The following is a 144,179-nucleotide window of genomic DNA, read 5'->3' as shown; positions in this document are numbered from 1 at the left end:
TAAAGATGCAGTTTTCATTTTTTATGCCCTCAAAAGACGTTTCAGGCTAAGAGAAGGCCAAAAGTGGATTTTGTGAAAGTATACATAGTTTCAAAGATTTTCTTCAAAAAAGTGCCTCAGGGCTGTGTATTTCAGTTTCATGACATTTTCATCAATATCTGCTGTTTTCAGCACCTTACTGCCTAAAGATGCAGTTTTCATTTTGTATGCCCTCAAAAGACGTTTCAGGCTAAGAGAAGGCCAAAAGTGGATTTTGTGAAAGTATACATAGTTTCAAAGATTTTCTTCAAAAAAGTGCCTCAGGACTGTGTATTTCAGTTTCATGACATTTTCATCAATATCTGCTGTTTTCAGCACCTTACTGCCTAAAGATGCAGTTTTCATTTTGTATGCCCTCAAAAGACGTTTCAGGCTAAGAGAAGGCCAAAAGTGGATTTTGTGAAAGTATACATAGTTTCAAAGATTTTCTTCAAAAAAGTGCCTCAGGACTGTGTATTCACAGTTTCATGACATTTTCATCAATATCTGCTGTTTTCAGCACCTTACTGCCTAAAGATGCAGTTTTCATTTTGTATGCCCTCAAAAGACGTTTCAGGCTAAGAGAAGGCCAAAAGTGGATTTTGTGAAAGTATACATAGTTTCAAAGATTTTCTTCAAAAAAGTGCCTCAGGACTGTGTATTTCACAGTTTCATGACATTTTCATCAATATCTGCTGTTTTCAGCACCTTACTGCCTAAAGATGCAGTTTTCATTTTGTATGCCTCAAAAGACGTTTCAGGCTAAGAGAAGGCCAAAAGTGGATTTGTGAAAGTATACATAGTTTCAAAGATTTTCTTCAAAAAAGTGCCTCAGGACTGTGTATTTCACAGTTTCATGACATTTTCATCAATATCTGCTGTTTTCAGCACCTTACTGCCTAAAGATGCAGTTTTCATTTTTTATGCCCTCAAAAGACGTTTCAGGCCAAGAGAAGGCCAAAAGTGGATTTTGTGAAAGTATACATAGTTTCAAAGATTATCTTCAAAAAAGTGCCTCAGGACTGTGTATTTCACAGTTTCATGACATTTTCATCAATATCTGCTGTTTTCAGCACCTTACTGCCTAAAGATGCAGTTTTCATTTTTTATGCCCTCAAAAGACGTTTCAGGCTAAGAGAAGGCCAAAAGTGGATTTTGTGAAAGTATACATAGTTTCAAAGATTTTCTTCAAAAAAGTGCCTCAGGACTGTGTATTTCACAGTTTCATGACATTTTCATCAATATCTGCTGTTTTCAGCACCTTACTGCCTAAAGATGCAGTTTTCATTTTTTATGCCCTCAAAAGACGTTTCAGGCTAAGAGCAGGCCAAAAGTGGATTTTGTGAAAGTATACATAGTTTCAAAGATTTTCTTCAAAAAAGTGCCTCAGGACTGTGTATTTCACAGTTTCATGACATTTTCATCAATATCTGCTGTTTTCAGCACCTTACTGCCTAAAGATGCAGTTTTCATTTTTTATGCCCTCAAAAGACGTTTCAGGCTAAGAGAAGGCCAAAAGTGGATTTTGTGAAAGTATACATAGTTTCAAAGATTTTCTTCAAAAAAGTGCCTCAGGACTGTGTATTTCACAGTTTCATGACATTTTCATCAATATCTGCTGTTTTCAGCACCTTACTGCCTAAAGATGCAGTTTTCATTTTTTATGCCCTCAAAAGACGTTTCAGGCCAAGAGAAGGCCAAAAGTGGATTTTGTGAAAGTATACATAGTTTCAAAGATTTTCTTCAAAAAAGTGCCTCAGGACTGTGTATTTCACAGTTTCATGACATTTTCATCAATATCTGCTGTTTTCAGCACCTTACTGCCTAAAGATGCAGTTTTCATTTTGTATGCCCTCAAAAGACGATTCAGGCTAAGAGAAGGCCAAAAGTGGATTTTGTGAAAGTATACATAGTTTCAAAGATTTTCTTCAAAAAAGTGCCTCAGGACTGTGTATTTCACAGTTTCATGACATTTTCATCAATATCTGCTGTTTTCAGCACCTTACTGCCTAAAGATGCAGTTTTCATTTTTTATGCCCTCAAAAGACGTTTCAGGCTAAGAGAAGGCCAAAAGTGGATTTTGTGAAAGTATACATAGTTTCAAAGATTTTCTTCAAAAAAGTGCCTCAGGACTGTGTATTTCACAGTTTCATGACATTTTCATCAATATCTGCTGTTTTCAGCACCTTACTGCCTAAAGATGCAGTTTTCATTTTTTATGCCCTCAAAAGACGTTTCAGGCTAAGAGAAGGCCAAAAGTGGATTTTGTGAAAGTATACATAGTTTCAAAGATTTTCTTCAAAAAAGTGCCTCAGGACTGTGTATTTCACAGTTTCATGACATTTTCATCAATATCTGCTGTTTTCAGCACCTTACTGCCTAAAGATGCAGTTTTCATTTTTTATGCCCTCAAAAGACGTTTCAGGCTAAGAGAAGGCCAAAAGTGGATTTTGTGAAAGTATACATAGTTTCAAAGATTTTCTTCAAAAAAGTGCCTCAGGACTGTGTATTTCACGTATTCCTCAGGTAGTATTGTTCCCTCTGATATGAATAATATTTGAATGGCCTGTACTCTTGAGTGTGTGGCGGAATGCGTGTTTTAGCTGAATTGATTTTGACTTTCTGCATTGTTCGTTAATGCCGCCGCATCCCGTCATGCGGGTATTCATGTATCTGCACTCAGTGTATTTGTAGGTGTTGTGAAGAATTACAGTATTAAGAAGTATTAGTAGTAGAATTTATAGCACCCTTAGTGGTGAATAGAAGTGTCACAATAATAAAATGTAAAATATGTTAAGGAGTAACAATATATTTACTAAAGAATGAATTATATGTTTGTAATATGTTTACATGAAGGATATTATATGTTACAGTATATTGACACATTGAATGTATTGAAATCATGAAAGTATAATCACTGGAGGATTTAAACACTGTGAAGAATAGCCTTCAGGGAAAGTTAGGGATTATTCAAGGCGAGGCTTTTCAGAGACAGGGGAGGAGAAGCTGAGACAACTGATGAGAAGCAGAGACTGCCATCAGACAACAGGAGAGGACTCCTGGGTAAGACCATGCGGCCGCAGGTCAGAGGTGACGTCAGAGGGAGCCTGGCCACAGAGATGACCAGCGGATCGATGAAGGAGGGGTCAGATCAATCGGAAACCAATCACTGACCCCGGATGACGGCCTTTGTGTTTTGCGACAGGTTTCGGACGCTTTCCGACCATCAAAGAACATAAAAAGAATGTTTGAGAGAGCATGCTTGAGTTCACGGCAGATCTGTTTTTCAGAACCCGGCCAGATCGGACCTGTGAGTGGAGTTGCACGTGGACTCATTTCTCGAGAATATTACCATGCATGGTGTATTTCAGATTGCATTTGTAAAACATTAGGTTGCATTTGTTAGCATCAGTTTGCATTGTTACCTTTGTGGTTGCAGTTGTATCTGCTATCTTTTTTATTAAATTACTATTTTTGACTTTAAATTGGATCCAGTTCGTTCTTGATTAGACTCCGTTGCTGAAAGTTAGCAGCGGCGAAAGTTTTGCAGCCTTCTCCCTCTCGTGAAGTTTCTGAAACTGAAATTAGCATCATTAAATTGACCCCTGCTAGTTTTTCGCAAACAACGGAAGCCCCAGAGCAATGAGCGGGAAAGAAGCTCACATCAATTAACATAGAGGCCGGCATGTAGAATGAACTGAGGGAGAGAACTGTGTTACTCACATATAAAGTACATAGGGCAGAAGATTCATGACCTGTAACGTGTGCGTAATTCAAAGCAGTGTGGATAGTACATGAGAGCAGAATCTAATGATGGTTGCTTAGCATGGTTTTAATTGGGCTTTTTATCACTGCTTGTTTATGAGTCAACATATCAAACGTAGACAATGATTGAACTGCTTTACACTGAAAGGTGCTGCATTTGTTAAATAAGAGAGTCATCTTATAACTTGAAGATTTATAGTGTTTTCACCCTATGATGGTGAAATTTTAGAATTGCCTTATTCAGCATTCAGTTGTACTTCGCTCCACCCTCTTGTGTCACTTCCGGTTGCAAAAAGACAAGATGGCGACGACCATTAACCAAGATGGTGGCAGCCGCAATGACAAACTTAAAACTTAAAAACGACAGTACACAAACCAATGGGCGACGTCATTTTTAGTACAGTACATCCGTTTTGTATATACAATCCATGGACGTATCGGTGTACAACCATTTAGGATTGTCAATCAAATGTTTTACCATGTTTCTTTCAAATGTCAACTTTCATCTCAGACTGTGAAAAGGAGCTTTTAGTCTGACATGGTGTTCATGTTATCCGTTTTCAGTTTGGAAGGGTTTGTTATTTAGCCCTAACCCAGGGGTCGGCAAACTTTACTAGCCAAAGAGCCATTTTGCCCTATTTTTTTGCTATTTTATCTGTAATAACAATATCAAAACTCTTATGAAGAGGAGAAAAAAACTTGCTCAGTTTGCTGCAGCAGTTGAGAAATCGCTCTTTTTTGCTCATCTCCAGCTTGATACTTTTCAGCAAATGCTGTGTGCTTGTTCTGGAAGTGACTTTCAACATTACATTTTTTATTGTTTGCCAATTTCTCGCCATATTTCAAGCATACAGGTAAACCAGCATTGTGACTTTTCTTTTTTTGGATGTATCCATTGATACTGTAACCGAGGGTTAATGTTTCACCTATACTTTAAAATAATAAAATAATAAACATGGGGCTCCGTAATCGGCGCCAAGATGGCAGCAACTTTATTCAATTCTCCCACACTTCACCAGAACCTCTTATTCTTCTTCCGTCTCACCCTCCACAATAAAAGCACCAAACACATACACAGGACCACTGCTTCCTAGAGAGCTCTTAATGTGCTCACCATAATAGCTTACAATAGTTTACCGAGGGCGGGGGTCTGCAAATCCTAATTAGCCATCAGCAGGGAAAAGCGCTTGACAGCGACGTAATAGGATGTGACGCACACTTTAGTTGACAAACTATTAAAATGTTTTTATTTTGGCGGCGTTACCAGACCTACTGAGCGGACGCCTGAAGTCAGTTAGCGGCTTTGAGGAGGGCGGACACAAAACGGAGGACTTTTCTTATTATTGTTTCTTAAATATTGTGAAGTCCACACACAAACTATAAAGGAACTAAACATTGATTGCTCTCCAGAACGACAGAGACTCCAGTCATCAGCAGAGCTAGAGTGAGAGATGTGTGTTGACCTCATTTTTTGATCCATAATCTAGTAAACTTTTATGTGTAAGTGTTCATTTTAAAGTAAATGTGAGAGAACTGCGGTCAAGTCAGCAGACACTCAGATCTCCGTGGTCAACTCAGCAGACACTTACATTTTAGTGCGCCTATACGCTAAAACCTACGGTAAACGCGTTCAAACGGCACAGATCGGGAGCGAACGAAGGACTTTGCAAAGTTAGCGGAAAGATTAATGAGAGACATCTTTCGGTTTTCTACAGACGAACATCTGGTTTTCAAAATAAGATTCCAACAAAGTATACATATTGCATAATGGAAATAAGATTAAATGAATTATATTCACATTAAGTATAAAAAATGTTACCTGAGTTAAAGAGAAAATATGTGTGTGTGAAGTGTCTGATTTGAGGGTTGCTGGAAATTAATAATACCTGACTGACAGTTAATTAACATATTTTACTAAGCAAAAACTGAACTGAATTTGTATCTTCAAATGGCAGAATTCTGAAATTTTTTATGCGCTATAAAAATGTTTTTCTCAGTAATTCCAGACAATGACTGATGTATATGTAATCAAGGCATCGTTGACTCCACCCATACAGAAAATCAGACATTTTTACTGTACGAATTAAGAGATATTGCAAAGCAAATGTCATACATTTGTACAGAGGAAATATCTAATAACTAAATCTATGAAGTTTTATAAAAAGTATTTTATCAATAATTCCAAAAAATGACTGATAAATATGTGTTCATGACATCTCTAACTATACTTATACTGAGAAGAACATCTGACTCCACCCATGTAGAAAATACATTTTTTTTACTGTACCAATTAAGAGATATTTCAAAGTAAATGTCATACATTTGTACCAAGAAAATATCTAATAACCAAATATTTGAAGTGTTATAAAAAGTATTTTCTTAATAATTTCAGACAATGACTAGTGCATATGTGTTCATGACATCTCTAACTATACTTATACTGAGAATAAAATATTTTTACTTTCCCAATTAAGAGATTTTCCAAAATAAAAGTTCTTCTTTTGAACGTTCAAAAAAAAGCTAATTTCTTAATATTTACGGTGCTATAAAAAGAGTTTTTTAATAATTCCAGATAATAACATGCATATATGTTCAGGACATTGTTGACTCCACCCATACTGAAAATGAGACATTTTTACTGTACCAATTAAGAGATTTTTCAAAGTCAAGTCCTAAATAAGTACAGTCAAAAAAGCTAATATGTCAATATTTGATGTACTCTAAGAATATATTTCTTAATAATTCAAGACAATGGCTGATGCATATATGTTCAGGACATCTGTCCATAATGTAATAATCAGCACAATGTAAGAAAACCATGATCACATAACATAACTGTTTTGAGAATAATCATTTATTACTTTATGAGAAAATTGATACATTATAAATTAAGTCAAAAAGTTTTAGTTAGAGTTGCTACAAGATGAAAACAGCAATGAAACATTTGGTGAAAGCATATTAAAGATCGGAAACATGGATAAAGCCTGCATTTCTGGAGAAACATCTAAAATGACTAAACAGCATGTAACCTCGGTCATTATCAAGAATATGCGGTTCATTTTCCCTTTTTTTAGATTCAGTGTGACAGCTGTTCCCCACAGGTTCTTTACCTATTTTATGTACAAATATTAGACGGAGTTATATAGCTATTAATTGTTACAGTAAAAATTATTGTTTTTTGTAGGGTTGTAGTCAAACTTGTCATGAACACATGCACTAGTCATTGTCTGGAATTATTAAGAAAACTCTTTTTATATACCTCAAATATTCAGTTAATGGATATTTCTTGGAACAAATGTTGGACATTTACTTTAGAAAATCTCTTAATTACTACAGTAAAAATGTTTCATTTTCTGCATGGGTGGAGTCAGAGATGTCCTCAACACATATACATCAGTCATTGTCTAGACTTATTGAGAAACATATTTTTTTATATTTAATATTACATTTTAAAACACTTCAACTATTCAGTTATTAGATATTTTGTCGGTAGAAATGTATGACTTTTACTTTGAAATATTTCCTAATTGGTACAGTAAAATGGTCTGATTTGCAGTATGGGTGAAGTCAACCATGCCTTGATTACACATACATCAGTCATTGTATGGAATTATTGATATCTCAAATTTGTGATATTAGCCTTTTTTGTCCTGAACATATATGCATTAGTCATTGTGGGGAATTATTGAGAAAAACAATTTTATAGCACCAGAAAAATTTCAGAAATTTGCCATTTGAAGATACAAATTCAGTTCAGAGTTTTTGCTTAGTAAAATATCTTAATTGACGGTCAGTCAGGTATTATCAATTTGAATATCTTTCCAGCAACCCGCAAATCAAAGAATAAAGACACTTTACGCACAATTTAGGTGTATTTTCCCTTTAACTCACGAGATGCAGGTAACATGTTTTATACTTAATGTGAATATAATTCATTTAATCTTATTTCCATTATGCAATATGTATACTTTGTTGGAATCTTATTTTGAATGTTCGTCTGTAGAAAACCGGAAGTTATGTACAATTGTAGTTTAAAAAAAAAACTTTTTACTCCCTGATTTGAATATCTGCTAGGCTCTTGTCCTATAAGGAGAGGTAAAATAATCTATTTACTCAGTTTTTGTTTCAAAACAGCGTCAATGACTAAATGAAACATGTCAAATCTGTGTAAGATCATCTCTGCTTTCATGTGTTTTTATGTTCCATCTTGAATCCTTAATGTTTCAGTGTAAATTGAATATGCCAGACCGGACACCCATGTGCCGTCCTCTTTGTTTACCTTTTTTACATCTCCTGCTTCCATGCTTCCACTAGTAACCGTGTTTCATGATAAATGTTCTGAATTGAGTGTAACTCCCTTGGGCAAAGTTAGCAGAAATGCAGACTTACGGAAAGTGTTCATAAAGGGCTCAAAATGTCTGAGAGTCCTCAAAACACTCGATGATCTGACAGTGGGACAGAACTAAACCCTCACAGACTTTGCGGGATTGTACCTCAATGTCTGTAAAGCCTTGAGTGTGGAGATTCGGATTGGACCTAATGCTGCCGTGTCTGCTGGATTTGTAACTAAACTAATACTTTATAAGGTTAATATGTCAGATGTTGTTTACAGCTTGTTCTGCTGGCCCCAAAATCAATGAATGCAGATGTAATTTGTTTAACTTTTGTTGAAATACGTATACTAGAAGAAAATAGGCAAAGGGTTAATATTTAGAGAGGAAATGAGTTGTGTTATTTTTGTAAAATGTAAAAAGGCTGCTTTATACAGAAAATAAATACCAACTTTGGGTGTGTATACATTTCAATGAAAGAAAACAAAGATAAATTATCCTTTTATGTTACTTTTTAATCTACGACACTTGCTAACACTGTTAAGAATAGTATTCAAGTTTATATAAAATAACTCGCTTGTGATTGCACAGCTGACGAGAGACTGCATGAATGCTGAGTTCACTTAGACAGAGCAGCGAGCTTCTTTGCTCTGCGAGCTGCTCCAGACTTCCTCTTAGCTTTAGGCTTCAACAGGGGACGATGGGATACATGTTTGCCTCCAGTCTTGGCATTGGACCGATGGCTGGAGGGGCGAAACACAGACAGACACACCGACGTAGAAGAACAAGTTAAGACGAGTAAATATTGAATGTTATTGGCACATTGACGGAGTCCAAAGAGTGAGCCCAAACACTCACCTGATCCTGTGTGTGTCTTTGAGAGGACACGCTTTGCGTTTGTGCTCCAGGCTGCCACAGTTGAAGCAGCCCTCCTGTCCTTCACCGTGTCCACATGGGTGGTCTGGAAGGGCACAGCGGCCACAGCACTGGCAGTGTCTCCAGGCTTAGAGGGAGGACAAAGAAACACGCACATTAATCGGAGACAACAGATAAAGTGGTGTGACGACTTTTGCTAGTCTTGACAAGTAGTGTCCAATGTGTAGACATTTACGTACATGGTTTCACACATTTCTCACATATAGAGCAGTGCTTCCATTCTCGGCCATCCTGGAGACACAGAGGGAAGCACAAGTTGTAACTTATGTCTTCATTAGAGACAGCAGAATGTATGCAGTTGTGGTTTTATACCTTGGATGGACAGACGTTGCATTTAGCACAGTGCTTGTTGAGGGACAACACAAATCTCTGACACACGGAGCAAAATCTAAAAGGAGGAAGAGAAGAGAACAAACATGGTTCTTACAGCGAGTTACATCTGAAATGTGCCCCTGATGGAGGATTGACATTTGGCATCGAAAGCTTCGTCAGATTGTTCATTTTATCTTTGATAGTAAGTCATAACTTACTTTAAAGTTGTTGTATTTTGCTTGTGTTATAACAATCTTAAACAGCTGTTGGGCTGGTTTAGTTTAATAAACAAAAGAGTGTGCACTGTCTCTACCAAATTTCACATTTCTAAAAGTATGGAAACGGTATCATTACCATCAGTGCCAGCATGTGGCTGGTGATGATACCTTTTAATATTGTGTAATAGCTGTGCAGAACAAAATAAGCATTAATAAGGACAGGGAAGTCCTCCGTTTTGTGTCCATCACCCTCCCTAAAGCTGCTAACAGTGACTTCAGACGTCCGCTCCGTAAGTCTGATAACGCCGCGGGACACGCCGCTCACTAATCGCTGCTTCCTCCGTAATAATGCAGACTTTAACTGAACAACAGCTGCTAGTAAAGACAACATGGTCAGTAACACCTGTAATCAGTTGTCCATGTTGAATTAACCTGGTAGTCGATCGGTAATCAAGGCTGTTGTTGTTTGTGAGCTTCCGGGTATGGGTCACGTGATAGGGGTGTGAAGAACCAGGGAAGTACAGTCGTGACTGCTAAGAACCAATCAAGTAGTGAATGCGGGTGTGGGAGAGAATAGACCAGACCCCAGCAAAGGTCAATTATGTCTGGAGTGTGCCATCTAGTGGGATCAACTGAAACGCCGGGTATTGCAGGAAAAAAGCAAAATTAATTCGGTCTTTACTATAATTTGGACAATTTTGTACCAATATTTGACGGGCCGGGTTAAAAAGCCCAACGGGCCGTAGTTTGCCCATGCCTGTTCTAGACAGTGCTCTCTGGTGACACTGTTTCTATGTTACCTCAAACATACCTTTACCTTCTGTACTGAAATGTGCCGTCATTAATCGTCCGACATGTTCATCTATACTGAATTATGGGAGATTATCAGTGTGTTGATACCTGTAGCCCTCATCTTTGGGCAGGACAACGTCTCTGGGTGAAATGTTAGTGAAGAGTCTGACAGGAGACTGCTTCCTGCCCGTCTTCCCATGTTTGTACAGAGGATGGTTGTCATAGTCCACCTGGAAACAAACCAAATACTGGCTAATCGTTTATAGTCCACAAGGAAGAATTGTGTCCCGTAAAAAGAAGCATAGTTACTTTACAGTCTAATAACATTTACACATATCAATTAAAAAGGAGATCGGAGGATAGTTAAATAGTCTTCGAGGATTACTGAGACAATCCACTACACTATTCCATTTCATAATCGCCCAAAATCTCACTGCATTATACAAAAGGTAGCCAAGTCAATATGAATGTATCAAGAAAGTAAATTGCATGTTTTTCCGCAGACGTTTCTCATTATGTTCATCACTGCCACGGTGTCGACACAGTGAAACGCAAGGCTCTCCTGGTGTATGAACAGTGAACCTGATAGCATGACGGGCTTCTTCTTGGGTTTGACTGATGAATGATAATCACCAGTTGTTCCCTGGAAGAAGTCTAGCCATCTTGAACTTGACAGTAGGGATGGCATAATGCCAGAAATGTCGTAGTCGATACCAATTCCAGGGAAATACTCGGGTTTTATACCCAAATAGTTACCAGGGTAAAAAACTAAATATACGCTTCAAGCTAGTTTTAGGAAGTTAAACAAGTCATAAGTCCCTCTCTAATATCTACTTCATGTGGCTGTGAAAACATCTGGAATATTCAAGTTCATATTGATGACATTTGAACACATCATGATCATTTTATAATTTACCTTCATCTAATACTCTTTTATCTAAACAGAACTTGACCTTATAATGTAACTCAATACAACATCTGTTAACGTTAACTGTTAGCTCCTGAAGACTGGCTGCTAACAGCTAACGTCATTAGCATTCCTCATGATTTCAACACAGATTTGGTAGTTCAGTTATCAGGGAAAAGATAGTGAGTTTACAGCGTCCCTTCAGATTTATTCTTGAATGAAAAAGGGTCCCTCCTATTGTAGTGCATATTTCCTGACAGTAAAGCTCCAAAGCTAAGTATGTCTGTATCAATCAATCAATCAATCAATCAATCAATCAATCAATCAATCAATCAATCAATCAATCAATCAATCAATCAATCAATCGGTACAAGTGATGCATTGGCACTTTACCTGGTAGTCCAACATGGTGCATGAGGGGAGACACTCCAGGATGCGAGGCTCAAAGAAATACGGGAAAATCCACATCATGGGAATGTCAGTGTTACTGCAGTCTGCACACAACACCTGGAAGTTAGCTTCAAACACTGCATGCTAGCATTCATTTAAAACAGACAATAATTAGCAGAATCATTCAAATATTTGAATGTTATTAGTTGTTATAAGAGGTCAAAGCAGCATAAATCTAAATTGTTATAGACAGTGGATTCAATAACTATGTGTAACGTGACGAACCCAGAGGATTATCAACCGACTCTGCAGTTTTCCTCATCTCTACAGAGCTTTTTAGCCTCTTCCAGCTCATTGTTTTGGTTTACTGTTGGTTCAGTGATAAACACACTGTCCTCTACCTGCTCAGCCTGAAACGGCACACACAGAGTTAGAGACTAGCTGGTGAACATTGTGGAGCTTTTAGTAGCTAAAGAGACAGATAACTGTCTCAGGAGTTGGTGGAGACCAAACCAGAGCTAAAAGGAGGGTGAATTTTGGCGCGACTTCAAACGAATGCTAAGGTTTGTTCCCTTCTGCTAGAATGTATAGATAACCAACTGTTTGCAAACTAATTATTGCAATATCATCTTTATACAATGACGTGTCAATTCTGGGTTTACAGCATGTTCTACTGCCATCTGCTGGCCAGAAAGAAATGGACTCTGCTTTAAATACAAGTGACCCAAAAAAGTGTTTCCATGTTTTTTAGCTGTTGTATTTGGTATATAGTATTCACACTTCAATGTCCTCCATGTTTTACTGTTTTAAGCTGCCTTACTGCAAAAAGAATGTCCTCTCGTGGAGCCACAAAGATCAGTGCTAAATATACCATGGAGCTGAACGGTCATTCAGAAATATATGGAGAAAAAAAGACACTCCACCGTGACACTCACCAGAACTCCGCAGCTTGCTCCATGTGTGTGAGATCAGAGAGAAGCTGCTGGCCAGAGGCTTCACCAGGCCACCGAACGGAGGGTCGGCCACCATCACCACCTTCTGGCTGTCACACTCAGTGAGGAAAGCCTGCAGCACTGCACCGGAGGCCTGGCAAGACAAGAGGCTGTATCACACTGAACTGGAAGGCAAACATATGAAACACAGGAGTTTAACTCTTACCTCTCCATCAAATAAGTGATGGTTGAACATGTTGTAGTGACAGAATTCATCCTGGCTGTAGAACTGAGTGTATCTGAAACATTATGAAAAAAAACATATGTTGTGTTATTCAGCATTGAACTTTCAACATTCAGACAACTTTCACATGAGTTCTGTTTCCTTTGTAACAGGAGGCTGAAAAAAAACAGAGCATGTTTGAACTTATCTGCTGTACGTGCACACAAAGTTGGCAAACACAGTGGATCCTGAAGTGTGTATCCAGGTAACAGAGAGGTGACTGCAGGCTGAAGCTTGTAACACAGAACACACCCTCTGTACTTCTACACTGCACATTCTTCACAGAAACACACAGCGGAGACGCAGCGCAAAGACACCGCAGGTAAGAAACGCTAACACATTTAGTCATGCTAAAAGAATACAATGGGACCATTTGTGAATACGCATCATGAATATATTGCTGTTACAGCATGCAGAGGTCTAAAAGTTCCCAGTAACCAGAGAACTGTCGACTGTAACAAACATGGTATTTTGCAACTGTATATGCATAATATGACAAAATTGAATGCTCAACATACAGGAAGCTGTGAGATTGACTTTGTGTTTCAGTGGTTTTGTTTTGGTTAATCTGCAGAGAAAAATAGATCATGTCCTAAACAAGGCTATGGAAGAAAGCTTGGCATGGACTCAAAACCCTGAAGAACTGGTTTACTCTGAAAACACAGCTAAAGCACATAAACAGGAAATGCTTTGGAGAGTGCAAACGGTGAAAATCTGCTGGTAGAGGTTCAATATGCGTTTGTTCAGTACACAGAAATGGCAGAACAAGAGGCTTCATCTGTTGGTAATGGTCAGTCAGCACACAGTGGTCTCGCTGCACCCTCTGCAGGCAGCAACAGTGTACTGCAGGACAGACTGAGCTTCACCCTACTGGACTCCAACAGCGACAGTGTTCAGCCTTTCCCCCGTTCTCCAAAACTACAGAGGAAGATAGCCAGTGCTGGACAGCCCTCTCGGGTACCTACCACACCCACACACACCCACACCCACACCCACACCCACACACACACACAGAAGGTGTAGATGGCCCCTCCCGCCCCCCTTGAAGGTCAAGTTAATTTTGTTTAATTTTATTTATGTTATTTACACAACGGAATGTCATTGCTGTCTCTACATGGTCGCACGTTAACAATTCTCCTCTGCTCTCTGTATCGCGCAGGGCGGAGTTCCGCCCCGATCCGCGCGCACCTATGTGTGCGCGCAGTCGCTCTCCTGCGAGTAGCACACCCCCCCAAAGCTGTAAACCTAGGGGAAACACTGCTCAGTGATGTAGCCAAATATAACATTCTGACTGCAGGATGCAGAATATATTGAAGACATTAGCTACAAACCTAACTACAGCTGAAACCAAGAGTTGATTCATTAATAAGTCAATCAACAGAATAGTATTAGTCAGTAATGATTTTAGTAATCGATTCATTGTTGAGGTAAACATTCACTGGGCTTTCTTTGACATCTTTTACAGTAAACTGAATATATGTATTGACTGTTTTCTTTAGTTGCCAAAAGAAACTATTAGACGATTAGTCAATCAACAAAGTATTAATCAGCAACTATTTCAAATAAACGTTTAAGGCATAATTTAGGGGCAGAAATATAGCTGGTTCCAGCTTCTGAAATGTGAAAATGCTTTTCTTTGTCTTATATGATAGTAAACTGCTTGTTTACTATCATACTGCTCATGCTTGAAGTAGCATCATTCATATGAAATTTTTTGCAGATTGAATAATGTACCTTCGAGTTATAACAACTTTATTGTTCATGCCGAATGAGGCAAAATGGCCGCCACGCCACGTCAAGGTTCTTCAATGAAAACTCACGAATTTGATACCTTTTCATCAAAAAGGTCTGAAGAGTAAATTTGAGGTTGATCCCATTAATTCTGTAGGAGTTTGTTAAAGTACAAAGGCTGAAAACTGCGAAAAGTGACAAAAAAGCTCAACATGGCAGGTTTACTGTAGCGCCCCCTAGTAGTTTAATGAAATGAAATTGTCAGGGTATGTTACAGGTTGCGATGTGCACATATGCTGCAAATTTGGTGATTTTAGGACAAATGGCTGAGAAGTTACAACTGATTACAGGCGATGCTGACCTTGTTGTCTTTACTAGCAGCTATTGTGCTGTTAAAGTCTGCATTATTACGGAGGAAGCAGCTGCTATTTGAGCGATCAGCGAGCGGAGTGTCCATCGGCATTATCAGACCTATGGAGCGGCCGTCTGTAGTCACGGTTCGCAGTAAATGCTATTCAGTAGGACAGATAGTTAAGCCACCAGCAGAGCTACGAGTGAGAACAGACACCACCGAGGAAACGAGTTGACCACATTTATGGACTCATAATCTAGCAAACTGTTACGTGTAAGTGTTGATTTTAAAGTAAATTTGATATTTGATATGTGAGAGAGAGAGAGAGAGATAGAACAAGACCTGCAGCGTTGTAACTAAGTCTGAAAAATAAAACTTCTAAAACTTTCCACGAACTGTGTCTGTTTGAGTTCATAGAGGAAGATTTTAGAGAAGATCTTAAGTATCAAACACAACCTTTAATTATTAAAGACTACTTTATTTCTCTGTCGTATTTTTTTTAAACTAAGCAACCAATCTACTTCCTGTTTACATCGACACCCACGCGCATGCCCAGTGTACGTGAAGAGTCATGTGATATTCGTTTTCAGGCATGTTAGTATGGATGGAGAAAACGGTGCTGAAACGCTGTGTGGACGGAGATCGTTTTTGTTTGAAAATGGAGTAGTATGGATGTAGCCTGAATATCTTTGGGTTTCCAACAACAAGACATTTGAACGGGAGCTTGAGGGAATTTTATGACATTTATGTTTTCAGAACTAATTCATTTCATCAAGAGACAGTGTAGTTTCTAGTCCACATTGTTCATGAGGTTAAAGCTGAAAATAATGTACACTCATGCCAGCAAGCACTGATGTAATTCTGCAGGAGCAGCTGTCCAGACAGATGGAGGAGCTGCAGGCAGAGCAGTCCAGGACTGAGGCTCACATCCAGTCTCTGAAGAAACGCAAGGCTGATCTCTCTGTAAGTATGGACCAGAGGCTCTCAATACTTAAAGTGGACACCATACACAGTTATCAGACCACCAACAAGGAGGAGTGTAAATAAATAGATGACGTGTATTGATCTGGATGTGTGTTCAACATGTGGCCCTCATGCTCCTCCCTGAAGACGAGCACAGAGGTGATGAAGCAGCAGGTTCGAGAGGACTTCGAGAACATGCGGCGTGTCCTGAAGCAGGACGAGCAGGCCGTCCAGGACTATCTGGAGCTGGACTTGAGGCAGACCAGGACCAGACTGGACCAGGTTCTGAAGAACTGGAAACACCACCAGGACCAGGTCGCCAAGAGCATCGGCAGCATCCAGAGAGCACTGAGCACCGGCCCGGCGGCAGAGGAAAAAAGGAAGGTCCGCGGGCCGACACTGTTTAAAAACACAGTCACTCAAGTATTTTCCTGCTGTTTTAATCTGTATTTTGTTTTTGTCTCATCTCAAGGGTCAGTCTGACAATCTGAGGTAAAACACTGCACCATTAGACAAAGTGCTGTACAGCTCTGCTGCAGACCTCTCTGTCCCATTATAATCGCTGTGATCTCGCTCCCAGTCCTAAGAAGCCAGATGCCTCTGAGAAGGAAATCCGACTGAATGAAGAGAGATTTGAAAGGCTCCTAAAAACATTATCCTCCATCTCCAAACAGCTGAAAGCTCAGCTGCAGAGGAAGGCTCTCCTGTTAGGTATTGAGGCCATCAACTCTCCACGAGCTAACTCATTCATGGCAGCAGGCTGTTATAGTGAGTGTGGTTCATTAGAGTCATAAGTTACAAAAATGCCATCTCAGCTAGTAAATCTTGTAAATCCAATACTGCTAGGAAACATTGGCTGCAGGAACAGGTCAACAGTCACACTGATGCATGGCCAAAGGTCAAATGTCATCAACATACCTAAGGATTCTCTGTATATTTTCAGATTCATCCCCCATGGTGATTGACAGGCAGACTTGCCATAGCCAGATCACGGTGACCTCAGAGGGGCGGGGCATGTCCTTCTCCGGCTCTGCCCGCTCAGCGCCGGAGCATCCACTCCAGTTTGACAAGGTGTGCTGCGCTCTGGGCTCATCTCCCGTCACAGCCGGCCAGCGTTACTGGGAGGTGGATGTCCACTGCTGCTCCGCCTGGGCCGTGGGCGCCGCCTACGGCCGCCTGGAGAGGAAGGGCCGGGACAAGGACACCAAGCTGGGCCGTAACAGGAACTCCTGGTGCGTGGAGCTTCGCAACGGCCATTTGACTGCTTGGCACAATGACCGGCACGTAGCGTGCCAGGGCGTCGGGCAGACGCCGCTGGGAAAGGTGGGAGTGTGGGTTAGTTACGATAAGGGCCAGCTGGTGTTCTATGACGCAGACACCATGGCTGTCCTGCAGAGGTTCTCGGCGGCTGTGACGCCGGTGTTCGACCGGGCTCATCACCAGTTCACTGAGCCTCTGTACCCTGCCATGCGCTTCCTGAGACCACCGGAGAACCAGATGTGGCCCAATCACCTGGAGCTCAGTCACATCAGCACTCCATGATACTGCGGTCAAACTCCACATACAGTGATGGGGATTCTATCCCTCCATATAAATATAGCGTCACATCAGAGCAGCATTACAGTAGAAAATAATATGATTACAAATGAGACAAACCAACCTGAAGTCAATGTCCAGTAGCAGACTCTTCATTGGCTCATGTTTCTGCTCCAGGTTTCTCAACTTGATCAGCTCCTGAAGTCTGGCCCGAACAACAACAATCATTATGGAGTAAAACTTAGATAAAACACTGATTTCTATCTGTGTTTTAAATCTTAGTCATTTCACGATTTTGTTTCTTATGGCAGTCACTTAAACTTCTGTTTATTTTCTCTAAAATGGCATTGCTGCTCAGGCTGCACCGAACAGGCTGAAGCCTCAATGCTTCATTCATAATGTCGACGATAATATTCTAAAGCAACATTTGAGGGCTGCACTGTCTATTCATTCTGTTTACACCCGGTATTTCTGCACAGTTGCAGATAAACATCAGGCTACACTAATATTATTAGTATTATACTATATAGGGCTGCAACAACGAATCGATAAAATCGATAAAAATCGATTATCAAAAGAGTTGGCAATGAATTTCATTATCGATTCGTTGTGTCGCGCGATTATTACGCCACTCAATAAGTCGGAGATGTTTGAGTGTTCAAAGCAGGCCCGGTCGCCTGAATACCGCAGCTAGGAATAATGGAATAGGACTCTGGTTCTGTAGCTGACGCTGACCGGCGTATAAACGTTGCCATGACAACACCGGAAGTTGATTTACGCGATTTGTATTATTTTTAGTTTATTTCTGCAATTATAATACATTACATTTACTGCCATTTTGGGTACCTTGAGTTAAACTCGTAACCGTTTTGCCGTTGTTTTACTTATGATAGACGAGCTTTTGTTTTTGTAACATGACCATTAAACCGGAAGTTAAGCGGAGCCCAGAAAGATGAGAAATGGCGGGTGAAAACAGCAAACTTTTTCTTCCCCGTCTGTTATTCTACTGCTGGTCTACCAGGCGAACACAGTAAAGTTTATTCAGTTAACTCATTAAAGTACTGTTATACTTGTAGGTGATGAGAGACAAGAGTATTTGTTTCTTTGTTGTTTGTACATGAAGCTGTTTTGTGTCTTCTAGTTTTCCTGGTGTTCCATGAGAGGACAATAATAAACGTGAACATCAGTAAGAAGCGTGGACTCTTTTATGACCAGTGTGGCTACAGGTTCTATTTTGTGGGTTTTTCTCTGAACTGGGTCCATGATTAAGAGGGACGGCCGGGGGAACCTCACCCGGCCCGGACACGGCAAGGATTGACAGATTGATAGCTCTTTCTCCATTCTGTGGGTGGTGGTGCATGGCCGTTCTTAGTTGGTGGAGCGATTTGTCTGGTTAATTCCGATAACGAACGAGACTCCGGCATGCTAACTAGTTACGCGGACCCGTGCGGTCGGCGTCCAGCTTCTTAGAGGGACAAGTGGCGTTCAGCCGCACGAGATTGAGCAATAACAGGTCTGTGATGCCCTTAGATGTCCGGGGCTGCACGCGCGCCACACTGAGTGGATCAGCGTGTGTCTACCCTTCGCCGAGAGGCGTGGGTAACCCGCTGAACCCCACTCGTGATATTAGTCCATTTATTTTTTTTAATTATTACTTTAACAGCTCAGGGATGTTCGAGCAACCTGTTTGTGCACTTTCTGAAGATCTTTTGCACTGTGAATTTGCAGTGAGTTCTGTTTTTGAAAAAAGGGTTGGAAATTAATGCTTTTTTGTTTTTTTTATCCGATTCATCGATTAATCGAACAAATAATCGACAGATTAATCGATTATTAAAACATGGTTTCATCTCTCAGCCCCTTGTCTACTTTTTCAAAATGATGCAGTGGGTGGATTTAGGCTCCGCTTTAAATAAAGTGGTGGTATCTGCAAACGTAAAGCTCAATGTCTCCCTCACCTGGGTGTGCCCACACACAGCACCTTCCTGTATCCCAGACCAGCCAGGGTGTCCAGCAGAAAGTGGGAGCTGCGGTCGGTGAACAGGTACTGGGCGTTGCTCTTCTTGTTGTCCAGAGGACGCAGCAGCACACTGGGCCTCCTCAGCTGATCCGTGGAGACGGCCGTGGTTCTGTGAGAGGAGTGGGCCTCGTGCTCTCCTGGCAGGAGCAACATCTGGCAATCCTGACAGAACTTCTTCTCATCCAGTGGGAGGGAGGAAAACTTTCTAAACCTGAGGGACAAATTACAGACCTTTGAGAAAATAAGCTCACTTTATGTTTGGGGGTTCAATTTGACATTACAACCATTTGAATCCTGTTAAAAGTCAGCCTACAGTGAATTCAATCGTATAATGTTATAAACAGAGACAATAATACAAACGCAAGTAAATCTGTGGACCGAGCAGTTAAAGATACATGGTCCACATTGTCAGTTGGCTTCTTACCTGCTACAGTTCTCCTGCTGGGTGAACACAGGTCTCTTTGACTGGTTCTCTGCTTCTCTGGCCAAAAGCCTGGCCTCCGACACCTTCAGAGCAAATGAAACCATTGGATCGCTCAGGTATCTTGTGTTAGAAGTTGTTAGAAGTGACAGAATTCCAGTGAGCCTACCTTTTCTTCCTCCCACTGGAAGAAGTTGCAGTCTTTTCTGTCTCGACAGGCGGAGCAGGCATAAAACCTCCTGCCTTTCTCCCCTCCTTTGCCAACTTTCTCAAAAAGCAAAGTTGGACCTGGCAAAACACACCTGACAACATGACTGTTACTGTGTTAAAAGTGAAGCTCGGTGCTTCTTCAAAATTGAGCCACACTCTGTGGGTGGCTGATTTAAGCTGGTACCCTGAAGTTTACACAAACATTCGTAACAGATGGGGCATGATTAGCTCCAACACGGCTGAATATTAGGTCTGTCACACTACACCCTGGCTTGGAATATAAAGTGACATTGTACTGCAATGGGAGCTGTTTTGTGTGCGACACAATTTAAAAAGACACATACATATAATGTCCTTGTATTCAAAATGTGCACATATAAAACAAACATGGAGGATATACTAAAGCTAAGTACTGCTCGTATTAACACCATGAGTGAGACTTACCGTGCGGACAACATGGCGCTGGTTTACCGTCTGCTGAGGGAATCACTTCTATTCCAAAACTCTCGTCGTTAGCTTCGCTAACCTCCATGTCGCTAGAAGGTTAATGTTACTAGTTTACACTTTACTTTTTAACACACGAGCTCAGCCTGACATGTGGAAGCCATGCCGTTTGTAGAAGTCGCATAGATTTGACGTCATGAACACGTTGTCGCAGTAAAAATCACAAATAAATAAACGAAAACAAAACATCACCTTCTTTTTTTGTAAGTAAAGTATAACTACATTGTAATGTAGATTTGTTTTTCATTGCAGATTTCAACAGGAAATATATATATTTCTGTTGATAGAAGTATGTGAAGTTTATCCATTAAAAATAGAGAAATTGAGAAACATTGAGACATCTGCAATGAAAGACAAAGAAAATGATACATGATTCATTAATTTCTTCGCGATAGAAATAGAGAGAGAGCACGTTGTTTGGCAAGTCCCCGGATCACATCATCATAATAGAAATCAATAGATAAAATCAAAAAAATGATACATAGCAAACTCCATCCCCATATGAAAAGGGTAGGCTCAGTTAATGAAGACGTTTTTTCTTCGAAATATGGTTTATTTATTTATTTACTTACTTATTTTAAACGTGTCCTTTATTCTGTAAATATGTTTCACAACTATAGTTAAATTCTAGTTAATGTTGTAATACTTATATATTGTAGATAATTCAATTTAAAATGACATTTGTGTGCTGAATTGTGTCTTTATTTTTGTTGATAAATTCCAATAAAAAATGAAAACACAAACTTGGCTGGAATGCCATCTTTTTCCTGACTTATGTCAACTCTCAAAATAAATATCACTATATTAAAAGAAAATTATCCAATTGATAAACAGCTTCAAGCTAAAGGAAATAATGGTGTAGTTCTGTTCTTTTCTGTTCCTTTATTTCATTTAAGATCCGCGGATCTGTCATCTTCCTCCAGTTCCTCCTGCTCATTTGTTCCCAACCCCTTGTAAAAACAACTGACCCACTTAATTATGTTTCAACACACAAAGAGGACACAGAAACAAAATGAGCAATCTGATGTTCAACATCTTCTGTGCTTTGAGATTAAAATAATTTAAACAGACGAACGCACTGACTAGATCTAGCCATTGCATCCTAACAGATTTTCTAACGTATTTTAAAGATTAAAATGTCGTTCTGTCACTGCCAGTCCCTTTCACATTGCAGTTTGTTTACATGGAACAGACTTGTAGTCCAAAACCAGCTGCGCGCTGCTCCTAGAATGGACGTTTTCTTTCCTAAATACTACAATTCCCGTGTTGGCCGCGGCACCAGCGCAGTGGCGCTGTCAGCCCGGGGATGCTCTGTGGAGCAGCCTGCTGGATGCTGAAGCAAAGCAGAGACAAGATGCCCGTAGTTACCAACATACGACCGAAAGTGTTGCATTAATTCTTTCAATTTAAAAGCATCAAAATTGCAATCACATAGGGGAATGGAACAATTGACATGTTAGGTGTAACCTACTGAACAAAAGTACAACGAAGGACAGGTCTACTTGCCTTATTGAAGGTTTCTCAATCATTTCAAATTTCTTGATGATTTAGGCTGGATTACCAACAAGTTACCAAAAAGAGGCAACTGACCCAAAATCTTTCACTGCATGTCATTTAGTTTTGGTAACTTGATTACATGCTCATTTGTTTCACTATTTAGAGTTTAAGTACAGTGTAAACAAAGTCAGGTTTTGCCTTATTACTTATACGGACCAATACAGTTGGCCTTACTCAATATCTGTTCTGGAGCTTGAGATCGAAGGCTTATCACAAGCTCTTCTTCAGCAGATGGAGCGGCTCAGTTGTCTTAAAAATGTAGATCAAATATACATTCTCTCGTAAAGCTTAATGTAACGTGATCATCTATCAGTAAATAATGGAATATTGAATTTTAACCATTCGTCCCTTTATTACTTTAGTTATTGTTGTGCTTGCATATGTCTTAAATATAACAGTTTAGTCAAATTAGCACCAATGATTGAAATAGGAGTACTATGGTTTAGATGTTTTAAGCCTGTATAAAAAGGTGTAATTTATTATTATTTAATTTGGTTTAAATTTAATTTCATATTCTATTTGCACATTCTTTATTTTTAGGCCTACTTTACTTACCACAGTCCTAACTAGCGTACATTTAAGTATAATTGACTTGTTGTTATATATCATAAATATCCAGAACAGTGTCATACTGAACTTTGGTTTGACCAGAAAGTGAAACTAGTGAAATTCTTGATTTGATTACTCAAACAAAAGATACATTGAAGTGCTCCAGGGCACACAGTGTCCTGCAAGAACCCAGGACTTCTCTAATCCTGAATGTAGACCTCACTTTGAGGAAGACTTTTATTTTGATATACTACAGCGGAAACGTTATTCACTCTTCTATGCTGCTTGACTCTAGCCGTGTTTCTCCGCCGTGCGCCCACACCCAACCTGCGCTGTCTGCTGTAGAGTGAGGCAGCGCAGCCTTGCAGTGTATGCGGGACATTGTCTTCTTAGTGCGGCTGTTTCGGGACATCTCTGCGGTATCATCAGCCAGGGACCACCGGGCTCTCTGCAACACTCCCGTGGAAACATTTCCCTCCATTAATTCTGCTGGCTGACTCTGAGGCTCGCGCTCTGCGGTGGCTGGCATCATCCATGTAGGCTACTGTCAGTGTGGATAGTGGCTTATTTACTGTGCATCGTCTGACTGGCACCATGAGTAGCACTGGTAAGACCATTTTTACTGTAGATTGCACTGGCTTTCCTCGTGCACACTGGGTGTTAATGGCCCAAGAAACTCCCAATAACCACAACTTTTAATATTCCTGACGTAGCTGGGTTGAATATCCTACTGAGTCTGTGTTGCGCTCTCCTAATTTACATTATTTGTCCCCTGCTTTGGCAGCTCAATAGTATTCTTCTGTGTATATGATGCATTTGGAATGTGTTACAATTGATACGCAGCCTGCTATAGGCCTCTATCTTGAAGTCAGCAGCATCAGGGTGCACCCTGGGATGCTACATTGAACATTGAGGTTGTCTGATTTTAAGACAGTTTTAAATTCGTCCCAGTGAAAATGAATGTCATATAGGCTAATGAGAAAGGGTGTAGGGATGCCCACAGTGGGGTTGGGGGCTCTTGACTCCTGTTGGGCTGCTGCTGTCACACCTGGCTTGTCCCTGAGGAGGATTCGACAAATGTGACACAAGGCTGCCGTCTATGAAGGCAAATCACTGTCAAAATCCGAGAGCGCAAATGAGATCCATGCGCGCGCGAAAATCAAACAGCCGTGCACGTATTTTACTTTGACGAGCACTTTTACATCACTCCGCAAGCAAAATTCACTCTCGCGCGAGCAAAATTCACTCGCGAAGCTTAAGTAGTTTTTCTTTTTGACAGTAAGTGGGTGGACCCAGTCTCGATTGTATCTCTACATCTAATTGGTTACAATCCTCGTCTTTGGATAAACCGGATATCACTCTGACGCAGACGCTAGGTCTTAGAGGTGGTTTTCAATCCGCCACTAAACACTACTCCACTACATCTCAGGATGTTTTACATTTGTCTGACAGGTTTTGTAAACTTTTCAGACTGTAGAGGCTGATGAAATACAAATTATGTTAATAGCGTTCAGTGTTTCCCCTAGGTTTACAGCTGCCGCCAGATTGCTCACCAGGACAAATCCACGGTCTCACATCACCCCCGTACTCCGATCTCTCCACTGGCTCCCTGTAGCTTTCAGGATACACTTCAAAATTCTCACTATCACTTACAGAGCACTACACGGTCAAGCTCCGACATACGTAGCTGATCTTCTTCATCCCTATTCACCCGCCCGCACTCTCAGGTCAAACGCCTCAGGTCTTCTGTCAGTTCCACGTACACACTTTAAAACCCGTGGTGACCGAGCTTTTGTATCAGTAGCACCGAGGCTGTGAAATGCTCTGCCGGCAACTCTACGCCTTGCAGATTCTGAAAACATTTTTAAAAACCTGCTCAAAACGCACCTTTTTAGACTGGCGTTTGGGTAGCCCTGCTTTTAAAAAATGTTTTATTTTGTTTTGTTTTTATGTGTATATGTAAGTTATTGTGTTTTTTATGCTTTTAAATTTCTGCTCTGTTAAGAACTTTGTGACTGTTTAGTCTGTGAAAGGCTCTGTATAAATACATTTCATTTATTCATTCATTTCATTTGCTGAAAAGTATCAAGCTGGAGATGAGCGATAAAGAGCGATTTCTTAACTGCTGCAGCAAACTGAGCAGGTTTCTTTCTACTCTTCATAAGAGTTTGATATTGTTATAACGGGTTAAAATTGCAATATGACATCAATAATTGTCTTTATTCTTGTTTTATATTTTCATAAATACAACAAACTATAGTTTTTGTATAATATAACTATATATAAAACTTTATAAGCTGTGATATCAAATAGCTTTTGCGGCCCCAGATGAATTTTATTTGGTGGAAAATAGGGTAAAGTGGCTCTTTGGTTGTCGTTGTAAAGGTTGCCAACCCTGAGTTAGTGGATGAAAAAGTATTCAGATCCTCACTGCAGTAAACCATACTGATGAAACAATAATCCACTACGAGTAAAATACCTGCATTCAAAACCTGAGTCAAGTATGTTATTATCAGCAAAATGTACTTTAATTGCAGAAAGTAAAAGTACCCGTGCAGTAAAATGTACATTATTTGCCTCTGACCTGTAGTGCAATCTGAAAATCTCCCCCTGGCGTCTGTGTCAGAGTGATATCCGGTTTATCCAAAGACGAGGATTGTAACCAATTAGATGTAGAGATACAATGGAGACTGGGTCTGCCCACTTACTGTCAAAAAGAAAAACTACTTAAGCTTCGCGAGCGAATTTTGCTCGAGCGAGAGTGAATTTTGCTCGTGGAGTGAGCGAGCAGGTAAAAGACTCGTGAGCGAGCAGGTTAAAGCTTCGCGAGCGACTTTCGCTCGCGCGAGCAAAATTCACTCTCGCGCGAGACAGACTTTGGCTTGCGGAGTGATGTAAAAGCGCTTGTCAAAGTAAAATACGCACGCGGCTGTTTGATTTCTGCACGCGCATGGATCTCATTTGCGCTCTCGGATTTTGACAGTGATTTGCCTTCATACTGGTCCTCATTTGAAACCTGTGAACTGTCAAGTCCTGCAGCAAACAGCACTGCACTCACTGTTTCTTGTACATGCAAATGACATGTAGTTAAAGGTAGGGTTGATATGTTTTATATTTTTGTTGAAATTGTCATTACATCCTGACAGCAATCACTGAATCAAATGCTCTGACAAAAGAAAAGGTAAAAATGTGTGTATCTGTGGTCGTTGGAATAATGTATTTGTTCAATCATATTTAGCCTGCTAGATATCTGGAATTCATCTGCGATGTGTCTTTGAACAGTTCACACATAGTGCTCGAGCGCCGATGTGTGACGGGCGAGCCGACACCTGTTTCCCTTCGATTTGGGGTTTCTGTCGATGAGAGGAAAACCAGGGCTAACGTCATGTTGTGTGAAGTAGGCATAATGGATCCACCTATGCTGGAAGTTTATTTTGAAAAGAGAATGTATGCATGTAACGAGCAGAAACGTGACACACTATCCCAGAGTCCAAAACCGTCTCCAGAGGGTCACCTGGAGCGGCTGTATTTGAGAGCTGGGAGTGAGAATGTGTTGCTGAAGTAGGAAACCCAGATTTTTCAACCTGGGAACTCTCAACAAAATATAGGAGCTAAACCACAATATGCATCATGCTTATAATCCTTAAAATCACCTACAATTGTCATTCTCTACTGCTTAACCTTATATTCATAAGAACATCCATGTGGCTTTTAAGTCTGAGTTAGTAATTAACAGTTACTTAGGTTGTATGCTAACTAGAAAGCTAACACTCCTTTTTGACTTAATGCGTTATTTCATAGCGTTTTAGGACATAATTAAGCTGAGAAAACACATCAGCCTAGTTGTAATTCTCAGAGATAGATCAGTCAGAGATATCAGGAATGCCTGACCGCTACGATGTATCTCCCACCTGTTGAAAGAAACAATAGGAATGTCAAAATGGCTACCTACTGTAGGCACCATTACTCACAGTTACATTAAATTAAAATGAATGGAGTATGAACTGTAATTCATACTATTCAGCTAATTAAAAATGAGCTTTACGTGTTTGTTTGTGTCTGGTTTCACTTGTTCACTAGCCGCTACAAATATGTAAAAATATAATTTTTTTTAAATTGCTGTAGTTGGTTAAGCATGACTGAAAAACAAGCAATCGGGATAACCATCTTGGATTCCTTTTCTGTTACACTGTGTGAATTTAGCATTCCATTGACTACAGAGCACACAGTTTAGGGCAAAGGGAAATCTCCCATCTGATCAACAAACCTAACATGTACCTTATCGACAAATTCCAGTACTCGACTTTGCATTAAATCTAGTCAAAACCAAAAATAAGATATCAGTGGGGACAGAGACTGGAGACACTGAATAAATCTCGTCCATCAGCACAGAAAGCATGGATGGCCCCTGGTTTTAATGGGCAGACCCATCGATGCTGTGCAGCACTGCTGGAGCTGCTAATGACAGTACTGCAGTTTGTCTGAAAGTCAGAGACAGGAGAAATTCATTAGCACACTGCTGTAAACTGAAAGTGAGAGAGACAAACAAGGGACATGGTTTGTCTGGAACATTGTGTTGTCTTTTTCATGATGCCTTTTAGAAGTTTGACCTTTGGACTTTTGAAGAATGTCGCCTGGATGTGTGAGTGGACATATTCTCTACTTGTGTATGATGACGGCTGGTCTCCACAAGTAGGGACAAGTTGCTACTGATCAGTGTCAGGTGTGTGTGAGTATACAAAAAAAATTATGTCTCGCTATAATTTAGTTTTGAAGACATGTGGGCATTAGCCTGTAGTGTATAGTAACTTAAAGAGTGGTGGTTCACATTTTCTTTTCAAAGCACAGTAGAAACAGTCTACTGTGCTTTTCTTTTCAAAGCACAGTAGAAAAACTCTTCTTGCTGCAATTGAGTGACAAATGATCCAGGTTAGCAAACAAAATTGACATGGACTTTTAAGTAACTTTTGCGAACTGCTTTGATAACTGATCAACTTGTTGAGTTGAGGAATTTGTGTTTTGGGATTCTGTCCTTAATTGTGGTAGGGTTAGAGTGGGACACGGGAATGAACTCCCCAACCCTTCCAGTCCTGACCATAGCTTTTCTGTGCCCACCTGGTCCTGTGACCCATCCTGTCCCAATCTTGTCACTTATACTCCACATATCTGTTTCTGTCCAGAGTAAATATTGATAATATAGCTATGTCTTAATAAGGTGGATATGTCAGAGTGTATGTAGTAACACAAGCCCTCTGACCAAGGAAATTGGTTAGCCCCGAAAAGGATGTAATTTGTCTTTGAACACAGTTAGATTAGAAAGCTTTATTAATCCCCGGTGGGGAAACAAGTGTCACTGTTTCTATTAGCAGGTTTGAGTTGAACAAGGTTCACGCTAATATCACGCCCTCGCTTGGAGATTGCAATGAAGCAGGAAACACATTCTTGACTGTGCTGGCTGTATAGGCTTGTGTACAGGCAGTGAATATTTGCATGGAGTGGTGGTAGTGTGACCACATTTAAGTCTGATTGGCCAAATTTACAAACATTAATGCCATTAATGGTGAGTTTTCTTAATTGCATCTCAGCTGGAAGCTACTAAACTGGCGTCAGTGTGTGAACAAAAGTGTTCATCAGATTTTCTTAATTCTTATTGATCAAATAGTCACATCCCTCATGGTGAAATTGTTTTGCATATAGAAAAGATAACAGATAGAAATTGTATCCGTTTCTGGTATACTTCTGGAGCTGACTCTTCTCAATCCTGACAATGAAATGAAATTGTCCTGCTAACCAGAATACCAATGTGAGGATTCTAGTTTAGATTATGTCCTCAAAACAAAATATATATCCCTGCATCCTACCAAAGTTGTGTGGGACCCCATGAGGTTTTTGCCGCCTCTCAGTTCAGATGATGTTCTCCCAAAAAGAATAAGAAGTAAGAAGACGCTTCTCTGTTTGAGAAAAAAAATATGATTTGTATTTACTGACGTCTCAGTGTATACTGTTCAGTGCAACCTTTGTTTGACATTGTTTACCTCATCAAACCACAGGAGTGGTGCACTCCAGTTTAAATACAGCTCTCACAACAGGCTTGGACTGAACACACCCTGAGAGAAATCAAACTGCAGGCCAGTCTGCATTCTTTCAATTCCAGAAAAACGTTATTTCACCTTTGTTTATCCCTAACTGGGTTTGTGTTTCGTTCCCAGGTAGCTCCTCAGCTGAGACACATTGAGCCCCTCCACCACCTAATCATTAACAGTGACTAATAGGGATGGATGATCATAGAATAGCCTGTTAATTCCAGCTCAGATTACTGCTACGAGTCACGTGAGGAGAAGTCTCATCATTACTGTTCCTCGAGCTGTTCTCTGCCAGTTTGTGTACAGTTGAACTTAACCTGCCAAACTCAAGTTAACTAAGACCTAAAACTAGTCTGTATACCACAACTTTAATGTATAGCAAAATTATATAATGTATATATATGTCATTTTGTTTTCTATTTCTTATAGACTTTATTTTAAGATAACAGAACCCAAACCTGGGCTAAACACGTGGAAAGATATGTCTGCTTTGAAAACAGTCTTAATGCTAAGCTAGGCTAACCACGTCCTGACTCCAACTCTGTACTGAACTCCAAGACTCAAGATTCATGTCCATGTTATTCAAAAGAATACACATACTTATACATATGTGTACTTCCAAAAATTTGGTGTACTCATTTTTTTACTGTCAACAAATTCCATGAAAAGACCAAAACCCACAATGCACTATTGCTGCTAACCAGGGGGCAACCTCTGGTTCTGAAGAGTGAAGCCAGTGTGTCTCAAGTGTCTTAAACTTGCATTCTCTCTACTGACCAGCAGGGGGCGACTCCTCTGGTTGTATAGAAGTCTATGAGAAAATGACTCTACTTCTTTCTTGATTTATTACCTCAGTAAACATTGTAAACATGAGTTTATGGTCTCAATCTCTAGTTTCAAGTCTTCTTCAATACAGCATGATGTTCATTTAGTGAATTACTGTCCATTTAGAGTCAAACAGACCATAAAGCAGGGTATGATTTTGGGGGGGGCTACGTTGTGATTTACAGGTACGGCCTCTCTACATCACTTATCCACATACCAAATATGGTAACTTTCATTCATTGGTTGCAAAAAAGCAAAAATGGCAACGGCCGTAATCCAAGATACCAACGGCCAAAATGCCAAACTCGCGGCTTCAAAACAGCAGTCCACAAACCAATAGGTGACATCAGGATGACGACGTCCACTTCTTACAGTCTATGCTGCTAAGATTTGGCTTAATAAGTCACTGCAGAACGTTTCAAACACCCTTGATCATGAGATATGCTAACAGTAGGACAAGCTTTGACCAATGGATTTCTAGTTAAATACTAGCGAGTGAGCAAAGACACCCACCGACAAACACATGCATGTATGGTTATCTTTTGGCAGTAGTTTCACAGTTGCAGTAAGGCTGGCTCTGTCTGGGTACAGTAAATTATGTGTGTCACTAGTCATTTGTAGCAGCAGTGTGCAGGAGTTTAGCACTGAAAATCAATTGCCTCCAGGGTGTTGGTGCTTGTGTATGCTTCGCTGTGTGTTCTCTGTCAGGAATGATGATGTGTGTATTTAGACACGTGCAGTTTGTGCTTGATGTTTGTAGAGTGCATCTGTCTAAAAAGGCCTCGGAGTTTCTTTTTTGGAAACCATTACTGGCCTCTTGAACCCTAAGCCTATTTTTAGGCCTCTGCTCGAAAATTGCTTACTCATTCTCAAGAGTGTAAATCTCTAACTACAAGGTCTATTTGAATAATTTCTTTTTTTTTTGATAACAGAAACACTTGTGAGATCTGTTCAGATAGGTAAATATTGTGTATATGTCACTGGTTAATAGTAAATGAAGATGGCACACAGCTCAAATTGAAAATTGTCAAATTCGCCTGAAAAAAAAGCAATTTTATTGTTAATATTTTTTCTTATGAGGCCCTGTCTAGCCTAAAAACTCTCCCAAATCATAGCAAAACAGGTCAGGAGTCTCTAAATAAAATATGGCTTTGATAGAGTAAAGAATAAATATATTTAGAGAGTATTCAGTACAGAGAATTTAGGCGAGCTCATCATTTTGGAACCAGGTGTTCCAGCTGTTCCATTGTACTTTTATTACTATATAACTATTTATTTCACTTGTTTTATCAATAATATTGTTCAAACATCCAAATCCAGCAGTTTGGCATCATTTTGAGAGCCAGAATCCTCTCTAAGGCTGTAACCATGGATGATTCTCATCTGAGCTCCAGTCTTCATGTGTGTATTGGGAGCTCAGACTGCCTATGATTGGTCTATTTTCAAGATTGAGACCATTTTGGACACGCCAGGGGTCAAATCCCAATGTCCCTCCTAAACCCTCAAACCCTGAACCCTCAAGGACTTACTGATGTCACCTGGTGAGTGGTTGAGTGTGAGAGACTGTGAGGGCTTGAGATGGTGTAAATAGGAATGGGACAGCACTTTGCTGCAACATATCACGTTACCATGAAAACGACAACAAATATGATGTATAATTGTGTGTATTTATTTTATACGTTGTACTCCCTGATTTGAACGTCTTCCAGGATCTTTACTCACAGGATGAGAAGTAATTTCATATAATCTATTTACTCGTTTTTGTCAAAACAGCTTCAATGACAAAATCTAATATTTGATGAATAAATAAATAAATATTCTCTGATTTCATGTTTATTGTTTGTTCCATCTTTAACCCTTAATGTTTCTATGTAAATGTAATACTCCAGGCTGAACACACGTGAGCCGTCCTCTTTGTCTACCTTTTTTTTTTACGTCTCCATGCGTCCACTGGTTACCCCGTGTTTAACGTCACATTACAATGATTTGTGGGTAATTCCCTTAGGCTAAGTCAGCATACCATGCTGACTTGCGGAAAGAGTTCATTAAGGGCTCAAAATGTCTGTGAGAGAGCCCTCAAACACTTGATGATTTGACAACGGGACAGCCCTAAAACCTCACGGACTTCGCAGGAGCGCGCCTCAAAGTCCGTGAGTCCGTAAGGGGGGATTGGGATTTGGCCAGAGTCTCAGCAGTGCGGGGATAGAAGCTTGGTTTTGATTGACAGAGTCTTTAGCCCCTAAAAATCGAAGAAACGCCTTCCAAGCCCGTGTGTAAAATCCCATTCGCCCAAAGTTCGCACTCCTTCCCCCGGGTCCTACACGTTAGTCTGACCTCCCTTTCTCTAGTCAACACATCAGAGGGTCAGAGGACAAGCATAGCAACATAGCAAGTTAGCTTTGAACGGATTACCGGAACGTTTTCTTCATGATTCGTCTCAAAGTAAGGCACTTTCACGGTTGTTCTGCTGCTGAGTGGCTTGGTGTTGTGGTGCTTGTTGGCTTGTATCTCTGGAATGCTTTCACGGAGAGACATTCTGAAGATATCTCTAGATTCCTGATAGAATCCTCTTGCAGTTAAACGTATTGGTCGTTAGCGCCATGTTTGTAGCCTTCTCCGAAGTGCGAAGCTCCCTGACTCGTGGCCAGAAATACGTGATATTGTGTACAATCTTCTTAGTTAGTTAGTGTAATAGTTTATAATGATGTTTGCAGTGTGTAAAATGGTTTAGATGATTAAGTTAAGGAGACTTTTTTCGATAAAAAAAAAAAAAAATTTATTTCTTTTTTAAATTTCTTTATGAACTTTCTACGATGCTCTCTTCGATAAAATATCTCGCTCTGAACCCCAAATGGGGCTCGCTCGGGTCCAAGAGGTATATATAAAAGTCCAATAAAACCTAGAAAAATATATTTTAAAAGACTAAACAATTAAGATGATTAAAAAACATCAAAGCGGTAAAAAATTATTGAAAGATATAACCTCAAGATTAAGGTTGAGGTTAAGGTTAGGTTTAGATTAAGGTTAAGGTTTAGGCAAAGGCAGTGGTGGGCCGTCAGGGCCTTCAAGGCCTTCTCTGCTGGCCTAAACAGAATCACAAAGTTATAGCTATTTTATAATGTAATCATTTTTCACAAATACACTACATGTATTATCATTTTTTTCCCCCCATTAGCTTATTTTCTCATTGCACAGCTCCTGTCTTCCTCTGTTGCTCTGCTTCCAGCCTGCAGCGCTTCTTCCAGCACAGCTTATTTTAAGGAGAGCTTTTATCCAATCAGATTCAGCCTCTATTTCTCTGTGTAAGGAGAGAGACTCGATGCCCGCTAGAGAGCCTTTGCAGTTTAAGTGAATGGGGACGATATTGTTGATTGTCACAGTCTTCAACCAATCAGATCTTTAGTTTGACATGTTGGGCGTATTCTTTGACATGCCAGTGGTATCGAGGTAGCCTCCTAAGTACATCTGCATTTACGTGCGCCGTGATTGGTTAGTGGGCCAGCGTGACTTTTGTCAAACAGAAAGCTAGCAAGCAGATCTTAGTGTTTAGTAAGAGTTCAGGTTAAAACATATGTAAGAGAAATGACATGTTTTGCTTGGTGGAGATTCTTTTCTTTTTTTTACCTAGCTTTGTTTTTTTAACACTCAATGGCTGAAGGAGGAGGAGAAATGGATTTGAGAGTTACTGACTTTGTTAACAAAGAAAGGAGGATGGACTTTGTCTTTAAGTGAAGGCAGCTGTGGTAAGTGAACTGCTTTTGTTTTTTTACATCTGCAGTAGCGTTACTACTGTGTTCATTTGTCTATTGTGTCGTTTTTATGAATTATATGAATGGCTTGTGCTCTAGCGCTGCAGTGTTGCTGGGTTGACTTGTCATGCTTGACATTTTATGTTGTCATATAAATATATGTGACTGGTTCTTGTGAGTTTGTTCTTCTCATTGTGTTAATTACATTGATTCTGACTTGTCCGTTAATGACAAAGCATCCCGTCATCGCGGGGTTAGGTACGGACATTTGATTCTCTGTTTGAATCTGTAGGGAACAGCTAACTGCTGTTGTTTACAAGCTAAACTAGTTTAGCTTAGCCTCCCTGAAGCAACGTGCAGACCTCAGCTGTTTTTTGTTATTGTTCCGGGTTCAAAAGGTCATACAGCCCGTTGTCTCCTACGTGAGTGGAGTCCACCGAAATCATCATATTTCCCACAATTTAACCTTCTGGATTTTCCAAATGCACTAGTATTATTCAAACGTATTGTTCGGTTCGTAAGCCTCGTACTGAACGGTTTAATACGAATACGTGTATTGCAGTGGCGGGCCGTCAGGGCCTGCAAAAGCCTACTCTGCTGGCCTAAACAGAATCACAAAGTTATAGCTATTTTATAATTTAATATTTTTTCTTAAATACATTTAATTTTTTCTTATATGTATTATAATTTATAAAAATATTTTTCCCATTATCTTATTTTCTCATTGCACAACTACTGTGCTCCTCAGTTGCTCTGCTTCCAGTGCAGCTTATTTTAAGTAGAGCTTTTATCCAATCAGATTTCACCTCTGTGTCTCTAGTAAGAAAAGGCCCCAGCCTGCAGACTCACCCAGTGCTGCCATGTGCAGTTTAAGTTCAATGGGGACGATATTGTTGATTCAACCAATCAGACCTTTAGTTTGAGATTCATGGCCGCACCAGAGCGGTTTGCAGGCCTAGTTACGTCAGCATTACTGCAACTTGATGCCTCTCTCCCGCAAGGTGCAGAGTGTGCTGTGATTGGTCAGTGGGCGGGCACGTGACTATGTGCCCGCGAAACATGTTTGCTAGCAGCAGATCTTTGGTTGTAGCAGACAGAGTTGAAGTGGAAATATTTGAAAGACATTTTACCTAGCTTTGTTTTTTTTAATATGAAATGGCGGAAGGAGGAGAAACGGATTTAGTGGCGGAGTTACTGGGAACGCTTTTCTCAAGAAGGACATTTCTGAACAAACTGGACAGTAAGAAATGACCCCACAGCTAGCAGCCCTGACCCAGCCAGGAAAAGGATTTGTATGCAGCGTCGGAGAAGCGTTGCACATGTTATGGCTGTGAATGTGTTTCATTTTAACTGAACGTCGGTACTTTTGGAGAGACTCGAGTGGATCTACAACTCAACGACCACGTTCGCAGGGAAACAGCTCCACAACCGCGGCCCGCCCTTCACCGGTCCACGGCCAAAGACGACGACCGAACGGCGGCGGAAGACCGACGACGACCGGCGAAATACAACTGTGGAGGCTCGACTGGCTCGACTGATGAATCGAGAAGGACTTCTTACTGGAACTGATGTACTGGGATTAAACTCTTTGTCAACAAAGAAAGGAGGATAGACAGCATTTGGTAAGTGAAGTTCGTTTGTTTACCTCTACAGTTACTTCTGTTCATTTGTCTATCGTGGCGTTTTTATGAATAATATTTGAATGGCTCGTGCTCTTGGTGATGGAATGCGTGGATCCGCTGCAGGTCTGCTGGATTGATTTGTTGCTTTGTTGTCATACGAATATATGCGACTGCTCTTGTGAGTTTGTCATTGTGTTACATTGATTTGGACTATATTGTCCGTTAATGACGCAGCGTCCCGTCATGCTCGTATTCATGTATCTGCACTCTGCATTTCGTGTTTTGTATGCTAGGTGTTCAGCTTTATGTAACATTTTATTTCATTTGTCAAATGTTGCAGTGTTATGTGAATATGTGGTTTTTACACGAAACAAATAATAACCCGTAGCTGTGACGTCATAATGAGGTTATTAGAAGTGTAGAACAGCACTGAAGGGCCAGGTATAAAATCCACGGCCCGCCACTGGTGTATTGTTACACCCCTATAAACAAATAACCGTAGCTGTGGTGTCATAATGATGCCACAGTAGGACAGCACAGTAGGACAGCAGAAGGCCCAGGTACAAAATGCTCGGCCCGCCACTGGTGTATCCATTTCCTCTCCGCTGCTCGCCGTTGCGCCGTGCTCCAATGTCTGTTGATCTCCAGGCCCACACTTTGGAAATTGTGTGAGCTGTGGACTTTAAAATGTGTGTAGAGGTCGCTCGTACCATTACCACTATTGATCATGTAAATATGTTGTTTGATTCTCAGGTTTAATTCGTTACCTGTCTCCCCCACATACAGTTTGTGGCAGGCCCCGCACCGTAGGCTGCAGGGCCTGCCCCAGATTAAAACCAATCCTCACATTAGGGTTAAATATGTGGGGGAGACGAATCAAACCGATCTCCGAACCTCGAAGCGCCTCCTTCCTGGTCCTCTCTTTGTTCAGATTTGTATGGACCAGGATATGCTTCAGGTTCTTGTTTCTGCGATAGGCGGAGATCATCCGGCACCCCCCCCAGGGCGGCACAGTCCTCCCTCGTCCCCTGAAAGTTGTTTTTTATTTTCTTTAAAAAGTTGTTAGTACAGTCTGAGAATGTTATAGTCAAGGGGACTATAGCAGTTCAAACGTCGGGAGCCAGTTCCGGTTCTCGGTTACATGAATGTGTGTGTGTGTGATTCAAGTTCAGGCTGTTAATAGCCAATCATTGTGCTCCATATGGTATATATGTAAATGGTTACCACACTGGTTGTCAATGTTCTCCATAGGAATCTAGAATTATCATTAATAGATTATTTTCTACCTATATATTTTATTTATAGTTAAGATAATTTTGCTAAAAATACACTATAATTGATTAGAATCAAGCTTTATGTTGTAAAAGTGGAGACACAACACAACATTATCTATCTTGAATTATCAAAAGTAGTTATTTCTTAGTTACTAGTTACTCTGAATATACCTTCATGATGTTGGTAGAAAAAAATGGAATGATCAGTTTGTATGTTTGTGTTGGTCACCTACAACTTTGCTTTGCTGTTATATTCATTCTGTACACATGACATCTATCACACTTCTGTCCATCCTGATAGAGGATCCTCCTCTGTTGCTCGCTGAGGTCTCTTCCTCTTTTCTCCCCGTTAAGGGTTTTGGGGAGTTTTTCCTATTCCGATGTGAGGGTCCTGGGACAGAGGATGTCACATGTGTACAGATTGTAAAGCCCTCTGAGGAGAATTTGTGATTTGTGATTTTGGGCTATACAAAAATAAATTGAATTGAATTTGCTCAATGGGAATTCATCCTGCATTTATTTGATTACTGACAACTGTGCTTTTTCTACTGTGACATGTCGAGATGACTATAGTTCGGACTGGGTTATTTTATTTTCTAAACGTTGTGTTTCATAGTTTCTCTTTGCCATTAAAGTGGTGGTTCACACTGCAGAGTGAAATAACAGTTGGCAGATCCAGACTGCAGTCAGGCTGACACTACAGCTCTTCTTACTGGCATAATTACTGGCTGACCTCAATGGTGCTAAGCGCCTGCACTGGGGCCACACACACACACACACACACACACACACACACACACACACACACACACACACTAGTAATTAAGCCTGCAATGTGGTGTGGGCTTGTGACATTTTACTGCAGGCTGCTATTTTAAATGCTGGTCCTTTGATGAAGGCAGGAATGGCTTTTTATTCTGTGTGACTCATGTCACAGTTTTCAATGAACACAACTGATATTTTTAGAGCTGATCCAATACTGTAGTCATTTAGTACAATATTTATTATATCTGTGTGCCTATATGTGGAAATCAATAGGAACCAATCAAAGTAAGGAGGATTATCTTGAGTAAGCCGGTCATGATTTCTGGAAGGAAACATTGCTGGTGAGTTTTTCAAACTTTTTCTTTTTTTTGGTGACTTGAGCACCACAAGCAGAGTGCCATCATATTTAAGAGAAGGCAGAAATCTATATGGCTCAGATCTGCAAAACTAGGCAACTCACACCAAAACATCTAGATTGATAAATAATACAACAGAAAATTGGGGTAAACTGTCCCTTTAAAACTGGAAGCAGGGGGGAAAGCTAGCCTGGCTCAAGCAATAAAGTACCCTTGGTATTTTTATTACAAGTGAATTACAAGATGAACATGAAACAGAAATTAAAAATATTTCATCCCTGTAATAGATTACTTTTCTCCAAAGATCTGTCGCATCCATTGAGTCATACTTAATTTATTGCATCCTCACAGCCCAGTATGCAGTATTAATTGAGTCTTCTGTGTTGAACATGCTGGAGTGTGTGACATTTAGGTGTGATGGCAGCCATCAATGTCAGCCGTGCATTTTAACGGGGAGCTCTGTACACAGTTATGTTCCAGGCTGTGTTCAAGCAGCCGTAGCATGTTCATTAAATAACTGCAGCAGTGTGTTAAATGAGCTGACATTATAAGGGAACTGTCTTTATAGGATGAAATGTTGGGAGTGTAAGTGAGCTATGCACCAACAGAAAGCGTTAGTTATTCTATTGTCATTAAGTTATTTATCCTTCATATGTGTGTCATCTCTCTTAGTGTAGTTTTGATGTCTAGATCAGTGCTGTGTCAAACTTTTTTTCAGCTTTTCATTAAATCTAAATGACTATTTTTTGTTTTTAATTGGTTGCTTGATGAAATTGTCTACTGCCTAATTGGAAATATGTTATGTGTCATATTATATTGAACCAAATTGTCCCTTACATGTTGTGAAGTTCACCTATGTTGGGCTAACAGCAGCTAGCATAACATTTGGAGCAAATATAAACGAGCAGTAGGTCTCTGTTGGCTGGTCTAGCCACAGCAAGATGCTGGAGGATCTGCAATACTACAGCGATGAAGGTTTATCTGCCCACTAGGGCTGCAACTAACGATTATTTTAATAATCGATTAATCTGTCGATTATTTGTTCGATGAATCGGATAAAAAAACAACCCTTTATTCAAAAACAGAACTGACAGTGCAAATTCACAGTGCAAAAGATCTTCAGAAAGTGCACAAACAGGTTGCTCAAACATCCCTGAGCTGTTAAAGTAATAATTTAAAAAAATAAATGGACTAATATCAGGAGTGGGGTTCAGCGGGTTACCCACGCCTCTCGGTGAAGGGTAGACACACGCTGATCCACTCAGTGTGGCGCTCGTGCAGCCCCGGACATCTAAGGGCATCACAGACCTGTTATTGCTCAATCTCGTGCGGCTGAACGCCACTTGTCCCTCTGAGAAGCTGGACGCCGACCGCACGGGTCCGCGTAACTAGTTAGCATGCCGGAGTCTCGTTCGTTATCGGAATTAACCAGACAAATCGCTCCACCAACTAAGAACGGCCATGCACCACCACCCACAGAATGGAGAAAGAGCTATCAATCTGTCAATCCTTGCCGTGTCCGGGCCGGGTGAGGTTTCCCCCGGCCGTCCCTCTTAATCATGGCCCCAGTTCAGAGAAAAACCCACAAAGTAGAACCTGTAGCCACACTGTTCATAAAAGAGTCCACGCTTCTTACTGATTCTCTCTCATGGAATACCGGGAAAACTAGAAGACACAAAACAGCTTCATGTACAAACATTAAAGAAACAAATACTCTGTCTCTCATCACCTACAAGTATAACAGTACTTTAATGAGTTAACTGAATAAACTTTACTGTGTTCGCCTGGTAGACCAGCAGTAGAATAACAGACGGGGAAGAAAAAGTTTGCTGTTTTCACCCGCCATTTCTCATCTTTCTGAGCTCCGCTTAACTTCCGGTTTAATGGTCATGTTACAAAAACAAAAGCTTGTCTATCATAAGTAAAACAACGGCAAAACGGTTATGAGTTTAACTCAAGGTACCCAAAATGGCAGTAAATGTAATGTATTATAATTGCAGAAATAAACTAAAAATAATACAAATCGCGTAAATCAACTTCCGGTGTTGTCATGGCAACGTTTATACGCCGGTCAGCGTCAGCTACAGAACCGGAGTCCTATTCCATTATTCCTAGCTGCGGTATTCAGGCGACCGGGCCTGCTTTGAACACTCAAACATCTCCGACTTATTGAGTGGCGTAATAATCGCTTGACACAACGAATCGATAATGAAATTCGTTGCCAACTCTTTTGATTATCGATTTTTATCGATTTTATCGATTCGTTGTTGCAGCCCTACTGCCCACTTTACTGTTTTCTTCTGCCTCTTTACACAAGTTTTGGGGAAAGTGTGTTAATAGTGTTGCAACCCCATCACCATAATGTAGATGCTGTATTAGATAACTCTCTAAAACGACAGATTTAATTTAATTTAAATTGTATTAAACTTTCAACGCCCAATGTTAACATTCTTTGAAGAGAAATAAAGCATGGGTAAGGTAGGGTTAAGGTTACACTTGTTAAGGTCAGGGAAAGATTTAAAGAAGTCTAAGAGCACATCCATGCAGCTACAACATGCTCAATGACAAAGCTAACAGGTACAATTTAACCATGTTCTTAGACTTAAGCAAGTACCATGAGCAGCTTCAGTGCTCCTTGGCATACATTCACCAAGTCTCTCGAACTCTATCGAAACATTCTTCCTAAAGATATTCCCTCATTTGGTGTTTTGTTAATGGTGTTTGCCTAACAAGCTGCTCCAAAATCTCCTAGGTGTTCAGTTGAGATCTGGTGACTGTGAAGGTCCTAAAATTTTATTATTTTCAACTGATCAAATCTGTTGGGCTCTGTATGGAAACACCTGCATTAGTTATGATTCTTCATTCATTTATGCATGTGTTAAATGTGTCACCTGCCTGTTGCTTTCAGCAAAAGAGATGTAGTGTTTGATGATATGTCTAAATGTTGTTTCACTGGAGTGAATTTGACTTTTGTAATTTTCTTGAGAAATTACCTAGAAATCTTACAAATCTTCGTACAGAATTCATGATGCAGAGCAGAGGGTTATATACACTCATGTATGCACAGACAGCTCTGAATTAGACACCATTATAACGATGTTTCCTTCACCAATAGATCAAATGAAATCTATGCTCACCCCCACGCAGGGCAAAGTGACAAAAAATCGGAGGACTCAAAGTTAGTGTTTGATCTAAGGCGGGGGTTCCCAAACTTTTTAGACCATGCACCCCCTTATACATCAGGACCGGGTTCACGCACCCCCAATCCCCCACACCTTAAAAAAAAAAAGCAACAGAGCCTATTTATAGCCGCATAAAAATCGGACCAATGAGAGAACTTGCGAGTGGCGTTTGTTTACAAAATTTTGTCCGCTGTTAAATGTTGCAGTGTGAACACAAACCGAACAAAGGGGCAACTGCAATATTGTATCATATTAATCCCTGAATCGGAACAAAGCAAACGGACCACAGGTGTGAAAATGCCCTGAAACACTGCAACAAAGTTTCAATACATTTCAGCTACACAAGGCGTCACTTTTAAAGAGCAATAAGGATGGCGAGGACACACGCACAGGCTCAGAGGCAGATTGCATCACATTTCATTTACAATGAACCAAACATAGCGGCTACATTGGCAGCTGGCAAGCACACGCCTTCGGCGATTGTGTGAGGTAGCCCCTTTCTTCTATTCTGTAACCGACCAGATATGAAGCCCGTAGTGCGTTCTTTGTAGACCCAACACATGAATGAGACTGCAGTTGTTTTTGGCTGTTTTGTAACTCCTCCAATTTCGATATAACACATGTAAGGGGCTTTTGACTGGCACTGGCATGCTTGGTGTTCAGGTGGCGACGTAAATAAGAGGGCTTCAGACTGCTGTTAGCCAGAACCTCACTGCACACCACGCACTGTGGCTTTGGGCAATCATTGCCAATCCAAGTGAAGCCCAGACCAGATCATCTTCATCATATTTCCTCTTTTTTTTCCCAGTCTGATGCTCACTCTCGTTTCCTCTTTTTTTCACCTTGACTCCGCGATGGGCCGATGTGCTCCCGATTTGTCTGTGCTATCCCTTCCTCCTCTTCGGTCTCCTCCGTCTCTCCCCAACGCACCTCTCCATTTCTCTCGCCTCCGATTCCTCACTCTCTCTCTGTCCCTCTCCTCTTTTATGACCAGTGGCGGCTGGTGGAACATTTTCTAGGTAGGGCCATCCAATCAATTTCAGCAAACATCCCAGTATGATTTAATGCAAAAAAATTAAGGTATCAAACACTACTTTGCAGTTAAATATTTAACATTTATTCCAACATGAGAAAAAGCAGTAAATAACATCTTATTTTTGTCACCCTCACAGGCAATTCAGTATAATATATATATATATATATATATATATATATATATATATATATATATATATATATATATATATAAGCTATGATGAGTTTTCACTGTTAATTTACCATCTCAATTAAATGTTGATGCCTCCATGACCAAGTTAAGAAGAAAAGATGTTCACTTTGTCTAATATGTAGCTTGACAGAGTTCTCATGTGTGCCCTGGTGTTCTCATGTTTCCTTACCTCCTCCTCCCTGACTCCCGTAACTGTCTGCGCTGGATCTGTCCCCATTGTTTTAAAAAGCTAAATACGTTATTAGCATGACTAGATCCAGCTAGCCAAACCTGTCTGGTGTACAGCTAATAGAGAAGCTTCGCTTGTACTGCTTCCCTTTCCCGCTAGTCTGCTGTCTGATTGTGAGGTCAGGCTGATCTGGGATCAGCTCTTTCACTGTAGTTTCTCTTCAAACTTCTCCTCTCATACGGGTCTTGGTGGAGTAGTGCTCGCGCTGGCGCTCGTGCTCGCCTGTAGACACTTCTCCTGACGAGAACGTGCAGCTTCTCAGCAACATTCATGCAAATATGAATTTATTCTGAATCTATTTGAGGACGCTGATTGGCTAAATTGTATGTCACTCATTTCTATCTTTAATCAGCAATTGGCTAAACTGCTTCATAGACCCGCCTCGGTGGGGCCGAATGCGTTTGGTCCCACTAGCTGCGCGTTCTGAGACGTGCACACAAGCAGAGATGAAGAGCAGACAGGCTGCATACAAAATCTCCTTCAAAATAAGAGCACAGGATTTGGTTTTCTTCTTTTTCTTTTTTTTTTTGGGGGGGGGGCTCAAGGTGGGGCCAGGCCCCATGGCCCTCTATTGCCCAGCCGCCACTGTTTATGACTGATAGCTTCAGATGTCCCACCTGACAGTTTCCTTGATTTCAGCCAGTTTAGCATATTTGCATGAATGTTGCTGAATGAATGAAGTTAGCTGTTAGCTGACGTTAGCTGCACAAGCTAGGCTAGCTAGTGTGTACGGAAAAGACAGCGGCAGGAGCTGAAGTGCATTTAGTTATTAAATTGTAAGTTTTTAATTAAATTAAATCTAAATCTTACAAAGGGAATTTTTATAATTCATGTTTTTATTTTGTGAAAAATCCCACTTACATTTTTTTAAATTATATTTAATATTAATTATTACACAATTAGACCACCATTACATTTTTCCTCTCGCGCACCCCCCTAGAGGAAGCTCGCGCACCACACTTTGGGAATCCCTGATCTAAGGGATACTACAGCTCTTCACAATCTGTCACTGTATATCTGGAAGTCTGTATTGTAGACTGCATTATGACAAACAATGTAAATGATTTCTGCCAGTCCCAGAAAGATACCTCTAATACATACAACATACCATCCACCTGTCCACCGACCCACCTAAGCTGCTTATCTGGGAAAAGGACATAGGGATGAGTATCATTAGGATTTTATCAATACTACTACTCTTGTTGAAACTCCTTATAGTTTTGGTTCTTTAGTCTTACTGAATAATTGCTTTTTTATAATGAAGCTAGCGTAAATTCATGCAGGACACGGAAGTTATACGCCCCAGCTGTAACCAGCTGACAGCCAGCCGATTGAATCATAGCTTCCGATCGGCCACGCACCAATCACAGCCCACTCTCACTTCACTGAGGTTTATTTAAATATGGCTTCCTTCTCACTGATTCATTCTACATCTACGCTGCTACAGACCACACTGCTGGCGAAGCTTCGCCTCCTCCACCCCAGCCTCCACCTCTTTATTAGTTCATCTTCTGGCAAATGTTTGAAATGTATTTAAAAAATGTACCTCTGTCCTGTAAACCCAGGGGGGTTATTGCTCGTGATCCCGGTCTTAGCTCAGTAGCTGCTGGCTAATCCGGGGAGCATTCAAAGAGTGGAGCCATTATCGCCAAGTCTAACTGTATTCCATTTGTTGCAATAAATGGTTAAAATCTATAACGAGAGTGTTCCTGACTGAATGTTACTGTTTTTAGAAAGCAGCGGTGGATGAAAGACTGCAGACAGAGCAGAGAAATATTGCTTTTCTACATGTTTATGCTTTTGAACAGGTGTACTGGCACTTTACTCGCAAAGGTTTTATTGCACTTATAGTCACGAGCCATGAGTCACAGACTTTGCTGTGTGTGTTTGTGTGTGTAGTTGGAGGAGCTCAGCCCCAACACAGAGAGCAGAGAAGATGCATGCTGCAGGATGATAATAAATGACAACATTAAAAACGTTAAAAAGTACAGTTAAAAGGAGCTTATCAATACTCCGGTCTTCAAAAGTTTTGCACTGGTGCCAGTTTAATACAAGGTTTCGGTACCAATCCCTTGGTCACAGAATAAACATGGTACAGATGTCCTTATCTCCACTCCTGCAATCCTCATGGGATCCTTGGGAAATCAGTCTCCTGTAACATTGGATATGTAATCCATCCAGTGTGTTCTGGGTCTTCTTTCTGTTAGACATGCTCAGAATACCTCCACAGGGAGCCGCCCAGGGATGAGGGGATCAAATGCTGCTGCTAAGGATTAAATGAGCAGATGTTAACTTTAAACTTTTATTACAATTGTCACATACAGTACGTGAAAATGTATATCTGCATTTAACCCATCCTAAGCATTTTAGGAGTAGTGGAAAAGGGCCCAGGGAGAAAGTTGGGGTTCATTGTCTTGCTAAATGACATTTCAACATGCGAACCAAGGGGAGCCGGATCAAACTGCCAACCGGGTAACCCGCTCTACCCACGGATTTCCAGATAGAAACTCATTTATGGTTGCAGGTGGTGGAGCAGCGGGTCAATCAAGAACTTTGCATTCATATGCAGCTCCCCTCTTCATCACAAGTAGTCCTGTGTAATGACGGTCACACAAACGCCACACCAATCCACAATGTGGATCTCACACTTCACAGTATCATTACTTGTGACCATGAGTTACTGAATTACTTCTTGTTTTACTCCTTCAACCACTTCCAGTTGAAAACATCGGGGCTCATCTAGAAATGCCAAAATTGGGATGGATTGGGCAAGATATTTTTTTAAATGAATGGTTTTTAATGTAGATTCTAGACAATCTTTAACAAATTTCCCCCTGGGGATGAATAAAGTATCTATCTATCATTGCACTAGATACAGTACAGTACACTATTCAAATTGAGTCAAAAATCTGTTTTTGTTCAAGGTTTAACAACTTTGGTAGGAAAAGCTTGAAAAGATTGGTGGTTTCTAGAAGGTGACTTTAACTAGATCCTCACCGACATTGATGCAAATCAACGCTAATCATTTGCGCAAATTAAACTATTGTAGAATTTTTAAATTTGTGCCAATTGCAAACTTTGAGGATCCAACGAGCTGTAGAGCCCTAAGCGAAGAAAGCTGTACTAACTGTGTTGCAACCGCCACACTATTAAAATCCTGCCCTCGTGGAGTTATGAACTGCTCCACTAAAGAGGCGTTGTTTATGAGTTATGAGACAAGAATAAATGGTGTGACCAATTAGCAACCAAACTTGACTGACTAGCACGAGCATGTTACAGGCGGGCTAGTGTGTTAGCAGTTAGATCACCAGCTAGCTGTGCAGAGAGTCAGTACGTCACGAAGCTTTCTGTGAAGAGAAAAAGAGAACAGAGAGGAAAACATACTAAATGCTTAGTCAGTAATCAACATATTGTTTGTAGTGATTTTTGAAGGCAAACATAGTTATATTGATTAGAAATATAGTTTCCCATCAGCTCTGTCTCTATATTGGCCACATACTGTATTGTGATCTTACAGTTCATGATGTAATGTGTCCCTATGATGACAATGCAACACTTTGAATGCGATGTACATATGTCTACTGGAGCTTTTTGTAGGCAAGTTAAAAGGAAACAAGACATGTTGTCCGTTGTGTTTTTCAAATGCATCATGGGAGTGTGTGCAGCTACCTTGAGCGCTAACCCTGCAATAACACCTGGATCAGATTACTGCTATGTGGGGAGAAGGAGAGAGACACAAAGATCAATGCGCTTCAGTGAATTATTCATCAATTCACTTTCTTCTGAGTGTGTGTGTGTGTGTGTGTGTGTGTGTGTGTGTGTGTGTGTGTGTGTGTGTGTCCTCTTGTGATTGCTGGTACCTTGAGGCTGGATTGTTTGTGGCTGTACAATGTCCCACACGCTGCTCTGTGCAGAGACACGTTATAACATCTCTGTGTCTACTTATGCTAGTTGAAGAAAAGCTCTAAACACCATTTTTCCTCTGACCCCACTTCTCCTTTTGTTTAACTTCTTCCCCTCCTCTCTTCTTATTTAAACTCTGTCCTTCTACTCTTTTCCATCCTCTTCCTGGCTGATATCCAACGGTCTCTTTTCTTTCAATCTTTCTCCTATTTTTCTTTCCTTTTCTCTTTGTGTATTTCCTCTTCTTTTCTCCTTTCATTGTAATTTCCTTATCTCTCCTCTCCTTCTTTGTCTCCTCTTCTCTCATTATATCTTTTATTTAATTGCCGCACCTTTCCTTTCCTTTTCCCCTCATCTCCTTCAACCTTTATCACTATTCTCTCCTCTCCACCTATCATTTCCCTCCTCTCCTCCTTTCTCCTCTTGTCTCCTCCTTGTTTTTCCTATCTCCTATTTCCTTTCCTCCTTTAAATAGATTAAGATTTAAATAATATCTCATTACAATGAAATATATTTATATTTGAATTAGTGAGAAGGAGAGAAGAAAGATAAAGAAGGTTAATACAATTAGGATAAGAATGCTGTAACAAGCTTACTTCATTCTGGAGACTTCCTCTTTTCTGGCACTCATATCCATCCCTCCTTCCCTGGTTGCCGTTGGTTACAGCCTCCTCTTTCCAATGAGAAGCTGGAGCTGACAGTATGTGTATAAGTGTGTGTGTGTGTGGGATCTGTCTGCTGTCATGGTAGATATATAATCTGGAGGGTGTTCCCTCATGTTTACATGGATAGAAACACACATTCTGACACCACAAAACACAGCTTTCTACCACTGCAGAGTTTGATTTGTGGTATTTACTGCATTGTATGTTCAGGGAGTGGTGCATTTCCAAGAGCAGAACTAAACAACATATACAGTTACGCACATTTGGCCTCATACACAAATCCATCCACATATAGTGAACCAATAGTGAATCTTGGAAATGGAGATATGATGGAGAAATGTCCTGAGCTCATTTTCGTGACTTCCACTTTGTATATATCCCTCTCTTTATCCACTCAGTTAACAGATCTACAGCACCATTTAGACAAAGAAATTCACTTGGTTGTGTTGTTTACTTTTCAGGGAAGCTTAATACTGATTTTTCTGGATTGTATATTTTGAGCCCATATTCAAAACCTCCTTAACCTGAAACTTCTGAAACAGCCAAACAGCATATTAGGACACTGAAACGCTCCACTGGAACCCTTAAAGGGCAACTCTAAACCAGACTGACAAGCAGTGCTCTCTGTATAAGAAGTATGTTGACAACAATGATGTCACGGTATACTGACACCACCTGGAATACACTTCTCCATCACTGCAACAAGGTGAGAAGTTAAACCACTGGAGGTCAGCAAAAACAAGATTTTCAGCTGTTGCTAAAGGGGAACTCCACCTTTAACAGAACTGGTCACAGCGTTGAGGCGGCGCCCGGATCATTCCTATAAAATGTTCTCAGTGGCGCATGAAGCAAAAAAGTTAAACTTCTGAGTAAAGAATTCAGATTTAGAAAGCGTGCTAGTGTTTCCCTTTAACCCCGCCTCCCAGTCCCCAATCCAGCCTCGTTCTCAGGCTCATTTACAGGAATGGAGGAAGATCAATAACTTTGGATTCAGCTATTAGTGCATTTGACATCTTTTAAACCTAATGATTAAAAGGGGGCTATTCAAGTGTTTGTATGGGGAAGTTGTTTTACCTCAAAAAATTATCTAATGAGTTACACATGTATCTTTTCCTAAGTCTATGGAAAATGTTTTTGTGGGCCCCATAGCTTCACGTGATGGACCCGGAAATTGTACTTCCATCATTTGGCCACGATGTCAAATTTGCTTTATAGTCCCGCGCTCTTCCTGGGGGCTTGGCTCATCTAGAGGCTCCCGGCTACATTAGCTGCTACTAACATAACACACCCCGATCTCCAACCAAACTGTTAGCAGTCTAGTTTTATTGTAGGTAATGGAGGCACCAGGTTTTTTTCAAAGAAGTACGTGGAATAAAAAATAAAAATTAGCTTTTACTGAGATCCATTCCAATCCTTTTTCTGGACTGAGTCCAACAAAGTTAAAGGAGCACAATGCTAAATTAATGCTCTACTGTGAAGTTGTGTTGCTCCTTTCCATACCCATACTTAAAGGGGCTTATCGCTCTAACTACAAGGTCTATTTGAATAATTTCAATGGAATAATAACACTAACACTTGTGAGATTTGTTCATATCAGTGTATATGTTACTGGTAAATGCTGAATGAATATAACACACAGCTCAAATTGAAAATGTTCAGGTTCGCCTGAAAAAAAAAAAGCACTTTTATTGATGCTATTGATTTGAAATGATGCAGACGAAGGCCTAAACTCTCCCAAATCATAGCACAACATGTCAGCAGTCCTTTTAAAAAAATGTTGGCTTTGATAATGTGAAGCAGGCCAGAGATATCGATGTTTTTGTACAGGTCAGCCGACGTCAATTCTGATTATGGAAGCAGCACTTTCAGCCGTTTTATTGTAATTTGATATACTATATAACAATATATTTCACTTCTTTTATCACTAATAGTGTTCAAATCTATCTAATACAGCAGTTTGGCATCATTTTGAGAGCCTGAGCTCTATATAAACCTGTAAAACATGGCTCATTTTCGTCTGAATTTCATTTTTACAGAATGCAATTGAACCTTACCAAAGCCTGTGATTGGCCGATTTGCGCATACGACACAGATTTGAATCCGGAAGGGTCTAAGACATGTAATAGTATGTACTTTGAGTTGATTGACAGAATCTTAAGCCTATAAAAATACAAAACTATGAGGCTCGCCCCCAAGGGTCAAACCCATTGGCCAAAACTGAAAAGATTACCCCTTCTTCATAGAAGCTCGTAGAGACTCCGTTTTTTCACAGAACGGAGGAGAGAGACCGGGAGCAGATGGCTGCAGCATTTCAATTATTTTGCTGTTTGGCTGAGTGTTTATCTGTGGCAGATGAATTGTAACTTTTTAATGTTTTGAAGGAGAAGAATTTGGAAGATATTGTTGGATTCAGTCCTCGTGCTCTTTGATATGCGGTTTGTCTGTGAAAGTGCCGTAGGTCGTGGCTGGTATCGGTAACGAAGAACATAGCTCGCCATCTCCTGACGAAAAATAGGTGAAATTGTGGTAGTACCTGTAGTACTTTGTGTATATATATGTTTTTGAGTGATTAAAATACGTTACATGGTCCATTTTATCAGAATTCCTTCGTTACGTGGGTATATGATATGTAAAAAACACTTTTATGCGTTCTCAGAAGTACTTTGTACTACATGTGTACACTCTGTCGCCCCCCCTTTGGGACCAAATTGGGTCCCGTTCGTTACTAGAGGGTTGGTGGTCCAGCAATTTTACAGATAAAGGTCAGTCATTTTGTCATGGGATGTACTATTAAACAGTGGTATGATCTGTGGCTCATGAGGAGCTCTCCCATATGTCTTGGGTTTGGAGGCTAAGAAACAGAAACCTGTGTTACAAACTGGAGATGTGGTGTTTGGAGGTTTTGAGTTATTTTTACTAATAGTAACAGTGCTATGATTAAATTAACCGAGACAGAAGAGTGTATTGACTCTTTTTAAAACATTACTAGAATCAGTTGTAAGAAGATTGTAGAAAAGTATGAAAAGCATAAAAGTACAACTATTACAACATATATTATAATATATTATAATTATAATATTTGATTTCATGATCGAAGTGATTTAACTTATAACGTGTTTTATTTCATTATAGAAGTGAAACTGCATAGACACCTTATATAAAATAGTCCCTCAAGCCTTGTATGGACCTACATCCTGTTTTTGACCTACTAAACAGGAGGACTCATGTGTGAGTGACGCATGAACCTAAGGGAGGTACAAGCCTCAGACCAGCATAAAAAGCAGCTGCAAAACTGAGAGAACAGAGTCTTCACCCTGAGAGGTGACTGGAAGACCCTTTTGCTATCAGAAGAAGAGCCGGTTCCAGCATAGAGGTCAGGGGTCAGAATGTGTCTTACGTAATGGGTTGCCAGTTTGAGCGAAGTCCATCGAAAACATTATATTTCCCACAATTTAAGCTTCTACATTTTCCAAATGCACTAGTATTATTCAAACGTATTGTTCGGTTTGTAAGTCTCGTACCGAACGGTTTAATATGAATATGTGTATTGTTACACCCCTAGAAACAAATACTAACCGTAGCTGTGGTGTCATAATGAGGTTATTAGGAGGTGGTTCAACTTTACTAGGACTGTACTGAAGGCCTAGGTATAAAATGCACAGCCCGCCACTGGCGTTGCCATACAAGACTCTCAGAAAGACAATAATTCTGAAATCCTAACGATTCAGGTACGGGGTGAGGTAAAAGGCTGAAGGTATTTTTCTGACACCTCTGTGGGTCACGAAAAGCCACTAAGGTTGGTTGAATTACTGACGGAATTACCACCATCTTAGGTGCGAGCCTGCCCCACTTTCCCCGGGGCAGGATCCGCTCACACTACACAGTTCAGGATTGTATTTTTCCCCGAGGCAACAATACTGAACTCAACTAAATATCAAACTGCATCATATCTATCCTTTCAAAGGTGGATAGCAATGACTGGGCCAGAGATGAGGCCAGAGTAATACTAAGTGGTATCTGGATAAACTGTTGGCTTCTTCACAACCTGCTTCTTGTCGTGTCGGATGTCTTTATAGGGACTGAAAGTAATGTTGTCAGCTCAACTGGGGGGAAAAATTTCACTTCTCAAAGCTTATTGATAAAGCCTGACAGCTTCAGAGAAAATCATGAATTGATAACTCTGTTTCAGATACAGTACTGTAGGTGTCTGCTGAGCTATGAACCAAGTTGTGTATTGAACTGATTGTAATAGTTTGAAACAGAAACAGAATGAAATACCGACTCAGCTGAGGACCATCAGAATCACAGCAGTATGAATGGTCATGGTATTTCCTATAGCTTTGAAGAAATGAACCAACTATGAACTGAACTGAACAAAACAATTCAAATCAAGTAACTCATTTATTCCGGTAACTTTACTCCGGTCCAGAGGGTGATGGCAATGCACCCGGAGATTTTGGGATGTACAAAAAAAATTCACAATTTAGAAAAGTGAGAATTTCTGAGTCTGAGTTTCAAGAAAAACGTGGGCTTTTGTGAACATCATAACCTACTGCTATTCAGAACAGTCGTCTGATTGACTTTCATTTTCAGAGATACTCTGCAGGATTTAAGCACCCTGTTATCAGCTTTCAAATGAGCACAGCTCAGGAAGTACAAAATTAACGATGAAGCTCTGAGGTAAAGTTTGATGAACTTCTTTACAGATTTTGATCAGTATGCTCAAATTAGGAAACCACCTTCTCTCTCTCTCTCTCTCTCACCACTCTTTTTTTTGCATTGTTACCGTATTTGTTCTCTAGCAGATGCAGTTGCTTTTTTAACATTCATGTCAGTGCCATGCAAGACTTGCTCCTCTGTATAACATTTCACAAAGTTGCTGCCAGATTTTTGCAACTCAACCATTGTCATTAATCACAGTCAGGGAAATAGCTGAGTCATTGTTTTTCAGGACGAATGGTATTTATTAAAAATGCACCAAATGTCTGCATAGATTCCTATGACAAAAGCCGAAAGTGGCATTTTTATTATCATATTTGGCATTTTGATCCTCATAAATGTCATCATGCAGCTGTAAATCGTGTTGAGGCTTCATTGTTTTGGCTTGGCTTAAAGCGGCAGTGCTCTTTTTTGGTCCCACTTTTGGATTTGTTGTAGATGCCACTTGGCAGCTCTGGTGCCGGATGATTTGCAATGCAGATCCTGTGTCTTTTTCTTTCCCACTCGCCCTCCCACACAAACACACTGTTGTGTGTTTGTGCTCTCCCTGATTACCCTCAGTGTCCTCTCGGGTGCCGCCCTGTTCCTGGCTGACAGGTGATTGAACGCGGCTGCGTTCGAGCCTAACTAGGCCGGGCTTAAAAGGCGAGGAGCGCCACCCGGACGTGGGTTGGAGCACAGCCTAGGCGTGAAGCTGGGGAGCACCTTTGGAGCTCTCAACCTGTCTATGAATAAATATCGCGTTAAACCATCCTCAGTTGCCCTTGACTCTCTTTCCCCGGGAAACAAACGCCGTTACTCCCCGCATACCCTAGATGCCAAACGGGGAACGTAACACACACACAAACAAACACACACGAGCGGTGCCTGCTGCTGAGTCACATGGCAAAGTCCACTATGCACGCTCTTCCCCTGAAGCTTCTTATCGTTTACTGAGCACTTCCTTTGTCAACAATTACAACATTGTGGAAGTGGCCATTGTTTTCCTGGGGCCCAGAAGATGGAGAAGGTCCAACATCATTCCCATTACCAATGGTGATCCCACAGCAGCAGAATGAAGAATGACCTCATTGTTTTCTCTACAGTGTTCAGTCACAACACAAAACCATTTGCTTTAAGCTTTGGCCTTAGAAATTGTTTGAATATTGAATTTCTCATGAAACACTCCCAACTGTTGATCAGTAAGTTGAGTCATGCTACATTATGTATTATGTATAGAACCATTATGTTTCCAAAATGATTTACAGAAAACAAAAAACAAAAAAACCGCACCATCTACCATACGACTTCAAAAATCTCCTTTCATTTGTAATGGGGGCTTCAAAGTCCTTTTTCATGATACATTATTTTGTCCAGCCCCTCCTTGCACAGTATACCAGCTCTGTCCTTACCTCTGTGGGTGTGAAGCTTAGATTATGGCGATAAATCCCTAAGGCGAAGTCTGGCTACTCCCTGGATATTGATTAGATATCAGCTCAGATCAATGGTGAGATTTAAAGCCAGTCTCCAAATACCTGCAAATATACAGCGGCTCAATATGAAGTCACCTTGTACATAAAACCGATTTCTCAACACAGTAGAACTGCATATAGCTGTACTGTAGATACATGTGTAATGATGCCTATAGAGACAGGCAGATAAGGTAGGAGGTTGGATGATTATGCAATCAGTTCTCCATGTGTACTGTTCATTTCAAGCTGCAGTTGCACCAACAATATCATTGCTTTTAGATTGAGGTGTATTGAGAAGTAGTGAAAAATTGTTTTTGCGTAGCTTCAATACAACCAGCCACCTTTTTAATTTCCTGTAGCTCATAGTTTCTCTGAGGGACAGCTGTCCTCATCTAGTCCCAAACCTTTGAAATACTGAGAGAGATTGTGATGTGACACACCATCACAGTGTAAATTTATTATTATTAATTATATTTCACCCTTGCTCTATACATTCACGGTCACTGTCAGCTCCACACAATTCTAACTCGGTCTGCCAGAAGTTGTAGGTTGGCAGTTTGGGTGGTTTGATAAATTGAGTCGGTACCACACAAAAAGAGCGGACTTATATTTCCTCATGTCCTGTGCTTTCTACGCTGTACATTCCTTATCCTGAAATCATTCATCCAGCAGAAAGAACATGTAGCTCTTCTCCCATTGTATAGCTGCATGAATTGATTATTTTGGCATTTCCAGGTGTAGCGCACTGGAATAGTAATTTCATATTTCTTGCTAATTTAATATCACTGTGTCAATATAAAATCATTTGCTTTAAATATGTGTTTAAGTTCATTCATATTTGTATTACTTCAGTAGTTATGCTTGCCAACTGTAAAGGGAAGAAAGTTGTTGTACTGACCCTTCAGAAGAAAGCGCTGTCGCTTTAATTAAGAGAGTTGTTAGAGAACGTGATGTATGCAGGCTGAAGGCAAAATGTGCTTGTGCTTAACCGTGGGGTTTGTAAATAAAAGTTGCAAAATGAAGATGGACGTGTTGTTGGACAGTTCATTTTAAGGGTGCAACACAGGCAGACTAATTACAAATGAAAAATGTGACCTCTTACAAAGATAAAGAGGAGCTGCAGAGTTAGTGATAATTCCCTGTGGGTTGGTCACTGAGAGTGACAACCACATATTATCTAATCCAGGTAGCAAGTGGCTCCAAAGTTGACCTCTCTTTAGTTAGAAGCTTATCAGGCCATATGCGTTCAGACTCAGAGACAAGACTTTTAAATTACTTATGTAAAATGTAAATTTGTTTGTGTAGCTTGAGGAGGCTCTCGCTGCTTTGAGTTGTTTCCCAAATCTCTACAAAAGGAGTAGTGCGTGCAAAGTTAGCATTAGCAGTATACAGTATAGTCTACTAAATTTAACTTTAGTAAATAGCATATGGTATTTTCTTCTTTTAAAAAAATGCTTTAGAAGTCGAACTCTCCAGCTCTCCAGACACATCATTTTTTTTTCATGAGTGACTGATGTAATATTTACTTATACTAATTGGATACATTGTTAAAATAATGATGTCCCATGATAAAGTTTTACACCAAACACATTTGAAACATACTGAACTCTCGTTTGGTTATCACGGGGATGTCAAAGTTGAGTTTGGTGTGGACTGAGGAGACTGGGACACGCCCAGCGATAAACTACCAGGAGGAGGTGTCATTCTCTTTGAGCTGCACATGCTTCTATTTATAACAGATAGCTGCAATAACGAGAGGGAGAGAGAGGGGTGGAGAGACAGAGAGCGAGAGGGAGAGATGGCGAGAGAGAGAGAGAGAGACGGAGAGAGAGAGGGAAAGAGAGAGAGAGGGAGAGACATTGGGAGTCATATGACCTACAGCTCATTCCAGAGATAGTGGCGGACAGAGCATTCACTCTGTGCTCCCGTCTATTATTACACCAGAGCTGCAGAGCGTGTGGAAGATGTGTTGCAACACCATCAGAGGACTTTGAACAGATTTTCGGGTTATTGTCTATAATAACTATCATTGAAGGACATAACTAAATATCACATTTGGGAAAACAACAGATTGACAATGCCAGAGGAGAAAGGTAATGATGACCTTTAATAAGCTATTTGTGGTGTGTTCACCTGCCTGTGAGAGAAGAGAGGTCGTAGCTAAGGATTCGCTTGTATTAACCAGGACACACCTCTTAATATTTCACTCCTATATTTAGCAGACAGTTACTGTTTTATCACAGTAAATCATAATAAACTGTAATCCAACAATTCATTCTAGTTCTAGGTCAAATGAGTGTGTTTGTGTTTACAGCATGTATGTGTGTCTATGGAAGTACTTTACCCACAGATAAAAAGGCCTCCTGTTATGTAAGCCCAGTCAGAAGCATCTAGCACTTTCTGTGTGTGAATGTGACTGACAACAACAACGCTGTGGGAGCAGGCTGAATGCTTGTGCTGCAGGTGTATATGCTGTCTGCCTCACTGCAACATCCCTGGCAACATAAGTGTTGTGTTGGTCCCCTGCCTGCATCTCTAACACTGGGAGCTCAGCCATTTGGGCTGCTTACAAAGGGGTGAGGGCCAAGAAGAAGAAATCACTCCGATATTCCTACTGATTTACAGTGTGTCTTTAGCATTGCGTAATAAGATTGTTATGACCTTTTAGGGCTTTAGCATATTTAAATTTTCTCTGTAACTACTACATCCTTTAATATAGACTTACGGTTGCTTCAACTTTTCCCATAATATTCCTAGGATGACTTGTTTTCACTGAGGGTGAACAATAAGCTCTGAGGTAAAGGATATACTATCTTGGTTTTGTATAATATTGTGTATACTTACAGTAACAAAGAACACAATTTATGGGATTTGAGAAAAAATGTAGCGGCACCAATGCACAATTTGGTTTCAAAGTCAACGTCAGCTTTATTGTCATTTCCTCAGTACTTTACGTACAGAGAAGTTGAAAAATCGTTTCTCTCCAGTCCCACATAGTGAATACAAATAATCAGTGGCGGGCCGTGCATTTCATACCTGGGCCTTCACTGCTGAAATACCACCTTATAACCACATGATGGCGCCACAGCTAGGATTATTATTCGTTTCTTGGGCTGTAACTATATAACGTTATGTATTAAACCGTTCGGTACGAGGCTTACAAACCGAACAAAACGTTTGAATAATAGTGCATTTGGAAAATACAGAAGCTTAAATTGTAGGAAATATAATGTTTTCTGCGCCCATTGGAGACAACGGTCTGTGTGACCTCTGAACCGGAACAAAAACAGCTGATGCCCGTAAGTGTTCTGGGAGGCTAAGCTAACTAGCTTAACGGAAAAACAACAGCAGCAACACGCATTCTGCTACACACTCAAGGGCCATCCAGATATTAATGTAAAAAAACAAACCAGTTGACTTACCAAATGCTGATCACATCCTCTTTTCTTTGTTCACAAAGAGTTTAATCCCACGGTGAAATCTCAACTCACAAATCCGTTTATCTTCCAGTTTCAGCCATTGAGTGTTAAAAAACAAAGCTAGGTCAAATTTAAAAAAAATCTACACCAAGCAAAATGCTAAAAATATCATAATTTCATTAATATATTTCAATATGAACTCTCACTACTCGACTAAGCCTCTGCTGTAAATTTCGTTTCAAAATAGTCACGTGCTCGCCCACTGACCAATCACAGCACAGAATTTCACTGCAGCACTGCTGCTAATACTGACGTAGCTGTAGGCCTGCAGGCCGCTCTGGCGCGTCCAAGAACCCCTTGAACCTTAGGCCTATTTTGAGACCTCTGCTCGAAAATGTCATACCCAAACTCTAGAGAGTGTAAATCTCTAACTACAAGGTCTATTTGAATAATTGAAATGGCAAAATAGCACAAATAAATGTGAGCTTTGTTAATATGTGTACATATCATTGTATATGTTACTGGTAAATGCTGAAACGAATGTTACACACAGCTCAAATTGAAAATCTTCAGGTTTGCCTTTTTTTTTGTGCCTAAAAAGCACTTTTATTGATTTTAAATGATGCACAGGCAGGCCTAAACTCTCCCAAATCATATCACAACATGTCAGCAGTCCTTTAAAAAAAAGAATTGGCTTTGATAGAGTTAAGTATGCCTGAGAAATCAATGCCGGTGTACAGGTCAGCTGAGGTCAGCCAACGTCAATTCTGATTTTGGAAGCAGCCGATATAGCTGTTTTATTGTACTTAAATACTATCTAACTTTATATTTCACTTCTTTTATCACTAATAGTGTTCATTCTATCTAATACAGCAGTTTGGCATCATTTTGAGAGCCTGGACCATATAAAAACTTGTAAAATATGGCTCATTTTCGTCAGAATTTCTGTTTTACGTGATGTATTTGAACCTAACACAGCCTGTGATCTGCCGATTTGCGCAATTCCCACAGATTTGAACCCATTCTTTGAGTTGTTTACAGAATTTTAAGCCAATAAAATAATCGAAAGCTGTGATCCGCCCCCATGGGTCAAACCCATTGGCCCAAACTGAAATTATTACTCATTCGTCATAGAAGCTCGTCAGAGACTCCGTTTTTGTCACAGCATGAGGAGAGAGACTGCTGCGAAATGGCCGCACGGATACATTTTTTTTTTTTCAATTTTCATCCAGGAAACATCTAAAAAGGTACGGAGCGTTTCAATGTTTATGATGATGGGCTAAGTTGATATCTGTGGCAGATCAATAGTAACTTTATAATGGTTTAAAGTAGAATAATTTGGAGGCGATAGTTCGATGCAGTTTGTTCTCCTAGTGCTCCTGGATATGAAGTGTGTGTGAAAGTGCCGTAGATCGCGGCTGGGATCGATAACGGTGAACATTGCTCGCCTTCTCCTGGCGAGAAATAGGTGAAATTTTGAGTGATTACAATAGGTTACAAGGTCCATTTGATCAGAATCTCTTCGTCATGTACGTTTTTGAAATATTTTAAAATATCATTTCATTCGTTCTCAAAAGTGATTTGTACTACATGTGTACAAGTCGCCCCCCCATTTGGGGCACTCTCGGGTGCAAGAAGTAAGATCTGATTGGTTGAAGACTATGACAATCAACAATATCGTCCCCATTCACTTAAACTGCACATGGATGCACTTGTGAGTCTGCAGGCCTGGGGCCTCTCTTCTTACCTAGAGACACAGAGGTGAAATCTGATTGGATAAAAGCTCTACTTAAAACAAGCTGCATTGGAAGCAGAGCAACTGAGGAAGACAGTAGCTGTGCAATGAGAAAATAAGATAATGGGGAAAATATTTTTATAAATTATGATACATGTAGTGTATTTAAGAAAAATTATTAAATTATAAAATAGCTATAACTTTGTGATTCTGTTTAGGCCAGCAGAGAAGGCTTTGCAGGCCCTGACGGCCCGCCACTGCAAATAATAAATAATAAAGTGCAAACACAACATATATTAAGAAAGAAAATATTAAGAAAACATATTGAAAAAGAAACCTATCCTTCTATATATAGCAGCATCAGACATGGGGGGTCTTAAAGAGAAGAGGGAGAGTTCAGCTTCCTAACAGCATGGTGGACGAAGCTGTTTGAGAGTCTGGTGGTGCGAGCTCGGAGGCTCCTGTATCTTCTCCCAGAGGGCAGGAGGCTGAAGAGACTGTGTGAGGGATGGCTGGAGTCACGCACAATCATGGTCGCTTTGCGGGTGAGGCGGGTGTCATATATGTCCTGCAGGGAGGGGAGTGTGGGGAGTGAGGCACTATTTGCACTATTCATAGATGTCCCAACATGTTCCAATCATCAACCCCTGCCAGTGGTGGTGGAAGAATTTAGAAGTAATACTAGCATGTAAAATACTCTATTATAAGGAAAAGTACTGCATTCAAAATTTGACTTCAGTAACAGGACGGAAGTATTAGCAGCAAAATGTACTCAAATGTCAAACGTAAAAAGTACTTGTTATGCAGGATGGCCCAACAGAGAGTGTGTGATACCGCGTTACGCTTGTTTTTAGTATTTATTTTTGGGTTCTAAAGATCCAGAAGTAATAAAGTTAAGGCAACAAAAAAAACATAACGTCATGTGACATAACGTCCTCAGTAAAAATTAATGAACGCTGGTCTCCCTAGTAAAAGTCTGTTCGTCCCATCCACCACCCTTCCTTTGCTTAACTTTCTCACTCTTAATTCTACATGTGTTGAATACTGACACGGATGGATTGGACTTAGTTAAAAACCTGGTCTGTATCAAGACGGTGAGGGCCACTAGACAATTGTCGGTATCTGACACTCTGGTAGTGAAACCAGGATGAGAATTTTACTCTGAACTTTTGTGGAGTGCCTCAAAACTAGGCTTAAGTACCTGATTAAATGTACTTTCCACTGCCGACCCCCACCCAGTTACTTGTAAAAAGTAGCCTCACTGTTGGTTTTCAGAAACACACCACAATTATTTCCTCTCCTCTCCAGTGTCTGGTCCTCAACAGCCTTGTTAAAGCCGATCCAGTGTTTAGTCTGTTGCTGTTTGGTGGTGTCTAAATGCAGGACCAGAACTGTGTTTTGTCTACTACTATCACAATGACGAAGTTTGTAAAGTTTGGTGGTGAGGACTTACAGGCAACACCCACACACGCACACACACAGGCCACGTGCTTCCACACACACATACACACATACTGCACATGGACATACCAGACTTCTGTCTTGAAGCATGTGTAGAAACACATGCTTCAAGACAGAGCGTTGATTTTTTAAATATTATTATTGAGTCTTGTTCTAATTAGATTAAAACTAATAACCAACAGCAAAAATGTTTAAAAATAGACATGCTGTTATGCACATACTCATGCATGCATTCACACAGGCATGTAATCTAGACTCTAGAGACACACACACACACACACACACACACACACACACTTTAGGCACTAGGCTGTGTCTCAGTCTGAGCCAAGGACAGTGTATGCTGGGTGTGCGATGTAATGGCTGACTGGTGGTTAGCAGTCACAGCGACGCCCCTCACTATTCTGGACCAGAATAGGACTAGTAAACAAACTATCTGTGTGTCTGCTAGTTTTCTAGCATTACCCTGTTGATTTTTTAATTGAAATAAAAAGGTATTTTATTGTGTCTTTGTTATCAAGTCAGGATTTCTAATTCCCTGCACAAATAATGTAGCTGATAAACACATGAAATTGCAGTCAGATTTAAAGAACACTATTTTTCAGTCACTGCATAATGAACTCTGAAAATGAATGCAGCTATATTACACTAGTTTAGTCTGACTAATAAGGGTCACTCTGTGCCCACTTAGACACTGTATAATGTCTCTCCGTGCACTTTAAGGTATTAATGTCCTGTGGATGTTGATAAAGGTCTTTGTGTTGTGCTGAACCTGCTTGGCATATGCCTGTGTTTTTGAACCAGCTCTACGCAAACAGCTGACACAATGCTTTCTACAGAGAGGCTCTATTCATGAGTCATGCTGTTTCTCTCTGGGCTGCACCAATCCCTCACTGTCTTTTTACTACAACTCTCACACTCCCTCCTTCACTGGCCTTTGTGTTCCTCCCAATCAGCTGTGATGAACACTTATTAGATTAGCAGAGCATTCCTCACACATACATTTATGTACACGTGAAAAAACACACATACTGTAACATACTCAGCTGTTTTCTGCTGCATCTGAGTGTCTCTATCAGTCACATGATCCACGCCGTTACACAGCAATTTCACCAGACATTTTAATGATGACAGCATCATATCGACTTTCTCTTTTTTCTTTTCTTTGGTCTTTTGCCCTCTCATTGTGTGTATCTTTATCTTTGTCTAAAAACGACTTCAGTCCTCAGGCTCAGTCTGAGGTACTTCTTTTTCCTCTTGTTTCGTGTCCTTCTCTCTGCTGATAAGATCACATAAGAGCAAAGTCAAGGTCCACGTTAGGGAGGCATCATTGTTCAAAAGGCAAATGTTTATTCCCAGCTTGCAAGAAAACACAAACTCCAGTATCCTGCATAAAAATCATGATGTGACCTCCTAACTATTCTTCCTTACTACAATAAGGGCACACTACTTCCTGCATTTGCACTAAATGTTGCCACTGGATGTAAATCGTGACATGGGCATATACACAAAAGGGTAATTGGGTTAGGGATTTTCTCCCATTCAGTCACCAGCACAATAGTCTGCCTTCCAGTTCATCCCATAGGTGTTGTTGAAACAGAAATGGGGCAAACAAACACGCAAAGCTGGAAGCCTATTATCACCTCAGATTAGGGCTGGGTGTTAATGAGAAAATCAAATATCATGTTATCAATTGAAGTTTGATAAATAGCCATCAATATTGTGTATATAATGACTAAGTTGTTAAAGGCAACTAGTAGAACAGCAATTTCTGAACTCTGGTAATTTCAGAAAATTGTATCACGTTACTGTAATGCAGCCTTAAACCGGGAAAAGGCAACACTTGTGCCATATTAAGATAAAGAAAATATAAAAAAACACATCTATATATTGATTATCTAAAATGTCACTTTTCTAAATCAAACCATGAAAAACAGCTCCGGACCGGAAGCAGACAAAGTATGTGATCAGTAATTGCATATGTTTGGTCGTATATCACAGGATTCTGTTGGAGCTTTGACAGAGATGTTGATCCAGTTCAGACTATCTGAGATCAAGAGAGGAACATTATGGTATTCATGCTGATTTTTACCTCATAGTGATTTGACTTGACATTACATTACATTACAGTCATTTAGCAGACGCTTTTATCCAAAGCGACTTACAATAAGTGTATTCAACATCGGTATTCAAGAGAACTACTAGTCACCAGAAGTCATAAGTGCATATCCTTTGCTAAACAAGCATCTAAGAGCATAAACCAGGGCAAAATACAATAAGTGCAACGAGCTAACACGCAATACAATAAGTGCAACGAACTAATATGATTACAATAAGTGCAACAAACTAATACGATTACAATAAGTGCAATAAGCTAATACGAATAAAATAAGTGCTAAGTGGAAGGCTCAGGGTAGTACTTCTTGAAGGGGTGAGTTGTCAGCCTGCGCCGAAAGATAGGCAGTGACTCCGCTGTCCTGACATCAGTGGGAAGTTCATTCCACCACTGTGGGGCCAGGACAGAAAACAGTCGTGACCGGGTCGATCGGCCGCAGGGACCTCTGAGCGACGGGGGAACCAGTCGCCCTGATGCAGCAGAGCGAAGTGGTCGGGTGGGGGTGTAGGGCTTGACCATGGCCTGGACATGGCAATGTTACAGTAGAACAGCTGCAGAAACACGTGGTATATCTGTTTTTTCATCGAATTAAAGAAATATTCACTGAGTCATCCATTACAAGAATGAAAGCAATCATATGTTTTCATACAAAGACCATATTCATCAGAAAGCACACTAGTTTTCATGTTTGCTTCAGTTTGGGCCAAGTATGACTGATTTATTAATGTTCTGATTACTATTATTATGACTGTATTACTAGCATAAGTAGTAGTTTTGTATCAACAGCAGTAGTACTGTATCCAGTATCAAAACATACTTAATACTGTCACTCATTCATTTCCTCCACCGCTCTGTCTTTATAAGGGCTGAGCCTACAAGGGTGTCATTTACCAGAGAGGTCAGAGGTCAGCTTTCTGTAGCGCTTGATCTCACAGCCAGAGATCAAATGCTGTTGAGGTCAGATTGCAGGTGTGACTGCACAGGTGGATGTCAGGGTTCAGAGGAGAGCAGAACAAATCATAATCTATATCATAATCTATTCTGTGTATATGCATAGTCATGTAAATTGGTCATTCTTTCTCTGCTCCTTTTCCCTGTTTCTATGACAGGTCTTGTATTCAGTGAAATCTGCCTACAGGCTCTGTTCATGTTGTTTTCTTGGCGACTAGAGAGGATGAGATGATGGAGGGAGTTTTCTGTTTGGGTGACGAGCAGGAAACTCTTTAGCAGTGAAGTAATGGCTATACGAAGCTAAGCCCAGGTGTCAGAGGGCTTTTAAAAAGTCATTCCATATTTTGTATCTTTTTATGTAGCAGCAAGACCCGGAGAGGATGTGAATCCAGACAATCAAAGAGTTTTAGCACTTAATATTAGTTTAAGAGGTTTTTGAAATGTTTCACATTCTCTCATGCTTATAGGTCTGTGCTCATGTTCTCTTGTTTTATTTCAATGCCATCAAACTGCCAGGAACTGCAGATGGAAATTAGCTTGCATGGCTTAATCTGTTACATTTACATAATAGCTCATGTTAATTAATGTATTGTCCCTTCTTAATTAAAATAAACATAAACAATATCCATGCTAACATACATGAACAATAGTGAATTCAGGTACAGGCAGAAGCTAATTTTCCAAATTAAAATGGAATCTAGCAGATATAGTGTTTTTTTTTATTTATTTTTTAATTTTAGCACCATGTTCTTTCTTAGGCAGTAGTTGGTCTTCATTGTGAGCAGGTTGATTTAAAATGCTGCGAAGGTAGCTGCTTTTGTAGTCCAAGAGCCACTCGTGAATATCACAAAGACTTTCTCTCCAAACCATTGCGAGCAGGACAACGAACCACTAACATTACTGACCAGTGTCTGACAGTAGTATTTCATCTCTAGTTCTTGTTCCAGTTTTGCTACAGTTAATGTCTGACAAGGAGTTCATAATCCATTAAATGACTGGAAGGCTAATATTTCACAAATTAGCTTAATTAATGCTAATCAATGGCAATTGTATTGTGCTTGTGACGGTTCACGGTTAACCGTGTGGGTTTGTGAGTGGAGCAGAGACTCAGGCGCAGACTTAGACACAGGACACAAGGTGAGGTGAATGCAAGGCTCTTTACTGGGCGTTCAGCAGACAAAAGCAGAAACCAAAAACAACTCCAATAGGGAGCAAGAAAAACCCAAACTGGAAAAAACATAAAAGTCACAAAAAGGGCTTGGTCACAAAAAGCAAAGACACAAACATTGAGAGTCAGAGGGTCTACACAAGAAAAGACCACTGAAGAAGAGACGAGTCCACGGGGAGAGGAAAGTAACAACTGAATGAATTGAGGGATAATCCGGCAACTGGAACAGGGCAAGCAGGGGAGTATAAGTATGTGAGGGGTGATGAGCAGATTGCTGGCAGGTGCGTAGAGCTGAGTGGGGTTTGCAGAGGGAAAAGCCAGGGGCAGGTGAATTGGCACAGGTGGAGATGAGTATGATCAGGAGAGAGAGAGAGACACACACACACACACAGGGCAAACCCAACCATGACAGTGCTAGCTTCAAAACAATGGCAAGAGAAATGATTCAATGGCACAAAGCAGTGTTTTTCTGGAAAGTATGCTGCAAATCCCTCAGTATATTTACAATGAATTCCAACACAAATGAGAAAAACGTCAAAGAAAATGATTTCCTTGATGGTATTGTGAAGGACCACTGTACACCAGATCTCTCAAGCAACACTTAAATGGTTCTATATGTAACTTCTATAGTATGCATTTGAACTCTTTAAAATGAGAGAGAAATGTACCATCATTTAGGAAATACAATATCACGCCATATATTTACTGGATTTCCTTTCAAATAAGAATAGCATGTAATGTTTTGGAGCATGTTTGTGTGTTTATTCAAATGAAAGTGAAAATACACAAGGTCAACAGCTCGGCCACCACATTGAATCCCTGCCGCCTCTGCAGATGGTTCACACCAGGAATGTTGCAGAGAACCATGGGATCCCCGTGACTTGAGGGGACGCTCTATTTTTAGGAAGTGCTTGACTTCTTGAAAAGGCCTGAGATATAACTGCTTGTGTGTTCCACTGTGAAGAGGGCTGTGCTTCCTTATTACTTGTACCTTTAAAGTAGTAGAGATACTGTAGAAGTTTGTCTCTCTACTGTTTTCAGTGTCGTATGAAGTAGGAAGGTTTTTACTTTCAATCCCAGCATTAAACGCTGTCTGTTTAAGTGTCTTTGAGACACTGAATGTTTTCCTTCTCATTTAATGTTAGTGACCTAATTGGATACATGTCTGGGTTCTTCTTCATAATGCTGTATATCTGTATGGTGTAGCCACATGTATGGGCAGTACGGTATTCAGTACGTGTGCGGGTGGTAACCTGCAGATGTCCGTATGTGTTCTCTGAGGCTTCCAGTGGTGTGACTGTATGCAACACAGACATGTAGTGTTGCATTGCTTAGATCGCTGCCTGCCTGGCTGCGACCTTTGGGACAACAAAATCAGTAGTGGCTGTCAACCAGAGAACAGACACCAGAAAGACTGATTGATGATGTGGACAACTGGTCCTGGAGAAGACAGGGCACCAGCATGGGTAGGGAACGGGAGGGGGAAGGCATCTTTATGCTGCTGGCACAGTAACTCTCTTTTCTCAATCAAAGAAAGGAAACTCATTACTTTCTCACATTACCAACTGAATTACTTCCACTCCCTCTTTTATCTACTCACTCTTCTGAGAGATAAGAGATACTTTTTTCTACTTTCCCCTCAGTGCATCATTTCTCCAAAACTTTCTTCAGTCTTTACAAGCACAGAAATGTCATGATATTGAGAACCTAACCTTTGACCTCTTTACTACTAGTTGCTTGGACAAAAGGACAGAAAGTCATTGGTGCAAAATATGCCTCTGATATCTAGTGTGCAGTTTTGTATCCAGTCCTAGTTTCATAATTGATTTGTTCCTCACTGACTTCTGTTAGTGACCTGTGGCAATATATGACCAAGTGTTTCAAGTGAATGCTGGGAGATGTTGTAAATAAGTGACTATCCAGCAGGGAACCATGTGGGCACCATCCAGCTAGAATCATGTGGTGGAAAAACTATTCAATAGTACCGCGTGAGTCCTATAATACTGAATACTGAAACTGAATACTGAAACTGAAATACTGAATACTGAAACTGAAATACTGAAACTGAATACTGAAACATTGAGGAAAGAAGTCTGTCCTTAATATATTTATTCTCTGCACAGAGAAGGCTTCACCATCATACTGACTGCAACACAGTCTGCAGAGGATGAGCCAAGAAGTCAGTTTGTCTCCTGCTCTTAAACATCTCAGCCACAGTAGGGGGGAACATCAGATAGTTACATTACAACAATTGATCAGCAGTTTCAAGCTCCCCATTGACCCCTCCAGTCATCCCCTTCCTCTTCTGAGCCTTGTCAGACAAAGACATGTGTCTCTATTACCTTTGATTATCTCTAGGATCTTCACACCTAAACATTAACCTGCAACCCCCATTTGGTTACTTCCCCTTATCAAAGCAAAGGCAGAGACAAACCATATGGTCCTGTTCCCACTCTCTTAGTACACAATCATATGTCACATATAGTTTTGTTTTGTTGAGTAAGGCACATAAACTAAATCACAGTATAAATGTACTAGCACACCAAAATTTCCCATCACAATCAACAGTGCAAAACTAAGGAAATTATGGACTCTGGGACACAGCACAGCACTTCGTCAGACTAAGGGGGAAAATATATTTATGGTGAAAAGATAGAAAGTTACCCTGATTGCTTTGAATTTTAAAATGCTCGAAACTTTACGATGCAATCACTGCCTTAAGAAGGACATGAGAACAGAAATTTCATTGACCACTCATCATTCATTTTGTCAACTATCTGTAATCAATACCAAGCAGCAAACAGCTCACCCCACTGACAGATTATTGGACCCTTATCACAGACCACTACAATGTCTTGGTTACTGGCAGCCTGTATGTCTGGGACAACTTGCTAGATTCTACATCTGGCCCAACAGATCATCTCCTGTCTCCATCTCATGCCTGCCCTTCTCTTTTATTTGCTGTTTGAAGAGGAAGTAAAGACACTGGATCCCCCCCCCAACAGGTGCAAGGGTAAAGCAGTGCATGCTGGGTCAGATCAGGGGGCAGAACCCCTCCCCGCTTCCCTGCGACTACCAATCCCTGCTGCCGACCCTCCCAACCCTGTCTCACTTTTGAACTGTTGTCTTTTCCAGATGGTTGCAATCAACCCGGCCTCAGACCGTTTTTACGAGAACTCAAGACTTTCTCCTCCTAAATTCTTGTCTTTATTGGTTAGCATGCCCACATATACGTTCAATTTAAAGTCCCTCCTACTACCAACATTAGACTCTAGGCAACAAAGTCGAAAATCCATATTCTTGTCTTGATTCAATTTGTAAATCAGACACATGGATTGAATCAAAGCAGCTCTGTGGATTTTAGCATCATCCAAAGAATATATTTTGATTATATTTCATCATCATCAAGGTCCACTTTTCACTTTCTATTTGAATAAAAATCCGCTTTGGGAATTAAACTTTTGAAAATTCGGGCAAAAGGCCTATAAAACAAATGATGGAAGGTTACCATTCTAAAGAGATCTAAGGAGGTTATGGAGGCTATGTTGAAAAATCGCTTTGGTCCCTATACGGTTGTGGAGATGTCCTTGTAAAACTTGCTGAAAATGTGTTGCTCCTGTAGGTCTGGCTGTGCTGGTGGCTGTTTTTACTCTCCTGTCAAGTAACCCCCAGCCAAGCAGGTCACACGCTTCTTTAAGAAGAGGGGGGTCATTTGCATGTTCATAATTTTGCGAGTTGTAAATACATGAACTGTAATTTGGAAAGAGCCAGGCTAACTGTTTCCCCCTGCCTTTAGTCTTAACCATGTCCTGACTCCAGCTCTGTACTTAATGCACAGACAAATAGATAATATGTTGTACCAATAAATTCACAGGTTCACTCATACTCAACTCGTCAAGCTTCACATCTTCATCCTCCTAAATTACTGACTAGCAGAGGTCAATTTTCCATAATAATTTTCATAATTATGGAATGACTTTTCCCACCTAACAAAAATATGTCCTATAAAATGTTTCAAAAGGTGCCTAAAAGAACATCTAATTGCTGTTTTGTAACCGTTTTTTTAATGTATTAGTGTTCATGTCTTTCTTGTTTTAGCTGTTATAATACATTTATAGTTGTTTCATTTATAGGGACTTGTAGCATTACCATTGCTTACTGCAGGTGTATAAACCAACATCCCTGAACAAACACAAGCCCATGTTTACTCTCACATCCACATCTATGCTTTGCAACAGTATGTGTTTCAAATTCAACTAAAGTGGTTGGAGTGGCCAGTCTGTCCATATGAAGTGACTTACTTTCACTACATTTGTTTTTCAGTCTCTGCAGTCTAACACTTTCACATTATAGAGCTTAGAAAAACAGTAAAACATTGTAGCTTTAACTTAATTCAAGTCAAAATGCTGTGTTTATAAAATCCCCCAATAAACAACCGGAGGACCTGAAAAAAGAAACATTTACCAGAGAAAGAAGTTCCTGATGAGTTTTTTGCCAGCAGCTCTGTTTAGCTTACAGCTATTATCCCTACGCTTCCTTCTCTCTGTCTCCCTCGAAATCAATTCATTTGATGAACTCCCCTTTCCAAGCCCAATTACCGGTAACCATGGAGGCCCGATGAAACCGGTCTGACAACGCAGATTTTTCCCGAGAACACAAAAGGCCTTTCATTCAGCTGATGCCCCTGTCGGTACTGAAAGATCAGTATGTGAGCATATTCTGCCAGGGTTATGATGAAAGGGGAAAAGGGCGAGCTGTACTGAAGATGCTGTTAGGGTGGAGATGTCAGCAGCAGGACTGACCCCCAAGGGCCCTGGAACACAGCACAGTAACTGCTTTAAAAGTGATTGGGAACGTTTTGACTGTCTATCTTTCTAGGCTTTTCTGTGTGTGTGTGTGTGTGTGTGTGTGTGTGAGAGAGAGAGAGAGAGAGACATCCATCCTCGCATTGTGGGGGCATAAACCTGTCTACTCAGACATATACTCAGACCGTCCTCCCTTATAAGGTCAAGAGGCTGGTCCCCACATTATAAATCATTCAATTTTGCACTTGCTGGCTTGCATTGGTTCGGGTTAGGCATGTGGTTAGGGTTATAGTTATGTAAGAAACTGCACTGTCTCCTTAAGTGATGGAAACAAGAAACAACTGTGTGTGTAGGTGTGTGTGTTCACATGAATCTAAGAATATAAAAAAGACACGTTGTTTTTTTCATATCCTTATCTGATGTGACATCCGAAGTGAAGAGCTGGGTATTTTTAGATTAAGGCAATGTTTTTTTCAATAATGAAATGTGACACTAAAAAAGACATGTGAGATTATGTGCTTGAAGATCCAAATGGAGACAAACAAACTTTGTATAAATAAAGGGGTCACTGTGAAGTGTTTTGAAGGCCAGTGCTATTTATATTTATGGATTGAGGCTAATTACAAGCAGTTGGTATTATATATTTTCAATGCCCAAAAGTATTTGATTCCAAATATCCAGTATTTCCCCTCACAATTCTTTCTAGACTTCTGGATGGGAGGGGGAGGATGAAGATGGGTATGGAAACAAAGGGAAATGGTACAAAGACTTCAACTTATATATCATATTACACTGTCTGGTAGATACCTGCCAGATGTATCATCAAATTCAATAAGTCCAAGTGTCAGTTTGGCTGTTTTCATCAATGTTTGTGTCTCTATGTATACTAGAATAAGACCTGAAATGGTCCTTTCTCTGTCTCTGTCTGTCCCCTGCAGTGTTTCAGCAGCAGGCTGTCCACAGCCCTCTGGAGCAGCAGAAGCAGAAACAAAAGCAAGGAGGAGGAGGACCTATCCCCTGTCAGAACTGTGGTAAGCCGTGCAAAGGGGAGGCACTCCGGGTCCAGAACAAACACTTCCACATCAAGTGCTTCGCCTGTAAAGGTAAGTAACAGCCAGCTATCACCTGGTACCTTTGTCAGCCCACAATCCTCCATTCTCACAACTACAGAAAAGACTGAGACGTTTGGTTGCCAAGTAGCAACATAGACTCTAAGGGAAATCAGTAGTTTTTGAGGATGCATAGAACAGAAAAAAATGTATTTACCCTTTGTGAATGTTGGAACTGGAAAAATGACCAACATCTACCATTTTGTATGTTAGACAAAATACTTTCAGAGGTAAATAGATGGACCATTATGGGAGAACACTGGACACTTTCTGAGTAAGAATACTTTGTGAATTAAGAGCTGTGGGAGAAAGGGAATTCATTTAGACTATTTCCTAAATGGAAAAACAAACATTAATGAGGACATTTTATGTAAAAGAGAAGGTATATATGAAGACTAATTTAAGAGCTTTTTCGAAGAGATAATCCATTATGAAGTTTTTGGAGATGAAATACACTTTGTGTTTGAGGAAAAAGGATACCGAAAAGCTCCTCTAAAATGTTGGGCTGATGTTAGGCTGCTGCTTTATAAAGTGCTTGCTAATGAACAAGCTAATTGCTACCCTTATCAACATTGACATGCACAGAGTGACCAGAGTAAAGCTTCAGTTTTTGTGATTTTCAACATGTAAACACACTGTTTGCCGATGTGCTCAACTTTGAGGGGACAGAGAGCTGGAGAGCCCAAAGAGAGAAAGCTATTGTAGCCTATTAGTGGTCTCCGTTATTTATAAGGATATAGTTTGGCAATATGAAGAAATTCTCTAAGAAAGTCAGAATGATTGGTCGTTAAGGTCTATTCAGCAACAGAGATTGTGTGGGTTACGTTGTGTGTATTAATATTGTTGCGTATGAGAGGGGGTCAGTATGTATGTGTGTGTGTGTGTGTGTGTATTTGGGGTTGGGTGTCAGATACTTGACCCATGTGTTCTATGTGTGTGCTTGTGGGTGGGGGACTGTACTTTACAGTGTGTGCTTGTGTCCCACCCAGTCCAGACTCTCACCATGAGCCTCATGTCAGACTGCTGTTGTTGTCAACACATACTCCTGTTGCTAGGCTACCGTTGATGTCGCTACAATGTCGCCCTTAATCTTACACTGACCAGCAGACTCCCTGTCTGCACTCTTTACCCCCCTCCTCCATCTTCAACTCTATATGAACGAGGCATGAAACAGCATGAAAGGATCATTTCCTTTTATTACATCTTGACCTTGGATTTATTTCATAGTTTTGGAAATGATATTCTAGCCTTATGTTCTCACAAAGTCACAGAATCAGTAACTTTAAACTCATGGAGAAAAGAGTAACAAGAGGTCACTTGGTTAGCTATAGCTGCTAGAAAACAGCATACACATATAAGGAGTGCTCATGTATTATTATCCTGCCCAGTAGTGGAACATTCTCTTCAGTACAACTTTAAGGTTCCTGTATTTACTCCCATTTTATGGAGTTTGACTTCACAAAAGGGTTCTGGGCAGAGAGGAATATAATTGGATAACTGAGAAGACCAGTGACATCTTAAAGTGGGTGTGGCTTCTTGTTCTTTCAAGGTAAAATAAAAAGTTTTGATTTGACAACCAAACCTTGCATTGATTGAATAATATCATTTAAATATGATTCATATCAGAGGGAACAATATTACCCATATCATGAAAACGACACGATAGACAAATGAACACAGTAGTAACGCTACGATCACTCCCTCCAGGAAATACACGACTCCATAGTTCTTGTTACTGACGGATTTATTCGTCTGTCAACACTGAGAGGGAAAATGAGTCCAATTGAAAACACATGAATCTTCAAAGTCGATCACTTAAAATCTTAAACTTAACTTTAACACTTTAACTTTAACACTTTGCGTGGAGTATATAGACCGCTGCCGCTTCGCGTGTCTTCTTGTTGCTGTGCACCGGCTAAATGTGTCCCCAGCGCAACATAGGACGTAACAATAGTTCCTATTTGGTTATAAAACCAAACGAAAATCCATATTCTTAAAAACAAGTTGTACAAATAATAATACGTAATATAAACAAGCATATTAAATAATAACATAAATAATATTTATGGCAGTTAAAGCTACTGCAGTTAACTTACCAGAGCTGCTGTTCACTATTTAAAGACAAAGTCCATCCTCCTTTCTTTGTTGATAAAGAGTTTAATCCCACGGTTGTTCAGTACATCCGTGCGTTTTAGTTCCAGTAAGAAGTCCTTCTCGATTCATGGACGTTTCATGGACATGCAGTGAAGACAGTCGAGCCTCCCCAGTTGTATTTCTTGAATATGTTTTAATGCGTTTGAGGGCTGAAAATGTCCGCTTGACAGAGGCAGCAGATATTGGGATTGTCACCGCCCAACATGTCACGCTACCAATCAAGTAGCGTAACAGGCCAGCTAGCAGGCTCTGACATGTCAAAGAATGCGCCCAACATGTCAAACTAAAGATCTGATTGGTTGAAGACTATGACAATCAACAATAAACTGCAAAGGGATTCACTTGTGAGTCTGCAGGCCTGGGGCCTCTCTTCTTACCTAGAGACACAGAGGTGAAATCTGATTGAATAAAAGCTCTACTTAACCTCTTGCTACCGAGAGCCCCCTTCAAAAGTTGTTCGGGGGGGGGGGGCAACAGAGTACACACATGTAGTACAAATCACTTCTGAGAACGAATTAAACGATATTTTATGATATATCAAAAACCTACGTAATGAAGAAATTCTGATAAAATGGACCATGTAAACTATTTTAATCACTCAAAAACATATATAAAGTACTACAATATATTACAAGTACTACCACAATTTCACCTATTTTTCGCCAGGAGACGGCGAGCTATGTTTTCCGTTACCGATCCCAGCCACGATCTACAGCACTCTCACAGACAAACCGCATATCAAAGAGCACGAGGACTCCACACTGAATCCAACAATATCTTCCAAATTATTCTCCTTCAAACCATTCAAAAGTTCCAATTCATCTGTCATAGATCAACACAGCCAAACAGCAAAATAACTGAAACGCTTCGCACCTTGAGATGGTTTTCTGGATGAAAATCGCCAAAAATAAATTGATTAATCCTTGCAGCCATGTGCTCCCGGTCTCTCTCGTCCGTTCTGTGAAAGAACTGAGTTTCTACGAGCATCTATCAAGAAGGGGTAATCTTTGCAGTTTTGACCAATGGGTTTGACCCTTGGGGGCGAGCCACGGTTTTCGATATTTTTATTGGCTTAAAATTCTGTCAATCAACTCAAAGAACGTATCATTACACTACTTACTCTCTTCCGCGTTCAACGTTGTGTCGTATGCGCAAATCGGCCAATCACAGGGTTTGGTAAGGTTCAATTGCATTCTGTGAAACTGAAATTCAGACGAGGATGAGCCATGTTTTACAGGTTTAGCCCAGGCTCTCAAAATGATGCCAAACTGCTGTATTAGATAGATTGAACACTATTAGTGATAAAAGAAGTGAAATATATAGTTATATAGTATATAAAATTACAATAAAACGGCTGACCTGTACACAAACATTGATATCTCTGGCCTGCTTCACTTTATCAAAGCCAATTATTTTTTTAAAAGGACTGCTGACATGTTGTGCTATGATTTGGGAGAGTTTAGGCCTTCATCTGCATCATTTCAAATCAATAGCATCAATAAAAGTGCTTTTTTTTTTCCAGGCGAACCTGAAGATTTTCAATTTGAGCTGTGTTCATTCAGCATTTACCAGTAACATATACACTGATATGTACACATATTAACAAACTAGAAAATTTCGCAAGAAATGTTGACAGTGTGGCTTCTACTGCCCGAAGACGTCGCAATATATAGCTACACACGCCGATGTTACAGGTAGTATCGTTGAGGTTCGAGTGAGATAATGCTTCTCTCTTTTCTGCATTTTAGATTCATACTCTTGGATTGAATCTTGTATTCGTGATGGACAGTCCACAAATGTCTCCCGTCATTTCTGTACTGGACATATACATGTTTGTTTGAGAAGCCTTTGGAAATGATGGGAGCTAACGCTCCCATCAGAGGAGACATCAGAGACAGCAGAGGAGACATATTCATAATGTTTGACACACAAACACAGAGGTTATTAAATGACAGGCTTCATCACAAGTATTCCAGTTAGAATTCATTCTGTGGGGCTTTTATTTTGAAATGGGAGGGGGGGTTCTCGAAAAATATATAAGATCCGAATGACTATATGATAGAGAGAGACACAGAAAGTAAGAGAGAGACAGAGTGAGTGAGACAGGCAGACAGACAGGAGGTCTAACAATGGCTTTGACTGAATATCTCCAAGTCATGTGTGTGTATGTGTGTGTGTGTGTGTGGAGAGAGAGACAGAGAGAGCCTGCGTGCGTGTGTGTTACTGGTTGCCATGGTGAGGACGCACCTGGTTGGAGAGGCAGACTGATTAAGAAACATTACCGTAAACAGTGATTTTGAACAAAACTCCTGGCTCCTTTTAACAAAAAGCAGGAGTCTGAGTGCCAAAATATGAATACCGTGAGAAAGATAAGACTCTGCCGAACGTGCTGATGTGTTTTTTATGTTTGTGGTGTTAAAAATGTGAGCTCCAGAGCAATATACAAAAGCGGTACCGTCTGCTTTCTTTGAGAAATGAGTGGTCATATTTACATGGAGTCTAATGGAGCAGAACGTTGGTTTTCCTCTCAATTAAGTGATTTTCTGCCAAATGTGTAAATCTGTGGGATTCCACAGTAATTTTTCTACGACAAGGACAAGATTAGCTACTTTTACATCCAAAATTATTCATGAAGAGTGAAAATTGTGGAGTCAATGGCAAAAGACAAATATTTTTTTCACAAGAATCTCAAGCTCCTCTTCACTCTAGCGGTGACATCATACACACCCATTATAAAGTCAGAAACGGACCCAAATTTTCCTGAAACTTAATCTGTGACTTCATGAAAACTGTGCTAGCTATCAAAATGTCCATTTGGCTCAATAACGTCCAGCGTTTTGTCTACGTTTTAAACTTTAAATCATTTTTCTACGTTGAAGTATGGCTTGTCAATATGGGTCCAAAGTTCAGTGTTTTTTTTGCTCTCTTCACGCCGAAACCCCATTCAAGTCAATGGGGCGATTTTGCTCCGTTTTTCGGGATTTTCGTGAAAACCGCTGGGCGAATCTCTTATAAAAGTCATAGCACACCATTCCCAATCGGGCCGCACGCTTGGATATACTTTTCGCGCCGCTGTTGGCAACGCTGTGAAGCGTGCCAAACTTTTCTGGATAAAGATTATTAAGCCTGCAGGATTACAGTCAGTGTGCTTTGGCACAGGCAGTTTTACTGCCTTTGTGCCACAAAGCCACACTGAACTATCACAAGTTTTAGTGTTATTATTCCATTGAAATTATTCAAATATACCTTGTCGTTAGAGAGATAAGCCCCTTTAAGTATGGGTATGACATTTTCGAGCAGAGGCCTCAAAATAGGCGTAGGGGTTAAAAGGTTAAAACAAGCTGCACTGGAAGCAGAGCAACTGAGGAAGACAGTAGCTGCGCAATGAGAAAATAGTTTTATAAATTATAATACATGTAGTGTATTTAAGAACAATTATTAAATTATAAAATAGCTATAACTTTGTGATTCTGTCTAGGCCAGTAGAGAAGGCTTTGAAGGCCCTGATGGCCCACCACTGGCATCTGCATACATACATACATCCACAGTGCCCCTCCAGTAGCATTGTATAAACTAATATAAGATAACTCCCACCTCACTATTCCTGCCCACACAGATACGTTGATTCTTTAGATTACAGTTGACTGATATTTGAGTAAAAGATGTTCCTTGTGAACAATTTCTAAACATTAACACAGTTCTGTACACAATGGGCTGATGTCAGGATAACATCTAACTCAAGTGTCGTGTTTCTGCCATAAGAGAAGAGTTATTAAATATACACTATTTTCCAAGAGCAGCATTAACCTAGAAACATTGAACTTATGCATGTAGTATTTTCCACTATTTCTTCCCCAGGAGTATCATAAACCTGTATCCAATAGGTTCTTACTAAGAATGAGGATAATACATGGAGAACTGCACTATTTGTTGCACTTCTTTACTTTATTTACTTTCAGGAAATATTATAGTTTTAACTCCATTACATTAATTTCACAGCTGTCGTTCCTAGTTACTTTACAGGATACGAGGCCTGATTAGTAGGAAACAACGTAAACCACTGAGTGTTGTGGTTTAATATTGTGCAGCTATTAAGGAGTGAGACTCTCATGCCGCACTAATTGAGCTGAGTTGGTTCCTTCATGCCGAGCTTTTATCTTTCTTTGACTAAAGAAAACATTTTGATAATTACACGCCACATACACATTAATCAGATGTTAATAATTGAAAGTCATTATTTCCCATGATTAAAGGAACAGAGGGCATGTTTTCTTCAAGTTGTTTGTCTTGCTTTCTAAAGAGCTTAATTAGGAAGCGTAGGCCTGGATCAGAGTCAGGGACTCAAGAGATGTATTTATACCATGTTATACCAACAGTCAACTATGTAAGGGCGATGCTCACTCCACCCAGTCCCCACAGAAAAGGCCTGCCATGCCTCCTATTCATTAATCCAAAGCATGGCGACATTAATTTAATATCCAACTAATTTGGGTTTTTAAATGTGCTGATTATCCAAAGGTTGTGTGGGGAGTGGGGCTGGGCAGTTTGCTTTTAAAACGTCTAGATGTGGAATGTGAAAGTGAGGAGTGGAGATAAAACAAACCATAGCAGGCTGAGTGGAAACATCAAAGAGATGCATAGACATCTGACTCAGCTAGCAGCCAAGTTCAACACAGTATAGTTCTATTTTTTTCTTATAGCACACCCTATATGGATGTCAGATGATAATAAAATCAGGTGAAATATCTTACCTATTAACACACACACACTCCATCATGGTTTGCCTCACCTCTGCCCTACTGCACTCTATCAAAGATATCAAGGTTAACCTGGAAGAGAATCAAGCCAGTGACCCCGGACTTTATTGCTGTGTTACTGCCAATTACAACCAGTCTGGGTGTTAGCCAGCGGACAGTGCCAGGTCCGAAGTGAGGAACCATCGAGGCTCAGCAAGCCATGTGTAATTAACACCAAGCGTAGAGGAGGGCAGGACTTAATGTGAGTTAATGTTAGCCTCTTTAGCGCTGACATGATATCAGCTCTGGGCTGCTAATAGTAAACACAGCCTTAGGACCCACATTGACTCTCTGTTCTCTGTGCTGCATCCAGGTATAGATAAGAAAAACGCTGAAACGTGTAAAAATGCAAGACCCAACTAATGACACAATGAATTGGGAGAAAGAGTGTCTTTAGCCTCTGTAATGTGACATATTTCTGAGTGAATAGTAAAAATTGGAGAGGACCCACAGTAACGTATAGTTTTATATGATGGGCAGGGTTAGCTAGTCACTCCAAATCCCATTTGTTTGTATAAATGTATGTCTAATATAAAGGGTTTATATGTTGTCAATAATGAATGACTACTGTTAATCAATGTTGATTACAGGTAATTTATCAATTATGTAAGGGTTCTGTTTTGAATAGAAATTTTGTCAGACACCCTGGTTCTATTTATATCCATTCACTCACTTAGAAAGGTTCGCAATGGACGAGGAACAGCTGACTGGTGAAGTTGAAATGAGGAGTTATTTATAAGATACCTTCTCATTTCACTACAAAAACCTAAATAAAGTGGCAGCTGGAAGGAGATCGCCTGAAAGTTTCCATTACATATCACAATATAAAGTGTGTACAAACGTATGGAGATAGCTGTACTCAGCCATCATATAAGTAGTTACGTCTCCAGTCTGATCTAGAGTGCAGTCCTTAAGGTGTGTTCACACCAAGCGCGATGAACGCGGCGCGAATACGAGGGTTGAAAGGGCAGCCCATCAGGTCACGGTTCACCTTCTGGACACTCAGAGGCCCGCCCAAGGCCAGGCAGGTTACTGTAAACTGTTCATACCACTCAGCGGAAAAACGCTCAAAACGTTGGTCCGCTGAGTCCAACAAGTCACGGTTCACCGTCTGGACAAGGCGGTATCCCATAAACTGTTCATACCCCTCAGGGAGACGGCACTCCAAACAGTGGTCTGCTGTGTCCATTTGGGTCCTCTTAGGGGTGGAAGGGCGGCTTAGCTTGGGGTTATTCTTCTGGAAGCTCCGAGGCCCTCCCCTGGCCAAGCGGGTTCCCCAAAACTTTCATGTCTTTCATGGTCAGATTGTTCTGTCACGTTCGAGTGGCAGAACAGAAACTCAAGCACAGACACAGGAGACGAGGTTAGGTAGAATGCCAGGTTATTTACTGGGCACCAAGCAGTCAAAAAACAGGAACTCAAAACAACTCCAACCGGGAGCGAGCAAAAACCAACAAAAAAGCAAAGTAACAAAAAGGCAAGTAACAAACCAAGGATCGCAGAGAGACAACACGAGGGATAAACACTAGAAACACTATTAGCACACAGGGGGGAGTAAGGTCGGAACATGAAGCACACAGGGGAACGAACAAAGACAATCTGACAACCAGAACAGGGAAAGCAGTGGAGTATATATGTATTGGGTGACGAGAAGATTGAAGGCAGCTGGGTGGACAGGGCAGGTGAGTTGGATGAGTGCAATCAGGGGAAACACACACACACACACACACACACAGAGACAGACAAAGAGACACGATTAAACTAACGGGATGTTACACCAGGCCATGGTCAAGCCCTACACCCCCGCCTGACCACTTCGCTCTGCTGCCTCGGGGCGATTGGTTGCCCTGTCGCTCAGAGGTCCCTACGGCCGATCGACCCGGTCGCGGCTGTTTTCTGTCCTGGCCCCACAATGGTGGAATGATCTCCCCACTGACGTCAGGACAGCAGAGTTGCTGCCCATCTTTCATCAGGCTGAAAACTCACCTCTTCAAGAAGGCCTACCCTGAGCCTTCCACTTAGCACTTAGCATTTATTGTATTCATACTAGTTTGTTGTCTGTTCTGGAACTTTAGATCATATTACAGCTGATGGAGTTAGCCCAGTTGTCATGGGATTGTAGATGTTCAACTTACTGCGAACATGTGATATACTTAGAAAAATCCAATATTGCAGCTTTAAGCTTTGCAACGTTTGATGTTTTCTTGGTAGCTGCTCTCAAAAGCAATCCCTAATCTGTTTGCTTTGGCCCTCAAGTCATCCAAATAGCATTGGAATACTCAAATATGAAAATATTTGGTCACACCCTGTTAGAAAGCCTACATATAACCAGTAATGAGTTGGAATTGTGATATGGAAAGACTCCTTTATTTCACAGACCACATTCACAACACTCCCTCACAAACACAGGTTTGGTATCTTTTATTGCACAGTGCTTCCCCATAAAGCTCAAAACTGTTCAAGAAGTAGGAGTAGTCTGCCGAGTTGGAATTATATAGTTATTCTTATAGATGTAGTTCATCTCTCCCTTGAGACGGTGAGTATTACTCAATTGGATATCAGGATTCTAATCTTTGACTGCCTGATTTTGATATCACTAAAAATAAATACATGTGCTGATGGATAAGATAGATGAGGAAAACTGGAAGCTTCACTGGTGTTTGAGGAGCCATTGCATGGTCTTCATTCAACAAAGGCAGCTGGCTCAGGTGTCGGGAAATGATCTGTATCTGGGCCTCTGTCACATGTTTCATGACATCACTTCCAATTGCTTTGGAGAACAGAGCACTACATCGATGAAACAGCAAGATCTCTGAAAGCACTTAAAGCTGTCTGGGAACACTGGGCCAAAACCAGTCACGACTTTGATTGGGAGTGGATCAAGAGGTCGTGTCCAGGTGCTAACCCTTGATTTGTGAAAACTCTCTCAAGATGGTTGAGGTCAGACATTGACCTTGGATGTTTATGGTTGGGATAGGACAATGGGCACTGAGTTTTTGGCATATCTAAGGTTACCATCTAGACAAGACGGGATAAAGACCATTGGGTAGTACTCCATGACAGCTATTCATATCAAATGCCAAAGAGCATCCTTGAACTGAATTATTGGTTAATATCTCCACCCCGTATATGATTGAGTCACATGACTGAAGGTTCAGATTTAGGGTTCAATAACCCCTTACGATCTCTATTTGCTGAATGATGAACATGAGATGTGATTCATCTCCGAAAACTCAAGGGAAATCAATCATCCTCTTCGGAAAATGATGAGTGTTTAGCAACTCATGTTTATTCCAAAATCTTGGATTTTACCTGTCCTTGTCCTTGCTGAATGTTTTGCTATATAATATAGGGCTGCAACTAACGATTATTTTAATAATCGATTAATCTGTTGATTATTTGTTCGATTAATCGATGAATCGGATAAAAAAACAAAAAAGCATTAATTTCCAACCCTTTATTCAAAAACAGAACTGACAGTGCAAATTCACAGTGCAAAAGATCTTCAGAAAGTGCACAAACAGGTTGCTCAAACATCCCTGAGCTGTTAAAGTAATAATTTAAAAAAATAAATGGACTAATATCAGGAGTGGGGTTCAGCGGGTTACCCACGCCTCTCGGTGAAGGGTAGACACACGCTGATCCACTCAGTGTGGCGCGCGTGCAGCCCCGGACATCTAAGGGCATCACAGACATGTTATTGCTCATTCTCGTGCGGCTGAACGCCACTTGTCCCTCTGAGAAGCTGGACGCCGACCGCACGGGTCCACGTAACTAGTTAGCATGCCGGAGTCTCGTTCGTTATCGGAATTAACCAGACAACTCGCTCCACCAACTAAGAACGGCCATGCACCACCACCCACAGAATGGAGAACGAGCTATCAATCTGTCAATCCTTGCCGTGTCCGGGCCGGGTGAGGTTTCTCCGGCCGTCCCTCTTAATCATGGCCCCAGTTCAGAGAAAAACCCACAAAATAGAACCTGTAGCCACACTGGTCATAAAAGAGTCCACGCTTCTTACTGATTCTCTCTCATGGAATACCGGGAAAACTAGAAGACACAAAACAGCTTCATGTACAAACAACAAAGAAACAAATACTCTGTCTCTCATCACCTAAAAGTATAACAGTACTTTAATGAGTTAACTGAATAAACTTTACCATGTTCGCCTGGTAGACCAGCAGTAGAATAACAGACGGGGAAGAAAAGGTTTGCTGTTTTCACCCGCCATTTCTCATCTTTCTGAGCTCCGCTTAACTTCCGGTTTAATGGTCATGTTACAAAAACAAAAGCTTGTCTATCATAAGTAAAACAACGGCAAAACGGTTACGAGTTTAACACAAGGTACCCAAAATGGCAGTAAATGTAATGTATTATAATTGCAGAAATAAACTAAAAATAATACAAATCGCGTAATTCAACTTCCGGTGTTGTCATGGCAACGTTTATACGCCGGTCAGCGTCAGCTCCAGAACCGGAGTCCTATTCCATTATTCCTAGCTGCGGTATTCAGGCGACTGTGCCTGCTTTGAACACTCAAACATCTCCGCGACTTATTGAGTGGTGTAATAATCGCGCGACACAACGAATCGATAATGAAATTCGTTGCCAACTCTTTTGATAATCGATTTTTATCGATTTTATCGATTCGTTGTTGCAGCCCTAATATAATATACAAGACATGCAATATATTTTCAAAATATTTTAGATCCAAAACAATATTATGACCAGTGAATTTTCAAAATCCCACTGCTGGTCAACTAAGATTTGTTAGTACTACTCTGACTTGATATTAGAATATTGTTGACATAGCAATGTTTACTTACATACAGAGTAATGTAGACTCTTTAACTGAAAAGATTACAACTGTAGAACTGAAATAAATCCGACATTAACTGAGTAAAGCTAAGGAGATTGTTACAATCACATTTTTGAGTTGTGACTCCGTCTATTTCATACAGTCAGCCAGCCAAGACATCCTTCGAGGTTTTGACAGATTTATGGATTGCATTGTTTTTATACAACTACCCAGCCTGAATGTGTTTCTTCCTTGAAGTCAGCTGGTAAAGATGGCTGCTGGCCACATGTTGAAGTCCTGGCGGTCGGATCAGTGGTGTTATAATAGCAGATGGTTGTGATGTTCAGCGTAGGGTGTTGGCTATGGCATTGTCTCCTTCTTGGAAACAGGCTGATCAGAACAGAGCCAGGGGGGAGTATGTGTTTTCGTCATTGGGCCAGTGGTGCTGACCTCACACACGTGTTTGGGGGGGAAAGGAAAGCACACACACTTAAAAGGACAATCCTTACATACATGCCATACTGTGCATATGATATATGATACATGCAATGATTGTATTTTACCAGAGATCACCTTTTCAATTAAACACTTAGTACGTATTTTTTCCAAAGTTTCAGCTGCTCCTTAGGGTTTTCATAAGGGGATGGAATCTGCTCTGTTGTCATGGAGAGCTAAGATTAATACCCAAACTGTCCACTGTAAAGTCATCACAGTTTACAGACCAACTTCTTGGGGCAACTTTGACCTGACATACTTGCCTTACTTACTTACAGTTTTCCTGTGCAATGGATGTAACCACCACATCTTTAAAAAAGACTCATCCTTCTTGTTCTGGTTTGATGACATTTTCTATCATTTATTTTGGGTAGTTGGTAGTATGATACCAAGACTCCTGTATCTTTGCTATCTTTACATCAAGAACCACAGTGGAAATAAGTCTACAGTGCTGTCCTTGACTTGATTGAACATTTAGGTAAGGTCATTTTGGGGTTTAAATAAGATTCACATCTTGCTGAACATCCTCATCTCCTTATGAGATACAGTGTTGCCCAGTGATTTAGACAATAGACAGAGCTCCCCTGCCTATTGCCTCATTAGATGCCTGCTTGCAATTTAAACCAGTGTATCAGGAACCCGGATCACTGTGAGCCCATTTGACCTGTCAGAAGTATCAACCTTGGATTTCTGTCTTTCAAGCACACTCACAGAGCTGGTCAGATCAATGCCAGCAGTCTGAAGAGTGTCAAGGTCATGAAATAGACTAGTGATTGACAACACCCCCCCCCCCACACCCCTCCATCCCACCACTCACACACGGATGGTGAGTCATTGTAAAACATGAGGTGCAGTCCAGGTCGCACATTCATGGCAGAAAGCACATAGCCCATGTATATATTTAACCCTGCTCACGCTCACACATGCACAGTGGAAGTCATTGTGAAACATGAAGCAGAGTCAAGGTCACACTCATTTTTTGTATTTTTTTTATATGACACCATAACATGTCTGTAAATAATATATCTGGAGGTGAAGTGTGTTGGAAGAGCACATTTTCTCAGTTTGTCTTCTACACACACACACACACACACACACACACACATTCACTGTGGGGCGACTGTGGCTCAGTGGAGAGCAGGGTCGTCCTTCAATCAGAGGATCGGTGGTCGATGCCTGTCTTCACTAGTCCATGTCCATGTGTCCTTGGACAAGACACTTAACCCTAAATTGCTACTGTAACTGTGCCTACTGTGTGTGAATGGTTATGAATGTTAGTTAGAGTCCTGATGGACAGGTGGCACCTTGCATGGTAGCTCCTGTCATCAGTATGAATAAGTGAATGATGACATGTAGTGTTAAAGATCTTTGAGTGGTCGGAACACTAGAAAAGCGCAATACAAGTACAATCCATTTAGTATTTACACACACACACACACACACACACACACACACACACACACACACACACAGGCTCTCTCACATGTGCTTGTATATTTTTAATCCTCCAGAAGCTCAGGGTTGCTGGCTTGGATTAGGCCAGATTACATCTATTTTACACAACATGCAAATTCAATTGATTTGTTGGGTGCTGTATCCTATATTATCCCCCTGGAGCCAGAAATCAGAGGTCTGGTATAAAGTTGATAAGTCAAACTGTTGCCTGTTTACACATATAGCAGACACATAGCTAGCTGTTTGTCACCACACATGACTCCTTTCACACTACACAGAGCCATTTGATTAATTGTTAACATGCAACTATTGATAATGTCCATTTTACATATACATTAGTTTATTTTCTGTCAGAAATTAATCTTATCGATCTGACCAGACATTCAATGGAACTGGAACTGGACTCTGATAATGGCTTATGGGTGCCTAGCCACCACCAGTCATGCAGGGACGTATAGCACTCTTTAACATGGAGGCTCGATACACATCATGATGGCCACTTTTGCATCAAAAAATATGCGCATGGCATAAACAACTCTTCAAAACCAATGAAATGGCACTCATACATCGAGACTTAGATAGGGGGGGCAATGTCAACCAGTGAGCTCCAGCCATAAATGCATGACAGACTTTAAATGAAGGTTGAGATAATTATTATTGAGATCATTTGAGATGTCTTTCTCCACTTCATAAAAAAAAACCATGTTATTCTGGCGACAGCGTTTGAAAATGTGCCACCTGAACAGCTGATATTATATCAAGCTGATATCTAACTTGATTAGTTTATTTCTCCCCACAAAATGTATCCCTTCAATATATAAGGCAACACTATCAGCTCCTGATAGGTATCGGACGATTAATTAGCTATCGGCTTTTTCCTACACCAATTATTGAACTATTTGATACCAGCTCTAGTTTCTACACATACTACATTACTTGCATCATGTCCAAATCACTGAATCCATTTCCTTTTTCTCCGTAGACCTTGTTTGTACACGAGTAAAAGCGATATCACATGTTTTATTTACAAATCACACCGGGGCAAATTTGTTGCACATCCACCCATTCAAGCATGTAACGTCCTCACTAATTCTACATGCTGAATTAAGAAGAAGAACAGACTCTGGCTCTGAGATCTTCCTGTGCGGAGGAAGCGGATTCAACAGAATACAGAATTCCTCCGAGAGCCTCTAAGTGCATTTACATTATGTAAGTAGCTTCATAGTGCACGAGATAAGCCTTCAGAGATGGAAGTAATCAGTTTCCTGTGAAGTAATCTGCCTTTCAGCCTTGGAAAATGTTGTTATCAAGTTCCTTCTGCAGTTTAACCTTCATCCTTACTTAATATTGGTAACCTGAGGAGTTTTAGCACTGTTATTACTTGTAATAATGTTTAATTAGAGTAGAGCTTTAATTTTTCAAGGTACTTCTAGTTCTGAAGTTCCATCTCTGTCCTTCTGGGTTGTTACTCAAACACACACTGAATCATTTGATCACACACTCCCTACCAACACACACCCACAGTTTAAAAGGTCTAACCCTCTTGGGATTCATGGAAGTTTTATAGCACTGCAGGCATGTAGCCGACACATTCTGCTGTTCTCAGGACAAAACAACAAATTAGTTGCATCATGATCTCATCCGAGGTCAGCACAAACACACCCTGTGTTGTCATGGAGATGAAATGTTTCAAGTCTACAGTAACAAGTCTAAGTAAGTAACAAGTCTAAGTAAGTAATAAGTCTAAGTAAGTAGTAATTCTAGGTAAGTAACAAGTCTATGTAAGTAATAAGTCTAAGTAAGTAACAAGTCTAAGTAAATAAGTCTAAGTAAGTAATAAGTCTAAGTAAGTAATAAGTCTAAGTAAGTAGTAAGTCTAAGTAAGTAATAAGTCTAAGTAAGTAGTAATTCTAGGTAAGTAACAAGTCTAAGTAAGTAATAAGTCTAAGTAAGTAATAAGTCTAAGTAAGTAGTAATTCTAGGTAAGTAACAAGTCTAAGTAAGTAATAAGTCTAAGTAAGTAATAAGTCGAAGTAAGTAATATGTCTAAGTTAGTAGTAAGTCAAGTAAACAAGTAACAAGTATTTGTAAGTAAGTAACAAGTCCAAGTCAGTAACAAGTCTGAGTAAGTATGTAGCAAGTCTAAGTATGTATGTAACAGGTCTAAGTAAGTAAGTAATAAATCTAAGTAATAAGTCTAAGTAAGTAATAAGTCTAAGTAAGTAACAAGTCTAAGTAAGTAACAAGTCTAAGTAAGTAATAAGTCTAAGTAAGTAGTAATTCTAGGTAAGTAACAAGTCTAAGTAAGTAATAAGTCTAAGTAAGTAATAAGTCTAAGTAAGTAATAATTCTAGGTAAGTAACAAGTCTAAGTAAGTAGTAAGTCTAAGTAAGTAATAAGTCTAAGTAAGTAATAAGTCTAAGTAAGTAACAAGTCTAAGTAAATAACAAGCCTAAGTAAGTAACAAGCCTAAGTAAGTAATAAGTCTAAGTAAGTAATAAGTCTAAGTAAGTAACAAGTCTAAGTAAGTAACAAGTCTAAGTAAATAACAAGCCTAAGTAAGTAACAAGCCTAAGTAAGTAACAAGTCTAAGTAAGTAATAAGTCTAAGTAAGCAATAAGTCTAAGTAAGTAATAAGTCTAAGTAAGTAATAAGTCTAAGTAAGTAATAAGTCTAAGTAAGTAGTAAGTCTAAGTAAGTAATAAGTCTAAGTAAGTAATAATTCTAGGTAAGTAACAACTCTAAGTAAGTAACAAGTCTAAGTAAGTAGTAAGTCTAAGTAAGTAATAAGTCTAAGTAAGTAATAAGTCTAAGTAAGTAACAAGTCTAAGTAAATAACAAGCCTAAGTAAGTAACAAGCCTAAGTAAGTAACAAGTCTAAGTAAGTAATAAGTCTAAGTAAGCAATAAGTCTAAGTAAGTAGTAATTCTAGGTAAGTAATAAGTCTAAGTAAGTAATAAGTCTAAGTAAGTAATAAGTCTAAGTAAGTAGTAAGTCTAAGTAAGTAATAAGTCTAAGTAAGTAATAATTCTAGGTAAGTAACAACTCTAAGTAAGTAACAAGTCTAAGTAAGTAGTAAGTCTAAGTAAGTAATAAGTCTAAGTAAGTAATAAGTCTAAGTAAGTAACAAGTCTAAGCAGTGGCGGGCCGTGCATTCTATACCTGGGCCTTCACTGCTGAAATACCACCTTATAACCACATGATGGCGCCACAGCTAGGGTTATTATTTGTTTCTTGGGCTGTAACTATATAACGTTACGTATTTGTATTAAACCGTTCGGGACGAGGCTTACAAACCGAACAAAACGTTTGAATAATACTAGTGCATTTGGAAGATGCAGAAGCTTAAATTGTAGGAAATACAATGTTTTCTGCGCTCACAAGGAGACAGCGGCCTGTGTGACCTCTGAACCGGAACAAAAACAGCTGAGGCCCCGCAAGTGTTCCGGGAGGCTAGGCTAACTAGCTTAACGGAAAAACAACAGCAGTAACATGCATTCTGCTACACACTCAAGTGCCATTTAGATATTAGATGTAAAAAAACGAACCAGTTGACTTACCAAATGCGGATCACATCCTCCTTTCTTTGTTGACAAAGAGTTTAATCCCACAGTTAAATCCCAACTCACAAATCCGTTTATCTTCCAGTTTCAGCCATTGAGTGTTAAAAGACAAAGCTAGGTCAAATTTAAAAAAAATCTACACCAAGCAAAATGCTAAAAATATCATAATTTCATTAATATATTTCAATATGAACTCTTACTACTCGACTAAGCCTCTGCTGTAAATTTCGTTTCAAAATAGTCACGTGCTCGCCCACTGACCAACCACAGCACAGAATCTCACTGCAGCGCTGCTGCTAATGCTGACGTAGCTGTAGGCCTGCAGGCCGCTCTGGCGCATCCAAGAATCTCAAACTAAAGATCTGATTGGTTGAAGACTATGCCAATCAGCAATCGACAATCGTCCCCATTCACTTAAACTGCACATGGATTCACTGGTGAGTCTGCAGGCCTGGGGCCTCTCTTCTTACCTAGAGACACAGAGGTGAAATCTGATTCGATAAAAGCTCTACTTAAAACAAGCTGCACTGGAAGCAGAGCAACTGAGGAACACAGTAGCTGTGCAATGAGAAAATAAGATAATGGGAAACATATTTTTATAAATTATGATACATGTAGTGTTTTAAAGAAAAAATATTAAATTATAAAATAGCTATAACTTTGTGATTCTGTTTAGGCCAGCAGAGAAGGCTTTGCAGGCCCTGACGGCCCGCCACTGAGTCTAAGTGAGTAACACGTGTAAGTAAGTAAAGTAAAAAAAAACAAAGTCAAGTCTAAGGTCTATCAAGACAAGTCTCAAGTGAAATTTCAAGTCTTGTTTAAACCTAAAAAGCTCTGTTCCAAAATTATTCAGCGTTATCAAAAGAGCTCTATGTAGTGCCAGAATCTGCTTCTCATTGTGGGGAGTTTTAGAAAAGTTCTACAAAGAACTACACAATGTGTCCTTGTGGAAAAGGTGCTGTAAAGAGTGCTTTAAAACTCTGTCAAAACAATGTCCTGAATTTAACATTTTATCAGACGATGACCTTAAAATCCCCTTTTTGTCACTTATGTAACTCACCCATCCAGCGTTCCACTCTGCTGCTGTTAACTTCATCAGCCCAAAGCATTATCTCATTCTAGACAGGTTGCCAGACATCTGAACCGGATGTGAGGGAGCCGGTAGCACCCGCTGGAAAGTATGTCGTCCACTTCCTGTGAAAACATTCCTGCTCGTATTGTTGTGGTTGTTTTATTAGCATGCCGTAACTCCTTTGAGGGCTTGATAACAAAGTGAAATGGTGCAAATACTGGCGAGAGGTTGTCCAACATGTCGGTTAAAGTTTTCACAAGGGGATAAAAGGGAGAATTAGACTGTTACATAAGTAGGAGGAAAATGTTAAAGTTTCAGTGTACTGTATTTAAGTGGATGTTCACATGCATTAAGCAGTTGTCCAACATCCCAGCAAGAAATTGCCTTTACCGCAAAAAAAAAATGGAAAGCTACAAAACCCCTACAACTTAGCCCCAACTTCAGGATTTCACGCGAATGAACACAAATAGTCCCTGGTGAGACCGGCGGTGCGAATGACGCGATTAACGCCGCGTTTGGTGTGAACGCAGCATTATATGCTGGCAGTCTCGTGTGGAGGGGAGGGGGGAGCTGCGCTCATGTGATTGGTTGACAATGAGGCTGACATCTGATTGGCTACAGATGGCACATGGTGACAAAAACGCATTTGCGAATCTAGCCACGTCAGGGGAGTCTCATAAAACTCACAAACAAATGTGAAGCAATCCACAAATAAATACAGTGCGATCCACAAATAAATACATACAAATCCACAAACAAATAGAAAAATCCACACACAAATGCAGAAATATATTTGTGATTTTTTTTTTACATTTATATAAATCGTAATTTATTTATGTGTGCATTGGAATGTATTTGTGTGCATTTGTAAATCGAATATATTTGTGGATTGTTCTGTTCGCATTTGTGAATCTTTCTGTGTGCATTTGCAATTATTGAGACCGATGTGACCCCATATATAATTTCATTCGTTCTCAAAAGTGATTTGTACGACATGTGTACACTCTTCGCCCCCCCTCTAGCCCCTGGGGGGCCCTGGGGGGCTAAAGGGTGCAAGAGGTTCAGCTGAAGTTCTTGTTTTATCATTCTCATTTACTTTGTCACAGTGTGAGGTTCAGTGAGCAGAGCAGTGGACTAGATTGGCTTGACTAGATCTCAATCTTCTTTTCAACTTGCTCTATAATGTCTTCACTATCAACAGTCTCCAACATTGAAAAGTTGTAGAAGAAAACAACCATGTTGTATCTCTGTACACGTGCTAATGTAGCCTATGGTAGCTACAGCAGCTACTGTTTGTACATAGGTTCCATTGGTATCTAACTGGTTTCAGTGGGCAGAAAACTGGCCGGGGTTGTACTGCTAGTTGGAACTCTGTGTGTAATTGTTGAGTTATCTTCCAGTATCATGGAAAGTTTACACTGAGACCTTGATGACCTCAACCTTCTCACATTCCTGCAAGGATAAACGTGTGTGTCTTGAAAATGTTATGTGTGTGTGATCTCACCCACAGGCTACAAATATTTCATACCTTCACACACCCCTGCAGGTTCGAGACAGTGTTTGTGTGTGTGTGTGTGTGCAAGTTCACAGAGCTGTCATGGAGCACCAACTAATGCAAACATTTCTCATTTATCTTTGCTGTCATTCTTTCCAGAAAGAAAGAATGGAGGGAAAAGAAAGGAGTGGTGATGTTTTTGCTAAAGGAGTGAGAAAACAGAGCGAGATTTCCCCTGAGGGTGTGGCTGGTCTGTGATGTCATGTGGTTGCCATGGTCACTGTGTGTAATCATTGCATGTTCACGAAAGAGGACGATGAGTGGAGTTCCTGTCATGTATTGTTATGTGCCAGACAATATGCACGGTCCAGTCTTTACACACACATGCATAATAACACACACATTCTGAAAGACTGATGTTATTAGTTCTTAAAGCAGGTTGAGGGAAACAAACCAGACGTGTCAATCTGGCTCTTCTCACTGCAATGCCTCCTCTGCTTTTTACTGCCTTTGAAATTAATGTCTATGAATACGTGTTTGTGTGTATGTGTCTTTTTGAATGTGACTTTTACAGTATAGTATAGTGTAGTATAGAGTAGTTTAATAGTATAGTATAGTATAGAGTAGTTATTTTATTTATTGGTTTATTTGATACGGGACAGTGCACATTAATAAAAACATTTCAGTAAATGCGCCAGAGTTAGCCAAAAGGCTATTTTTCATCTGTAGTCCCAAGAGGAGGATGTTACAAAATAAACCTGAAAACAGAAGATAAGATTACATTTAAAAAGTTGTACAATATTGACGCTTTACATTGCGCGCACAAACAATGAAAAAAGTGAGAATAAAACTCTTATACATTGTCAAGAACTAACAAGTCAACACACACAACGCAAATAAAATGAGGGATGACTATGTTAAAATAGAAACATAGACTAAAGACAATATTATGCTGCAGTTGTTAGACACACAGGCACAAAACATAAAAGCATGCAGAGTATATGAAATACATAAATCAGTCAGACACAGCTAAACAACAATAAAAGACATTCATGCAGGTAGATGAGGGTCGACCGGCAATTTTAAGACAGACAGATAGGTGACAACAGACAGATAGATTGAAGTTCAACACAGACAGAGGTGCAGTTACATTCTAGTGCTGACAGAGCTGGGTACTAACTAACCATTTCTTTAATTGAGCTTTAAATGAACTGTATGTTTGTAGTTCTCTAATGGTCACTGGGACGGAGTTCCATTGTAGTGCACCTTGTACTGAAAATGCAGAGTGACTGAAAGCACTTTTCCTGAGTGGGATAATGCAATCCCCTCTTGCTGCACCTCTTGTGAGCCGATATCCAGTTGTTCTTGTGATAACAAATTGTTTGAGCGGAGGAGAGGTCAAGCCATGTATAATCTTGTACATGAGACAGACATTCACATATTTAATCATGTTCTCCCAATTAAACACGTTTTTTAAATATAGGACAATGATGAGAAAGAACAGATTTTTTATCAAGGATTTTGAGTGTTCGTTTATACAATGACTGTAGTGGTTTCAGAGTAGTGGTGCTAGCCTGTGGCCAGGTTGTTAAACAGTAAGTGATATGGGAAACAACCATAGAAAGCATGTATGTCTTAGCTGCCTCTGTTGACATGTAGTTTCGTGTGAACCTGAAATTTGATAGATTAAATTTGACCCGGTTACAGACCTTTTTCACTTGAGATTTGAATGATAATTTGGAATCAAAAAGTACTCCAAGATACTTGTAGTCAGGTACAACCTGTAGCCTCTCCCCAGATACAAAAACATCCTGCTCTACACTACCAGAGTTTGTTTTGGTAAAAAACATACACACTGTTTTGGATGTGTTTAGTTGTAAACAGCATTGCTAACCTGTTACATGAACCATGGAGTTAGTGAGTTCATTTGCAACTTGTCCCATTTTGCTACCATGCAAGTAAATTACAGTGTCATATGCATACATTTGGATGTTGGTGTCAGGGCATGCTGATGGCAGATCATTGATTATATAAAGAGAACAGCAGTGGGCCCAGGACAGATCCTTGTGGGACACCTGTGGACAAGTGGAGGGCAGTAGATTGATAGTTCTGTATTTGGACATACTGTGATCCATTTAGCAAATACGATTCAATCCATATAAGTGTACCTGAGGAGAAATTGTAGCTGTGCAACTTGGACAAAAGAATGCGATGGTTAACAGTGTCAAATGCCTTCTTGAGATCAAGAAATACAACTCAAACAACACCCCCTTTGTCCAATAGAAATTAGATTTTTTTCAGTGGAGAAACAGGTGGCTGTCTCAGTGCAATAATTGGCTCTTAAGCCGAATTGCATTGGGTGAAGGGCAAAAGAACTGGTATTCAAATGGCAGATCATTTGCTCAGCTACCAACTTCTCTGCAACTTTTGATATTGTTGGCAGGATACTGATGGGTCTGTAATTACAGGTAGAAAGGGGATCTCCATCTTTGAAAACTGGAACAACAGCAGCCGACTTCCAAACACTTGGAAACAACAATCTCTGAGAGATTGAGAGGTTGATGATTTTGCTGATGGGATCTGTTAGTGTTGTGCTAAATTCTTTGAGCATAACCGCATCCATACCAAATATATCCTTTGCTTTGGAAGGTTTAAGAGAACTGATTATTCTCGTGACCTCTGATTGAGTGACATTCCTTATGCTGAAGGTCGGCTCCAATGAATTTACTGTACAGACGTGTGTATTCTCAGGGGAGAAACATTTAGCAATAGTATCTACAGAATCAATAAAATAGTGATTGAAAGCTTTTGCGACTTCAGCTGGGTTATTTGACAGCTTTCCATTTATGTTAAGTTCCTGCAGCTTCCTTACTTTGTTGAAATGTCCCATTAGCTTGTGTAACTGATCCCAGATCATTTTAGTATTACCTCTTGCCTTTTCTATTATAGTCAGGAAAAAATCTGCCTTAGTTTTTCTTAATTTCTTTACCACTTTGTTCCTCAGCATAGCAAAATGTTGTCTGTCATGGCTCGATTTATTTTTAATTGCAGTTTTTAAGACACAATCCCGCTCTTTCATTAATTTGAAGATATCATCATTTATCCAAGGAACAGTGTGTTTGATATTTATGTGCCTACATTTGCGATTAAAATCCTTGATAGTGTTCTCTAATTTTTGTGAGAATTTGTTACTGTCTTCCTCAATGTCTATTCCCAACAGTTGTTCATCCCAGTCAATTAGTTGAACAGTGTTTTTAAAATGTTCTTGATTGTTTTGGGGGATCCCTGACAGAAGGCATAACATGCTTGCTGGTTAGTTTCCTGGCTACCAGAGTCAGATTGTGGTCGGAAAGACCAGTTACCATATTGAGAGATTTTAGAACTCTCTCAGGCCTATTACTAAATATGAAATCAATTTGGGTCCTGGAGGAATTTGTTATTCTTGTGGGCCCACTGATCAACTGCACAAGGTCAAAGTCATCAGTTATCAGTTTAAGATTCTTTCTAGATGATTTGTCCTCCCAATTGATGTTAAAATCACCCATAATAATTACCTCTTTACTGAAATTGCATTCTTTTAATAGTTTCTCAAATTCCTCATAGAACTATTATTGGAAGAGGGAGGCCGATAAACTACAATACGTGTGAAAGACGTAGGATTAGCGGCTCGACTCCAATTCCCTCCTGATGTCCGAGCTCCTTACCCTATCTCTAAGGCTGAGCCCGGCCACCCTACGGAGGAAACTCATTTCGGCTACTTGTAGCTGCGACCTTGTCCTTTTGGTCACGACCCAGAGTTCGTGACCATACGTGAGGGTAGGAACGTAGACCGACCAGTAAATTAAGACTCAGCGCCTGCTTTACTGCTGCAGCCGCACTGATCTGCCTGTCGATCTCCCGCTCCATCTTACCCTCACTCGTGAACAAGACCCCGAGATACTAGTACTCCTTCGCTTGAGGAAGGCACTCCGTCCCCACCTGAGGGAGCAATCCACCGGTTTCCGGCAGAGCACCATGGCCTGAGATTTGGAGGTATCTCTCTGTAAATTTTAATATGTTTCTCCTTGCACTGATTGTTGTTGATTGTTAAATGTTATGCACCTCCCGTCATGTCAAATTCCTTGTATGTTCAACATACCATGGCAATAAACGGTTCTGATTCTGATTCTGGTCAGTGAACTCCAGATGGGGGGAGGATGGGGAGAGTGTGAGAAGAGAGGAAAGGGACCTGGATGGAGTCTGGGGGGTGTAAGTAGGTGCTGGTGAGGGAGGTAAAGACTCCTTAGTTGGGGGCATCCTTCCCGTAAGGTCTCCATGGCGATGCTGTGTGGTTATCTCTTGTCTAGACTCCTCTTGTCTCTTGTCCCTTGTCCTTGGCAGGAGGAACAGACAGATGACGCAGGAATAAAAATAGGTTTGAGGTAAACAGTTTTACCCCTGACTTGTTCAGGCAAACTCCATGTGCCTTAAAAAGATGTCCGCGCTCCCAGAAAAGCTAGAACTTGTTGATAAAATGTAGTGAATTGTCAGTACATGCAGTTGACAGCCATTTGTTCAGTGCTAACAGCCTGTTGAATCCTTCATCTCCTCTGACTGGTGGAAGAGGGCCACTGATAAACACCTCAGCATTGACAGAGCTGACTGTGTTTAACAGATCAATAATGTCTTGCTTCAGAACTTCAGACTGTATTTTCACAATATCACAGGATGTCCAGGATTTTGTATTTCATGTTAGAGACCATATCTTTCGGAAAGCAGATTATTTTGGTATTCTTGCTGCACAATGTTCTGACATCTTTTACAGCATAGTCACCAACAATCAGAGTCTCAGGCCCAGTCATTAGCTTTCCCTGCTCTCAGTTCTTACACTGCTTTGAGAAGATAGCTGCTTATCCAGGTCATCAGATGGAAGTTTAGGGTCCTGCGACAATGGAGCAAATCTGTTTTGAAGTTGTAGGCTTGGTTGTTGTGGAGGTTTTTTGCTGGTTTTACTTTTCTCAGCTGTCCTTGGCTTTGTCCGGCTGAGTGCAGGGGTTGAGGAGGAGTTCTGCCTGTGTGCTAGTGCAGGCCAGCCAGTCGCATCACAAATCTCAGGGCGCTGGGCTCTGCCTGTTAGTCGTCCTCCCACATCCTGAGGGTATGATTTTCTCTTCGGCTTTGCACCGAGAGAGTTCCAGGGAGGACTACCATTTGAAGATACATTATCTGCTCTCTCCTGTTTCTTGGTAGGCCTGGTGGTGCTTGTTAGCTGTGTCTTCGCTTGCGTTTGTCCAATGTTTTGAGTCCATGATAAAGTGGTATCATTCCCACACAGTCCATTTACCTCCACGTTTACTTCTAGTCGGTGGATTTTTCTTTCCAAGACTGCAATCTTCTGCAGGAGTTTGTGGTAGTCGTCCGTGGAGAAGGGAGGCATCTTGCTGCTACTTAGCTTAGCTGCTAGTTAGCATTAGCTAACAACCCAAATAACTCGACAGCTTTCTGGATTCGTCTTCACTCAAACATTGAAGAGTGATATATCTGATATATCTGAATATATTTGAATAAGAAAAACAAGAAGAAAAACTAGAAAATTTCGCAAGAAATTTTGACAGTGTGGCTTCTATTGCCCGAAGACGTCGCAATATATAGCTACACAGGCCGATGTTACCGGTAGTATCGTTGCGGTTCGATTGAGATGTCGCTTCTCTCTTTTCTGCATTTAAGATCCATACTCTTGAATTTAATCTTGTATAACGGTTTCAATTTCCTGTACATGTGAGTTTTTCACACACCAAGCCGGATCAAGTGCTGTCTGTCTGCAACATGCAGTTAAATATATTGTCCACCGTTAATGGTGTTAGCCTTGGAGCTAGTTTTCTTGTGTGTATTGAGAGAGACCGCTAGTCATGGTCATTACTTTATAACAATGAACAACCCACAACTAACGCTCTTTAACAGAGCAAATCACAACGACACAACAGTGTCAGACAGACAGGCAGACAGACAGTTAGATGACTGAGTGAGTGTGAGAGAGAGACAGACAGGCAGACAGACAGTTATATGTACTGAGTGAGTGAGTGAGACAGGCAGATAGACAGTTTTATGTACTGAGTGAGTGAGACAGACCGACAGACAGACAGACAGACTCAGACCGTTAGATGGACTGAGTGAGTGAGACAGGCAGACAGACAGTTATATATACTGACTGAGTGAGTGAGACAGGCAGACAGACAGTTTTATGTACTGAGTGAGTGAGACAGACAGACAGACAGACACGTTTATGTACTCAGTGAGTGAGTGAGACAGACAGACAGACGGTCTAAAAATGACTGAATATCTCCAAGTTGTGTGCGTGTGTAGAGAGAGAGCGTGCCTGCGTGCGTGTGTGTATCTGGTTGCCATGGTGAGGACGCACCTGGTGTTAGAAGCAGACTGATTATTAAGAAGCGATTTTCAACAAAACTACCTGTCGAACATATGCTCTTTATACCAAAACCAGTCAACCTCAAAAAACATCAATCTCCATTGATATCTCAAAAAACATCAATCTCCATTAATGTCTCATTCAAAAAAGATTGCAAAAAGCTGAATAATTCAAAATGTTTAAAGATTAGAAACATGAAGAGATATAGCACCCTTCTGCTGAAAGAGCTGAACATTTTGATATTTGAACGGTTTTTGTGGCTTAAAGAAATGTCAGCAGTAGTGATATTTGTAGTAGTAGTAGTAGTAGTAGTAGAAGTTGTAGTTGTAGTAGAAGTATTATAAGTAGTAGAAGTACTAGTAGCATTTGAATAAGTACTCGTAGTAGCAGTCGTGATTTTTGTAGTGGGTAGCAAAAGTTGTAGTTATAGTAGAAGTATTATTACTAGTAGAAGTATTAATAATTAGAAGTAGTAGAAGTAGTAGTATCAGTAATTGTAGTAATACCTATAGTAGTGGTCGTGGTATTTAATATAACAGTAGTAGTAGTAGTAGTAGTAGTAGTAGTAGTAGTAGTGGTAGTAGTACTAGTAGCAGTCTTACTAATAGATGTAGTAGTATTAGTACTGGCAGTAGCATGAATAGCAGTAGTAGTAGTTGTAGTATAAGTAATAGTAGTAGTGGTAGTAATAGCAGTAGTGGTAGTAATAATATTGATGGTAGCAGTAATAGCAGTAGCAGTAGTAGTAGCAGTAATAATAGCAAAAGTAGTAGTAGTAGCAGTAGTAGTAATACTAGAAATATTAGCAGCCGTAGTAGTAGTTGTTGCAGTATTAGTAAGAGCATTAATTATTTCAACAAAAAAGCCTAATTTTATGCTTAATGTTTAAATACAATTAATCCATAAGGCTTTTATTTTGAAAGGGTGGGACTGGGTGGGGGAGAGGAGACAGAATCATAATGTTTGACACACATAAACAGAGGTTATTAAATGACAGGTTTCATCACAAGCATTTCAGTTTAAATTCACTCTCTGGGGCTTTTATTTTGAAATGGAGGGTGTGGGGGGGGGGGGAGGAGACAGAATCATAATGCTAGATAAACACAGACAGGTTATTAAATGACAGGCTTCATCACAAGCATTTCAGTTAGAATTAATTCTGTGGGGCTTTTATTTTGAAATGGTGTGTGTGTGGGTGGGGGGGGGGGGGGGGGGGCTGGGGAGTCCTCTAAAAGTATCTAAGACCTGAATGAGAGAGACACACAGAGATAGATAGAGAGAGGAGTGTATGTGCACATGTGCCTGTGAGTCTGTGTGTTTATAAACATCCCTAATTAGAAACACCTGTGTGCCAGCAGCATTTTAATGGAGATAAAACTGTGAAACACCTCTCAAACAAATCCTCAAAAACCCCATAACCGTAGCTCCTATTGCTCCGATATCAATACATGAGCGGAAGGATGAGTTGAACAACAGATCCTGTGAAAATTGTGTCTGTAGTGTAAAAAATGTGGCTAAACTGGCGATGTAGAAATGGGGTACCGAGTTCTGTGGAAGATGTTTTTGCAGCAAGATTTAACATTGGTCTCTATGGAGCAGAAAGTTGGTTATTTGAAAATATTCTCCATAGAAACCCATTTGAATGGTTTCAGTAGCTTAAAATATGAAGGAGCAGAAGCGTTTCAAAAAACGTACGGAAGAAATATAATAATATAAGGAAGAATAAAGAAACAGGATAACAATAGTTGGAATGCTTAAAAGCATTCCAACAATAAGCCCGCAGGATTACAGTCAGTGTGCTTTGGCACAGGCAGTTCTACTGCCTTTGTGCCACAAAGCCACACTGAACAAGAACATTAGCAGTAAAATGTAAGCAGAGGCAAGAGCAAGCAGCAAAGCGTCTGCACTGTAAGAAAGCAGGAAGTAGAGTACTGTGTAGCATGTAGTGTAAATTGCTTTGAGTAGTTGGAGGAGTAGAAATATATATATAAATTAAGCCTATTTAACATTTACAGTAAATACTGTACTGTAGTATATAGTGTAGTATATAGTATACTGTAGGACAGTTTAATATAGTACAGTACAGTTTACTGTAGAACAGTATAGTATGGTACATTTTAGTTTTGTATACTCTAGTACAGTGTAGTACAGCTTACTGTAGTATAGTTTAGTATATAGTTTAGCATAGCATAGCTTCGTAAACTGTACATAAGTATAGTATAGTATACTTTAGTACAGTAGTATAAGATAATGTTGTACAGTATACTTTACAGTATAGTATAGCTTACTGTTGACTATACTGCACTACATTATAGTACAGTTTGATGTAGTACAGTAAACATACCATACCATTATCTTTGAAGGAAACAAGGTTAAAGGTAACAACCAATATGACCACGAATCTAAGAGTGTTCAGCCATGCTAGCAGCAGTAGGAGCTGTTCTTAGGTACAGTGGTGCATTGAGCTAATAATGGACCACATAAATAGGAGATTTAGAAATAAATAGGAGATTTAGAAGTATTCTAACTCATAAAACACATTTGGATTATAAATTAGCTTGAAGACATTCATGTTGCAGGGGAAGGTATTTTCTTTTTATTGTCTCATCAATTTTGTCTACTATGTCTGACTCTTCTTCTTTCCCATCCTTCTCTTTTCCCATTCTCTTTTCCCTCTCTTCTTCGATACCCCTTCACCCTCCCTCCCTCTCTTCGTCCTCTCTTATTGCAGTATGTGGTTGTGAACTGGCCCAGGGAGGATTCTTCGTGCGGCAGGGAGAATACATCTGTACTCTGGACTACCAGCGAATGTATGGAACTCGCTGCTTCAGCTGCCAGGACTTCATTGAAGGGGAGGTGGTGTCCGCCCTGGGAAAGACTTACCACCCCCGCTGCTTCGTCTGCGCTTCCTGCAAGTAAGAAACTGGGAAGTAGAGTCCAAAACCATATTTAAAGAAGCTGTAATTACCACTCTGAACATTAACAAAACAGCTATGATCTGCTTTGTAAAGATATAGTAGAATAATGTCTACCTGAGCAGAGAATGAAGTATATTATGGCGGTTACAGCTGATATTGGGTCCCGACCAACAGCTGACCTGTTACTGTGAACAGTGACACAGTGACGTGTGTCAATGAACTTTGAAAATGTGAACATCTGCAATTCCAAGATAACTGAGCAAAGTCCATCACCTGAATGTGATGATTGAAAACTCCAGAACACCTATTAAATTGACCATGATGTAACATTCTTTTGTGAACTGATAGTTCAGGTATTTGAAAGTGTGGTTGTATGAGGTACTTATCCATAGACAGTGTATTACCTACAGTAGACGGTGGTCGGTACGCCTCCAGTTTGGAGAAACAGACACGAGTACCGGCAAAGCAGCAAAGCAATGTCCTGCTGTGGACGGGGAAATCAGCTAAATGTATTGAAGCCACTTAATGCAAAGACCAACCTAAAAAATTCAAAACAGTTTAAGTGTACGCTATATTGAGAACATTTTCACAGGTTTACCTTGCCGTGAGACAGATCTATGTGTCCGGCAGGGAACTGAAGCTGTTATCTATGCTCTTGCCAAAGCTACCAGACTCCATTAAATTTTACCTTGCAGAACAATGGGGGTGCTGGTCTACTTTAAAGGAACCAAACTATCCCTTTAGCACTTGACTCAGGACTTAAACATCCCCATTTCATCCTGTTCAGCTTTCATACAAATTAACATGTAATATCTCTTGAAATTAGGTTTATATATTATATATATATATATACTATTTTTATTCATATATCATTAAGGGAAACTCTAACGCTAAACCGTTATAACATTTATCGGCCTATTAATCCTAACATTCATTTGTTAAGAACAATTTTTCCCACTGTGTCCAGGGTGTCTTTATGTCCTTACAGGTCTCCAACTATTAATATACGATTAAATATACCGTAATATTAAATATATGTGACAGAATTTAATAGTCTTACTTTAATGCAAAATGTGTATCATCATCAGCTTGTTGCCCGACCCTTCCTTGTAATTCCCAATAACAAAAAATTTGAAATACAAAAAAAAAATTTCATTGGAAAATATTGCACCACAATCATCATTTACAAGTACATATATGTGTGTGTGCATGTGCAATCATATCGCGGTGATCCCCATACTGAACAGATCAGCATGTTCCAGTATGGTGTTTGAGGTTTGTAATGTAATCATTAAACTTCTGTGCTCCTCTTATAACAAACATCGCTTTTGTGGCAGCACACTGGCTTATTGTGTGTAATATAAAAATAGGTCTGAGAGAAAAAGAGCAAATGCTGCCCTCAGCTGTGTGAGTGTCTCATGGTCTCATTGTTGATCATAGATAATTCATCAAGAGTAATCCAGCTCTGTTTGAAACTGTCTGTGTTTCTGCCTGTCTGCATGCAAAGTGCTGCTTCACAATTCACCTGCCTGTCTCACTACATACACTCTGGCTGTATTTCACCGTACGTTCATCAACTCTGATACACTGAGGTTTTCCGTAAAGATTCCATCTGCACTTGCTCAGTTTCAAGTAAATAATTATACAAACAAATACAATAGTTAATGGAACCAACACATATTTGTGCAGAATCAACAAACCTGACACTGATGAAATAAACTAAAGATCATGTAACAAGGTACGATGAAGTATTGTTTATCGAATGTGTTCTGCTGTAAAGACCAGAGGGGTTTTCTTTATCATTTTAAGTTTAAAAGTTTTTTTTTAAAGTATGCCACACTAAATAGGCACATTTTAGGATCTTCCTCTGCATAAGTCTGTGTGCTGCCCCGTAGATGTTCTTATTTTATCTGCGGACCAAATACTCTATGGTGTCACGCACGTCATCTATTGCTGATTTACTGCTAACATGACTTAGTTTAGCATGTTAGAATGCAACAATTTCATAGTTACCAGTAAACACAAGATACAGCTGAGGTTGATGGGATTGTCATTAGTTTTGCAGGTAGTTTGACTTGACAATAGCACTATCACTAGATTAAAATATTAAATTATGAACAAATTATCCGATAGTTGTTGAACATCATGTCCAACATGTCAAACTGATGGTGGCCAATATATACTGTAAGTGAGACTTTAAAATATATTTAAATTTCTTTAAATATGTCAACCTTAAAAAAATGACTTTTTTTACTGTTTATACATGAATAAGCTAAAATCTCAGCCCAGTCTGCCTGGATGTATTCTTCTCTCAGAAGCTGGATGTGACAGTGTGACATCAGCTCTAATATCACATTTACAAGCTGTAGGAAGCAGCATGTGGCAGCCAGTCAGAGCCCTGCTCTGCCAAGGCATCATCACTCCTTTGGTACTTGTGAAAGCAGCTGTGTTGGAGCAGCATGTGCAAACATCCAGGAGACATTAACATTGTTTCATTGTGTTGGTAATATCCCTCTTCACAGTATAATGGCATTTGTCTCTAAAGGCATTTGGCTGGTGAATACGATGAATCAATTAATTAATTTGACATTTTTTTAGCAGCAACTTCCATGTCTCAATGTTGCAGCTAGTGTCAATGTGCCTTAATGTGCACTTCTTCAATTGCCTACTAGATGTGGCCTTCAAGAAAACCCTGTAAAAAAAGTAGATACCTTTGTCTCATAAAAAAGATAAGCTCTCAACACTGGGAACTTGGTCACACTGATCGTTGAACACCTCATTCCAGAATCATGGGCATTAATCTGCTTCTATGACACCCTGTTGGAAAGCCTTTCTACCAGATGTTGAACCTGGCTGCAGGGATATGCTCCCATCCAGCCAAAAGAGCATTAATGAGGTCCAACACTTATGATAAGGACTGGATCGCAGCTCATCTCAAAGGTGTTCGGTGGATTGAGGTGAGGGTTCTGTACAAGGCAGTTAAATTCTTCCACACCAAACCTGGAAAACCATTTCTTTAAGGAGCGGGCTTTGTGGTTTTTGGCATGTTGAAACAGGAAAGGGACAAACACAAGACACAAAGTTGGAAGCACACTATTTATTGGGAAGAACAAAATATGTGCAGGCTGAAGCACTTAAATCTTGGTCTCAAAATGTGACAAATGTGTTTACATTCTGCAGGTGACACTTTTATTTACCTCTCTGCACTTTCTAAGAAAGAGGTTTTTTTGTTTTTTGTAATCTGCTTTAAACATTGTACAACACTAAATGAATTGGAAGTAGCCAGTGGTGTATAGTAACGAAGTAGAAATACTTCGTTACTGTACTTAAGTTGTTTTTTTGGATATCTGTACTTTACTTTACTATTTATACTTCTGTTGACTTTTACTTTTACTTCACTACATTTTGCAAAGAAAACTGATACTTTGACTCCGATACATTTCCCCTGAAACCTTCGTTACTCGCTACAAAATAAAATCTATCTTTAGAAAAAAAAATGAATCATGAGACCAACGTCGGGGACTGTGGTGGAACACAGACTGCAAGCAAGCAGGTTTGGCGAATCAGTGGACCTAGCTTGCAAGTTAAACCATTGGTTAATCATGTTAATGCGCAACTGCAAACAAGTGCTCTCAAAGCCGCGTTTTTTTGATTCCCAGTGATGCCCAGGATGCTCGCTAGAGAGCGACTACATGAGTAGAATTCCACTCTACGATGACTGATTTCATGATGGAAGCAGAAATGGAAGCACCTGCTGCTCCCGCAACAAAACGACGGTGGTGACGAAGACCAACACCGTGGCCATATTTGCGAGAAATGTTTTCTTATGTTGGAGTGAAAGATTCTTCTTACCGGATGAAGTGCCTCTTATGCTTACCCGAAGCTACTGAAATATTGGCATTCAAAAACTCCCCATCCAACCACAGGGAACACATTGGGGTAAATTAAGATGAATCCCATGAGCCGCAACGTTAATGTTTAGTTATCATAATTATCATAAACCTGTTAAGATATCTAGCAGTGTTTCCCACAGGATTGGAGTATATCTTTGGCGGGGGAGGGGGGGGGAGACAGGTGTCTGATCTTCTAATTTAGCTATACATGGTGTATGTTAGGCTAACGTTCGCTAGCTATCATAAATCAAATGAGACAATTAGTGTAGTAGACAGATCACTAGCGAGTTAGTGAGCTGAGGAAGTGTTGACAGTTGTGAGATGTTGTTGATTTGAGTCATCATAGCTATAATCACTGCAGTACTAGTTGGCTAACGTTAGCTAACTGAACGTTAGCTAGCCACCACACCATATGATTGACAGAATCCGTGAGAGCGCCGCATTACGATTTGTAATACTTTAGTATTCATCATGTTTTGATATTTGAGTCATTTTGTGGATGATCAGATCGAGTTATGATGGTAGCAGTCGACCAATTGCAGATTCAGTTTGAGCAAAACCTTTGCCTGTTGTGTTCAAATCAGGCCCATAGTTTATAGTAGATGCAAAAGTATACTTATGTACAATATATGATGTTGAACATTGTTGCTCCTGGATGAATCACAGCCAACCCAATTATTTTCAACACAACTCCTTGTCCTTGGTCATGGTGGCCACAGCACTTAAAAGAATAAACTTCCTAATTCTCAAAATTCTGACCCTTTGCTTTTTTATTAACAGCATTTACTTGTACTTTTACTTTCAATACTTAAGTACATTAATATCAGAAAATTACTTTTGATACTTAAGTACAGTAAATATCAGATACTTTAAGACTTTTACTCAACTAGTATTTTAATAGGTGACTTTCACTTTTACTGGAGTCGTTTTCCAGTAAGGTATCTTTACTTTTACTCAAGTATGGCTTTTGGGTACTTTATACACCACTGGAAGTCGCTAAAGATACCAAAAACAAAAACAGAAAGAACAATGGTGAACAAATTCTAAGAAATCAGATCTTACCCTACTTATCCCTGTGCTGACATTGATTTGCTAATATCTTGAGTCCTGCTTTTATTTTGAGGGAAGAAGAATCTTCTCTCTGTTCCTTTGGGTACTCCTGAACAGCAACAGACATCACATACAGACATGCACACCGTTAACCACGGTGCTCTGATGTTTATTACACGTAGTGCTAGACCAAAGGTGCACAAACCTTTGCAAACAGGGATATCCACACTTAATACAAATGCAAATTCAGTTCACTAAAACTCTGATGAAGAGGCCGATGAGAATGTGTTGTTACAAGCAAACATTTTTAGGGTTTTAACAACTTATACACATGATAGGTAATTATTCGCAACCTCCACTGGCTCCCGGTCAAATACACAATAGACTTTAAAATATTGCTCACCACCTACAAAGCCCTTAACAAGCTGGCCCCTCCCTACCTTTCAGACCTCCTCCCCCTCCACGCCCCAACCCGTTGCCTCAGGTCCGCCGGTGCAAACGCTCTTAAGACCATCAGGACCAAGAACCGGACCTGGGGTGACAGGGCCTTCTCAGCTGCTGCACCCCCCCTCTGGAACGCCCTCCCCATCCACATCCATGAGGCTCCCTCCCTATCATCATTCAAACAAGCCCTCAAAACCCACCTCTTCAAACTCGCCTTCCTGCTAACCCCTGCACCGTACCCTCCACTACATGACCCATTCTCCAGTTCTTTTTTTTTACCAAAAATGTTCTGTTTGTTTGTTTGTTTGCTCCTCTGTCACTTTTTTTGTTCGTTTTGTTTGACCTATGTAAAGCGTCTTTGGGTACTTAGAAAAGCGCTATATAAAATGTAAATATTATTATTATTATTATTCTCATAAATGTTTTCTGATTGAAAAAGTAAATTAAATTAATATAAAAAAGACTAATAAATGCAGAATTAATCAAATGAAAATGAAATAAAATTCAAGTCAAACTGTGCTGTATATGACATACTAAAATACATGCAAGAAAAAAAAGCTAAAAAACATTCTCTGGTATTTAGACACTTGAACTCTAAATTTCTAAAATACAGGCGATGGTCCTATTAAGCTTGTTGAAACATTCTGATCCTATTACTAAAAATGTCCGTTATATGTCCATGCCTTATGATAAAAAAATCACATCTAGTCGTCAGTATATTATTTGTGTTTTTACTTCATGTATCATAGGACTCCTTCAGGTGTGGGAAGATTGTAATAATCTGTCTGCAATGAAACTTGCTCACCCTGCCTCATAAAGCTGCTGAGCCACCTAAAACAGTTGCGGCTGACGATGATCTAAATATGGTTGCAGTGGCTTAGAATGACTTTGTATGCTTTGGGAAGTACAACCCAAAGCCCCCTACTGCTGTCCTGATGTTCTGTTTTCTGTTTGCAGACAGCCGTTCCCGGCCGGCGACCGAGTGACATTTAATGGGAAGGAGTGTATCTGCCAAAAGTGTACCCAGCCTCTCGCTGCCAACAGCCCTGCACCCATACAGGCTGTCCACAGTCAGTACTTTGTTTATGTTTCTATCTCTCTGTGATTGTCTCTCCTTTGTACCCTTCAAACTATTATTTTTTTCAAACTGCTCATTATCATAATTTTCTGTTCCCTTAAATGGTGTTAAGTCTTTCCACTCTTAGTACATCAAAATGTCTCCCTGCAGACTGCTGCGGCTGTGGGAAGGAGTTTAAGAATGAACAGTCTCTTGTAGCGCTGGAAAAGCACTGGCACCTGGGCTGCTTCAAATGTAAAGTCTGCAACAAGGTGCTCAATGCCGAGTACATCAGCAAGTAAGTCAGTCTGGCTGCTGTATACAGTGCTATAACTACTTCATAAACAATATTACCTCCATGCAAAGGGATTCTGTATGTTAAGCTGATATCAAATGGTTAGTATTGGATGTCACGATACTTACTATCACCTAACGATATTTTTATTTGGTCACAAAAATGTCATCTTTGCTCAAGTAGAGACTGAGATTCAATGTAAAAACACTTTATCTTTTATATATAAATATATATATATATTAGTGCTGGGCAAGTTAACGTGTTATTATCGCGTTAGCGCATTAATTAATGCCGACAATTATATTATCGCGCGTTAACGCAGGTTTTTTTTTTTATTATTAAGCGGACATTTTTAACACAAGAACCAGGTAGCAAGCAGTGAACAGCTGTGTTTGTGTGGCGTCACATCATTCTTCCCCCCGGATCCGGAACCCCTCCCTACACTCCGTCACCGTCGTTCACTCTTGTCTCACACACACACACACACACACACACGCGCGCGCGCGCGCGATCGTCTCGTTACAGGATCGTCTCGTGACTGTTGTGAAGTGGAGCTTCTAGTGAGGACCAAGACACGTCACGTTTGAACGGAATACTTTACTGTTTGAACTGCAGTATTATAACAGTGTTCAACGCGCTCTTGCACCCGACATGTGGCATTCTACATAGCATCAATATTGTTAGTGTCAATAACACGCTACTTCCTGTCTCTTCAAAGTAAAAGCACTTCCGTTTTCATGCTCTTGAAACAACCTACAACAGTGACAATATTAAAATACATATTGTCGAGTTTTTAATGTGTTTTTGTAGATAGGTAAGATAAGTAGATAGGTTTGCAGTTTTCAAGGTGTATATTTCAAATTGCATCTATTACACACATGAAGATAAAGTTAATTGCCCTTTTGTTCATACAGCAGTACTTGTAAAATAAAAGTGCGCAATACACTACTTTTGAATTCACTATTGAACTTTGCGCATAACAATGCGATTAATCGCGATTAAAAATTGTAATCGTTGCCCAGCACTAATATATATATATATATGTCTAGCATGTGGTTAGTTTTAGGTTTCGGGAAAGATTAGATTTATTTGAGTATTTATCTCTACTGTCTACCTTTTGTCTTTTCTCCTTCAATTAATTGCCATTTATTTAGCATTTAATGGCATTGTGTGACATAGTTTCTTGTACCCGTGCAGTATTTAAATAAAGGAAAAGGAACTTTATAGGAAATAAAATGTTGTTCTCTCTCACCGTTTCACAGTAGATGCTGCTTAGACAATCCAGAAAACCAATGTATATTTTGACAGAATGTATTCACATTTTTCTAGCAATGCTAGAGCTCCAGCCAGCACCTGCCCTAAGTCTCTGAGCTGTCTCCTGACAGGTGTGGACTGTATCTGATGCTCTGTGCTGTCTCTGATCTGATGACTTGTCCTGTGTTGTTCTATCAGGGATGGAATCCCTTTCTGTGAGATGGACTACCACGCCATGTTTGGGATCCAGTGTGAGAGCTGCAAAAAGTACATCACTGGAAAAGTGCTGGAGGTAACAGTACAGTAGAAATTCTCTGTGGTAGCTGTTAGCATTGAGTTAATGGTTCAACGTCCACTTTGTCCGTCAAACACATCATAAACAATCTCTCTAGATGGATAAACAGGTGAGGTGTGGAAAAAGAAATGTCAGAAATAGGTGAAAAGATAAAGTAACGATGGATTCATGAATAGATTATTATGAATATATTTCTGTGTATTCTACACAGTACAACCTACATTGGTTGAAAGACAAGTACACACTATTAATACTACTGTGCAATATTCAACATATAACAGTGAGAGCATCTCTATGAATGTACAATAAAGGGGCTTTTCACTGATTTTACGTGTCAAAGTTGACTAACTATTACTATTAAGTACTCCTCTTTATAAACAGTTTAAACAGACAGTACAAGTCTCAGATAATAGATTTGCAAAGTGGGAGATATCATTTTAGCCATCTGGAAGTAAAAGTCTCTTTTTAGAGAACTGGGAGGTGAACCAGTGGAAATATTAGTTGTTCTTTCTGCATTTTACTCTCATTATTTAGCATAATGTATCCTGTTATTTTACATTCTTCATACTTCTCATATTTCCACTGAACAGATTCCAGCATTGACCCTATTTCCCCAAAGCGATCATTCAAATTTCACCAGATCTTATGCACTGCTTATGCAGTACCATGAGAAATGCTTTTGGAATAGCTGTGTATGTACAGATCTGGGAACAGCTCCTTTTCACGTGTAACTTTAGAGTTTTTCTGCTTTGACATCATCAGTAAAGAAATGTCACCTATGCAGAGATTATGCATTTGTCCCTCTGCAGCCTGCTGTGTGTCAGTCCACAGGGATCAACCAGCTTCTCTCTTTCTCTCTCTCTCTGTCTGTCTGTCTGTCTCTGTCTCTCTCTCTCTTTTTGGCTCTGGGTTTATGGCTTTGACCTCACTCGCTACTGAACACACACACACACACACACATTTTACCTCTCCCTGTTCACTGTCCTCCCCCCTCAGGCAGGTCATCCATTCATTGTCCCTCACTCTCAGGTCTGTCTCTGTGTGCCTAAAATAAAGCCAGACAGCTTCCTGTTCTAAAAATCGTCAGCTACAGGACAGATTACACACTCCACTCGCGTCCCTTTGGAAATGTCAGCGTTAAATGTTGTTTGACACGTAATACCCAGGTTTTCACTGTCAACCAGTCACATGACTCAATGTGTGTCATTGTACTGCATGCTTGTGTAAGACCCAGTTCAGTTTGTGGGCCTTTTGCAATCAGTAGACTTTATAAAGAGACGAGGAGAAAGACAGAGCTTCACTGTAAATATGCCTTGTGTGACCTAATTACTGTCAACCAACGGACTGTGAAATGGGGCCAAATATCTGACATTGGGGTGAGATGGTTTCAGATATTTTGTTTTAAAAAGAAGACAGATTTTACCAGAGTGGTTGAGAAAGAGTCCATTTGAGAGGCAGGTAGAAATCAGTGCAGGGGAATGTGGTTCTAGTGAAGCAGTCTGTTGTTCAGTGGTGATGGAGGGATGGGACATGGGATACTCTCCTTGGGCGGAGAGAGAGATGAGAGGAGGAGGAGAAGAAAGCTTTTAGACAGGGGGTCTCGGAAGCTCCTGCTGTGACCTCGGGACAACAGAGCAGCACTATGGGGACAAACAACAACCGCTGTCTCTCAAGTTCTCTCTTTTCTCTCTTCACATGGCGGTCTCTCCCATGCTCTCCTTTCATAAACACCTATCCGGTTCCAGTGTCTAGAGAGCAACGGGAACATAAGAACAGCAGAGTGTGTGTTTGTGTGTAGATGACATCATCCACTTCCATTTCCTACAGTATTGTGTCACACTATCATGTGTATACCTAACTATGTGGTCCTATAGTTTATTCTCCTCTTCATCTCTCTCCCCTAACTGTTTCTGCGATTGCTAGATGATGATAGGACAGGTTATTAGAGAGAGCGTCATTTTGATAAAGCAGATGGTCAGTATGTAAAAGGGTAAGTAAGGAGGTAGCAACCTCACCTGCCCTTTCACCACTTGGCTGCTATGATCTCTTCCAGCTCTTTACCACAGCTGTTTCAAAACTCCTAAGCCCTGCAGGAGTCTCAGCCACAAGCCAAATCCAGCTACAGCTGGTCAGCCAGAGTTACCATTCCTAAGTAAACCTTCCAATGATCAGCTTTTAAGTTCATCTCCCCTCTTCTCTTCCTTGACCAATCAGTCCCACAGGACATTGAATAGGATCATTTCCCCCTCATGCAGCCTTGGATTGTGAGAAAGGAAGGATTTGCTATCTCTTTTCCGGCCCTCTCATGCTTTCGGTGTTTGGATTTCGATCCAGTTCCAGCCTTTTAACTCAACCTTCTGTTTTCTCAAGTTCTCCGTCTATCTTATCTGTTTCAGTTCAGTTCAAATATGAGCTTTTGGCATGGCGTCCACAACATGCTGCCAGTTTTTCTCCCAATAATACCTGGACTTGGAGTCTCCCTGCTCATCAGTTCTACATGTCTCTGGTTGCTTCCTCTCTCCATCTGCTGCCAATTATGTCCAGATAAGCATTAAGCAGGGTGTTGACCAAGAAATAGGGTGTCGACTGCCTGTTTGCTGGTGTGGTTCCATATTGAGATGACGCAGCAAAGTGAAGGGATCTCAGAGGGATTGTGAGTAATCAGGCCGCTGTTGAGGCAGATGGGATGCCTTTGGGAGGCAGAGATCAGCAGACATCAGAGGATTGTTTTGCAAGAAGAGAAAAAGAGAGACAAAAAGTATCCATCATGAGTCGTTTAGTTCATTATTTAGTCCATAAACCAAACGTGTTCTAAACAAGAAAACAGAGTCAGATCATTCTACTTGATTCCAATAATGTTTTGAATACAAGACAGAATAAGGTTCTAGCATTGAAAAAAATCACCACTGAACAAGTGAAATAGTATTTGGATTACTTACAGACTGAATGACTTGTTAAAAAGGAGGTGATTTTGCCAAGAATATTAGGTTTTTGACTAAAGAATGCCAGTTTCAATCCGAGATTGAAAAATCTAGTCAAGAAAAGCCATAGCAACTACTACTGAAGTGCCGTTGAACAAGGCACTGAAACTGCTTAACTGCTCCCAGTAGTAGAGGCCTTCATGGGTCCAAAGTGCTAGACCCAAGCTGATATGGACCCATGGAAAACCTACCCACACTCGACATGCATGCATAAACTAAATAACTTTTCGAAACAAAGAGACTTGATCCAGAGGAACCAAAGGACAGTCAGAGCAAATCTGAATGGACCCAAATAATTACCAATAGAAGAGAGCTAACACCAACACTGCCAGCAGCATTTTTGACCAGCCAAGTTCGGGGCCCAGTTTGGGTCTCAGAGGACCACTTGGACCCCTGAAGACCTCTTTATCCCAGTGGTCCTGTGGTTTCACGAGCCCAGGAACAATTCACAAGATAACTTTAAAGCAATATCACAGACCAACCATCCCCACCATGATGACCCCTCACACGGACTTGTGGATTCTAACTCAAGATCTGGATAACATATCTCCCCCATTAGCTTCTAAATGTCAAGCCATGTAATATCACCACGCTAAACACATGCTCTGCCGCTGCCTACTCACTGTTTAAGTTTATTAGGAAGGCAGGAGGCTTTGGACAATTTGAGTTGAAGTGTTAATGGACAATTTCACCATTAATACTAAAGCTGTTACTGTTTAGTATATGTTCCTTGGATTTTGTCTTTGCTTTTGATGAATACTGATCAGTCACAAGTAAATTAATCATACTCAAATCACACTCATGTTACACTCGCATTTTTCTCTGCACTGAATGCATCTGTAGGGCTCCTTACTCAGCACCAGTGCTCCACCCTGTGGCTAAATGAGAAAACACAACCTCTTCTTTGTTGTCGTTTGCAGATGGTGGCACTTCAATCAAGCAATGCTAATTAGACAAGAGACAATGCTACCGGGGCTAATTATTTATTCATCAGCATTTTTCTATTTTTCTAAAAGTGTGCCCTTAGACATGCAGAGAGTAAGTGTATGTACACATAGGTGTTCCATTATGAACTGTGAGGGACAGGTGACAGCACTCAGCTGTGAAATCCACTAAGACTGTCTTCGTTTTTTATTTTATCTGTGCTGCATTGGTTGGTTTTCATTATCAAGACTGTACTTGAGCCAGATTATGCCGATACATCATATTGCCATGACTCCTAAACATCCACAGGCAGATAGGTTAACAGTGAGCGAGTAGATGATTGTGTGGAATATATGGATCCCTCATCTACAGAAGACAACTTCTGCCAGGAAAAGAAGGGGAAAAAAATTTAGGGAATGCCTGATGACAATATGCTATTGAGTTGCATTATGGGAAGTGTAGGACACTGTTTTTCATATGTACTAAAAGTCAGGATATCTGGGCTCTTCTGCTTTGACGTTATTTCTGTTGTGAGTCCTCCAACTTTATCAAAGAGCAATACTTAATTAACAATTCCCCTAAAGTAACCAAAACCAATAAAGTGTGTTACATGGTCATAACCTGTCCTTGTTTAATGCTCAACAGGCTGGAGAGAAGCACTACCACCCCACATGTGCCCGCTGTGCCCGCTGTGAGCAGATGTTTGCAGAGGGAGAAGAAATGTACCTACAAGGTAAAATCAGTTTTGGGGACTTGCGACAAATACCTTCAAAATCTGTTTTCTATCTTAAAGATCTTTAAGCAACCTATAACTCCAAATGTCAGAGCAGGTTGGCCTTCTGTTTCTGCCTGACCACAAAGGATTCAATCCTAAAGCACATGACTGTCTATTGTTAGAGAATAAGAAGCTAAAGAAGAGCCAAAGTTCTAATGGTGACATCATTTATTTATCACCTTTTTCTTCAATCTTTTATTCCTGTCCCTAAACTGTCAACAGCTGTCTTTAGTCTCTATTTCCTCTCTCTCACCAAGTCACAGTTTAAACCCAATGTATTATGGATCTCCTTGTTCCTCATGGACTGGGCCAGCCGTTTGGAAAAGGATTTCTACCACACTCATCGAGATGTTATTTACTGCTGCTGTGGCACTAACATTTGAGCTCCATTCACTTCAACTCTTATTGAGCTGCTACTTGTCACTGTGGGGTGAATTGATGTAGTGGTGAGGAAAATATTTCTGAAACCATTACTATGAAAAAAAATGCAACAGAAAATTTCATCTTGAATCAATGTCAGCAGTGCATATCACTTTTTTAATCAATGTGTACTTTCTTTTCTAATGCCAGAATGTAAAATAGTTTTATTTGCAACAGAAAAATAGTTGTATAAAGCTAGCTACAGTAACCACACAACTGAAAACAGAACAAGCAAATAAACGGGGGGCAAGAAAAATATTACACAAACAACTAGAAAGAAGTCTCGACAAGGACAATGATGTTAAGCTAATATTTACTAATTAATAATTACTAATTGGCCCGTACACAAAGTAGGCTACAGCTGAGGATAAATACATGTCATTACTTTTATAGGTATTCAGTCATAAAAGTCTTGGTGACATTTTGACCTGAAGATGGCACCAGATGAAAATTCAGGGAATTCTGAAAATGTTATAAGACAAGCTTTTATTGAACCCAGAGGAGAGATTCAGAAATAAAAACAGGTACATAGATAAATATAAAGAAAGTATATAAAATGACCATAGAAAACAAATAGAAAGAACAATTTGACTCAAAATTACAATGTAAACAGTAAACATACCATACCCACGACCAATGTTGTAGTTGTAGTATAATAGTTTAATATATAATACAATTTAATAACTACCATACCCTAGTCAGTATACTGGTTAGTCAGTGGTGTTCTGTCGGAGTCTGAAGGGCTCCATTTCCCCCTGACAGCTGAAAGAGGATCATGGCTGTCTAAACTCATTCTAAAGTTGCTGAGATAGTTCAACCAACTACCATTGTCGTCCCTAGTGACAACGTAAATGGACATGTCTGAAAAGTTGGAAACAATCTGACAGCTCCTGTTTTTGTCTCTGCATCTTCAGGATCTTCTATCTGGCATCCACCATGCAGACAAGCAGCCAAGCAGGAGGAGAAGAGTAAGGTGGGTGGGAAAGACGGCCGAGCCATTACTCTATACTTGTCAAAAGAGATAAGATGCTCAAGGCTATTTCTTACACATCCTCAAATAGAAACAAAGTAGATCCATTGGATGCCATGTGGGAAGATTTGAGATACTGTTGTTGTTTTTTTTATTGTGCAGCTGTACATTTTAGTAGTTAAAATTAAAGACTAAGAATGTAAAAATACTTTCTGATGTTGTCTTTGACCTCCCTCATTAGCACTAAAACTTTTAATTACTCAGCAACTTTACAGACATCTTTGGCATTCTTGTTTTCTAATCTGGATCAGTAAGCAGCCAAAGGTCAATGCCTGCTGTTTGTCTAAAATGTCTTTGTTTGTACAAAACAGATCTATTCAACCACAGTCATAGTCTGGGGGGCTGAATGAAAACGGAAAGTTTTCAAAGTGCAAAATACTGTATACTGTTATACTGTAGCCAACAAGAATACAATACTGTAACTACCAAGAAATGTAGCTTTTGGGGAGTATTAAGACCCTTTTCATAAATCTTTTGACACTTTCCTCTGGATTCTGGACACCATAGAAATAGTATTAGACCAGTATTGCAAGCAGTTGTAAATCAAAGTATTGGAAATATTTAACAAAATAGTTGGTTGGTTTTAGTAACTATGACAAGTTCAACCTGGTTGTCAAGTTGAACTTGTCATAGACAAATCAGTACAGGGAGGATGTGACCAATCACAATGAAGAAGAGGAGGGGTTCAGTTCAGGACAAATTACATTGTTTTACTGTTACATCAGCAGCCCTTCAGCCTCAGAGACACGTCTCCCATCCTCATTCCTCATCTTAACCCCTGTCCTTCCCAGAAGCAGGTCCGGATACAGCTCAATGACATCCCTGAGCAGCAGGTTGGTGCTCGTGAACGTCCCTGCACCCACCCTGCACCCCACTCAACCCACAACCATCTGCTGAATGGGTTGTTCTTAACTGTTGACACCATACTACTATATTTGCTTCATGTTGACCAGAAGCTGTAAAGACCTCTGAGAGCTACGTGACTGATGAAGCTGTAACATTCTGCTCATCAGTCTGTGCATGTACAGGGATTTAATGAGGAAGTAGAGAGGAGTGATGTGTGTCAGTCTGCATCTGTACCATGTTTGATCTATATCTGAAGAGTCTGACACTCGCACAACTTGACGAACACTAAACTGATGATCATGCAAGATGATAAAAACTACCAATATTTAATTTGTTCTGAAGAGGAAAGTCCACTCTGTTCTCAACTTGTGTGCTTTAACAATAACTGTGATTGGTGCTGATCGTGCACTAATAGCATCACTGTGTGATACTTATGTGCTGTTTGCACAAAATGGAAATAAAATGTGCTCTTTGGTTAACAAAATGTACCAACAATGAAAATAAAACATGTCAATCGGTTAATTAAGAAATATAAAAGAAAATGTGATAAATTCATGCAGAAAACAATATCTAACTAATTAACTACTGTACATGCAGCGCTGAAGAGAGTTTAATGTGGTTGCTTAAAGGAAAATAACCAAATATCTTTTCACACAAAGCATGACCTTAAATGTCAGAACAATTAATGTATCCAATATATTTGAAAATAACTGAGTGTGTGTGTATGTTTCAGGTGACCCGGACTTCATCTGAGAGCATAACTTCAGTCCCAGCATCCAGCGCCTCAGGCTCTCCCAGCAGAGTCATCTACGTAAGACTGCACCACCTCTACTCACCACCAGGGGCAGCAGCAGTCTGTTTACATCTTTGCTAAATAAAACATATTAATACCTTGAGATGATGGATAAATGATGAAAGCTTTCTTGTCTCTGCTGCCAGGCCAAACTAGGAGAGGAGAGGCTGGACTACAAGGACCTGGCAGCCCTCCCAAAGACCAAGGCCATCTATAACATAGACAGGCCTGACATGCTGTCCTACTCTCCATACGTCAGCTACCCTTCTGAGGAGAGGCACTACGGAGAGGTAGACCGGCTCACAGTCTTTCACTTCTTTCTAACTTCACACCTCTCTAATCCAGTGACAAAAATCAACTTGGTACAGTTAAAGTTGTATCCCCCCCTGACAGTAAAGTCAGTATCAGTCATTCATCAACACCATGCTCTCACAAACAGCCGTTCCTTTGCAGTGCAGTCACAGTCTCATAGCACTTCATTCAGATCATCCTTCCACTGACTCAGTGACATTGATTGATCGATCTCCTGTGTGGATGGTTGACTCATATAACCTCACATATGAGTTTGTCCTAATCATTGGCTTCTCTCCCCCCTCTTCATTTGCAGTCCCCCCAGCTGCTTTCTCCTACCCCTACTGAGGTAATATGATGCACTGTGTCTCACTGTGGACGTCACACACCCTTCATCAGTGTACAGCGCCTTTCTGTCTGTGTGTGTGTGCCTGTTGCATGTTTGAATTAAGAGCTTTCTCAGGGGAATGCAGAGCTCTTAAAGGTTTGATATAGGTTTTAGATACATACAGATGATGCTGTTTTAATTAAAGCAGCTCAATCATCGCCCACATCTCAGGTTTGTTTAGTCATTCACATTGTTCTGGTACAACATCAGCCAAGTTGGAGAACCAAAGGACCAATGAGAGCATTGAGATCACTTAAGAATCGGGTTATAATTTCTTACATAACTAGCTAGCTATCAAAACATCTTGAGAATTGGAAAAAAAAGCCAAGATGTCACTGATTTCCTTATAGAAAAGCAGTGTATTCCTGACAGGGTGCTGTTACAATGCTGAAGCTTTGCCAATAGCTTCCTGTTACAATAGGGGTCGAGTTGAAAGGGTGATTTCATCGAAATGATAAAAATATATAAATAGTTGATATTTACCTAACTGTGAGTCATTTTAACTAATTTCTACTCAAGATATGGTGCAACTTGTTGATAATCCAGAGTAACAGGAACAGCCATGAAAGAAGCATTCATATTGAATTATGAAAACTAAATTTTCAGTGCTTTGAGCATCACAAAGGAAATTCCATTCACCGACACTGTATTGGAGATGGATGCCAAAATCTCAGAGGGACATATATAAAGGCCTGGACAACTAAAACTAAAACTATCAGCATGGTTAGACAGCACTAGAGGTAAGTGAGAAAATGTGTTTCGGTAGTTTGGGTGAATGGGCCCTCTAGATAAGGACCAGAGTTAGCCATGTATTAGTCAGCTAATATTCAGGTTGAAATCAGTTTGAATTTCATGATTTATTATCATAAGACTTGAAATTGGCAAATAAAACAAGTGAAACGTTTTTTTAAGTAAACATGAGACTTTAACGATCAGTGTTTTTAAGCTCACTGCTGACTGTACATCACTGATAATGATCAACACTTGGAACATTTTTCTATTCATATTTTTGTGCCTTAATTTCTGTCCAAACTGAGGTTGTGGCAAAGCGTTACATCTCTGAAAACACCAGTGAACTATTTATTCAGAAGTTCTCCTCCACACCAGCTCTCTCTTGCAGCTCAGTCAATGAGCTTGTAGATAGCTTCAATTCTAAAGTAAAAAATGTTATTGATGCCATTGCACCCACTAAAGTGAAGGTTGTCTCGGGTAAGCAAAGATCTTCTTGGAGAGTGTTGGAAAGCTGAGCGCAGGTGGCGAAAAACAAATCTCCAGGTTCATTGTGACATCTATAAGAGAGACTTCGCAATTATAATTTGGAACTTAGAAATGCAAGGCAGTCCTTCTCTGACATCATAACCAAAAACAATAACAATACACGCGCCTTATTTGCTACCGTCGACAGGCTAACAAACCCTCCAGTGTCAGTAGCTGCTGAGCTCCAATTCACCTGGGCACGCAATCAATTTGCCTCCTTTTTTACTGACAAAATTCAGAAAATTAGACATGCAGTCAGTGCCTCCACACCAACCACAGGATATTTGATGTCCCCATCTCTAAATAACATCCATTCAAATATATGACACCATTTAATTCAATCGACCTTAGAAGCCTAGAAGACATTATACAACATCTGAAATCATCCTCCTGCTGCTTGGATATTCTACCAACACACTTTTTCAAAAATATTTCCAACTGCATGACCACTGATCTTTTACAAATTGTAAACACATCCCTTCCCTCAGGTGTCTTCCCACAAGCCCTAAAACTGCAGTTATTAAACCACTCCTAAAGAAGGCTAATTTAGACTCTGCAACGATGAAAAATTATAGACCAATATCAAACCTCCCATTTTTAAGTAAAATAATTGATAAAGCGTTTTTTCAACAGCTGAACAACTTCTTGGCCTTAAATAACTGTTTTGATGTCTTCCAGTCAGGCTTTCGACAGCACCACAGTACTGAAACTGCTCTTGTTAAGGTTTTCAACATCCACTTCAACACAGACAATGGCAGAACTTCAGTCTTAGTATTACTAGATCTCAGTGCTGCATTTGACACGGTCGACCATGACATACTACTAGAAAGACTAACAATCTGGGTGGGCCTCTCTGGCACAGCACTCAGCTGGTTTGAATCCTACTTAAAGGACAGAGAATACTTTGTGTCTGTAGCTAATTACACATCAGAGCTGACTAAAATGACATGTGGTGTTCCCCAAGGTTCAATACTGGGGCCTCTTCTGTTCAACATCTACATGCTTCCACTAGCTCAGATTATGGAAAACAACAAAGTGTGTTATCATGATTATGCAGACGACACACAAGTCTACATAACTATATCACCAGGGGACTATAATCCCATACAAGGGCTGGGTGAATGCATTGAACAAATCAACAACTGGATGTGGCAGAATTTTCTTCAATTAAACAAAGATAAAACAGAAGTCATTGTTTTTGGTACCAAGCACGAAGCTTCAATCACTGATGTTAAAAACCACAAACCAAGCCAGAAATCTAGGTGTAGTTATGGATTCAGACCTCAACCTGAACAGCCATATCAAGACAATTACAACATCAGCGTACTATCACCTGAAGAATATATCAAGGATTAGAGGACTTATGTCTCAACAGGATTTGGAAAAACTTGTCCATTCATTTATCTTCAGTAGACTGGACTCCTGTAACGGTGTGTTTACAGGTCTCTGTAAAAGGTCAATCAGAACGCTGCAGCTCGAGTCCTCACTAAGACCAAGAAAGTGGATCACATCACTCCAGTTCTGAGGTCTTTGCACTGGCTTCCTGTCCAACGAAGAATTGACTTTAAAATGCTGCTGTTGGTTTATAAAGCACTGAATGGTTTAGGGCCAAAATACATCTCTGATCTGCTGCTACCTTATGAACCATCCCGACCCCTTAGGTCGTCTGGGACTGGTCTACTTTCTGTTCCCAGAGTCACAACTAAACATGGAGAAGCAGCGTTCAGGTTTTCTGCTCCACATATCTGGAACAAAGTCCCAGAAAGCTGCAGGTCTGCTGAGACCCTCAGCTCCTATCAAGATTGAAGACTTTTCTGTTTGCTGCTGCCTTTAATTGAACCAGATGTTCTTAACTGTTTTTAAATCTCCTTTACTTTTGCCTTTATGTTTTGATGCTTTTAATGGTTTTATGTGAAGCACTTTGAATTACCTTGTTGTTGAAATGTGCTATACAAATAAACTTGCCTTGCCTTGCCTTGCCTTGTTTGGCACATATATTACAACAAAAGCTTTGTTGATCCATGTGTTGAATCAACCTGATCTGCTCCTGGACATACCAAAATGCATACTTCCCCTGACCTCGATATCTTGGCTTTAGCCTTATATTTCTTCGATCTATTGCTTGCCTTGCGCAACATGATTGATCCCTCTCATTAGGAATATATTAGAGATGGATTCATGCTCATCTAGCGGTGCACAGAATGATGTCACACAGGCTCAATTTGGTGCTACACATTTAATGAAAATGTTCAGCAAAATATAAAAGTATGCGTTTAGATATACAGTCACTCCACAGCGTTTTCTGCTTCCATCATGTACACAGAGATTCTCATCCTCTCCCGTATTCACGCGAGACTTCCCTGTGGCTCTCCGTTGTAGACACTGCTCATGTCGCAACACTGACACCTACTGGCGGTCCACTGGATCTACTGCCTAAAAATGTAGCTGGTGATAAATAACCTAAATTTGAACTACAATGAACACTTCCTCCTCATAAACACATATGAAACATAATACTCTCTCTTAATTTACATTACACCCAAGAAATGATTGTACTTACTGAACTACACATGACTTATTGTGCCACACTCACATTCCTATCTGATACTGTGATTAGTGATGTAATGTCTGTTTCTCATTAGAAAGAGCTGACGTTTTTTAATTGTATTTGTTTGTCCAGGGCGATGGGGAGAAGTCACCCCGTCAGCGGAGGCCCTCCAGCCCCAGCTCTAACAGCTCCCTGGGGGGCTATGGACGCTACACCCCCTGCCGTTCCCCCCAGAATTACAGCCGGCCAGGTATTAGCCTCAAACACACACGACACACAGCCGTTATCCATATATTGCTGTTGCTGTTATTTGAAAACCTCCAAGGTTGAATTTCTGTATTTTTTAATTACCCATGTTTCCTGTAATACATCACTGTCTGATACAGACGAAGGAGCCCTTTAGTATCTGTATGGGAGGCGCATCGCTTTCCACTAACTTCAATGTAAACCCATCCAAGTCATTATTTGACTCTCAGAGCAAGTGATATAAGTTGGTGGGAAGGAAACTTGGGGGGAAGGTCAAACAAAAGCAGAACTTTGTCCCATGCGAAACTGAAAGTAAACTAGGGCTGCAACTAACGATTATTTTAATAATCGATTAATCTGTCGATTATTTGTTTGATTAATCGATGAATCGGATACAAAAAACAAAAAAGCATTAATTTCCAACCCTGAACTGACAGTGCACATTCACAGAGCAACACATCTTCACAAAGTGCACAAACAGGTTGAACATCCCTGAGCTGTTAAAGTCATTATTTAAAAAATAAGTGGACTAATATCAGGAGTGGGGTTCAGCGGGTTTACCCACGCCTCTCAGTGAAGGGTAGACACGCGCTGATCCATCAGTGAACGGCTTTCAGGCCGATAAGCCCCGCCCCCTCTACGGCGCGATGCACGCGAATGAACACAAATAGTCCCCGGAGAGACCGGCCGCGTTCATCGCGTTCATCGCGTTTGGTGTTCACACACCTGTGTGAATAGGTCCCCGGCGATCGCGACCAAACGCGAGGTCCCCGGCGGCGGTGGCGCGAATGACGCGAAAATAATACAAATCGCGTAAATCAACTTCCGGTGTTGTCACGACACAACGAATCGATAATGAAATTCGTTGCCAACTCTTTTAATAATCGATTTTTATCGATTCGTTGTTGCAGTCCTAAAGTAAACATTGATATTTCGTTGTGTCAGTCTTTGGGCACTAGATTCGTTGACACGCCGTAATTGATCCAAAACCGACGCTACAGGGGTGCCTAGAGTATCACAGTTTGAAGCTTAGGGTCACTGACCAAGTGTTGGGATTTGACGAGTTGGGTATGATAATGTGTTGTATGTGCAAGAACATGATGCCAAAATCAATGCATTGCTTAAATCTCACATTTCTCAATGTGTCTGTAGGCTGTTAAGTAAATATTGGTAAATCACGTGCTTTGCTAAAAAAAAAAATGTTCTAAGTGGAAGTCCACATATTTTACATGTCAAAGTGTATTTCGATGTGTTAGGAAGTACTACTGCCTATGTAAATAAAGTAGTATAGAGCCTTTAGTGTCAGAGGGAGCTGTGGGAAGTCACTTGAATCAGTTTCAGTTGGGTGTGAAGTTTAGAAAATATAAAGCTGGAGGTGTGGAGATAAAAAGAAATGATGTTAGCAGATCTCTGTAACTGCTCATCTCTGCTGCTTCAGGCTACATTAGCTGCCACTAGCATTATACACTCACATTACGACCGAACTGTCTGTGATCAAGTTAAATCTTAAATTGTGGGTAATAAAAGCACCAGGTTGAAGAGGATAACCTAGGCACAACAGTAGTTACAAATATACGTCACACACTGTTTTCCTACTCAAAGACGCTTGATAAAGTCCGTCTTAGAACTTATGCCAATGCCTTGTCTCATTAATTCTTCTATTTTACCATTTGAAGAGGGTGATAGGGCTTGCTTTATGAAATTAAAATGGGCCTCTCATTTATACACAACAAAAATATAATGAGCTTTTAGATCAATATTTAAGGCTTGTGATGTGTACGGTGTGATGTTGATGTTTTGTAAATGGATCACATGTACCATTCCTAATTTTTCCACGAAACTTAACACCTTCACACGTTTAGCCATTGACTCAACATGTTTCCTGTGATCTGATTGGAAATTCAGGGCCAGAAGTATACCTTGGTGGTAGACACAGCAGCCAGGCCCATGACTCCAGTTCTCTCCCTTTGCCTCCAACCCTCATGGGTGCAATTAAGTACCCGTCCACCTGGGTCAGGGAATCATCTTCCTTGCCTGTGTACTATGCTGCTGGGGCTGAAGGGAGTGGTGGTGGTGATGGTGGAGGTGTAGGTAGTGGCAAGTACTCGCCCACACCAGTAGGTGGCATTGCAGGCTTGTCTTTTCACCTAAACCCTACCACCCTGGCCATGCTGCAGCAGCACAACTACATCCCTTACTTCAGAGGTATCAAAGCCCGCTGAGACCGAGAACTGGTCCAATACAGACAATGGACCACTTGCTGGAATCATTACTGTTGTCAAACCTTAGACAGAAACTTAAACCGTCAGCCTATTCAAGATCTACCAGAAAGCTCTTATTTGAAAGGGGGTTCAAAGTGCCCCAAGTGCCAGGAATCTAGGTTTCCATGCGTTCCCCAAATAGAACAGAAGCATACAAAACCTTGGATTTAGGATCAAAAGCATTACACTAAAACTGGTTTCCCCACAGCAGCAAGTGCCAGTCCTCTCTGTATTTGACTGAGATCGAAGGTCCGAAAGAGTGGAGTGCTGTGATACAACCGTTGAACTGACTTTACTGGGCATGGGCTGTGGTTAAGCACCAAATTAACCATGTGTTGGAAACTCACTCTCTGGGTCTCTCGGTTCACCATAGACCCATGAGTCATAATGGGAAACAGAGCGCCTGACCTGGTGTGTGCTGCCTTTGGATCTGTAACCACTGTTTGATCACTCAGGAATATTTATTTTCCTTATTTCTTGAACCAAAGCCATAAAACTGCTAATTATATTAACAATACCACACACCCCTGAAATCAACATCACAAACCAGTGCTGTATACATTCCCCTTGCATGCTGTAACCCCTGCAGAAAGGCTTTTACAACCACCTCCCTTTGCTTCATCTTCCCTCCCCATCCCCTGATCTTCCTCACCCCTCAGGGTACAAACAGGACCCCCTACCTGACCCTAAACCTAGGACATCCCTGCATCTCAGTTTACCTCCTCCTAACGGTAAAAACACCACTAGTCTTTCTCTTCTCTGTGTCTCCCCTCCCCCAGTGGAATGGTTGGCAGGTTTTGTGATGTTGTCCGATATCGTGGTGTTGGTACATTAGTAGGCCAAGTTCTCATTCTGCTTGCCCTGTTCACTTGTGTCTGTGGACGTGGTTGTTGTCGTGCATGGTTTAGCTTGACCCTGATACATATGGCATTAGGAGGGAGGGACATTTTTGTGCTTGTCTCTTCAAGTTGTTGACCTGATTGTTTGCCTGCTTTTGACTTCTACTCTCCCCTGTTGTTTCTCCTGAATGACCACTTGTTTGTTGTCATGTCAAGACTTTATTTCTTTGGTGTTAACCTGCTATGAATATGAAAGACAGTGCAGGCTTTGTGTTTTGATGACTGATAAAAAGACACTTTGAGGTTTCCAGGCAGGGTGATTAGAAAGTCATTTTTTGACTGAAGTACATGAAATAATATTATCAGCAAATGCATTCCTTGGAAACAGCTCCCTCTACCAAAGCACTGACAAATACTAAAATATAGGGATGAGTCAGCACCATTTCTGAGACTGTATATCTGGTATACTTGTCAAATGGCATCCTCACTCAATGTTACAACAGATAAGAATAATAAAAAATGCACCACTTGTTCAAATAAGACTTTAGAGGAACTAAATAATTTTTAGAACCATACAAACAAATAAATAACTCTGATTTGTGAAAAAACGATAAGCGTGGCTCTTAAAAAATATTTTTATTATTTGATCTAGTTTTCTTTTCAAACATTTGAATCAGGGTTGTCACTTAAAAAAAAGGTTTTACAAAGTTTAAATTAATTTGAACGCATCTCAATTAGCTTTATCCTAAACTAGGTAGTCAAATTTTTCCATTAATTAAGTGATCGCTGCCTCACTTATGTGACAAGCTAAAGTTACTGTAGGACAGTTGTAATTTACAAAGTCAGCAGCCTTACCTCGAAACACTATTTTTCCGTCTGTAGTGTCCAATCTAATGTGCTTCCACTCATTAAGTTTATCCATCCAGTGCGCTTACAAGTTTTCTTCTTTTAGTGTTAGCGAAGCTAGCGTAGTTTACGCTAAGCGCTAGGATTGGCCAGGCGTCCATGCCCGCCGAGCTACTGGTGACCTGACTTGTTCGGGTCCTATGCCCTGGCTCTCCTGACGCCTGCTACTCAAGGTCAATGTCCCACCTCAACCAATCATCTCCGCTTCAAACAGCTATGTAGGACGGGTCTTGCCATGAAGAGCAGTGGGACTCATAACTATACATTTTAATACAAAAGGTACGACTGATCATTTTATACATGCCCCCCCCTGCGAGTTTTCAAGGCAAGTCCTGTTGCGTTCATACACTGTACATTTTCTATTTAAATAGATCATAACTAATTGAAGGTCAAGTTTCTTTTAAAAGTGACAGCCATAATTTAAAGAGTTCCAACAGCAACTAGAAGTTCTCATGTAGGGTGAGACATTTTGCCTCCAGAGGCATGTCATTTAGTACAGAACCCCTACAGCAGGAACACATTTCTCTGACACGTGCTTGCTTGGACCCTTGCTGATTAAAAGGAAGAGCTAGAGAGGGAAGTAGCATGAGCCTCCACTCGAACATTTGCACAGAATATCACGAACACGCGGTCCAGGGTTTTGGCGGCTTTTCCATGACAGGGTGGAGAGGCTTAGAGGGGAGTTCTCCGATGGGGAAGATGAAAGAGAGGAGGGGGAACGGAGGAGCAGGCCGAGCAGTAATTTGGGGTCTGGTTGCCAGTTGCATTGGCATAAAAGACAGTGTGCCGCTGGCGTGGTTCAGGCCCTAGCGGTTCCTAACACACCGTGAAAGACGTCTATTTGTTTTCAACAGGCAACAGGCTCATGCTTTAAAGAGCTATCAGGTTTCCTTATAGAAGTTGCTATGGTAGTAAGAGTTAAGCAACACTGTATTTAGATGTGTTGTCTAACAATGGAAATTAAAGAAGAGTTTAGGAACGAATAATGCATGCTTTTGTTTTTATTTCCATGATTTCTTGTTAATGATCCCCAAACCTTATTAAGTTATTGTTTTATGGTTAATGAATTGGCTACACTTATTGTCAAATATGCAATCTGTTCACATGAATTTATCTCATCTCCTCCTTAACTCCCCAAGCCTCCATCACCTCCTACCTTAGCTCCAGATGTTTTATGGAGGATCTGCCCTACATTTAGACCTGCACTAATAGTACTTTGGTGTGTGTGTGTGTGTGTGTGTGTGTGTTTTTATGGGCATGTGTGTGATTGTGTGTATGTGCAGGAGATCACTCAGACCAGCACTAACAGCACTGCTGTGTATGTCAGTGATCTCATCCACTTGCATCCAGATCGCTGCCGATGGTTCCTCTTTGTCTGAGGGAGAAGAGTGTGTGTTCACTCAGCTAACACTCTCTCTCAATCTCTCTCTCTCCCTCCCTGTTTCTTACTCAAAACTCTGGATGTAGAGTGTTTATTACTTTTGGTCTTAAGGGTGTCAGTGACTCCATCACCCAGCCTGCCTGTGATGTAACATAATGGGTCGGAACCTGGTTGTGATCATAGATACACAACACACACATGCATGCAGTCAGCAAAATGTTAATGCATGTTACATTTACATTTACGCTTAAGCACCTAAAACCTAGACCGATGTAATAAAACCCATAGGGTAACTTTCAGTGGCATTTTTTGCACCTACACTTAATAATAATAATCATAGAAATATTCAGAATAAGTTGAGATTTTGTAGTGTAAACTTGAAAGTGATGAGAACAAATCGCTCTGGTACTAGTACTACCACTAACAATAACTTTTAGCATTTAGCTCTAAAGCTAAGTGGGAAGTAATTGACCCTTCGCTAAGCCCTGCCCCACTGCTACTCTATCAAGCTGTCAGAGCCACAATGGAGCACACACTGTCACTAACCCTGAATAAATATTTTCTATTTTTAGGAAAAAACTTAAAAGTGATTTCGGAGAGAAGCAGACAGAAGGGTCTACAATATGCGTTTAAAGGATATATGTCAAACTGATTCAGCAACAAAAACATTAAAAAGTTATAGATAGAAGCTAACGAGTTTACTACTTCACAATGTTTAACCATGACTAGCTCAAAATCCACAAAACCAGCCTGAAAATGTAGAAAATCTGAACCGATTGTATGATAGAGGATCGGACGGGGAGTCTGCTTTAGGTAGGTTTCAGGACAAGTTTTGAAATAGTCACTTCAGCGGCTTCAATGCAGTGTAAAGCAGTTTGTACTGTAAAGCAGCATGACATTATTTCGTATGTAATCCACACAATCAAGAACTTGGAAGTATAAAGACGTAATTTGCGTACTTCAATAACGGCCCTTCCGTTATTATTTTTACCCAAACAACGACTAACATTGGCTTTGGCTTATAAGCATCACCAGAAGTTATTGGACTGTGGTTGTGAGCAGGAGCTCCATTGGTCTTCATTCCAGCCCTCCTGGGTAAAAAAAATATAATTGGAGATATAAGTGTGGTTTCGGTGAAGATGGGTGGTCTCTATCTATGTGAAAGTAGCTGCTGCTTGGCAATGAGATGAGCCACATGAGGTGGTTCAGACGCCTAGTATACCTTCCTGTGGTTGTCTGGACACCTAAAGGGGAACTTCAGGATACTATGGAGAGATTACATCACCAAGCTCGACTAATGCTCGGGGCTCTCCAACAAGATCTGGAGGACGCCACTGGGGAAAAAAAGATTTGGGCAGAGGGACAACGTGCTGTAACTTTAGTGGTAGTATTCAAAATGTATACTGGATGATTTTTGTCTCTCATCACTTAACAGATCAGTAGGCTGGTAGGATTCTCTTCTTAAAAGTCAGACATTGTTTCATTATAATAGATAAATACAGTAAATGGCTGGGTTATCAAGTCACCTGCATCAATGTAATGTGATAATCAAAGCTTCATATTTGAGCGTTTTTAATATTCTTACCTTAATGCTGCCTTTTTTCGCCCTCCAACACCCTTTGTTTTACCCTACACCTTTTCCCTTTTGCTTTTTTATCCAATGCCCACCAAACTCTATCCCCAACTGAAGGTAGTGAAAGTGGTCGGAGTACCCCCAGCTTATCCACTTATTCTGATGGCAAATCCCCTTCCTCTACATACGTGGCTGCTCCCCGGCATTTCCACGTACCAGGTAGGCCATAACCGCACCGCTTGGCTTGCAACTCAACTTCATTTCTCCTACATCTTTATGCATTATATAGACTACAGTATGCTGTCATTAGTGACACTAAAAACACTGTTACATTCACTATTAGAATCTCTTGTAGAAAAGGAAATGTCATTATTTGATTTGATACTAAGATTTAGGTTAGGTTACCAGCCAATACATTAACACCAAGCTGACCTCTTGGGACTGAGTTCAAAGTCAGTTGTATCTCTAACTCACCCAATAGTGAGTTAGGTGTACTACCCACACAGCATTTCTACATTACTGTAGATAGGTTCAAACTTCAACCCTTGGAGGTTAGGAAAGATTTTTATATGTTTAACAAATAAAAAACATTTTCCAGTTATTGGGACTTATTTCTCTCCAGGTACATATAGATAAGTCTTGTGAAGCTATCAACGTGTGTTTGTTAAGGGCCCTCATGCAAGAACATTTTTAAATTTTTATCCCAAACCTCTCACTTTTTGTGAGGTTCAGTAAGTCTGATTGAGAAAATCATCTGAAGTAAAAAAACTAAATAGCTTGTTTCAACTTGATGACTGCCACTTGTACATGAGAAGTTGCGTGTTTGTGGGATTTCCTCATTGACATAATAGATGGTCGACTCCGTCCTCCAGTTTCATTCACAAAAATGTAAGAGAAAATTCAACCTTCGAGTCACTCAAACAGAAAAATAACTCTTATGTTGGAAGCAAGTTAAGTGGAAAAACAGCCAAAGATTATCCACATAATGGCGTTCATAGTCATCGTACTTGTTGCTTGTATTGTTCCAGATACTGGCAGGCACTGAAACCAGCCAGGGAAATGACACACATGGGTTGTTTTATTGTGAGTCATGTTTCTGCTGTGACTTAATGCGTGACAGTTTCTACTAAGCATCTAAGGTGGATTAGATCAGCCTCAGGTAAAACATTCTGTCTTCCAGGATTGATGCAACAAGACTTACATTAACTTTCAACTTTCTATATTCTTGTGATGTGTACATTATCAATTTTGGGGCCCTTTCTTTATTTGACAATCTCTTAAGAATGCTAATACAAGTAGACTGATTGATGCCGGAGGGCCATGTGTGGTTCCTGATATTATTCTTTGAGTGACATAGGATTGTTCTGTATCAAATAACCTCCCTTTTAACAAAAAACAAGATATTGATATATTTTGAAAATGTTGCATGAATAATATTAAAAGTGCTGATGTTCTGATGTGCCATAATATTTATGACAAATGTCTTGTGTTGAATCATGCTATTCTGCGGCCCCCTTTTTGCTTCTTCAAAATATCTCATACCTCAATAACTGGTAACTCATGCATCTTTTTCTCCATTCTCTCCCTTTCTTTCTCTCCCTCCCATGTTGGCTTCTTCCGTTTTCTTTCCTCTGCATCTGTTCACATCTTCAGAGACTCTGGTCAAAGATAATATCTATAGAAAACCCCCCATCTACAAACAGCATGGTACAGTCTACTCTTAACACTTCCACCTCGAGTCTGGTCTCTGCACGATGTGTTGCATGTCGCCTGCCAGTCATCTGTTTATCCCAGTTCTCCTCCCTTTTCACTGTAGCCTTCACTCATCTAGTAGACTCCATGGATCTACATGCATAAGGCTGGTGTAAGATTTCTGCACCCACTGTATGTTATAAAAAATCAAGGTTGAACATTAGGATGTTGGGCAATGTGTGATAAAACAAAGCAAAAGAAACGTAGAATTTTGCAAAACAAAGCTTTGATGCAAGAAAGCAACAATTGACCCTGGCCTCCACATGTTGAAATATTAACAGTGAGTATGTTGCGTTTCTAACCACACCCAGTGATGTCACAGGAGATGTTTTTCATTAGGTTACAAATGAAAAACACTTTCTGTGACATCACTGATTGGGGTGTTGCCAGACTCTTAACAGCAGCAGCAGTTTTTTGCTCCCTGTGATGCAGTGTAGATTTGGTAACAAAGAGTTCTTCCCTCCAGTTAAATTCCAATATTTGATCTGACATTGCAACACTATGTCATGTTGACTATTTATTTTGACATTACAACCAATTTGGTATTGGTTGTTGGAATTGGAGCTCTTGGGTGTTACAGTAGTTTGCTCACCTCGCATGTCTGCACTCATCTCACCAGGTCATTTGTTGGTTTTCATGGTGATGCTGTGACTGTGTTTTCCACTGTGAGAGGTTGGGTACAGGATTCACTTTGTGAAGTGTCATTAGTGTAGATCTGATCACTGTTCAAATCTCTTTCTCTCCCCTAACCACTGTCTGTGTGTCCTGATTTATGATGTACGGTTTTCAATGTAGTCCTAGGAGCTCTGATCAGCTCTATCACCCAAAGAAATAATCATCTTTATTGAATACGACAAGTAAATCGGTTACATATGGCATAGTCCTACAGATGCATGAACATGCTGTCAGCATCTTGATTGTATACATACAAGCAGACATGAGGTCACTGACAAGGTGTGTGCTGTCTGCCAAAAAAATGTGAATCTACTTTGTTCCAAGTTAAGACTGCTCCTTGTGCTTTAACCATGGAGCTGTGTAAAGTGAAATACTATGAACAATGGACTGCACCTACAAAACATTTGTGGGAATCCAGCCTATTGGTTAAGTTATTTGATACATGATAAGAGGGTTTTCACCAATGTTATCTAGATAACTAATTCCATATGGTAATGCTTTAGCATGCAGTATGTTAGGTGATCTTAACATTGTCCAAAAGAAAGGATTCATCCTCTTCAATTAATTTGTGCTCATGGAATGTTAATTGACATAACATAACATTAAACAATTGTATGGATAACAAACGGTATGTAGAAGGGAGGGCAAATGTAACACAATTTTGTTTTGCATGCTAACAGTTTGAAGTATATCCAAAATCAAATCAAAGCAGTTAAGATGACATTTTCCTTGACCTGACAACCTGACAACACTGTTTAATTTGCACCGTATTAGGTTATACAGTGTTATGTGTGCAGCTAAATTATAGCGAGCTAGTATTGCTGAAACAATGTCCAATGTAACATCACAACAAAAAAGGAATAATGAATGGACAAGGACAAATGTAATGAGAGTGAGAACATACAATATTAATATGACAACTTGTAACTTAATTTCTTATTGTTACAGTAAATTGACATTGATTGTCCAGCCATAGACAATCGTAATGAGGCTCTTTTATTAAGTAAACAGAGAGTTTGAATATGTTATTTGTGTGCAGGATTTATTTATTCCATAGCACAGGTTATAAATTGGGTCAGTCAGTTGTTTTTCTCCATGACACCTACTAGACTTTATAGAGTGTTGCAGGGATGACATAGTTTTGTAGACAAACCTAGAAGTTAGCATAGATTTTTTTTTTAAAAATTAGATTGGCTATTATTGCATAAAATAAGCTCTGTGACAAACAAACGTTTATGATACTTACAGGTTTTGGTCAGCAGGATAATCTTAACACTTTTATGAATTTGTAAGCCAAATGCAACCGCCAGAAGTAAAAAGCTAACATTAGGCTATAAATGAACTACACCACAGTCGCGTGACTTCATGTCACCCCCACTAAGCTAAAGGCAGACTAATGTACGGCGTGATGATGTTTAGTAGTTTAATTTGGCCACTTGTTTGCAACCGTCTTTTTTTAAACACATAAAAGCTTAAAAATGTTTAGGTGGGGTATTACGTACAGGACTGTCTCAGAAAATTAGAATATTGTGATAAAGTTCTTTATTTTGTGTAATGCAATTAAAAAAACAAAAATGTCATGCATTCTGGATTCATTACAAATCAACTGAAATATTGCAAGCCTTTTATTCTTTTAATATTGCTGATTATGGCTTACAGCTTAAGAAAACTCAAATATCCTATCTCTAAATATTAGAATATCATGAAAAAGTATACTAGTAGGGTATTCAACTAATCACTTGAATCGTCTAATTAACTCGAAACACCTGCAAGGGTTTCCTGAGCCTTGAAAAACACTCAGCTTGGTTCAGTAAACTAAATCACACGTATGGGGATTATCACAATATTCTAATTTTCTGAGACAGTCCTGTATGTATTTTATGGCCTAGAACTAAATGTTAAGGCATCTAACCAAAAACCCATTTACGGGTTTTTAGGACTTCTTCCTGCAGCACTCTAAAGTAATGGAGTCAAAGCTACAGGACATAAAGTCGGAATGATAAATTGCCTCTTTGGTAGATAAAACTTGACCTCAAGGAGGCCCTTCCAGTGGAGAAAATGTGAAGAAGTGATGGATTCCCTTCCAGTACGCTAAATGTGATGAAGTACGCTCTAGGGTGCCCTTCCAGTAAAGAAAAAGTGATGGAGTGCCCTCTAGGATGCCCTCACAGTGACGATAACGTGATGAAGTGCCCTTTCGGATTCCCTTCTAGCAAAGAAAGTGTGATGAAGTGCTCTTTGGGATGCCCTTCCCGTGAAGTAAACATGATGAAATACCCTTAAGGGCACCCCTCCAGTCGAGAAAACATGATGAAGTGCCTTCTAGGATGCCCTTCCAGTGGAGAAACTGCCCTCTATATATCCCTTATATGTTTTGCCACTGCACTGATGATGCTTGCGCAGAGTTAAAAACATTTATTACAATAGTTATTAATTCAATTTGAATATATCTTGAGTACAAGTGGAATCCTTGTGCTGATGGTGACACTAGAGAAAGAGGAAGGAGGTCAACAAAAATAGATTTACTCCTCTTCTTCCTGGGAAAAAAGATTATTCAAATCTCATCGAAATCCAGCCATTTAGTGTCATGGATCAAAATATTTTGTCATAGGAAAGTTTTGACCAAGGCCAGTGGTTCAGATCCTCACGAGATCATGGATATCTTATATATATATATAGATATCAGATATGATTTTCATTGTAAACAGGACTGTAGTTGTTAGGGTATCTCGCTCTGGTGACCAATGGGTCAGACTCCCAAAATGTCAGTGTCGACCTCTATGTATAACATTGAAAGAAATGGCTGCATCCCACTCCATGTAGATGATGTGATGTCATGGTCCAGGGCTGTAAAGTTAATAGTTCAGCACAATAGTTCAGCACAAATGGACCATCAATAGTTCAGATGGTCCAGCACAATAACATCTGACTGTTTTACAGCTTCTAGAACATCCTGGCAGGATGGGGAGGATAGCAAGGTGTGTGTGTGTGTGTGTGTGTGTGTGTGTGTGTGTGTGTGTGTGTGTGTGTGTGTGTGTGTGTGTGTGTATCTGTTGCTTTTCAAGACATTTTCTTAAACTTTACAAATGCTGTTCATCCATTTACTAAATCACTAACTCATACTTTGCCATCACCTCTCTCTCTCTCTCTCTCTCTCTCTCTCTCTCTCTCTCTCTCTCTCTCTCTCTCTCTCTCTGTGTGTAGAGGACCAGTTGGATGATCTTGAAGAGTGAGATTGATGGACAGATGGGTCCAGAAGACCTGGACCCCCGCAAATCGACCTGCAGTTTGCCTACTGACACCTCCCAGCCTAGTGAGTAGCTGATCTCAAGTTCAGCCTGGTGTGAGTGGCATGAATTAAAAAAGAATTGATATTAACCGGTAGCTCAAAAAGGACATGAGAATGACTATTTTTTTTATCTTGGCAGATTTCCCATACAATAAGTCTGCATCCTTACCCGGCTATGGAAGGAATGGCATCTACAAGGTGAGCTGCAAAATCTCTGCACTAATGCACACAATGTAGTCTAGTAGGAAATGAGCACGTACTTCAAAACAATCCATGCTTCCTGTAATTTAGACATATCAGCCAAAAACTGTCCTTGCACATATTCTTAATTGAGTCAGAGCTTGAGCCACTATTGCGACATTTCAAAATTACTTCAAAATATTGAAAGAAACAGGCACCCTAAGGAACAGACACAGTAGTGCACATCAATCCAAATCAAGTCAAGTCAGTTTTTTAGCCAATAGCTGATCTGCTCTGAGCACATTGATCGTCACCAGTCCAGTTACTCAGGAAATATGTGTCTCTTCCAAATAGGTTGGAGTAACTTGGGGATTTGCTTACACTCTGTCTGATCGTCTTTTTTTCTGCATCTTGAGATCTCAGGAAGTACTTTGACCAGAGCTAAGCTTATAAAACCCAAACTTTAATAAATCCTAGTTGTACCTGAACACATCTTTTACCTTAAACAAACAGTAGTCTAAACCATTGACTATGCCATGGGGGGGGGTGCTACGCGCAGGTGAGCGACTGTTGCATCGTGCGCGCAGATCGGGGCGGAACACCGCCGTGCGCGATACAGAGAGCAGGGGAATTGAAAACGCGCGACCATGTAGTGACAGACATGACATGCCGGCGTGTAAATAAATTAAGCACAAGTACTCGTCCTTCCAGCTCCCGTCTCTCGGCTTTTCTACTTCTTCTACTCTTCTACTTCTACAGGGTGCGCGCATGACAGCGCTCATCTCGTTCGCCCCCTGGTGGTTGGCTGATTCAGGAAGCGTTTGATTTGATATGTAGCAGAGCACGTATTTTAAACGTTAATATCGCAGACGATCATGCTCATTTAATCGTGGCAGCCAAAATCGTGATCGCAATTAAAATTCGATTAATTGTGCAGACTGAAAAAAAAGCATAATGCGTCTCTGGTATTGTTCAGGGGGCCGGACCAAATGTGGAGGCGGGCCGCATCCGGCCCGCGGGCTGTAGTTTGGCGACCACTGGTCTAAGTCATCTGTGGTTACATGTGTTTGTGTTCCTATAGGCTGCTGAGATGGTGGATGATGAACTGGACGCAGACTCCCAGAGCTGGGGAGGCATGAGAGGTGAGAGTGAAAATAAATTTACAATGTTTATTTCCCATTCTTTGTTCTGTTCCTCTTTATGTTAATGTTTGCAAGCTTTTGTTGGTGTTGATAATCGATCAGCTTCATTCCTAAAATACAAACAATACATACAATACACTCTGCAGATACGGCCGATGGTAAGATTTTCTTATCCTGTTGGCTCTACTCAGCACTTTGGATTTGAAATCAAACAATGTCTGAGTACAGTTCTGACTTTGGTGAAGTTGTGTAAAAAATAGACTTGTAGCCCTTTCTTGGACAATTCAATAATATTATACATTGGAATGTCAATCAACTAACCTTAATCCAGCTGCTTCACTGCTGAGGGGCAGACTGAAGTCTGATATCAGCAAGAAGTAGAGATGTTTACAGGTCCAAGTCAGGTCTCAAGTCTTTGAGCTATAGTCCAAGTCAGGTCTCAAGTCTTTGAGCTATAGTCCAAGTCAGGTCTCAAGTCTTTGAGCTATAGTCCAAGTCAGGTCTCAAGTCTTTGAGCTAGAGTCCAAGTCAGGTCTCAAGTCTTTGAGCTAGAGTCCAAGTCAAGTCTTAAATCTTTGAGCTAGAGTCCAAGTCAAGTATTGAGTCTTTAGTCACAAGTCCAAATAAATTCTCGAGTCTTTGGTCAAAAGTCGAAGTTTAGTCTTGAGTCCTTGGTCACAAGTCCAAGTGAAGTCTCCAGTCTCTTATGGTTTTAATGCATGTTTTATTATTTGCTGCATGCCATCAAGTTTGCTTAGAACACGGCATAGCTATATCTAAGGAATTCAAGCTTGTATCATTCCGAGTGGAGTAACGGACCATTGTTGATCCATGATCCGTACGGATTGACAAGCATGTGAACAACAGATTAATTAGACAGTTTAACGTTAACCATCACAGTGTGAAATAAAGTTTTACTGATGATCGTTATCCGCCAATATTCAGTAAAATATGTGATCAGGACATCATTTATGCTTTTCTAGATACAGATCTCTGATAATGTTACATTGTAAACAATTAATCAGTGTTTGAATCAACACAAGGAAAACGAAGTTTCCATTCACTCACATTATGATGCGTTCAGGCTGTTCAGTTAAGTGAGTATTGGGCAAAAGTAAATTATGAAGTAATTATAAATTATATAATCATGATGTGTTCACATCTGTAAAATGTTGGTGAGAAACTTGAATAAATCCAGTTGTTTGAAGGAGATGTTTTCACATGAATATGAAATAGATATTAGAGATGAATTATGAGCTGTTTACACTAGATCTAATAATACATCATTAAAACTACTAATGAAAGGATTTGTTCTAATCCATGAAAATACAATCTTTTAAGCATCTACATGCTTCCACTAGCTCAGATTATGGAAAACAACAAAGTGTGTTATCATGATTATGCAGACGACACACAAATCTACATAACTATATCACCAGGGCACTATAATCCCATACAATGGCTGGGTAAATACATTGAACAAATCAACAACTGGATGTTCCAGAATGTTCTTCAATTAAACAAAGTAAATAAAACAGAAGTAATTGTTTTTGGTACCAAGGATGAATGATTGACAGTCAGCACTCAGCTTCAATCACTGATGTTAAAAACCACAAACCAAGCCAGAAATCTAGGTGTAGTTATGGATTCAGACCTCAAATCAGCGTACTATCACCTGAAGAATATATTAAGGATTAGAGGACTTATGTCTCAACAGGATTTAGAAAAACTTGTCCATTCATTTATCTTCAGTTTGCTGCTGCCTTTAATTGAACCAGATTCAAGGATATTAATCAATTTCCTGCATTTCTGCATTTTACTACTGTATTTTATTTCTTACGCTGCTTTTTAGTGTTTTAATGACTGTTTTTAGTGTTTCAATGAATGTTCTTAATTGTTTTTAAATCTCTTTTTCTTTTGCCTTATGTTTTGATGCAGGGGGGGGGCAGGTGCAGAGCAACTATTTGTAAAGCTTTTGACGCCTTTGAAACCTAATATTTCTAAGGAGATTTGAGTCCACAAGGTGTAATTTATTTTCAGGCTCTGTTGTGGTAGTTTTCATAATGGGTCTGCTATTCAAATAAAAACTTGTTGTTCCATTAGATTAATTCTCTCTTTCTCTCTTTTCCTCCATCGCAGAATACAAGGTAAGATTTTCCTCATTTGTTAATATTCTTGACAGCTTTGTTTGTACTTGTTATAATAATTGTATTCTCTAATAAATCTTCCACAATGCTTACTTTGTGTTTGTCAGATCTACCCTTATGAAATGCTGGCAGTGACGCATAGAGTGAAAGTGAAGCTTCCCAGAGAAGTAGATCGCACCAGACTGGAGGTGAGCTCTGATCTTCTTGTCCCTGCTCTGTACTGTTTCCCCTTCTATCCACAGGTCATTAAAAAGCCTGAGAACATGTTCAATTGTGGTTTAAAGAAGGAAAAACCATAGTTATGCAGTTTGGGTAAAGCAGCCAGACAGCTTAGCCAGGTGGGATAAATGATGGCATTGTTGCTTTTTTTTCCTTGCTTTTTTAAGAAATATATATACTGTCGGGCCAAAAGTACGTGGAGTGGGGTGTTTTTTGTAAATATTTTATTATCGGCAGTAGTATGGTTCTACTTTCTGACTTGAATCACATTACTTACTCATGCACTGGGACACACCAAGTTTCATGTCTTGAAATATAAAAATTAGGCTTAAAGCTTAATGTCCCGTAATAACTATTTTCCTGCAGCTGTTATTCTTACGCTACCCATTTACAGATTCAGAACTTTCTTTATGTTTCTTCAGTTTAAATCAGGACATATCTAGTCTGTAAAGTCATCTCAAATAAAGTTTTTTCACCCCTTTTAAAATATTTAAACTTTCAGTAACCCTAATATGAGAACTCCCATTGAGCCTTGAGGGAGAAATATTCCAATCACTATTCCTGATCCTTGACCCCAAAGTGCTGCTGGTTTACTCAACCTCAGCAGCCCATCTCATATCAAAACTCAAACTCAGATTCCAGACGGAGTCGCTTCACCATGAGGCAATACAACATTTGGGACATTCGGGACATTTTGGGCCTGTTACTGGTGGCTGCTGTAAATTTTGGCTTGACATGGCATGAACTCTCTGAACTCCAACCTCTATCAACTTGGCCAGCTTCACTTTATCAAAGTAAAACCCTTTTGTGGAGACTTCTGACATGCTGTGCTATGATTGTGGAGAGTTATAGGCTTACTGCTGCATTATTTCAAAGACAAAAGTGCCTTTTTTTCCAGGCAAACCTGAACATTTTCAATTTGAGCTGTGTGCCATCTTCATTCAGCATTAACCAGTAACATATACACTGATATTTACACATCTCAACAAATCTCACAAGTGTTAGTGTTATTAAACCATCAAAATGATTCAAATAGACCTTGTAGTTAGAGAGACAGACTCTTTTGAGTGTGGGTATATATTTTTCGAGCATAGGCTTAAAAATAGGCTTAGAGGTTAAAAGGTGATGAATCATTTATTTTTTTGGTATTTTGGTCAGACACATATGCAACGCTGATTACCGTAATATGTGTGGTATTTGTTATAAATGTACGTTGGTATATAGAGGGTGATAAGAAGCTGTACATGGAGGGACGTAGGACCCAGGGGAATGTAGGTGAAGGAAACAGGAAGAGACTCCACACAAACAGCTGTACACTGCTTGCTGCCGCCAGTTCTTGTGTTATGAGATAGAAATTAAGTGCCACATCCTTGAAAGTTTGCAGTGCAGCAGCGGATTTACAACCACAAGCTTTCTTAGGCTTGATTTATTCTTTAACTTGTCTAAGAAAAGAAGGTAACAATAAAAGGTGACTGGATAGAAAGTCAGCCTCCAATAATTGTTATGATGATAACTTTATTATGTAACACTTTGTGTTGAATAATAGAGATTGTATTCTCCGTCATTTTACTATGTTATTATCCTGTCAGCATGGCAGGTGAAACATTAAAGGGATCTGGGTGTTTTTCCCTCAGGGTATCACTCCACATTCCTCCCTCTGTTGGTTGGTATGGAAACCAGGTGATTGGCTACCACACAGCAGTAGCCTGCCTCTAATTTACTATTACTATCATCATAGAGACGCACACCTGCTGAGCCCAGTACAGCCAAAGTTTTACAATAAAATGCCATATGCTTTTGTTCTGGGTTTAAATGAATACCATACATGTTTTTGTTCATAGCTGGGTTTTGACAGGGAGCTTTGTTTGGATGAACTTCTGAAGCACAGAATGTGGTGTGTTAAACCTCAATACAGAAGGCATTAGAAGGCCTGCTTTTGTGGTGGACAAGAACATGATCTTAGGTTTGGATGAATGTCTCCTATGTGATGCCAATCTGAGAGTGAGCTGCTACTGATTTAACATACAGCAGAAGTCAGGCTGGCCTGGAGGCAGAAATGATCTCATCGGTTCAGGTAAAGGTTTTGGTTGTCTGAGCCAAAGAAGCACAGAGGATGGTTGTGTTTCATGTGGTTCATTCGATGAAGCCCAGTGAAGATTCAACTAGACCGAGGACAATGCTTGTGTTCGTTTTTACTCCAGCATGTAGCAGCAGGATTTTAAACTGAAATCATTCATTTCAATGCATTGCTGTGATTTAGTGGATTCGATTTTGCTTCTCAGTGCTGCTCTTTATGGGAGCGCAGAAAACCAAATCTGAAGAAGCTATCACGTTAGCTATGTGGCGAAGTAGAAGCAACACCAACCCGCACGGAGTATAAAAGATCCAGTTACTGTTAAACTATGTCTAAGCATGCCACAGGTCTCAGAAGAGGTAAACCCATCGTGCCAGCTTCTGAGATGTAATTGCCACTTTTAGCCACAGGATTCAGCAAACCTTACATGGTATTATTTTATCACATGGTTGTGTTATTTTTCATAACCCACTAACCCTCCTGGAGGGTTTTTTCCATATATTCATCAAGTTTTCACAACAGAAAATAGCTTCTTGTCAATACATCCACAGTGGCCAATGTGAGCATCTTGCTGATCTGGCACCCCCTTCAGCAGACTATCTGGCAGTGCATTTCTTAAGATTATGAACTACAACACTTTAGTTGAGTTTAGAGAGGGAAAAGCTTATTGGGAAAAAGGCAATCTCATGTCTCAAACTTTATCCAACCTGAAGCCTTTTCATAGTGGTATAAACACTCTCCATCTTCATCATCAAAACTCACCAATAATGAGCAGTGAGGACAGTTTCTTCAAATTTGAACCTGCGTCATATAAAATATAGATCTATTGCGTTCATTAAGAATATTTTTCCCTCTGTGTTTGACCTTTTTAGAGACACCTATCTCCTGAGGACTTCCAGCAGGTTTTCGGCATGACCCTGGACCAGTTTGACCGCCTGGCGCTCTGGAAAAAGAATGACCTGAAGAAGAAGGCCCGCCTTTTTTAAACAGGAGGGGAAAAAAGCATCTCAACAAGCATCCGTCCTGTGTGGGAGGAAGCATAAAAGAAAACCACCCCATTGGAAATATCTATATATGCAGCACCATGATAGCCCTGCTCTCCACCTGTACAACGCCATGCCATCTGCCTGTGGGGTGCTCCGTGTGTTGAGGCAGCATCTAAAGCTTTTTGTATGCAATGTGGTCTGAATGTCTGACTGACGACCTTTCAGAGGAGGACGAGGAGCTGTGTTTGCATGGCCTGTGTTGATGCTCCTCTCCTCCCGTAAGGTTTCTGCATCCTTCTTCGCCCATCTCGACGCTTTCATACTCCTTGGCAAAATAATTACTAATTACGAACTAAGTCTTGTGCAGGCCTTCCCCGGGTTTCTGTGGTTCTGACTGTTTGATGTGCGCCTTTTCTGCTCGCTCAATTTTGATTGATCTCAAGTTTTCATTCTTCATTTGTCTCTTTATATCATCTGTTTGCTGCTCTGGCTTTTTCTCTCTCGCTGTCTCTCCATCATTATACGTTTTTCTTACAGTTACTGTTACATTGTCATGAAAGTTCATTTTTACAACCCTGCCATTACTTAAGGACATTGAAGAGACTGCAGACTGTACACACTGTTTAAGAATGTCAAGGCCAAAGACGGGGATAAGAAACAACTCCAGCTCCTGTGATCTCCTTCTTGAAAAGCACCTTACCATACACTTATGATTTCAGTTTTCCTTCATGTTCTTCTCTATCAGAGAAGTAGAGAAAGACTGGCAAGATAGTTTTGATATGCGGTCCCGTATATTACACAAGCATCTCATAAATCAGCACAGATAAGAGAGCCGCGGCTGAACAGGGGCCTCAACACGGCAGTGAATCACAGATAGGAGGGGGGTTTGGGACGGGCCCTGCAGAAAACATACAGTACAGTACTGTTTCAGGGTGTGCAAAGGTGTCAAACATGTAGGATTGCCACATGCCCTCACATCAAACAAACAAATGAAATTATTTTTATAAGCTATTTTTGACTTCTGGAAAGGATCATTATTCTAATCATGAGACGCAGCGAAATGAGAAATCATTGTTTTGCTACCAGAAAAAAAAGGCTCATGCTGACTTTGCAAAGCTTCACAGACCTGCAGCATAACAAGGGGGGTCTTGCTTGATTTGGATCTCAATACTCTAGCTGTGTTATATCCTCTCAGATTGAGATTTAACTCCTCATATGTTTGTTGTTTGAAAGCATTGTTACGTACAGTAAAACCTCCACATTTAAGTCCAACAGCTTTGCTTTTTTGATTTCTGGACCGTTCGTCGATCAACTTGCCAACTAACATACTGTAAGATGTATTTGAACGTATACTAGACATATACCAGATATAATTGTCTGCCATGGTGTATAACTCTTCAGGCATGCATGAGGATTGAGGTTTGTTCACTGACCTCAGATTAGAAATGTATGAAAACATTATCATCACTGTAGTTTGAGTGATTGGTTATTTTCTGGTTGAGTTGCATCAAATGAAATGCCCAGGTCAGCTGCTTACATTAGCCTCTGTAAGGTATTTATTTATTATTATGAGGAAGGGATTTTATTTTGAAATCTTAAGGGTGTAGTGTTGAATGAATAGCATCACAGAGTAGAGAGCTTTTGAAGAGAAACATCAAATTTTGAGTTTGTGTCAAATGAATTTTCCTCCTGTAAGTAACACACTAACTGTTGTCATGAAGCGTCATGTCCTCTTTCTAATATCCCTCTGCTATTAAAGTGCTTTATCCAAACTACAGAGTCACTATGGGTTTGAGTTTGAGTTTGTTCTATGAATGTGAAAAATGATCAGAATGACAATACTTAAAGTGTAACATATATTTATGGAGCTCTTTTTATAGGATGGAGAATGAAGGTGAGTGTTCGGCCTCTGACTCCATCATGTTGTTCCAAAGGTAAAAGATCAGAAAGCTCATTTTAAGCTAGAGAAATAAAACACTGAAGAAAAGAAGATGCACAGAAACACTAGTGTGAGATTTATACAGCTGTAGAACATTAAAGGAGCTGTAATTCACATTCTGATTCTAATATAACAGCAAACAACTATTGTCTATGTATATAGTGGAGTAATGTCTACCTGATTAGAGAATGAAGTCTCATTTCCTCTGGTTGTATTATCTTAAGTATGCACGTGAGCGTGCCCCACTGGTTTAATGTATCTTCATACAACGGGTTGTATGATATCCTACCAAGCGTTACCCCATATTTTTCATGCGTTTTCCTACAAATGTCCAGCAACACGTGTCTATTTACGCGCGTTATATGCATATGGTCTTTTTAAAGTAAACTTCCGTCTTCATTTGCTTAAACTCAGATTGCCATTTGGGATAAAACAACCATGGAAGTGCAATTTCTGAAGTACGCAAGTTACGTGACAAAAACATCAACACTGACTTCTGTTTTCACATGGGCAACGAACAGCAGTCTCCTTGTTTATTGGACTCACCCACCTCCCCTCCTAACCGCCCTGGCTGTGATTTAGCGGTCTTCATACGGCCTCATGTAAGATTAAGTGGATAATATACAAAATATTTTGTGGGATATCTAGGAATAGCGGCGCATTCATTTTCGTAGGTGCATAGCACCCACCCTCCGGTTCCCCCTCAGGTAAACACTGTTAGTTCTGTCAGCACCGCTAATGTCAGCTGCTGCCCCGGCCTATGATTATGAGCTGTCGCCATGTTGAGAGCCGTTGAGAGGAAATTGAAATGCTCCCAATCCATATCTTGCACCTTTAACATTAGATAGTTCCACAAAGGGCAAGTTCCACTAGGAGAAAATCAAGAGAGTTTTCCTAAATCCAGTTTAAACTTGGACTAAGTTTTCCTACAGCAATGAGGAATTATTAGCAACGTTACAGGTTTGTCCTACTTCAACCTCCAAATAAAGTGGGAACTACAAATAAAGTGGGAACTAATCTGGCCAAAGCATTGGCTTCTTCTCAACATGTGTCTGACTGTTGGTGTCTTGAACGTTGGACTTATTTTTAGCAATGTCGCTAGGTTCCAATATCTGCAACTGCTTTGGGGACCACAGTGTTACAACAACTGATGGTACCAATGGTAAAAGCAACAAAATGAAACCAGGTAGTAATACAACTTAATTTTAAGTTTAGAGGGTCTGTAGAAGGTCATTTGCATTTAGTGAGTGAAGTTCTTCCATCTTGAATACAGAACTTCAAAGAGACAGAGTGCATGAAATTAAAATATATACAAATGTAGAAGAATGAATGTCCCGTATCTCATAACAACATCAATGTAAGTGTCAATGTATTTGTTTAGTGTATTTGTTCTCTCGGGGAAAGTGGTTGCTTTCTAATCGTACTTTGTTTCCCTTCCATCACATCCATCCTCTCTAAACACATTTCCTTTCATATTGAATGCTCCAATTATCCAATTAGAGCTAAACTGGATGAACTGTTTCCTAAGGGGAGTTCCAGGGGTCTCCACAATAAGTTTAATTTTCTTAATTCATAATGTCATTTTAAGCATTTATTAGACAACGAGCATCTTGTTATTTTAGGCTCCTAAACACTTTGGGATGAAGGGAAGATTGCATGTCCTGTCTCTGGTCTGCTGACCTTTAGATTATTTAACCAATGATCTGCCTCAAACCCTAACTGAGTGTCACATAACCATGACAACATGTATCATACTGTAGTTGCTAACACTAGGATATCTACACTGGTTTAAGTTTGATCATCTCTCTCTCTCTCTCTCTCTCTTTGAAACAGTGTAACAAAGACAGTTATACGATAAGTAATAAGAAAGAAAAAAAGAACAATTAATAAAATATAGAAAATAGCAGAAAACAGTGAACCCTTGCTCTGTGTGTATGAAATACTGTGAAAGTGTGTGTTGACTTTTTCTAATTCTGAATTTCAAGTGCCATGACTGACATGACATGGCCAAAGTATGTTAATACAATAAACATAATTATAATAATTGATAATAATACAAAAGTTCCCTAGTTCCTCCTTGTCCCTTCTTCTCTGTTCTGGAACATGGCCCATCCTTGGCCCTCGACTGGCTGTCGGTGTCTCATTCCACATGTTAAATATCTGTCTGTCTCTGTCCCCTGTGTGCATGTTGTCCTTGTGTCCTCTCCCTCTGTGTGTTTAATCTTTTATCATATCTCTGGGTGCTGGAGTTGGGCCTCTTGCGTGTTTGTGTATTCTGTCCATGGTGGAGAGGAGGTCATGTGAGTCCGGTCTGTTTGGAGACACCTGAAGTGGCTCGACGTCCTCTCCGATCCATTCGTCGTATACATGTATGTTTACGATCTATCATTTTGTCATCCTGACTGTCCATACTGTTTTTTATTCTGTTGATTATTCTGTTAACAAAACATCTATATGTCTAATGTCTGTCCATCCTGGGAGACCCAGGAAAAGAACATACTTTTATACATATCAAAAATATAAGGAAAACATATTCTCTCTATAAATTCATGTTGAAGTAACATAAATTCAGTCAGGAACACTCTCGTTATAGATTTTAACCATTTATTGCAACAAATGGAATACAGTTAAACTTGGCTCCGCTCTTTGAATGCTCCCCGGATTAGCCAGCAGCTACTGAGCTAAGACCGGGAGCACGAGCAATAACCCCCAAAAACAACGGAACCAAACGCCAAGACTGATAAGACACCCATGCGAAGCATCAGCCAGACTATGGAAATCTATGTGTAGCAGCAAGCATGCTGCAGACCTCAGCAGATATTTTAAGATTACGGGCACAAGCATGCATCCCAAACGAGGCCGTTCTACCGTTTATGTGAACTATGTGTAGCAGCAAAGCCTGCTGCGGACCTCAGCAGACAACTATCGTAAAATTAAGGGCGCAAGCATGCATCCCAAATGAGGCCATCCTACCTTTTATGTGAAAAGACTGTGTAGCAGCAAAGCCTGCTGCGGACCTCAGCATTTCTCTTCTTTAAATTATAATAAATAAAGGGCGCAAGTATGCATCCCCCAAAAAGAAGGTCAACTTACCATAGCAGCAGCATGCTGCAGACCTTAGACATTATTTTAAGATTAAGGGCACAAGCATGCACGAAGTGCTTCTGAAAGGGTATATGAAAACAGAGAATATTAAATATTCCGCTATATATATATATATATATATATATATATATATATCTATCTTTTATTATTTTTAGAAAGTCCGTTGCTCGCTGCAATGTGGAGGGAGGCTCAGCAGACCACTTTGAAGCAGCGTGTGGAGAAGTATAGATAGA

General features: G+C 40.2%; 3 protein-coding genes across 5 annotated transcripts; 2 read left to right on the top strand and 1 right to left on the bottom strand.

Moving 5' to 3' along the window:
- Positions 1–6,325: 6,325 nt before the first annotated feature.
- On the bottom strand, positions 6,326–20,688 carry zcchc4 (zinc finger, CCHC domain containing 4). Its single transcript, XM_079184950.1, has 13 exons — positions 20,559–20,688; positions 20,074–20,192; positions 19,908–19,990; positions 19,422–19,694; positions 17,591–17,671; positions 12,828–12,900; positions 12,605–12,755; positions 11,673–11,773; positions 10,481–10,602; positions 9,363–9,438; positions 9,230–9,281; positions 8,973–9,117; positions 6,326–8,857 (listed from the first exon to the last, which is right to left on the bottom strand). Exons 1-13 carry the CDS (start codon positions 20,644–20,646, stop codon positions 8,734–8,736), a joined length of 1,488 nt encoding a protein of 495 aa, XP_079041076.1. The 5' UTR covers positions 20,647–20,688; the 3' UTR covers positions 6,326–8,733.
- On the top strand, positions 13,134–17,609 carry LOC306714809 (uncharacterized protein). Of its 3 annotated transcripts, none has more exons than XM_079184949.1 (7): positions 13,134–13,206; positions 13,632–13,841; positions 15,835–15,930; positions 16,078–16,314; positions 16,403–16,422; positions 16,511–16,641; positions 16,874–17,609. In XM_079184949.1, the coding sequence occupies exons 2-7, from the start codon at positions 13,641–13,643 to the stop codon at positions 17,470–17,472; spliced, it is 1,284 nt and encodes a 427-aa protein (XP_079041075.1). In that variant the 5' UTR covers positions 13,134–13,206; positions 13,632–13,640; the 3' UTR covers positions 17,473–17,609. The 3 variants fall into 3 exon arrangements, with proteins under 3 accessions (XP_079041075.1, XP_079041073.1, XP_079041074.1); XM_079184947.1 differs by having other exon boundaries at positions 16,511–16,698; XM_079184948.1 differs by having other exon boundaries at positions 13,168–13,206; positions 13,639–13,841; positions 16,511–16,698.
- A 34,027-nt stretch (positions 20,689–54,715) lies between the features above and the next one.
- ablim2 (actin binding LIM protein family, member 2) lies at positions 54,716–140,673 on the top strand. Its single transcript, XM_079184724.1, has 24 exons — positions 54,716–54,868; positions 69,369–69,533; positions 98,505–98,688; positions 105,036–105,148; positions 105,307–105,433; positions 106,883–106,976; positions 111,530–111,617; positions 112,994–113,052; positions 113,901–113,942; positions 114,689–114,766; positions 114,895–115,038; positions 115,356–115,388; positions 119,365–119,482; positions 121,384–121,683; positions 122,399–122,470; positions 126,556–126,657; positions 128,092–128,145; positions 131,806–131,843; positions 132,070–132,178; positions 132,294–132,352; positions 133,416–133,476; positions 135,616–135,623; positions 135,731–135,811; positions 138,789–140,673. Exons 1-24 carry the CDS (start codon positions 54,853–54,855, stop codon positions 138,900–138,902), a joined length of 2,259 nt encoding a protein of 752 aa, XP_079040850.1. The 5' UTR covers positions 54,716–54,852; the 3' UTR covers positions 138,903–140,673.
- The last annotated feature ends 3,506 nt before the right edge of the window (positions 140,674–144,179 follow it).

This window comes from Pholis gunnellus, assembly GCF_910591455.1.
Source record: "Pholis gunnellus genome assembly, chromosome: 23".
Taxonomy (NCBI): Eukaryota; Metazoa; Chordata; class Actinopteri; order Perciformes; family Pholidae; genus Pholis; species Pholis gunnellus.
This window is presented reverse-complemented; position numbering and strand designations above follow the sequence as displayed.

Bases quoted from the DNA above. Each gene is read 5' to 3' on its own strand.
- LOC306714809 (XM_079184947.1), top strand. From the start codon at position 13,641: ATGGCAGAACAAGAGGCTTCATCTGTTGGTAATGGTCAGTCAGCACAC. The intron at 13,842-15,834 runs GTACCTACCACA...GTAATTCTGCAG, and splicing joins GTGCTGGACAGCCCTCTCGG to GAGCAGCTGTCCAGACAGAT. The intron at 15,931-16,077 runs GTAAGTATGGAC...TCCTCCCTGAAG, and splicing joins AACGCAAGGCTGATCTCTCT to ACGAGCACAGAGGTGATGAA.
- zcchc4 (XM_079184950.1), bottom strand. From the start codon at position 20,646: ATGGAGGTTAGCGAAGCTAACGACGAGAGTTTTGGAATAGAAGTGATT. The intron at 19,991-20,073 runs GTAGGCTCACTG...TTTGCTCTGAAG, and splicing joins TCCAGTGGGAGGAAGAAAAG to GTGTCGGAGGCCAGGCTTTT. The intron at 12,756-12,827 runs GTAAGAGTTAAA...TTGTCTTGCCAG, and splicing joins ATCACTTATTTGATGGAGAG to GCCTCCGGTGCAGTGCTGCA.
- ablim2 (XM_079184724.1), top strand. The intron at 113,943-114,688 runs GTTGGTGCTCGT...TGTATGTTTCAG, and splicing joins ATGACATCCCTGAGCAGCAG to GTGACCCGGACTTCATCTGA. The intron at 131,844-132,069 runs GTGTGTGTGTGT...CTCTGTGTGTAG, and splicing joins AGGATGGGGAGGATAGCAAG to AGGACCAGTTGGATGATCTT.